Source organism: Podarcis muralis, chromosome 4 (assembly GCF_964188315.1).
Source record: "Podarcis muralis chromosome 4, rPodMur119.hap1.1, whole genome shotgun sequence".
NCBI classification, from domain to species: domain Eukaryota; kingdom Metazoa; phylum Chordata; class Lepidosauria; order Squamata; family Lacertidae; genus Podarcis; species Podarcis muralis.
The window spans coordinates 72835443-72957338 of NC_135658.1; the positions used below are offsets into that span (position 1 = coordinate 72835443).

The window sequence follows — 121896 nt, forward strand, 5'->3', positions numbered from 1 at the left end:
TGGGCTGTTCTTCAGCCGATCATTTCATTATTATTTTTTTGTCAGCTGACAACAGCAACAGCAGAGATAGTTGTACTGATCCGGATGCAGCATCCAAATCAAACAAATTTTTAGGGACTGCTGCCCAGAAAAGCACCATTAAGAAAGGGGTACCCAGACACAAAAGGTGAGTAAACAGATAAATAAAAAATCATTTTCATGGGGTCCTTGGGGGCCACAGTCTTTTTTTTTGGGGGGGGGGGAGTCCATGTATGACCTGTGGGTTAGCTACTCTTGCTTTTGACCAAGGAATGCATTAGGACAATGCCATGCTACTCACAGAGTACTGCTACACACTACAGGTAAAAGGTAAAGGACCCCTGAACGGTTAAGTCCAATCAAAGGGAACAATGGGGTTGTGGCGCTCATCTCACTTTCAGGCCAAGGGAGCTGGCGTTTGTCCACAGACAGCTTTCCGGGTCATGTGGCCAGCATGACCAAACTGCTTCTGGCGCACCGTTACCAAAGCTAGAGTGCATGGAAATGCCGTTTACCTTCCCACCACAGCGGTACCTATTTATCTACTTGCACTGGTGTGCTTTCGAACTGCTAGGTTGGCAGGAGCTGGGCCAGAGCAACAGTTCACCCCATCAGTTCACGAACCGCCGACCTTCTGATCAGCATGCCCAAGAGGCTCAGTGGTTTAGAGCACAGCCCCACCCGCATCCCTATAAACTACAGGAGCACATGCCAAAAGCCCATTCTGAACTATCAGCGAACCTCTTTCTTACACTCAAATATAGGGATTATTAAAACAAAAACAAAAAATAAACCCACAAAAGTAAATTCTTTATTGAACAACCGCACAGATAATTTTCCACACTGCCTAATGTTCCCTCTTGATTTGTGACCATACCATACATCAGAGGAAGTAAAGAAAGACAAAAATACAATGGGACAAAGGTACTTAGGCATGAGCCATTACCAAGCAAATGTATCTGGTGATCTTTATATACATAAGACTAGCTCAGGTTAATACACCCTCATCCAGTCTACCACCACACCCAACTTTGTGTACTCCACAAAACTGTCTCGTATATTTGGAAAACTGCAGTGTACATCATCCACCACAACCGCTGGAACAATACTTAGTTATGCTGAAATAATGCAGTATACTACCTCTTTGACTATGTGGTCAGAATACATATGTCTGTTGTGGACCTTAATACTTCTTTAAAAACTGCAGCCTCACCTGATCAAAAATCTACTCTGCGCAACAAAAGTAGTAAACGATTAATTATGGTTTACGTGACCTGAGTGCTGCCCAGTATATTCATATTGCTACCCCAAAATTAAATGTAGTTCAGTCCCAACAACTATTTATTAAAAATTACCTGAGAGAAGGTTGTGGAATCGTGTCTGGACTGGCTGGGACTTGCACACCCTTTTCCCATTCTTGTTTCCATGTGTCCGCAAAGAGGTAATATTCATCTGGGTTAATATGATGAGAATCTGGGAGTTTCATGGCACTAATGAGGTCCTTTCGAAACACCTGCAGGTGAAGGCAAAGACAGCATTAATACTTGGGAAGAAACAGTCCAATAACTTATTTTTCTTCTTCTTCTTTAACAATACAAATTAATAATGTACAGGAGCCTTATCCAAGAGGCCATGTTAAACAGTTGTCAGAACCATACTGATCAAACCAACCCCTTTGCTGCCAAGCATAAAGGAAGGAACACATAATTCCCCAACTATTTAGAATCATGGGCTGCTGCGGTTGTAATCAAAGCAAGTGGACCACCCTGTTCTGCTTTACCACACAAATCCTAGAAGGTAAAGCGTGAATGGGATCTTCTAGAATTATGTAGATATGGGATCTCCCCTAATCGTAGATACTGAAACACCTACAGAACTGTGGCAACTTCCAGCTTTGGGGAGGTCCAGAATCCAAGTAACTGCACGTGACCAGGAAAGAGACAAGCAGAAAGTAAAAGACTTGCTCACAACTTGGGAGGTTGGGTGGGAAAGTTCAATCTGTTAAAAGTTGTTTGAGTCTCTAGCATCTACCCTGGATTACAGGAACGATGTCTCTTTCAAATCCTGAAACCCTGCAAGTTGCAAGTGAAGATTTAATTTCATTTTAGCAGTATGGTAGAATAGAGTTTGTTTTGAAATCAAAGATTTCAATGGATAAAACTAACTCCGAGCATCAAAAAGAAGAGTAGACCCAAAAGAGCTTGCATTTAACAGCACAGCTTAAAGGCAAATGAGACACCTACCCATCGCTGTCATAATCTACTGTCATCTGCATTTCATCTGTTTTCAGAAGTAATTGCAATGACATTAGGCATTCAGCAAGTAATTTTCCATTTCTGAAGGGGGCTAACCCCTGAACTTTCATGCTGAACTTTTTTTTTTTAAAGGGTTACGTAAGCTTAAATTGTCTGCCAAGTTCTCCAAGGAAGTAGCTCAACGTTAAAAGTGATCATTTAGGCAAATAAAACACATTTGGAAGTAGTCAACTAAACAGTTGGTCTAGCCGCTAGTGCAACCACTTTTAGCTGCACAATGTAATTTCCTGGTCTTATCTTCTCCTGTTCCCACATCTACTCTGGAGAGCTGGGGAAACCTGGAGCATATTTATGGGGTGCACAGGGAGAGGCGAGGGTGGGGAAGTTACACTGTCCAACTAAAAATCACTGCACTACCATAACTGTTTAGCTGAATACCGCCCATTGTGCAACCAAGAGCAGGAGCCTGCCAGTGGTCCAATCTTGACATAACACAGCCAATCTACCCGCGTCCCTCACCTCCCATGCTCAATACATCGGCATAGGGCTAGCCTAGCTGGGCAATGGGGCAGGAAAGCAGTGTTTCTTAATCTACATGCAGTTTCCCCTGTCATGCATTAGATACCTGAAGGGGGCTTTTGTTTTGCACTCTAAATCAATATCATCTTTCCTCTTTTTGTGTGTTTGGAGGGGGGTGGTTTCACTAGGACCACAGAGCAGAATGAAAAGAGGTTACAGCCCCCCTATGCAGGGCAGTTCCACTCATGCCCTTGTTTGTTATTTCTAAAGTAAGAACAATACACATTTGAAATGTGCAAGCATTTATTGACTAGTTTGGCCCTCTGGGTAAGAAGAGACATGCAGTTCCAAGAAATAGGGCAATCCAAATTTGTCCCATAGATATGAATTAAAGGAAGAAGATATGTAGGTATTTGGCCTGCTCCGGCCCACCTTTAGGGTAAATCCAGAACAGGGAGAAAGGATATGTGCATTCTGTATTTTTATACATTACTCAGAGGTTGTGCATTTAAATTTTTTTCAGAATTATGTGTTTTGTCAACTTGTATTTTCATAACTCATATTTTCAGTTCATAGTAAGAGATGCCAAAATTGAAACTGTGCCTAAGGTAAATTGGGGAAGAAGTACCTGGGGACAGCCTCATAACATTAGGGACTCAAATACTCATAAGAAAAGCGGAAGCCTTAATGGCTTGTGCAGAAGTTTGCCATAGCCCTACAGTCATATTCCAGCAATAAGGAAGAAGGAAAGAAAACACAAGAAATTCTCTTCAACAGCACCTGCTACCTCGGGACCTCAATTTCTCTTCAACTGCCCCTAGATTCAGGAAATTATGACCCATTTTACTACAGACCCTAATCCTTAAACATAGATGGGCTTTAATCCCATTGAACTCAAATGGGACAAGTTCGTTCGTTCTTCCTTCCTTCACCTCTAAAAGGGAAACAACATGAATGAAGAAATCGTTGTGTAACAGAACTATCTTCCCGCTCCCCTCGTGCTACCCTCCAAATCTGTCCCCAAAACCTCAAGAGAAAATTTGAGGTTTGTGTGGGGAGAGGGGAGAAATTATTCTTGCAATAGTGGAAAAAAAATGTAGTTGAATGTGAGAATTACTCTTACCTCAGCAGGTTTCTTTTGTTCATTTGCTGGTGTTTTTGACTTACTTCTGTACTTGGAACAAAAGGAGAAAGAAGTAGAAGGACCTGTATAAACAGAGGAAAAGATGGAGACAATTTAAATGCTGCTGCAACACCAGGATATTCATAAAAATACAGAGAACTGCATTCTGAAATGGTATCTTAGGCAACATAAACTAGAAATTTTGCTTCTAATTATGGGTCTGTTTTTCTTAATCAGTTGCTTCAACTTTTCAAGGATAAGTATCCAAAGGGACAAAACAAGTTGCTCCTGACTACCAAACTGTATAGAAATTTATTCCATGTATGCAACCACAGTGGCAAGGATGTTACTTGCCCAAAAATGGAAAGAAGAAGAAGTCCCAGCGAAAGAAGAATGTATACAAAAACTTATGGAATATGCGGAAATGGCAAAACTTACCGGAAAAATAAGAAATCAAGATAACAAACTTTTTATAAAAGAATGGAAATGGTTTATTGAATATTTACAAATAAACTGTAATCAGAGAAGAATATTGGCAGGATGACTGTAATAACCTGTAGCTTTTTATATATATATATATATTTAAAGCAGATGAATAAATGAGTAAATTAAGTTAATTTGGATATGCAGAAAATATAAAAAACAAATTTAAGGAACCGCAGAAAGAGGGGGAAGGAAGTTGAGTTTTGAAATGCTAAAATGATTGTAAAATTTTTGAAATGTATAAAACTGAAAATCATAAATAATAAAAATAAAAATAAATGTTGCCTGTGTTATATGGATGCGGGTGGGCTACTGAGTACTATAAAGAAACACAAAGGCCTCTGAATGACTCATGACAGCCAACAAGTTGGCATGATCCACCCCAAGGAGGAGTTATGGAATGTTCTGAATTCTGAGATACCTTCTGAAAATGGTTTATAAACAAACCGTAGGATGGTATTGTCTACTGACAATTAGATGAGCAAATGAATATGGAGGAGAGAACAGTTTTATATCCTAGAAGCAAACAATGTTGAAATAAAAGCAAGGTAAAAAGGTTAAAGAGGAAACAGGGACAGGAGGACAGAATTGGACCATCTTGGCTGCGAGTCCTGCAAAGACCTCTGCTTCCTGCCTGGCTAGCCTCTTTCCACCTGGCCTGGGAGGGAAGAGACCTGACTGATTGACTCCAGCTACAAAAACTGAGGCTGCTGAAGAGGCCAGAGGCCATTCAGTTTGCTGTGTTTTCACATTAACAATACATAACAATTGTATACACAATGCCACCCTTTATATACTTTCTTCTCAAAGGAGAAGTTGTTTCTAAGAGTTGTTTTGAAACCAGAGATTTAAAAGGTACGTATCCCAATATTTCTGAAATACAATTGGTTGCTTAACTGAAACACTGCTATAATAGCATCTGAGCAGCAGAAGGAGTAGGATACCTGTAGTTGTTGTCAGAACAGATAATTGCTGCAGACACACAGAAGTTTTAATACTCAGGACACCATGTTTGAAAGCTACTTTGTGAACTAGACGTAAAGCTCACATGTGGAAAGGAGTTGTAAGTAGCACTGAAAAAAGGCCTGTTGGGAGTGGTAACTGAAGTGGTAACCTTTATAAGGCTCTACAGACACAAAATATTTCACTTAGCATTCATCCCAAAGCATGAAAAGTCTGCCACAATCCTCAAAGATTCTCACATAGAGGAGTGCAGCTAGCACATTATCAGTTTAGAAAACAGAGGCTTCACAATAAATACTAGCTCTCTCTTCAGGAAGAATTATGCACCTTTTACATTCTAAATAAAGATTGTTGCTAAACAACCACATTATTCTACCCAGCGTTGGGTTTCTTAAGTTTCCCCAAGCCCTCTCTGATAAAACTGAATACCACAATGAGCAAGAGAAAATGAAATCAGATGAGAAATAAAAAAAGAAAAGCCATAAAAAAGTGCAACCGTTTGCCCTCAAACCAGAGGAGGAAACCACAGGAAGCAGTGACAGATCAAAGGAAGACTAGATCACACTACTTACTTTCATTGTCTGAACTGTCACTGCTGCTTAGATGCCTGTGGCGTTTCATCCTGACGCATCCTAGAAGAGAGGAGAGAAAAGATATAGTTGGTTAAATCCATCACATGCCGCGAAAACACACACAAAACCATGCACGAATTAATGCTGCCTGGAGGAATTGTACCCCCCCCCCAAAAAAGATGATTTTCCAAAGGGAGCTTTCCAGCATATAGTGTCAGATCACAAGCTACTTATTGTAATAAACAAGCAGTACTGAGTGATCCACTGAACCTCAATGTGCTGATTAAAGATGTGTATCAAGAAAAGTCAATCTGCGACTAGATTAATAGAGAGAAGGATTCAGGGCATTTAAAGGGGGCGGGTATAACTGAGCATTCAATCTTCAGCAGGGAAGTCAAACACTAAAGAAAGTTTAGTGTTTATAACTTCTGTATACAAATTATCGTAACTACTGGAGTGCCCTTTAGATGTTATAGTAGCAGCATGCGGCCTGCTTCATTATGGGTTCACTACCCCACATGGCCGTAATGGCAAAAGCAATGCCACCACATGAACAGGGGCAATCACAAAGGTCATTACTATGCAACTTAAAAAACATTCTACTCTTTGTCCCTGTGCTTATATCTTCCATCCAGGCAGGCTTGCTTAGCTGCTCAATACATGTCATAGGATACCAGCAGGAAAGGTGTTCACAAATCTAAACCCAACACTTTCCCCCTCTGCCTATGCCATTGGTTTCAAGCAGTAAAAGGTATTCAATATAGAATTACAACAAGTGGCGGGTGAAGGCTTTCTTCTTCCAGCAGGCTTTGGGGGATTGTCTGCTTTCAATTACAGTGGTACCTTGGGTTACAAACACCTCAGGTTACAGACTCCGCTAACCTGGAAGTAGTACCTCGGGTTAAGAACTTTACCTCAGGATGAGAACAGAAATTGTGTGCAGGCAGCGGGAGGCCCCATTAGCTAAAGTGGTACCTCAGGTTAAGAACGGAACTCCGTTCGACCTCCGGAACGAATTAAGTTCGTAACCAGAGGTACCACTGTATAAGACAGGTGCCATCCTTTGCTTTTTTTTTGTACTTGTTGGTATGTTTTAAACAGATTTTATATACCGTTTTTTTTGTTCTATAAGACTCACTTTTTCCCTCCCAAAAAGTAAGGGGAAATGTGTGTGCGTCTTATGGAGCGAATACAGGCTGCGCAGCTATCACAGAAGCCAGAACAGCAAGAGGGATCACTGCGCAGCGATCCCTCTTGCTGTTCTGGCTTCTGAGATTCAGAATATTGTTTTCTGAGATTCAGAATATTGTTTTCCTCCTTGAAAAACTAGGTGCGTCTTATAGAGTGAAAAATACGGTAGTTTTAATGCTCCCAATGCATAATTGTATTTTAATGATTGGCTTTTCTGCTTTTAGTGGTTCTTGTTTTTGTTGTAAGCTGCTACGAGTCCCATCAGAGAAAAAGGCAGGGTATAAATACACAAATAATAAGAATAAACATCCACACTACTTTAGGACTATCATATTGATCTAGGATAGCCTCCGCTCTCTTCTTATACACAAAAAATGCCAGGTCTTCTTTTCAGATCTCCTTGCTCGCCATCTTCCATCAGATAGCAGCTGGCTGAACTATAATGCCTCCCTTCCACATCCATTCACACCACTTTTTCTTAATATGGTGGAGGTGGCAGAAATCCTATCATTTCCTCCAACTCTTAAATCTTACCCTTGATTATTTAAATTTGTGACCTATATTCAGCAAGGCAGACACTCATATGCTGGTAGTAAACTACCATACACTGTGAAAAGATTCTAAATATAGACTTGGCAACCAGCAGCCCAAAATAGCAGAGGCAGAATAAACACCACAAAGCAAGCAGCTTACATTTCTTTCTAAATATTGATTATACTTTTTGTGTTATTACATGAGGTTCTCAGAGGTCACCCTCCCCCCGTCCAAAGGACTGAATTGATCCACACCCGCTCCTGTAATTGGTCACTTTCAGACTATTTACAGAGTCCCTCAAAATTATGTTTCATAAAGCATTCCTAACCATACCTAAATGTCAGGGAGGAAAAAAAATAAAAACAGACTGCACCTCTTAATATGGCATACAACCAATTCACAGTATTGAAATAATAGTTTCAGCAGTGTAATAATTCACAATGTAATTCCTACTGTAATGAGATGAGTTATTTACAAAACCTTTTTCCACATGGCTGCTGCATGGTTTTTAATGTAGTGCATTAATCCTGACCATTAGAAATCCCATTCTGATTTTATTCAAAAGTTCATTTGCGTTTCCAATGTCAAACTATTATGAGGATTCGGGGGTGGGGGGCAGAGACAAACATATACGTTAAACAGATTCAGCTCCAATTCTGCAACATTAACTAACACGGCATTGAATAAATCCCCACAAAAACCATTCCCCCCCCCGCCACACACATGGGTAGCATCTAAGATGGCTCTGAATGATCTCTTTTTAATTTTTATACTACAGTGGTACCTCAGGTTACATACACTTCAGGTTACAGACCCCGCTAACCCAGAAATAGTGCTTCAGGTTATGAACTTTGCTTCAGGATGAGAACAGAAATCGTGTTCCAGCGGCGTGGCGGCAGCAGGAGGCCCCATTAGCTAAAGTGGTGCTTCAGGTTAAGAACAGACCTCCGGAACGAATTAAGTACTTAATCTGAGGTACCACTGTATCTGAAAAAAGTAAACCTCTTTATATATACAGTGGTATCTCAGGTTAAGAACTTAATTCGTGGTCTCGTTTTGGTGGAAAAGCAGGATATAAATTTAATAAATAACTAAATATTAACGAAAGGTAAAAAAAGGTAAAGGACCCCTGGACAGTTAAGTCCAATCAAAGGTGACTTGGGGTTGTGGCGCTCATCTTGCTTCAGGCCGAGGGAGCAGGGGTTTGTCCACAGACAGCTTTCTGGGTCATGTGGCCAGCATTACTAAACCGCTTCTGCCACAACGGGACACTGTGATGGAAACCAGAGCACACAGAAACGCTGTTTACCGTCCTGCAGCAGTGGTACCTATTTATCTACTTGCACTGGTGTGCTTTCAAACTGCTAGGTTGGCAGGAGCTGGGACAGAGAAACGGGAGCTCACCCCATTACGGGGATTCAAACCCAAGAGGCTCAGTGGTTTAGACCACAGCGCCACCCGCGTCCCTTAAAAATATTAACTAAGTGCATCATAAATCATGATCTGGGATTATGTCTCAATTTCTGTGTTGAAGGGATGTGTTATCTACAGTTAAAATAAGGCTGCTGCATTTGCTCACCCTCTCAGCATAGACTGCTAGAAACCTTCCTCTAGAGGCATAATTAAAGAATAATTAAGGTTCAGATCCACTTCAGCTTGATGACTGAAGCACTCCACAGAGCTGAACACTAATCAGGAATACACACCATTTGGTCTTTGGTATTAAATGAGAGCACTGGGAGGAACGTGGCAGCACCAGGCAAAAGAAAGACTGATTCTCTGGAAAAAGCATCCCTGCAGGAAAATTTCTTTATGAAGATTTACATGGATGTATCTGTTTCTACAAAGGCAGAAAGATACTAAAGGAAATGGGCAGATTCTGAAGACATCCAAGAACATACATTATGGGACACCCAAGTCTGAAAGATGAGCTGGAGGGATCATAAAGCTGCATCTGAACCACAAACAAAAGCCAGTTTAACTGCCATAACTTCCTCCAGGGAATCTTGAAACTATAGTTTTGTGAAGGTGATAAGAATTCCATTGGAGATCCCCAGCCTCCTTCTAGAACCTAGGATTCTAGTGTTCCAAGGGACAGCTATGGCAAACTAATTCCAACTGCAGAGCAGATATTACCATACCAATTTTCTCTGTCCGTGACTATGAGATTAAAGCAAAGCAAGCAATGCATTCACATAGCAAATCCTTAAAGTTAAATCACATATTACAGCAGATACTGCATACTTGTTGAGTTGTCTTATGGTGCAATGGTTCACCTATAACTGTTACAGTGAATGCCCAGCCCTGCTGTGAATACAGGACTTCTACTAAAAATGGTCACGGCTTATTTTTATTTATTAAAGACATTTATATACTTCCCCGCATATTGCATGGCTGTTTACAATAAAGACTTCCTGCCAGCGCTCTAGCTATTTAAATTCATGCCAGCTCTCTAGCAATTTTCCTTCTTTCTAGGAGTACAGGAATACCAAGGAGGCCTCAGACAAAGGAGAGTATGGGCCCCTCCAGAATGGAGATGATTATTTTTTTTTTTTGCAGCTGTATTTTGCAACATGACCTTGATGCAGTAATAATGCATTTTTATACTGAACCGTCCACACACAATTCTGCTTTATTAGTTGTTCTGTGATGCTCCCCCAGTTTTAGCACATTACTGTCGTCCGGAGGGGCACTCTTGTGCTACAGCACAACAAAAGCAGGGGGAAATAAAACCCAGAAGATTTATGGTATGAGAAGTTATGGGATTTCAGCCTCAAGCTGCAGGACTTGCACAGATTTGAAAGGAAGCAGCATGTCTGCCTTGAAACTTTTGCAGGCACAAACACTTATCAAAAGTGGGATCACATATAACTGCTCAGATACCATCATGAGCACATATCTTCATTCATGCACAATAAAAAGAACATCTGGGGAAGCCCTGTGACTTTTGGTCCCCAGACCCTTGAAGGCTTGTCACCTTACAGCACAGGCTTCCTCAACCTCGGCCCTCCAGATGTTTTGAGACTACAATTCCCATCATCCCTGACCACTGGTCCTGCTAGCTAGGGATTATGTGAATTGTAGGCCAAAAACATCTGGAGGGCCAAGTTTGAGGAAGCCTGTTATAGCACAAGACTGAAGCAAGCCTACTTAATCAGTTTTCTGTTTCTCCAATGATACCTAGCCAACAGCCTGATCTCATCCATGCTGCCATTTTGCTCTCTATTGTCTATTGTCCTTCCCTCTATCTGCCAATAATTTCCCCCCATGTCCCATCCTATGAGATTTTACTCATCAGAATACTCTGCTTTGGCGACATTGTCTTGGGCCATGCTAAGCCACTTGCTGCGACATTCCTTCTGCCCGCTAAGAATTGCAGTTCTACTCAAGAGTAGACTCATTCATAGTAATGCACCGAAGTTAGCCGTGTTAACTGACTTCAATGGATTTGCCATGAGTGGAACCAGCCTGTTAAAGAAACCCAACTAAGCTGTAGGTGTTGCCACTGCAGTTTTTTCTTTTCCCCAGCACACTCCAAATTTGAAAATGGTAGCTGGTATTTGAAACTGCAAATTTAAGGTCTGTTCTTAAATTACACAGAACTGAGATAAGAGGTTATATTGCCGATTTTCCCCATTTCCACTGCAATGTGTGGCATCTCACCTATGAGAATATCTACCGTATTTTTTGCTCTATAAGACTCACTTTTTCCCTCCTAAAAAGTAAGGGGAAATGTGTGTGCGTCTTATGGAGCGAATGCAGGCTGCGCAGCTATCCCGGAAGCCAGAACAGCAAGAGGGATTGCTGCTTTCACTGCGCAGCGATCCCGCTTGCTGTTGTGGCTTCTGAGATTCAGAATATTTTTCTTCTTGTTTTCCTCCTCCAAAAACTAGGTGTGTCTTGTGGTCTGGTGCGTCTTATAGAGCGAAAAATACAGTAAATCCCTACAAGGCATGGATCTCACCGTACACATGACCCACAGGTACTCATTCCACATTACAATAAGAGTGAGAAATTCACAATTGCCTTCTATAAAATTTAAAGTCTTTATATACTCTGTGTCTCTGTGTGTACACGTACACACACACACACACACACACACAGAGAGAGAGAGAGAGAGAGAGAGAGAGAGAGAGAGTATATAAACACTTTAAATATAAACACTCTACTTTGTATACAGGTATGTGCTTTTATCAGCTAAAATAGTAACTGAGACAGAACAGGAAAGAAAGGGTATTTCCTCCAAAAAGGGGGTTTTTCAAAAGCAAAACCTTGTAAAGTTTCCAATTTTCTGAGCATTCAGTTCAGCAAAATGAACTTCACAGCTGCTGGTTTTAGAAAAGCAAGTTGTATTTCTGATCACTACAATTCTTTTATTTGACAGATGTGTCTATAAAAGCATGCACAGAGTTAGCTGCTATTTTTAATTGTTCTGAGTAGTTCTGACTCTGGGGATTTTTATTTTTATTTTAATCCTCTAAACTTTGGGGGATTGCTTTCAACTATACACTTTCAGGGGCATGACCTAGAGTTCATCATGCCTTTCCAGTCCCTTTAGGGGATCCATTTCCATTTAGTCATCTTTTGATAACTGGGGCAGTACTCCCAAACGCATCATTAAATATTTAATAACCAAGACACGATTCTTCCCTGTTTTCACACTTATCCTTGTATTTATATATAGTATGTAGCCAATGTGCAGTGCTTTATAACTTAGGTTTAAGTGGTTATTCTAAAGAGTGTGCTAGACAAATTAAAAACATGGTTGCATTTATTTTAAAATGAAAAAAGCCAAAAACTGCCCCCAGAGCCTGGTGCTACTTGCATAAGATTGCAATGTTAAATGATGTAAAAGCACCTTAACTCACCTCTGCATAAGCAAGCATTTCTCCATATATTTATAAAGGAAGTTCTTCCTTCATTTAACTCTAGCACACTTCGGAGGCATCGTAGCTGGAAACTCAATTAATCCTCCTAGCACACTGATTATCAAGTTCCACTCCTTGGCATCTATAAGCTCAGTTAAGGCAGCAGCACAGTGGAAATGTAAAATCCAACAAACACTGAATTAATCAAAGCCCCCAAAGTGTGTAAGAGATTAAATAACCAAATTATCAAGTTTAACAACAGCTTTGCTATTTGTTTGTAACAAAAACAAATCTCAGTTGAGGGCATATTTAGTAGAAACATAGTTTTAAATATGGATTATATATCCATATTCTACATTAAACAATACTCAAGTGGTGTAAAAAGAAAAGAATGTGAAATATAGTACAACCACAAAATACATGTTACAAACATGAAGCCAACGAGAATTAAAAGCTGCAGAAGAAATAAGAATCTTGGGGCATGCTTCACTCTATTCACAACCCTTGTCATGATCTGATATAATAATGTGTTAATCCAAAAATTTATTATAAACAGATTTTTTTCTAATATAAAGGAGAACTGCTTAAATAATGCTCCATAATTAGTATATGTAGTTTATCTATTGAGATCAGCTCCTGAGGTAAACTAAATGTCATTGAATCCTTTAAGGCAGTCATTTTCTGCCTTCTGGGAACCTTTCCCATTGTGATTTGTCTGCTGGATAAGCAACTGCCATGAAAACCTTGTAGGTTGCAGAGGATTCTGGGGGATGTTCTGGGGTGTGCACGCATGGGTTCGTATCCCATTCTCGTCGCCATTGTTAAGTTGTGGGTGAACATATCAGACGACACAGCAATTCTTCAAACAGCTCTTGTTTATTCACAGGCCAGAACAGAACTGAACTGAAGGGTTCAGCCAGCCTGCTTATATAGAGCTCTACTACAACGCAACTGTAACACTTTCTGTAACTATCCAATCACTGAATGTCACTTTCAGTTCCTTATTTGCATATGTGGACCTGAGTGAAAACTATCTACAGTATCCCCCTGCTGGCCCAGGGTGAGAACTTCAGTACTGTACATAACACCTACCGTCCCAAGTTACCGGTAATTGACTGCACAGTGCAGAAACAGCCAATAAATCTTTTGGTGAGACATTGCTGAGGTAAATTGGTACGAGTGGTCAACCTAGCTCTATTAGAATTTAACTGCTAATTGCAGAATCCCTTGTTTCCTAGGAATCTTAGAACTAAAGCTTGAAGACTACTGCTTAAACATGTGGAGAATAAAGAGTATACAATACATACACCTCCTAGATCCAAAGTACTCCTATGGGTTTAGAAAATATCTACAGTGGTACCTCGGTTTTTGAACATAATCCGTTCCAGAAGACCGTTCGAGTTACGAAAAGTCCGAAAACCAAAAACTCAAAACAGAAGCGACATTTCCTGTTCACCTTCCGAGGTGTGTTCAAAAACCAAAGCATTTACTTCCGGGTTTATGGCATTCAAAAACCGAAATGTTCGTAAGCGGAGACATTTGAAAAATGAGCTACTGCTGTATATGCAGAGGTACAGGGACAAACCATAAGAAAAACTAAGTTGGCCAAATAAGCATGACTGATTTTGCTATGAGGCAACAAACAAGTGAGTCAATATTTTCATTCACAACAATATTTTTAGCCTCACGGAATAAGTGTGCAGAATTTTACTATAGTCAAATAATTCCCATTCAAAAGATCTGCACCACAACACTGGGCATAACTGAATGGAGTGTATACACAAACTATGATAAATATAAATGATTACAAATCTGATCCTCAAAAGTTGGGGGATCTTGGGCGCTTTTAGAACTGCAGTTACGAAACACAACGATAATATAATATCCACACAGTCTGACCAAATGAATCCACTTTGGATTATCTATTTCTACACTCAAAATCACTTAACATGTATGAGATGCTTCGTTTCAACCAAAAATGAAGAAAAATTGGGATACAAATATTGAAATGAAATTGAATGAGAATGCTGCAGTAGATTTACCATCTATGGATTTAGTACTGAATTTGGCAAAACTTACTAAGAGGGAGTCATTCATGGTTGTAAAATACTTTTCTTTCTTTCTGCTTGTTTCCTCAGTGCACATATTGATTGTGAGGACTGAAGTACAGTCTCAAATTAAATTAGCGACTGTGTGAAATGTGCATTTTTAAAATCAGCGTAATAGTGCTAAACTGGAAGTCTAATAGCTAAAATTGTTTTTCATTAATTTCAGTACCTTGTGGAAGATATTAACTATAATGTGAGGGCCATTTAGACACAAGGTAAATTGAACATCCAAAATTCGCAAGAAAATGTAGAACCAAGATTGGCACACTATAATACATTTACACAGCAAATTTAAAGAACTATTTTGCCATTTTTAGCACTACAGAAATAGCTGGGTTTTTTATTTAAATATTTTTAAAGACATGAAATGGAAGCAATTGGTAGGTTTTGTGTATTACATCCCCCACTCCCAAGTATTTAGGCCTGCAGTTTGATTGAAGGCACAAATCTCTGGAAAGAGCTGAAGGGCGAAAGAACAAGGACTCCAATGCTGAAGCTCTCCATTGTGGGCCAGAAACCACCATGCAAAGTAATTAACCAGTTAAGAACAATGGATGCTTATCAAGGTGGTAGGCAATCTGGTAGGAAATTCTAAAACATCATTTATCCAATATGAAATATTCATCTGATTTTGTGGGGAAATAGCACCCCCTCTCCTTACAATTCACTGGACTTCTAGAACTGCCACTCAGAATTTCAGATCATTCAGCAATTTGTAAAAAGAATTATTTCTTCAATTTGTGCACACGCCAACAAGAGTTACAGATGCCAATCTGTAACTTCCAAGTATTTAAGCCTACAAGACTCGCGAATGTTTTTTACACACCCACATCCTGCTTGCTATGTTTCAGAACTTCAACGACAGGCACAAGTAAACCAACCTGCAGTATCCATCAAGAGTATCCATTTTATTCTGTTTCCAGAATGCACTAATTTGCCGCTAAAGAATTCAAGTTAATAGCTCATCTCTCTCTATATTATTTACCGAAATTGTTTCTACTTCGTTGCTTAAATACTTGACAATGTTTACATTTCCCTTTACAATCATTCTGTCTTTTCATTGCCCACTTCCATTCAGTCACTTGCTAGAAAGGAACGCTTCTGTGTTAACTTCCTTCCGGACTATAGCAAGTAGCACTGTTCTTTACTTCCATACCACATTTGAGACACCCCCTCAGTGAATAGCTGCCCTGTGTCTGCCTGTGGGAAAAGCTGCAGGAATGACCAACAGCAGCAAAATGATCATCTCTAATTCTTGTCAGTTTCGCTTTCTACGAAAGTCATTTTCAATCTAATCCATTTGGTAGCCTTTCTGCCAACAAACAAAAAACACTGCAGTGGAAAACTCCAGCACAAATGATGGCAGGGTGTGTGGAAAAAACTGTACCAGTTTAGAACCATTTCAAATAATAATGCACATTAGTTAGACAGACAAAAGGCAGGGATTGGGAAAATGAATTTAGAAAATAGGAATAAAGGGATTCTGCAATACATATTGTCTTCAAAACCCCAAATATAATACACGTCTTGCCTTTCCAAAAAGGGGAAATCTGAAATACAGCATTTGTGAACAGACAAGGCTTTCCTTTTTTAGAAGTTTGTTTCCTAAATCTTCAAAGGTTAAGGACTACAAAAAGCAGTTTATGGATTCTGTGGAGGAGACACATTCCGGCTGTGTTTGGATACAGCAGTAAACCCCATTTTAACGCTATGTGAATGAGTCTCACACATGGCTGTGAAGAGATAAGAAGCATCTGCTTCCATTTTCAGTTAACAATATGTATGCATTTTCACCAGTATCTTAAAGAAATAAACTGCAATATATAAATTTAGTACCATCAGCTCTTGATATAAGCCTGATCGGTTGAGTAATTTTTCAACTATCACAGGATTTTGACTGATCTCAAACTTGGGACAACACATAACATTAATAACACTAAATCACTATGAAGCTTTTCCCAATTTGAATGAAAAATTGTATTTGTTGTTGTTGTTGTTGTTTAGTCGTTTAGTCGTGTCCGACTCTTCGTGACCCCATGGACCAGAGCACGCCAGGCACCTCTGTCCTCCACTACCTCCCGCAGTTTGGTCAAACTCATGCTGGTAACCTCGAAAACACTATCCAACCATCTCGTCCTCTGTCGCCCCCTTCTCCTTGTGCCCTCCATCTTTCCCAGCATCAGTGTCTTCTCCAGGGAGTCTTCTCTTCTCATGAGGTGGCCGAAGTACTGGAGCCTCAGCTTCACGATCTGTCCTTCCAGTGAGCACTCAGGTCTGATTTCCTTAAGAATGGATGCATTTGATCTTCTTGCCGTCCATGGGACTCTCAAGAGTCTTCTCCAGCACCATAATTCAAAAATTGTATAACAAGCAGGAAAAAATTAGGGCCAAGATTAGGAGAAATAACTAAGGATGGATGAACTTAGTGCACTAGAAATTGTAACTGTCTCGCTGTTTATAGAAACTATTGGTGTAATCTTGGCCAAATATACTTTCTCAAAGAGATCCTATAATATTTTTGCACAAGTGCATTGGAAAGTGCAATCGCAGAACATGTTGTGCACATTCTGCCATCATCATGCGTCCTGCAACATCATGCATCACTATGCTCCCTTCTTGGCTAGTTTTGTTTGTTCCTGGTTTTTTTTTTCCTTCTTCCTTTTTTTACAGTTGGGATGGCTCTTAAAAGAGTAGCTGCAGCTGTTGGCAGGAGGAAGTGGTAAAGCAGCAAGTGTTGTGGTGGAGGAATCCTTCTTACACAGCTATCTATAAGTAAGTCCCATTGCACTCAACCGAGTTTGCTTCTGAGCATGTAACCCTGCATATGATTACACTGAAACAAGAAGTATGCGAGACATGTGACTTTTTTTACCAGAAAAAAAAATCTCATGACCCTTTAAAAAAATATTATTCCAAATAGTTACTGAAAGATTAAAATAATTTGGCACACATATATTGCGTATTTAAAATGGGATTCTCTCACTTGCTTTAGCAAGTAAAAGGTTACTGCAATCAATCTGAGCATTAGCAGAGATAGCAACCATTTATGCCCAGCGATTCTGAATTCACATGCACACCAAATACAAATTAACTTGCAATCAGCCTTCGTGTGAATTGCAGGAATTATACAGTTTGCACATTTTCTGACCTACCTGATCTGACCTCCAAACCTACCAATTATGAGTTATAGTGGTATACTAGAAATAACTGATGCAAACTGTCAACTGCTGGGGAAACAAAAATAAAAGAATTCAATGGTTAATTACTGTGGTTGCTAATATCCCTAGACCTGAAAAAATTATTGAACTATTACTCATCAGTTACTTTGATTCTGGTATTATAGTATGTTCAGGCATCTTTCTTCCTGTAGAATAAAGATGTACAAGCACTATGCCTTCATGTCAGTTCTAGTTGTATAGACACATGAAACATTTATTCCCTTCCTTTTGCTAGATCAAAATATAACCTGAAAAGTACTCATGTCGGTTCTTTTTACATGCTCAATATGTCCCAGTGCCATCCCACGACATCTTAAACACTGAAATTAGATCACTGAAACATAAAGCTCACTTTTCCCCTAACAGAAGGGTCAAATATTTACAGGAAGGAAGAATGAACTGCAGTAAGGGGCAGTGGATTAATTAGCAATCATACATAAATACTGGGGGAACATTTGACTTCTTTCAATAAAAAAAATGAAGACATGGCAGGCACATTCGGTTTCTCAGCTCTCCTCCAAGATGCTGTTATCGTGTAATTGTTTCATTTTCAGATTTCATTAGAAAGTAGGGCAATGTTTTAGAATTGCTACATTTGAAGCTAACTAAGCCAGTCTGTTTACCACATGAAATTTAACAAAAGCAACACTGTTCACCTTTGTTCTAGAACATGGTTTCCTGAACTTGGGTCTCCAACTGTTTTTGGACTACAACTCCCATCACCCTTAGCTTGCATGACCAGTGGTCAGGGATGATGGTAAAGAGGCAAACACCTGCCTCCAAAGTTGCATTTTGTTTCCCAAAATCTTTCCAAAGTGCTTGAAAACTGCAAACACCAACCTGAAGCCAAACCTACTTCCCTGGGCAAGGCCTAACAATCTGCTGGTCAGCTGTCTAGTTGTTTTTCATCCACAGCTAACTAGCCAACCTTCAGCCTGGATTTAAAATAACACTTAAAATATTTGTTGCTGTAAAGCACTTATGTCCCTTGAAAAGACTATTGATTTTGAAAATATAGAAGACAGTAAATACATAGAATACAGTCATACCTCATGTTATGTTTGCTTCAGGTTGCGCGTTTTCAGGTTGCGTCCCGCGGTGACCCAGAAGTACTGGAAAGGGTTACTTCCGGGTTTCGCCACTTGCACATGTGCACAAAATGACATCACGCACACGCGCAGAAGTGGTGAATCGCGACCTGCACGTGCGCTGACGTGGGTTGCGTTCCTTTCAGGTTGCAAACTGGGCTCCAGAATGGATCCCGTTCGCAACCAGAGGTACCACTGTACAGAAAAATATAGAAGACCTTTCACTGAGTCAGACCATTGGTTAATCCAGCTCAGTACTGTCTCTAGACCAGTCTTTCTCAACCTTGGGTCCCCAGGTGTTCTCCAAGGAAGAAAATTTATCACGGGAATCTTTAAAGCTATTACTATTCTGCATTATCAAATTCCAGTTCAATTGTAGCCAGTGATGTGGGGCAGAAAAGGCCTCAAACCTTCAGCTGGCAGAAACAAGGTGTTCTCATTTTTAATTTAATTTTAATAGTTGTACCTTGGTTTTCGAACAGCTTAGTTCCCAAATGTTTTGGCTCCTGAACACCACAAACCTGGAAGTGACTGTTCCGGTTTGCAAACTGTTTTTGGAAGCCGAATGTCCGATGGAGCTTCCGATTGGCTGTAGGAGCTTCATGCAGCCAATCAGAAGCCGTGCTTGGGTTTTCGAACATTTTGGAAGTAGAAGGGACTGCCGGAACAGATTCCGTTCGACTTCAAAAGTACGACTGTACATTGATTTCCCAAAGTGTTTTTATGTCTCTGCATGCCACACTTGCATCCCTGAAGACACTTGTTCAGAATTAAGAGCCACTGATGTCAATGGGACAAAGTTATGAGCACAATATGGAAGGCGACAGCAAAAGTCAAATTTTAAGCTGCTCTAGTATCTCATCCCCACTCCCAGCTGGAATTTCTCCTGTTTAAATCATCCTCTTTCAACACCACCTGACGTACCTCAGAATGTGGTGGCATCACAAAAAGAGCCTTCTAATGACAACCTCAGTGATCAAGTAGACTGTTACAGAAAGACTGTCCAAAAATATGTCAGGTTCCATCCAAGCTGCGTAGAATTTTAATAAAAGCAAGCACCCGTATTCTGAACTGAGCTTGGAAAGAGACCTGAAGCCAGTGGAGTTATTTCAACACAAATGAGATGTAATCATAATACCTGGTCCCAGTTAGCAGCTTGGTGACAGGATTCTGAAGGACAGTTTCCAAACCATTTTGAAAGGCTTCTTCACATAGCAGACGTGGAAGTAGTCCAGACAGGAGGTTACCAGAACGTGAGTAGCATTATGATCAATGTTACCGTAGGTCAAGCAGCTAATTAATGCAAGCACTGCTCCACTAGGTGAGCTGTAGGTACTATCTAATTATTACCAGAAGGAATATAAAGACCAAGAATAATATAAAAACCAACTGAACCCAGAAAGTCACTTGCTAGCTTCTATATTCTCCATGAAAAGCTTTACTCAATCAACTATGCCTTTAGTTAATTATAGCGCATTCCTATACATATCTACTGAGAAGTTTCAGAGTTTGATGAGACTTATTCTCAGCAAAGTGTACACAGAATTACAACGACATTAGTGGGGCAACTTTAAATGGTGAAGGCACACTTGCAAATGTTGGTTCTGGTATGATACTGTAATAGGGGATGAAAATAAGTAGAATAAATATGATTTGATCAATGAATGATAGGTTTTGAATTTTAAAATTTCTATTAAACTAAAAAACAAAAACAAAACCTGACTGGATGACAACCCACCCCAAGTTGCTCTTTATCCCAAGTTAAGCTCACACAAATACTAGTCTCTTCAACACCTGCTGGAATAGTTTCCTGGATGAGTTAATATGAACTTCACTACAGGATTTGCATCTAGTATTAGAAGGCAATCAAACTGCAGTGAACAAATCCTGATCAGCCAAACATTTTCAACTGCATAAATCTGAAGCATACAACACTTCCATGGCTTAGCTAGAAAAACCTGAGACCTAATATTACACCCACCAGTTAAGGTGCAATCCTACGCAAGCATACATTATGTTCAGTGGGACTTCCTCCACAATAAACATACACAGGATTGCAATGCCATTTTTGGCACCACACCAGCGTACAAAGCCCATGCACGTGAAGCCTATGACATGTGTCCTCTAAAACATTTAGATCTACTCAGTGCTTTTTTTTTCAAGGGTACGCAGAACCGGCACCTCCTTTTGTTGTTAAAAAGTGTGGCACTTACTTTAACAACTTCATGGTAAGTACCGGCACCTTTTTTTTCTCTAGGGAAAAAAAGCAGTGGACTGAGCAGCACACCCCAGATCACTAGGTGTGAGGTCACTAACTGTTTGCCACAGGCTCGTCCGGTTTGGAGACAGCAATAGATCAGGCCATAAAGAGAAACTTTTCAGAACAAAGGATGTTCCACATTACATACAGAGGAGAAATACTGCCTGGAGAACGCCCACAACCACGGAATCCTTCTGATCACTTAACACGTGAAGACAAAAAACACCCCCAACTCAGTCAGGGTTTTCTTTTTTGCAGGGGGGAAAGAAAGGATAACTTATGGGCCCGGCCCATTCGCAAACCACATGGCTGGACACCACACATACACAAACCACGCGCGCACAACCACGTGTCGCGACGCGTAAACATCTACCTGAGGCGGCGCTAGGGCTGCTGCCGCCGCTCCTCTTCCTCGCTCACCTCTTGCACGCCCAGCCCCCTTCCCGCCCCGCCATCGTGACTCGAGCCCCGAGGCCTTGGCGCCAAACGCCGCCTGCACCCGGGGAGAAGGAGGGGGGGGGCGCGCGCAACGCGGCGGCAGCGGCGGGGATGGGCAATACTGGGGGAAGAAGCGCCACCCAACAACGCACGGCCTAGGGCCGGCCCGGGCCGCCACCTCTCTCCTTTCTCCCCCAGCCCACCTAGGCCGCGCCGGCGAGCGCCCCGAAGCCTCCCCGGGAGAGGAGACCACCTGTTTTTTAAAAAATAAAATAAACGCCGCTCTCGCCTCTCCGACCCCACAAGGCAACCTTGCGCCACGGGCGGCTCTGCGCCCCACGACTCACCTTGTGGCTCTGGAGCGGGCGGCGCCAGCAGCGTTTGCGCGCCCCGAGACTCCCCAGCCCAGGGGCCAAGGCTGCCGCTGCTACTTCACGCCGTCCATCTCCTCCTCCTCTTCTTCCCCTCCGCCCTCCCCGGTTCCTCTTCGGCCGCGGCGCCGTTCCCCTTCCCGCTCCCGCCTGCCTCGGCCTGGGCGCTCCGTGGCTACGGGCCGCCAGCCCCGCGCTCCGGCATGTCGCTTGGCCAAGCCTGTCGCCGCGAGCGCCCCCCGCCGTCCCCCCTGTCGCTCGTAGGGGCGAGCAGGCCCTGTGCCCTTGCAGTCTCCCTCTTGGCAGGCCAGGCGGCGGCACAAGAGCCCTATTGTATTATTGACACTGCCGCTTCTGCTTGCTGCTGGAGCTGCCGCCGCCGCCGCCTCGCAAGCTCCTCCTCTTCCCCTTCCCTTCCCATCCTTCTCCCACCCTGTGCCAGCTCTCCTTACCCGAGCTCGGCCGGTGGGGCTGCTGCTTGCTGCTCCGCCACCTGCAACCCCCACCGACTTACTAGATTTCTTCCTCTTGATGATCCTTCGTCGTCCTGAGCAGTCCGAGCCCTTGTCAATTCGCAAAAACCTTAAGAGGGAGTTGGTGCCAAGGACTGCAGCAGCAGCAGCGCGCGCTCTGCCATCGCGCGTCCCCCGTCCCTCCCATCTTAAAAGAGTATTTACTTTTTACGATGAAAGCAAGGATGCCCGCTGCTCTCGGCCATCCAGGGGGAATTTCCTATGGCGAGTCTAGTTTATATGTCCCTCCGCCAGAGAAGTTGGAAGATGACATGCCTGCTTCAAGCAGACGACGAGGAGGAAGGCAACCTCACCCTTTAAGGCAGGGAACACTCATGCGTGGCTACTTGGGGAAGAAACTGGGACTTTGAAGAATTCCCTCTTTTGGCCCGCAATAGCAGTGTTTTAAATAGTACAGTATCCTAAAATGCACATGGAAACAAGAACAGCTTCATAGTTCTTTTATTGTGTAGTTTGCAGAGATTGTGAAACTTCTGAGGAAGCTAGAATAGTATCGGGAGGTTTTTAATGTTTGACGTTTTGCTATGGTTTTATATGCACTATACACCGCTCAGAATGGCTGGGGAGAGCCAGCCGGATGTGTGAGGTATAAATTATTGTTATTAGTAATAATAATGCAAGTCAGAACAGTCTGAAGTAGCCCAGCAGGAACTAGAGCACCTTTCAGGACCACAGCTTCACAGCCTCCCATTCTCTGCTAGTAAGCATTAAGGAAATGGATGCTTTTGAGCTGCTGAATCATGTTCAGTCACTTGTGTAAATGGAGACTGCCCCATGCGTGAAAGAACAGGGTCAAAGGTAACATGAAGTGAGGAAGTGGCCTGAGAACTACTAAAACTTGCAGCTAATTTTTGATAAAACAGCACATATAACTGAAATGAGATGAAACTGACCTGGGATGGTCAAATTGAGAGGCATTACTCAAAACAAAATGATAGCCTGGTGCAGCATGCCAACTCTGAAATACCACAGTAGTACAAATAAAAAACAAGGGAGAAAAGATCAACTTTGCCTCTATCAAGTATAGAAGTGTGATCATAATAGCTGTAAGAAATAGGGTGCTGAGAAAAATGAAATTAGCAGATCAAGGTACATACACACTGCTGCAGGTACACAGGTATCCACACTGCCAGCTTTTAATAAAATTAAAAAATTGGTATAGTAGGTGAGAGCTAGGTTCCAATCCCCACATGAAAAAAATGTTTCACAGTGGCCAGCTGGATGCCTAGGGAAAGCCCACAACCGAGAACCTTTGAGCTACAGTGCCTTCCCTACGTGATTCCCAGAAACTGGTATTCAAAGGCATCCAAAAATGGAGTGATGACATGAATTGGTTTAAACTTCCTTCAAGCCATCCTTTGAAGATGCAGCTTGCAGTCTATAGGGATCAGCTCCAGTTGGCAGCTCCTAAGTGAAGCTGTTCCCAGTGGTGTTTACATTTGGCAACAAACTCTGAAGCTTTTAAAGGAATAATTGGCTCCCAGGTGTTCCTTTGAACTATGCCTTTACCCATCCAACACCTCAGATGTGAGGCAGTGAGCATAGCTGAGGCAAAACAGTCTCACAAGCCAAATTAAGAATCCCGGTAGGCCAAATCTGACCTATGGGCTGCAGATTCCCCATGTCTGCTTCACCTTTTTTTGAGGTAAAGCCTGCTACCTAACCTGGACAATTCACTTAAAAGAGAATGTAATGCAGCTGTGATCACTGATGAACCACAATTCTCCACTGATGAAATCATACTGCAAGCTGTTAGGCACTTATGCAGTAGATCCCTAACTTCCACCTTACAGCAAATGATCTTGGAAAGTTTGTTGGCCATCTTTACCTCTGACCAACTACAAAGCTAGCTAGCCAACCACAAAGCTTTGTAGTTGACACATATTGCTGTTGGGTTGAAGTTTTGAATAGTTTCAAGTTTTGAATAGTAAAAAGTGTAATTGAGGCCTGGCTTTGTGTAAAAGGGCTCTAATGCAGACATTTCCCCTGGATGAAGACCATGTTGATATAGTAAATATATTCTCACTTCAATGCATACAAATCTCACAAGTGGCTGCTTGGTGTGAATGTTTGCAGGCTACTTAACTACACATTTCTTTGAGCATAAACTTAACAGATTTGTGTACTGGGTTATATAGCCACACCATCTATGGGTGGGCAGCAATTTATTCACCAGCTATACTTAAGGGACCAAAACAGATGGATCACTTTTATTTATAGGGATTAATATGAAGCCTGTATGCTGAAAAGGAGCTCTGACCAGAACACACAGTAGTAAGTACAGTGGTACCTCGGGTTACATATGCTTCAGGTTACATACGCTTCAGATTACAGACTCCGCTAACCCAGAAATAGAGCTTCACGTTAAGAACTTTGCGTCAGGATGAGGACAGAAATCGTGCTCCGGCGGCGCGGCAGCAGCAGGAGGCCCCATTAGCTAAAGTGGTGCTTCAGGTTAAGAGCAGTTTCAGGTTAAGTACGGACCTCCGGAACGAATTAAGTACTTAACCCGAGGTACCACTGTAGTTATTATGCAGTGGTGTTCTAGAATATGGTTTTTACTCATCCAACCAGTTTTGCCACAATGAGAATTTATATTGTCTTGAACATTTTTATCATGCAGTTAAGTTCCACACAATAATTTTCAGTTTTTATCCGAGGGAAAGTATGAGTAAGATCAGATATTTCACTTTAATATACACCTTCCATATTAAAGTAATATGTATCAAGTTTGATAGCTCTTAGTGCTGGAAGCGTCTGAGATGATGTGTACTTGGAGTCCATTATCAACATGGCATCTCCAAGGAAATGTGCTGGAGAAACAACTGGGATGAAACATTGCTTAAACTCATTAAAGACCAAGTCTTTAATAGGTAAAGGTAAAGGTACCCCTGCCCATACGGGCCTGTCTTGACAGACTCTAGGGTTGTGCGCCCATCTCACTCTAGAGGCCGGGGGACAGCGCTGTCCGCAGACATTTCCAGGTCACGTGGCCAGCGTGACGAAGCTGCTCTTTAATCTTTAATAGAAGGATGCAAAAGGCAATCCTAAGTAGAAAATTTAGGATTAATAAGAGCTCCAGTAAGGAAGAAGGAATTTTAGATGTACAAACCTGTTGTGCTATTCTCTGTTCAATGGTGGCAGATACTAAAAGACCATGAATCCAACCTCACTATGAAGTTCCTGAGTAGACACTGACAAAATTCATAAAGGCAGTATGAAGCCTATTTAGTATGAAAACAAAATAAGTTTATGATGCTCTGATGGAACTAGCAGTCACCTCAAGCAAACACAGGTCTTTACCATGAAGCACAGTGCCTAGCAGGCCAACTGATGGACTTGATATCAAGGTATGATATGTTCCACGTATATACTGCAACTAAAACTACACGATGCCTTACAATGGACATCACAACTGCTCCTTCCCTCACGAAGAAATGTGTGGAGTTCATCTCATTATATAGGGAAAGCAGTGATGCAGGAGTCATTATCACAGCAAAAGAGGTCCTTGATGTCAATTCCACTTTTGAGGAGCCCCCACATAAGTACTGCAAGATGCGGCAGCTTGAGTATGAGGGTCAGATTCATGATTATGAGTGCAATGGTCTAGCAGAAATTTTCAAGCAGTTCTACACTCTGACTCCGCTCATGTTTCAGCTGAAGTGTGATTTGAGCAGCCTGAATCTCACACGGAGATTCTCGTACAGCCTTGAAAAGCTACCAGAAGAGAAGCTTACCACCCACTATATGGCTCTCACAAACGGCAACTGCTCTAAGTTAGTTCTTGGTATGAGCTTTCGTGTGCATGCACACTTCTTCAGATACGTTATCTGAAGAAGTGTGCATGCACACGAAAGCTCATACCAAGAACTAACTTAGTTGGTCTTTAAGGTGCTACTGGAAGGAATTTTTATTATTTTTTTTGACTATGGCAGACCAACACGGCTACCTATCTGTAACGGCAACTGCTCTGACATTGATGGTGCAGATATTTGTGTTGAGCTGGGCCATCAGATGCTACCTCCTGGAAAACTCACAAGATGCCCTGCAGTAAATCCATTATAGCGAAACAAATTTCGTATTCCCAAACGTCTGGATAGCAGTAGAATTTCTCCTGACACTTCGAGTTGTCAGCAGCAAGCGTAGCTTCTGAAAAGTGAGGCTTACTGAAACGTATTCATGGTCTACCATGGCAGATGAAAGTCTCACATCACTTGCTATCCTATCCACCAAGGAGGACACTGCTCAAAACATTGCTCTCTCAGCCACTGTGCCACAGTTTGCACAAGCCAAAGCTGTTTTATAGCAGTTCCGGTCTTTTGATAAGCATTCATTATTTCAGAATATCCATTACTTTTGTCTCTTATATATACACCTTATTTTTCCGTGTATAAAATGTCCCCTATTTTTGGGGACTCCAATTTAAGAAAATGGGGGGCAGTTTGCCCAAAGTTGTTAAGCTTTTTTGGGGGGGGATTGCCCATACTTGATGAACTTTTTTGTAAGGGGAATGCCAAAAATCACTCACTGGACTGAAATGCTGCCAATCGCACACATCACAAAAGCCAATAAGCATCTGCCCGATGGCCAGCAGCAACCACCAAGCACACACACAATTGCCGCAGTGGAAGCCAATCCACAGCAGACCTTGCCACAGCCACCAATCAACGACCCAGTGGACACAGCAGCAGCCAATCCAAAGAAGCCCTTGCCAAAGACACCAATCACCCACCCAATTGCCGCTGACAACCTCCTGCTCGCGGCTGCAACTAATCACCCATCACCCCTCTGCACTAACCGTGTATAAGACGAGCCCAAATTTTGAACATTTTTTCATACTAAAAAAACCTCGTCTTATACATGGAAAAGTACAGTATGTATAAAGACCTATCTAGCTGACTTCTTACAGCTTAATATTATACAGTGGTACCTCAGGTTACATACGCTTCAGGTTACATACGCTTCACGTTACAGACTCCACTAACCCAGAAATAGTACCTCGGGTTAAGAACTTTGTTTCAGGATGAGAACAGAAATCGTGCTCTGGAGGCGCGGCAGCAGCGGGAGGCCCATTAGCTAAAGTGGTGCTTCAGGTTAAGAACAGTTTCAGGTTAAGAATGGACCTCCAGAACGAATTAAGTATGTAACTAGAGGTACCACTGTACAGTGCTTGTAGTATTTGAGGTGCTAAGTGCTTGGCAACGTTGCCTCAAAAAAATAATAATAATGCTATGTTCCACTGACATCCTTTGTGCTAGGTAAAAAAGTGCAAACTGAAAAAAGAAACATACTTTAAAACTAACTGAAATTATATCATTTTTGTAGTTATCGAACCTTGAAACGGTTATATACGCTTGCTTTTTTTTAATTATCTCACTGCAGATAATACTTTTTTAAAAAATGCAGTCACTGAGCTCAGTTTGGTGTTCCCCTCTGATCAGCACCCAGGGGGACGACCCGGCTTGCCCGCTCGAAGGATGGCCCTGTTTGGACCTTCCTGTCAGGCCTTTAAAAGGAAATAGTGGGAGAGTAAGAAGCCCTGTTGTGAAAGTGTCCTGGCTCAGTCTTGTCTGGATCCAGCTCATTATCAGTTGCTACATGAAGTATATAACGTCAAATTTTAAAGGACAAAGCTCAGCTAAATAAAGTGACAAGAGGGCGGCAATGAGACCAATTAAATTAGTTACACAACCGTGAACAGATTCGTTTAGATCATGACACACACCCCTTACATCTTTAATTAAAAAGTTACAGGGCCTTTTCATTTAAATATTTATTATAAATCACATTTTACAAGTGCTAGACAAAAAAGGCATTATAAAAGCCATAACAAACATACAAAACCCTGATAAAGCACTTACTGTAGTATGATACCAATGAATTAACTGAACAGTTTACCTTATAAAGAATGAGCAATAATTCACAAAGATCCAGAAATTAACTACACAGAATCCTTCAATGTTGACAGTATAAAAAGAAATTAGGAAATGTTATTAAAAACCTTCAATGATTTGACAAATTATCTCTCCCTACACATTGCAGAGCATTTCCTCTGATTTTAAAAGTTATTTCCTGTTAAAGCTTCAGGTAAAAATTATGTTGTCTTTATCCAGCATATAGTACTATTCTAGCAGATAAAACCCTTATTTCCATATAGCACATATTTATACAGTTGAAGAAAAAGAAAGAAAATTATTTCTTTTTACAGCTTGTATAAAGCACCGGTTTCTACAGATTTCAGTATAATTACAGTCTTTTGAGTACACCTACTTTGTACTTAACATGCCACCTTCCAGATTAAGCATAGCCAAGAGACATGATTTGTACTCTAAGCCATCGTGTTGCACTCAGAATGCGTAAACCTGATTGCATTATCTTTCATCTTTATTTTGATATTCTAAACCAGCGCAAAGTCCTGCAGATGCATCCTCCTTCAACATTTGAGACAGAAGTTAACATTTATAACAGGTGCTTGGAGATGGCACCAAAAAAAACCAGAGTGAAGTCATCAACACTCAAGTTCAGGGCAGATTTGGATAACCAAAAAGCAGAATTTTCAAGCTCCCACTTTAGATTTTTATGCAAGGAGGCTCACCCTGCTTTTCATAAATTTAATACATTTGGAAAAATTACTCTTAATGCAAGAATTCAAGGCAGCGCTCAGTACCAAAAGGTACTAAGTCCCCTGTAGGAATACTATCTCTGTTTCTGCAAGCACTTCTGCAGTGATTGAGTATTTAAAGTGTAGCCACTAAATATACTTTAAGTCAGTGTAGAACCTGAGACTTTAGCACAAAAAATTAAGCTGTAATTTCTCATCTCTGCTACTTGCATGCAAGGGGAACAATCCAAAGTCAGCCATATTGATTTCAGTGTGAGTGAAGTACATTAGATCGTTCCCACTGAAAAATCAAGGTGTGTGTATAACTTTAGCAAAAATTTCTGTATTCTGTAAAAGCAGATCACCTCCAAAAGTTTAAATTATGGTACCTGTGGAGTAAACTTGGTTGCAAATAAGTTTTGATTTTGACGAAAAGCAAAGCTCTCTCCTAAACTCTACCAAACATACTGAACAGACTGCCAGTCTTATAACATTGAAACATTATATGCAAGAAAGAATTGGACATAAGCAAGTGAGCACTAAAGAGCTTATAAAGGTATCTGATATGTGGCGTCTTATTTGTTGGATGCATTTAATTTTTTAAAAAATTGTTTTGTAAAGGCAACTTCTTGTTTTTCTTCAAAGTGTCCGACTATCAACTGAGTGCTATACAAACCTAAAGTACATCTCAACCGTCAATAAGATGCTTATGTCTACTTCACATTCCCATCTGCATATCAGCAAAATTATAGAAGCTGTCTACTTCTCTGGAGGCCGATGCCTTGTCCTCCGATACAAAAACCTGTAGTTTAAAAGGAAAATGAAAATCACTAACATGCCCTCAACCAGATGATTTTATACAAGATTCTATTTTTTAAAAACTGGATCATATTGTTAAGCCACTCCTACTACTGAGTCAATTCAAGTTAAAAGCCAACTTAAATCCTGGATAAAACAGTAATACCAAAGTGAGAGAAACATGTTTTGTAGTTGGCTTGTTTCAAACATGCCATAGTTATCATTAACCACAGTTTGTCAATTTGGATACTGCAGGCTGTGGTTAAGCAAACACATTGGACCAGTCACTATGCTTCTATTAAGCCTTTCGCCGAGGGCTGAAACATATGCTGCCCCGAGCCCCTTGGATGAAGGAGGGGATAAAGTGTTAAAAAGTAGTCTTAATTTTGAAAGTTAGCATTGAATTAAAAAACAAACTGGTTTCAGAATCAAGCACTCTTGTGAATAACTATATTTCAATAACTAAAGTAACTGGCAAATGATACCAATAGTTCTAGAAAACTCTAGAACCTGTGCTGCTACTCACCTTCGCTCCACTGAAGACATTAACAACAATGTCTTGGCACGCTGCTACAGAACCGTCACCACAGAACTCTAGCGCAACAACGGGACCTAAGAAAAAGATAGTATTTTTGTCGTTAGGAATTTTCAGATCTTTGGCCCAAGGAAAATATCTGCACTCTTTTCACAATAAGAGCAGAAGCAGTCCTTGAGAGAAAAAGCTGTATCTCAGAAAACAAGTCTAGTGTTACACCAGAAGTCTGAAACCTACACAGAACCTCTCTCTACACTCCCAACTATTTTCTTCTGCTAACGCTACTGCCCCAACAATCCAGAATGAGGTTTCAGTGAAACTACAGAAAAATAGCCACCTAATCACAATTTTTACCAAAAAAATATTTATATATTCATTTTATATTATTTATATACTACCCTTCATTCAAGGATCATAGGGCACATTACAGTATAAAAACACATAACATACTAACAAACAAGACAATAACCCCCCCCCCAAAGTTTGAGAGAATACAACAGCATTCCCTCAAGTCTAAATATATGAACTAACATACCGGTACATTTTGACCAGCAATACATGTTTGAGAAACAATAATGCCTGTTTAAATATTAGGTTTACCTTTTGAAAAAGAAAATGTTTATGTAGAAGGGCTTAGCAAAGCAACTGGTAAATTTCTTAACTCCTTTATATAAGTCTTTCTTCAAAAGATATATTTAAACATGCAAATCAAAGTGCTTCAATGACTTCATGGGGAAAACAGTACATTACACTAAAGCAACTAAAGGTTTTGTCATCCTTATTTGCTAAACCAACAACAATTTCAGCAGCAAATATATTAGGAAAGCATGAAAGACCAGGCAAAATATTGACTTTCTGTTTTAAACAAAAAAAGTGAGCATTATCCTGCTGGTTAGAGGTGGACATAATATGGTCTATAAAACACAAAAAGAAATAAATTAAGTTTCAGAAGTATTACTCCATTTTTTACGGGAAGGATAATGTTCCTATAAAGATGAAAATGTTCCTATAGGCTGTGATTTTCAAAACTTCTTATTGCAGTTGGTTTTCCTGTAGATATGCGACAAAAGGAAAATCTTGCAAAATCTTTGCAGATGGAAGAAATTAAGAATGTCATGCATATGATGAAGACCAGGAAAGCACCAGGGCCAGATGGGCTTCCTACAGAGCAATATAAGGCATATTTATACTTTCTGACCCCTAGGTTTTGCTGTGTTTATCAAAAGCCTTTGAATTAGGCACCCTGTCAAGCTCAATGTATGATGCATATTGTTTCTGTAGATACCTATTTGGACTTCTGGAGGGCTTATATCAACTCGTATTTCCAACTTTAGATGTAAGAACTAATGACAACTGTATTCTCAATGTGAGATTATTGTTATTGTGCTTTTTTATGTCCTTTAAAAAATTTTTTTTATGACACTTAAAATGTGTATCAAAGAATACAACTTCAATCGTTTTATTAAGTAAATTTAAAGGAACGGAAGGGTTTGTTTTTTGGAGTAGTCATACCTTTTTCAACTAAAGGGATAAATTCAGTCGCTCTTTCCTGGAACACTCGCCGAGCATCATCTGCTTTCATGGAAACCTCTTTAGTCTGCACTAGCCAGAAGCCTTTGCCAGTCATCTATTTCAACAAGAATTAGAATTTCTTATAAATTAACTAAATATTACTTAACATACCATTTTGCTTCCATAAAGACTATAACCAATATATGCAAAAAATAAATAAATCCTGTTTATAATATTCAGTCATTTGCTTCGCCTTTGTTTCTTTATGCTTCCTCCCAGAGGTGGGAACTGGAATAAAATAGTGGGGAGGGGGGCAGGTAAGCTCTGCCCCACATCTGAATGCAATGCATGTCAACCATGGGAGGAGACGGTCCCCTCAAATATTTTATGGTGGGGCGAAGGGAACTTAGGCCCAAGGAGTTGGCTCCTATGCTTCTTCCCCATTTTATTGAACCTCAGGTTATCCACAGCTATTATGTTCCAAAGTGATAAGCCACTGTGGCAAGTGCACAAATGAAAAATGTGAGGGCACCCACAGATGACATGGGGTGGTATATAAATGGTATAGCTAAGGTTTCTGCATTGCAGGGGTTGGACTAGCTGACTCCTGGATCCCTTCCAAGTCTTAAGATTCTATGGTTTTATGATTCTATGAAATGGTGCTCTATGGAAAATTATTTGATGCGGCAGCACCTTCCAGCAAGGCAATCTTCTTCAAGTCCCACTCCCCATACAGTGCAACAGAGACCCTTCCTTCACTAGGGGGACAAAGGTAAAGCAAATGACTGAATACAGTGGTGCCTCGGGTTACAGACGCTTCAGGTTACAGACTCCACTAACCCAGAAATAGTACCTCAGGTTAAGAACTTTGCTTCAGGATGAGAACAGAAATCGTGCGGCCGCAGCGCGGCAGCCCCATTAGCTAAAGTGGTACCTCAGGTTAAGAAGAGTTTCAGGTCAAGAACGGACCTCCAGAATGAATTAAGTTCTTAACCTGAGGTACCACAATAAACAGGAATAATTTTCTTGATCATAGCCTTTTTATGCAAGCTAACTGGACACAATCCATGGTCTTATCCAAATCTGATGAATTTTCTCCAATGGCTAGGTTAAAAGAAATAAGTATGCTACAGGATGGAGTTACAGCACCCCACCCTCACAGTAAATTTCCTATCTGCACAGTGAATGTGGATATAGGAAAACGGATAAATCCGGAGCAATAGTTTGGCTATACCAAGTACAACTTCCTAGCAGCCATTTTGAAACTAAAGAGTAGTTTGGCACTTAAACGTACGTCTCTAGAAAGGTTTCATAGTTTTTAAGAAATACAAGTCAAGATGTGAGAGACAGCCGTGTGTTTCTTACCTCATCAATTAACTTTCTAGCATTGGCAGTTGTATAATCCCCAGCAAAGAATACGGCCAGGCAAGATTCTTCACTGTGCTTTGGACGTCTACCCTGCGTAACTGGAATTATGCTCCTGTTGGCATCCGTTGAAATCCTGACAGCTTTCAGTTCCTCAGCAGTTGGCAGTGGTACATGGTCCTGAACTAAAGCGTCCGCAGCTAGAAGACTCCAGTTGTTCTCTCCCGATACTGGTGTGAAATCATGGATATTGCTCCATGTATTGTTAAAGATGCTCAGCCCTGCGTCTTTCAGCTGCAAAGCCAGCTCTGGATAGTAGTACTGGAAACACCCAAACTTCATACCTGTAGATGATTCAATGATGGGTTGGGTGGCACAGCACAGAAAGACGTCCATCTTTCTGCAGTCCCGGGTACGAAATTGTTGGCAAGCCACAACACATTTACAATCTTTGCAATCGCGGAAAAACACACTCCCTTTCACAGGTCCTAAAAATATTCGGCAGTTTGTACAGTCATCAATAGTGATTGTAGCTGAGTGGTCAAAGATGTAGATATTGCAGTTTTCACAGTCCTGAATAACAAACTGTTGCCCTGCAACTTTCCCAGGTAAACGTCCTACTGTTTCGTCCTTGAGTCCAGAAAACATGTAGTCTTTGGGATCAATCTGAAAGAAAAGCACAGGCATGTAGCAAGACAATACGCTTAATAAGCTATCCCTAAGAGAAAGTTAGCACATTGTGGTGAATGACTTACTTCTTTTGTGACATTGCTGTATTTCAAAGTAATATTTTCTCTGTTATTTATATAAGCAACTGTCCTGTTACTCAAGGATAAGAGATGCAAGAAAAGAGATTCTTTTTGGACTGATTTTTGTTGCCAATGAATGTACAAGTGGCATACAATGGTCAACCAGTCAGATATGAACTTGTGCCATGAAATAAAACTGATCACACAGAAGTGATGCCTTTTCACTGATAGAATAACCTTTTGCAGAACAGAATTGCTAAGGTTTACAGTTAAATATGTACGCTGGGGAGGGGCTGTAATTCAGCAACAGAGCGTATGCTTTGCTTGCAAGAGATCACAGGTTCAATCCACCTTCCCTCCCCACCGGGGGGGGGGGGGGCTGGGGAAAATACTCCATCATGAAATCTTGAAGAGCCACTGTCTTTCAGTGTCAACAATATTGAGCTATATGAACCGAAGATCTGACTTGGCATAGGGCACCATCATATACTCCAGACTAACTTTAATAAGGAAAGGACAGAAGAATGATTACTGTTTTTAGGGAGTATATTATAGTTAGGTAACTTTAGGCTATAGATAGCAAGCCAAGTTACAACACATCCACAACGTCAACAGATAATTCAGGTAATTCAGAACATAATAATTTAATAAAATTAGCCAGCAAGTCGTATTACTGCCAGAAACAGAATACAAATAATGTGCTTTTAAAAACTGCTATTTACTTAGAATACTCATATTCTGGTCTATTATACCAAGAGTGATTAAAAATCACCTTTCAAAAGACTCTCAAAATAAAAACCACACTCAAATCTAGTACAGGAACAGAAGCATCCATGTAGAACCAAGACTATTCAGGCTGCATTTCATGCCATCATTTTTGTTCTTCCCTGGTGTCATAGCGAATTGAAGGCCAAATGCTAAGAGCTGCTTTGTTTCCTTTTTGTCTTCTTTCCCCATTTTATTTGGTAATGTTAAGAATGCAGTTGAAGCACTGTTGCAATCTAGTTTAACTTCCTCAAATATTCATTTTCCTCCCAATTCCTTCAAGGAGCAAAAAGTAAAACTGACTTTTAGATACTAAATCTAACATTTGTATATTACCATAATGCACGGTACACAAATTGGTAACTTGCAGAATGCAGTTCTTATCGACTTGAAAAAGTTCATTCACACGAAACACTAAACTGTGACTTGGTGATAGTGTTAGAAACTGAGATATGAAAGCTAGGAGCTAAATGGCACCTTAAACCTAGCTTCTGGGCACAACAATGGAATGTCTAGGCACGCTTTTTTATATAGTAAGACTACAAAGCTGAAAATGAATGAACTGCAGCTAAAATATTATGTTCATTTTTCACATGGTCTAGTCCTTCCCCTGCCCACCCCCCTAATATTCTTAAGAGGGTCTCTTCTCCAGTCTTCAGAGAGTAGCTGGAAGTGGGAAGACAGAAAAAGATCCTCCTTTCCTTCCACTCTGCAGTTTTAATCTGAAATCTTAGGTGCAGTACTGCACCCCAGAGCTCAGAAACTGCTCATGCTAATGAAATTCCCTTTCGCAAAATGTGCCTAGAACAAAGGGAGTTTCGAACACTGGTGATAGAAGAATGGTGCCACAGTAAGCCTTGCTCCTTCTGTATAGTCTTAAGAAGCAGTCTGGAATGTTTTGCTTTGTTTGCCATGACATCCAAATTGTGACAAACCATCATTAACATTAACTATGGTTTGTTGAAATGAGGCAACTTCAAAGTTGCATCTCTAAACCTTTTCTAAAAGGGATCCCTACATATGCTATTAAACCCAGGTAACATAACTATGTTAAAATAACTATTCAGTTTATTTACTAAATCCCTTATAAAAAAGGAAGTTGATCAGAAAGGGGGGGAAACTCCCAAGTCACATCACAGTAGTATTTTTGCTGTGAAATGTTCTATTTATACACTACATGCAGATACATGTACATAGTTTTCTTTCTAGCCCCAAGTGGAACTAAAATTGCCCAGAAAGCAAAGTTACACATATTGCTGGGAACTGTCACACGTTTTAGTTCTCTTGTTCTGCCCTGAAATATGCTTTTAAAAGTGTATTGTGAATGTTGAAATTATATAGTCCAGGATTGAGCAAGGCAGGACAAGAAAAGATACAAAGGCATGTCATGAACTCAGGAATGGCCAGTAATGCTGTTCTCTGTAACTGCACTGCACGAGTGTGTGTGGCCTGTTCAGTCCTGCTTCATTCCATGCTCATATACCAGATATTTTATTTAGCCTACTGGCAGAGCACAAGAGAATTAAAAGAACAGGCAACCAGAGAGCCAGTGTGGTGTAGTGGTTAAGAGCAGTAGTCTCGTAATCTGGGGGACCGGGTTCGCATCTCCGCTCCTCCACATGCAGCTGCTGGGTGACCTTGGGCCAGTCACACTTCTCTGAAGTCTCTCAGCCCCACTCACCTCACAGAGGGTTTGTTGTGGGGGAGGAAGGGAAAGGAGAATGTTAGCCGCTTTGAGACTCCTTAAAGGGAGTGAAAGGCGGGATATCAAATCCAAACCAATTAAAAACTATAGCTACAACACCACAAGTTCATACTATCTACTGTACTACAAATGGTTTTCTTGCCTCATGTATGAAATGTACCTGTAGGAAACTCTTGAAAAGTGGTTACAGGCACACTAAAACCTGACCTACTTTCATCTACATTCACACAAGCCCTTCAATAAAGTGAGTTTTAGGACCTAAAATTATCTGAAATTAAGGCTCAACCACATTCTTGATTTTCTAGCTATATTTGAAATACGAAAGTATAGCCAATTAGATTATGATTCTCTTGCTAATGCCAAACCATATATTCTAAAGAGCTGCAGTAGGCAGATCAGAATCTACTGGTAGATCTCGCAGGCATCTGCAGTAGATCAGCAAGAGCTACAGACTCCCAATTACTGAACAATGTCTACAATATAGTATTTTTATGTAAATTAGGCTGCTGAAATGAAGAAAGCTAACAAGGAGTGGACTTGATTTAAAATCTTAATTTGTTTCTAGATGTTGGTTGGTATCCATCAGTCTCAGAAGACAATGGAAGAGTATGTCTTCTGGGGTGAAGTCAAACTGTTGTAGAGTTATAGCACCTGCTGTGAGGCATATGAAGGCATCCGGTTGTGCTCTTTACCACGTAGCTTCTTCTCTCTGCGCTCTTCCCAACTCAGTTCCTAGGCTCAGCATGCACTCATAGGCCTGTAGTTCTTTAATTCTGATTACATGCCTTCTCCTTATGTCCCTAGTCCCCCCCCCCCAACCCCTGTTCTTAGGGTTCAAGTAAAAAACCAAGTAGATTTGACAAGGCTGGTCTGCTCACTCCTGCTATAAAAGAGCAGGAGAAGATGACACTAGGAAAATTTATACAGAACTAGCCCTGAATTAGAGTGTGTGTGTGTGTGTGTGTGTGTGTGTGTGTGTGTGTGTACCCATACTACAGAGAGAGAGAGAGAGAGAGAGAGAGAGAGATTTTAATTCTCAAAAAGCAGGTCCTCATATAGCCCAAACAGCACCACTTTGCATTTTCAGAGGAAACCATGATTTGCACAAGTACAAAACAAAAACAAAAACTTGGGGCAGACGGACCTAAGCAAGCTATGAAAACAACCCAACAAGGTCTAGACATAGATTCAGAACATTGCCTGGACACTGAGGTGGGAGAAAGAGAGTATCTAGAAATTTGAGGTGGAGTATTTCACACGGCAATATTTGTTGCAGGTCGCACCTGTGCAGTATTTATTACAAGTCCTTCTCATCAAGCAGCCTCGTCTGCCTTAATTCCAATCCTCCCCCATCACCATCCGTTTTAAAACATATTAAACTGGTGGCTTTATTTAATCCACTTAAGAGCCTTAGGTGACAAGGGCATTTGACCATGGTTAAATATAAATATAAACCTTAAATTTAAGTGTGTCAAGTCTGCTGCAGGTAAGTCTGCAATGCTTTAGAATAGTGGTAGCACAGGGAATTGGTACAGTTTACCTAGGCACTCTCTTTAAAATGAAGGACTATTCCCTGAAACACATGGGCATTCATATGCTATATGCAGTCTCAGAAAAGGAACAGACAGGCCTAATGACAAGAGGTGGGGAAAGTGCAGTCCTCAAGACGATGCTCGGCTGCACTGCCATAATCCCTGACCACTGCCCATGCTGACTAAGCCTGTTGTGAGTCTTGCAATATCTAGAGGAGCACAGATTCCCCACCTCTAAGCATGCAGGATGGCAGATATTGGAAAATCAAGCTCAACAGTAACTTCAAATGAAATGACATTTGAAATAACACACCAATTAATATTTAACCTGATCACTTCAACAGCATAGGTAAAGGTAAAAGTACCCCTGCCCGTACGGGCCAGTCTTGACAGACTCTAGGGTTGTGCGCTCATCTCACTCTAGAGGCCGGGAGCCAGCGCTGCCCGCAGAAACTTCCGGGTCACGTGGCCAGCGTGACGAAGCTGCTCTGGCGAACCGGCACCAGAGCAGCACACGGAAACGCCGTTTACCTTCCCGCTATAAAGCGGTACCTATTTATCTACTTGCACTTAAGGGTGCTTTCGAACTGCTAGGTGGGCAGGAGCTGGGACCGAAAGACGGGAGCTCACCCCGCCGCGGGGATTCAAGCCGCCAAACATGCGATCGGCAAGTCCTAGTCGCTGAGGTTTTACCCACAGCGCCACCCGCGTCCCAACCTTCAACAGCATACTGCATGTTTATTTCAAGGACACTGTCACTCTGAAGAATGGAATTGTGTTTCATTTCCATATCTAAGTTGGGAGCAATTCATACCCTAACATATAAGAGGATTCATCCTATGTAGGACAGTGGTTCTCCAAGGGGGCAGTGGGATGGCTGACGGGAGCAGGCACCAAGAATCTAGGGCAAGCACCCCCAAACTCAGCCCTCCAGATACTTTGGGACTACATTTCCCATCATCCCTGACCACAGGTCCCGTTAGCTAGGGATGATGGGAGTTGTAGTCCCAAAAAACATCTGGAGGGCCGAGTTTGGGGATGCCTGGTCTAGGGGCTACCAGGGGCATAAATGATTAGAGGTGTAAATGACTATCAGACTTTGAAAAGCTGGTATCACCGATTTAAATGCATAAATTATGCTGAATGAAACTAAATAGTTTCATTGGATTTTGTATACAGTAATTGTGCAAATGATTGTCACTGTTTCGCGTTTTACTGCCTAGAATTTTATTGTCTTGCTATCTTCCTTAGCACATCATGCAAAGCACTTTTCTCAATAAAGTTTTTTTTACAGGGGATGAGTTTATGGAACCAAGGGGACAGTGGACTAAAAAAAATGATGGTGTCATACAAAGAAACATTTTAGACTCCTTAGTATCAGATCTATCAAATTGCAAACTATACTGTTTAAGGGAAGTTCCTTTCATTACCACAAGAGGAAGTTGAGTCAAAAACTACAGAAAAGCTTCCTCCGTTGAAATCACCTCCACCACCCACCAAGCACATGACCATAACATGAGTCAAGTGTTACATTACCTCTAAATTTTGAAATACCCAATGCACAGAACCATCTAAACAAAAAATAATTAGGGATCCAGGAAAATAAAGTGTATGCGACCTCAAAGTGCGGCTTACAGAGTGTTGTGGAAAGAATGCAATTAGTTAGCAAACAAGCACAGAATCCTCTGCGGGAAACAGCTGCCTTGGCTACTACCTGCACCCTCATTGCCAATTCACAAGGGGTTGTGGTGGGTAGGAGGGATGAAATAAGAGGAAACCATTATGTTTTACAATCAGATACACAAGATTACAATGATTCCCTCTTTGCTCAAAATCCTAGAGCGATAACTGTATCAGCTGCCAAACACAAGCTGTGCTGAGGTACCTCAAAGGGAAATCGATTGGTGGCATGATTTGAAATACCCTTCGCAGGCTGCTGAGAGTGAAAGTACAAAACAGCTTATTCCACAACCCGTTGTTGTAGTCTTTAGGATCCCACAACACTTACTATGCATAGTAAGGGTAGATTTAAGGAGTTAGATAACCACCTTCCTTAGGGATAAGAAAGGGATGCGCTAAGTGATGTTGAGCTTGCTCCTTAAGCAGGTAAGAGGATAAGACGTGCTGGAAAGGGAAGTACACGCAGAGAGGAAGGAAGAGTAACGAAAGACAGAAGACGTGTAAAAAGAAAGGAACTCGGGACGTCAGCAGAGAGGCGCCGAAGAAAACAGATGATGAGCGACATGGAAGTCCACACGTAGCAGAATTGCTTGCACAACATTAAGGACATTAAGGTACCCGAGCAATTTTGGACCACAACCACCATCCCAGCCTACGGAAGGGCGTCTAAATACAGATTTTTCTGCAAAAACACCCCCCCCCTCACGCTCAGATCCAAGAAGTGTGGCTCCTTCCACCCACCCTCTCCCGAAGAGGCACTTGGAAGAGCCGATGGGAGGAAACACCCAGGCTTCCGCCGCCACCCCAAGCCGACCCGTGTCTGTTCCAAGGGCGTTCACACGTGCATCCTTGGCAGAAGCAGCGGGGAAGAAAGGAGCCCCAAGGGGAGAAAGGGACGTCCGAAAGGGAGGATCACGCGTGCAGTCAAGGGAGAAGCAAGAGGGGGAGGAAGAAAGGGAGGGAAGCAGAAGCGCGTGCAGCTGGCCCTGGCGGGGAGTGGGCGGCAGGGCGGAGGGTTACCTTGGCTCGCTGGTCCCAGCTGTACTGCGGCTGCTTCTCGGCCTCCGAGGGCACCGCGACGTCTCCGTCCCCGCTCTCGCCGCCGCCGGGCTTCGGCTCTTTGGCCTGCTTCCTCCGCTTGGAGAAGAAGCAGCCCATGGCGGTTCACCACCTCCTCCGGCCACACCGCGCAGCCCGCCTCCGGGATCGCGCAAGGCAGCGGCCACCACCCCAGCCGCGGCTCCCGCTAGCCGAATAAGCCTCGCCTGGCCCCGCCCTCCGCTTTAAGCGCCCGCTTCCGGCTTCAACCTCGCCCGTCTCCCAGGGCGACGGAGGAGGCTCCGCCCCCATTGGGCGAGCGGCAGCCTATCGGCGGCTCGGGTCGGGGCCGTCAATCGGACTCGTTGACGAATCGGGAGGCTCTCCTCTTCCTCCTCCCCTGCCTGAGCCTGGAGGCAGAGGGAGAAGTGGGTTTTTTTCTTTTCTCAAAAAATAATAATAATGGAGGGAATCACTCGCTCCTCCTGTTCGTCACACTTTGCTGTCTTTCAGGGCGTGAAAATAAATAAATAATCCCTGTATTGCAAGGGGGTTGGACTAGATGACCCTTGGGGTGCCTTCCAACTCTACTGTTCTATGATTCTAAACAGCCTTGGGGTCTGAAATAACCCCTGGGGACGGGTGGGGGGAGTGTACTCTGTACATGCTCAGATGCAGGTGTGTATGTTAATTGTAGCCAGGTATGCTGCAACTACAGGCTCATATTTGGCAAAAGGCACCAGGGCCAAGTGCTTGTTCATTTTCTCCCAAAATTTGGCCCTGCCCAATAACTAATGTGCTCTGGGAATTATTTTATGGCCTCCGTTAAGAAAATGTTATTGCATTTATCAGGGTTATGGGTGATGCTGTAAAGTTTATAGCATAAAGAGTCTGCCATTTGGTTGTGTACTAAACAGAGTTTGTGGCCAAGGGCACCACGCCCCATTGCTTCCCTCAATCTCATTAGGTTTTATTTCACATTAAATGGGAGACAGATAGGAGTGCAATCCTATACACCTCTATTCAAAAGTAAACCCCTTGGGACTTTCTCCCAAGTAAGTGAAGAAAGGACTGCAGCCTTCACATAATAGAACTTACAATGGAATCCTATGCTGCTTCCTCAGAAGTAGGCCTATGAACCTTAAAATACTAGGCTGTCTGTATATTAATAAGGAATAAAGAAGCAGTGGTTGCTTTAGCTGAAAGTTAGAAGCTTCAGCACAGACAAAAGAATCTACTTCTTCACAGAGTGTGTACTTAAAACAAAAGAATTTGTGACCACAGGATGTAGTGATGCCACCAACTTGGGATGGTTTTAAAAGGGGATTAAACAAATTCATGGAGGATAAAGCCATCACTGGCTACTAGTCCTGAGTGCTGTGTACTACCACCAGTACCAGAGGTAGTTTGCCTCTGAATACCAGTTGCTTGCAGGCAGTAATTGTATGATGTGTATAATAGTTGTTCTTCTGGAATCATCATTCAAGGCTATGGAAACATGTAATAGTAAGATCAATTTGTAAATGAAGAGCTTATGGGACTGATTCCCTGTGTTCCCATGTTGCAGTGCAGAATTCAGTCTATTGTGCTAGCCACTGGGAAAATGAATTGCTCACTATTTTGTATCCTTCTTCTTTTGCCTGATTTCGCACAGGCTTAGGCAAGCCTAAACAAATGGAGTTCAATGGATACACAACCCCATTTTTGTGTGCATAGTTAGTGAGAAGTAAGCTCTCCTGTATTCAGTTGACAGGCAAAGGGAATATGTTCCCCACATGAACTTGAACTCCTGTCATCTCTGACTATTGGCCATGGTGGCTGGAGCTTCAACATCATTTGATAGGGCCACAGGTTCCTCACCCCTGTTCTGAGTAAACATGTATAGTATTAACATGCTTAACAAATGAATAACCTTGCTTAATATTTACCCAACAGAATATATGGTAAACATTGCAATTCTCTTTGGGAAATGCTGCTAGTGGACTCCAAGGAATTAATTATCCCAGTTGTTGACAGTACAAAATATCAAGGGACTAAAAGGAGAGGATGTGTGAAAACAGTTACACCATAAATAATAATCTGGCTCAGATTTCCTATAATATTTAGCATTCAGTTAGAAAGCAAAGGTGGTCAAATTGACCTATTAGAAAAATGTCAAAACCCACATTACAGCAGTATCTTTATTAAGCCAATGTGGCAGCATGCAAGCTTTTGAATTCTCCACAATGCTTCATTAGGCTAGAAGGTAAACAAAACAAGAGGAAGGGAGGGGTGGAAAAATTTTGCTGATATTGGAGCCAAAGATGGAGTCTGCTTTAAGTCACAGTCTTAAGATGAAATATGGGAGGTGACAGACATTTATATGAGGTTCTGCAATGTACTTTGCTGGCTTGAGGTTGCACCAAAGAGTGCTGGAAAAAAGAAACATATATAGTAATGTTGCATGCCACCCCAGTCAGATGGGTTGGGTAGAAATAATGAAATAATAATAATAAATAATCTCAAAGTGGTGCGAAATTCCAGAGGTTCCAGGTGCTTGCTCAGAATTCGGTTTCTTTGGAATGAGGAATAGTGGAGACTGTGGTATCTATGATATATGGTTTTTAAATGAAGGGCCTCACAGCATTAACACCCCAAGATGTCTTGCTTCTCCCACAGTCACAGCCTTGGATTCAAGCAGAAGTCAAGCATGGTCGCACTTTCTGGCTTGTGCCTGCAATCTGCTTCTAGCCCAGCTCTCTCTCACGCTGGCCTCTGTCTTTCTCACTGCCATCCATTTGCCCTCTGGGTCAGAGCAACCTCCTTTGCTATACCTTACTTTGGTCACTATGACCCTTGCCTGGCTAATTCAACAATGAAAGCCTCTGTTAGATTTTAACCCTTGCTGAATCCAAGAATTAAGAGAGGACTCATGCATCAGATAGTAGAACTCCCCCATAAACGCAGGATAGGAATTTTTAGAGTTCACATACATTATATCAGTAATCCTTACCGCAACCCTATAAGGCAGGTCTCAGTTTAACTATCCTCATATTGCAGATAAAAGGCTCAAGCTGACTGACTTTGTTAAGGCATCAAGTGAGACAATAGTTGCGGTGGAATTTGATCTGGAATCTTACCTATGTGCAAACATTACTCCACACCAGCTCCTGAAGCACAATCATAGAATCATAGAATCATAGAATCATAGAGTTGGAAGAGACCACAAGGGCCATCGAGTCCAACCCCCTGCCAAGCAGGAAACACCATCAGCGCACTCCTGACATATGGTTGTCAAGCCTCTGCTTAAAGACCTCCAAAGAAGGAGACTCCACCACACTCCTTGGCAGCAAATTCCACTGTCGAACAGCTCTTACTGTCAGGAAGTTCTTCCTAATGTTTAGGTGGAATCTTCTTTCTTGTAGTTTGGATCCATTGCTCCGTGTCCGCTTCTCTGGAGCAGCAGAAAACAGCCTTTCTCCCTCCTCTATGTGACATCCTTTTATATATTTGAACATGGCTATCATATCACCCCTTAACCTCCTCTTCTCCAGGCTAAACATGCCCAGCTCCCTTAGCCGTTCCTCATAAGGCATCATTTCCAGGCCTTTGACCATTTTGGTTGCCCTCCTCTGGACACGTTCCAGTTTGTCAGTGTCCTTCTTGAACTGTGGTGCCCAGAACTGGACACAGTACTCCAGGTGAGGTCTGACCAGAGCAGAATACAGTGGCACTATTACTTCCCTTGATCTAGATGCTATACTCCTATTGATGCAGCCCAGAATTGCATTGGCTTTTTTAGCTGCCGCGTCACACTGTTGGCTCATGTCAAGTTTGTGGTCAACCAAGACTCCTAGATCCTTTTCACATGTACTGCTCTCAAGCCAGGTGTCACCCATCTTGTATTTGTGCCTCTCATTTTTTTTGCCCAAGTGCAATACTTTACATTTCTCCCTGTTAAAATTCATCTTGTTTGTTTTGGCCCAGTTCTCTAATCTGTCAAGGTCGTTTTGAAGTGTGATCATGTCCTCTGGGGTGTTAGCCACCCCTCCCAGTTTGGTGTCATCTGCAAATTTGATCAGGATGCCCTTGAGTCCATCATCCAAGTCGTTGATAAAGATGTTGAATAAGACCGGGCCCAAGACAGAACCCTGTGGCACCCCACTAGTCACTCTTCTCCAGGATGAATAGGAACCATTGATGAGCACCCTTATCTTATCTTATCTTATCTAGACTTACCTGGAAAGTACTCAATGGGTGCATTCGAGTTAAGGATGCCTAGTGTTTCTGTACCAGCATACACATTGCTATTTTTCTAGAAAAAGAGGTGCCAGAACTCACCATGAACGCCTCCATTGTTCTCTTATAATGGCAATGGCACCCTCCTGAGAGGTGCCAGAACTGTGTTCCAGCGAGTTCTGGCTGAAAAAAAACCCTGGACAGCAACTTATTTTTAATTTATTGGTTGCGTTTATATTCCACCTTATCTCCAAGGAGCTGAAGGTGGCGTACATGGTTTTAATCCTCACCCAGCGGGCTTCATGGCTGCGTGAAGATCTGGACCCTGGTCTCCCAGGTACTAGTCCAAGACTGTCACCACAACACCACAAAGGCTCTCTTGTTTTTTTGCTGGAGGGGCACTGAGAATGGAACAGGCGTTGCGGCAGCCCCAAACCCCAAGCTTCCCACTAAGCTCCCTTTTCACTTCTAGGTTTGCAATTTCTGAGAGAGCAGCATCGACAAGAACTGGATGCCCACCCTCTAGCAACTCAAGGGACTTTGAGCTTTCTCTACTCAGCTTGTGGTGCACCCTGGCTGCGGAAGGAGGCGGTAGCATGGCCTGCACCACTTCAGGAAGTGGCGGGGGGGGGGCGCCTTACATCGAATATGCTTCTTTAACTCTCGCCCAATTAAGCACAACAACAACAGTCAGCAGCAGACCTTTCCAAGGCAGCAGACGCGGGGAGCATTCGGACACGACATTCCCCCGGAAACTATATATATATATTGTCTGCAATGGTACGGCCGTTCTCCCGCCTGGTTCCGCTGCCGGCGCAAATCCCGCCTCAGTGCGGGAGCGCAAGGAGGTGGCGCCGCCGCCGCAGCCGCGCAGCTGGGAGCGTGGCAGGCCTTAAAAGAGGCGGGGCGGCGACGGCAGAGGCGAGAGACGGAGCAGTAGCAGCAACGCAGCGAGGACTACAGCAGCCGGCAAACTTTGCCTGCCGGGGCCTGCCTACCGGAGAGGACCCGCGCAGAGGCGGAGTCTGTCGGCGGCGGCGGCGCGCGCGCCACTGGGGATGAAGCTGCTGCTCCTGGCTTGGCGGCCACAGGCTGAGCGAGCGTAAGAGGCTGGCCAGGCATTGCAGAGGCTGCGGGCGGCTCGGTGCGCAGCTGCTGCGGGCCGGAGGAAGAGAGAAACACCGGCGGAGGCGGAGGCGGCCCCAGCACCACCAGCAGCATGACGCGCCCTCCTCCGCTCCTGCTCCTTTCGCTGCTGCTGCTGCTTCGAATCCCCGGGCCGTGCTCCGGGGAGCGGAGCAGCAGCGCCCTGGAGGAGATCGCCACGGAGAAAGAAGCCGAGGAGAGCCACCGGCAGGACAGCGTGAGCCTCCTGACGTTCATCCTGCTGCTCACGCTCACCATCCTCACCATCTGGCTCTTCAAGCACCGCCGCGTCCGCTTCCTTCACGAGACCGGCCTGGCCATGATCTACGGTGAGGCTGGGGGTGCGCGCGCGCTTGGTTCTTTCTGGTCCTGGAGGAAGGAGGAAGGAGGAGAAAGACAGGGATGGGGAAAGAGATGGGTGTGCGCGCGAGAGAGAGATAGAGATCGCCTTTGATGCAAGCGCCTGCCGCGAACAAAGGCTTGTTAGCACACTTGCCTCAAATCCTGTAAGCAGAAGAGGGAGTGTGTGCGTTTGTTTGTGTGTGTGTGTCTTGCAAGGTCCTTCCGTTCCTCGCCTTGCTTTTTCTCTCATTCATATACGATGACACAAAACTCTTCTGTATGTTGCGCGCGCGTTTGTGTGTGCCTCCCCCGCCCCCCTCCATCGAAACCTTATTTATTTGTGGAAGCGCCATGAATGTCAAGGCGATTTGCTAATTCCACCTGCCCTTGGCTGTGGAGGCGGGAGGAGGAGAGTTGCATTAGATTCCAAAGGGGCGGGAACAGCGACTGTGCCTGTGGCAAAAGGATGCTCTATGGAGGTCAGGGTGGGGGGTACATGGTGGGGTATTAGATGGGCGAGGAGGCATTTGATCTGGTTGCTTGGAAACCCCCCGCCCCATCGCTTCTTTGCCTGGTGGATGTGACTCCATTCCTCCTCTGTTTTTTTCTTCAGTGTCTTCAGATATACATTATGGTTGTTTTGTGGTGTCTTGCTGGTGTCGTTTTCTCAAGGCCCAGGGTCTGGATAAATGCAATGCACATGTGTGAGCCTCTTCTCAAGTCAAACCTGCACCTCCTTGAAGAAGAATGAGCATCCCTCGAAATGTGTGCAATTAGCCAGGCCTCTGCTATTTCCTAATTCAGCGTTTCCAAGCTAATGGGGGAACAGAAGGTCAAATTGCTTTGGGCATCATCTGTTTTCTCTCTATATACACACCACCATCACCATATATACCACTATCGTAAGAGGCAAATTATGTAATGTGCATTTCAGAGAGGGCTTTTGCATATGCAAAATCTCTGAAATGCACATTACATAATTTGCCTCTTACGATGGTGGTTTGCAGGCTTGTTTAGGGTCATAGGGAGTGGGACAGAGGCCAAATGTCAGTTGCTTTTTACATAATGGAAAAAAATTAGAGATGTAAACTATGTTTTCGTGTCGCTTCTCTTAATGGAGATACATTATTATGACATGCTGAAATGTCCCCTGAGGAAACCTTCAGGCCTTATTTGAATGCTGCTCGCTAATTGAACTGGTAATGTGCATGGTGGTGCAGAAGTTAAATTTCTGTACGGTAAACATTTCAATTGTAGTCTTGACAGCAAGATTCTGTCATGTGCCACTTTTGGATTACCCTTTTGGATTCCCTTATTTTCTTACTGGGAATAAACTGGGCATAATTTTGTTGTTGTTGTTGTTATCTTGGACTCTGTACAGGAAGACTAGACACATCTTTAAACATTCATGCTCCTTAGCTGGAAGCTTGGCTACCTGCTAGCTTTGTGTTTTTTGTTTTTTTAATCTTTGGCCCTTGATGCTTCCTGGCTCCCTCCTGATTGTGCTGAAACTCTGCACCAGGAAAGGTTACCCAATGCACCTTAAATCCTTGTGTGTGGTCATGTGATGAAATTAAGTAAATACTGGTTTGGAGCTGTTCCATTTGCTGCTCATTTTATATCAGATTTCTAAAATGGTTCAAAGTTGCAATGCACAGATGCCATGATCCCTGACTTTAGATCTGATTTTTATATCTCTTGCACTATTATTGTTCCCTATCATTGTATTTACTTGGGTTTCATTCTGCTGCTGTGCTTTAGTCTGTTAGACGTTACGTTTGTGTTTAATTTGGACATTGTTATGATCTTAACTTTTCTGTAAGCTGCACAGAGCACTTGTTCTTTGTTTTTTTTGCTAAGTACTGTAATTAAATGAGAAAAGCTTGGCCTTTGAAAGGTTTTGGTGGTGGAAGATCAAAGTAAAAGTACCATACATTTGTTCCTACTATCTGATGTGGCACAGAACTGGGGAATTGTGATCAGCTCAGTAGCCACCAGATTTGATTAATGACTGGTGCAGAGCACTGCATGTGTACCTACACTGACATATATATAACCTTGTGCTATTTTCCTTTTGCATCTTCAACATCTTAGCAATTTTTAAGTGTTCAGATTTTGATCATAGGCAGAAGTGTGTTGATTCTCAAACTCTGGGTTTGATTACTGTATATGGTTCTTCTTTGCTGGTAAAAAATGAAATCTAAAAGGGCATAATGTCTGCTCAACATTCCATGGTGCAGATGTTTATTCTGGTAAGGAAGTGCCCATGAATGTTTGCACTGGGCAAAAAACAACCGTTTCCTCCACAATAACTGTTCAACAAATCCTTAAAAGTTTAAAACAGTTGAAAAGCAATGGGATTTTTCTCTGCTGAGGTTTCTCAACCTCTGACAATCTTCTTAGTCATTTGTTCCCTGCTGCAGTGCTGTGCTGTTGTTGTTGTTGTAAGTCTTTTTTTTTTTTTTAACACCCTGAACACTTTGGCAGTAAAGATATGCAAATGTTTCCTGTGCTGCAATCTTGTGCATGTCTACGCAGAAGTAAACCTCACTGAGTTTAATAGGAATTGCTCTAAGGAAAGCATGTATAGGATTTCATTCTTAGCGTAACAGCTTGCAGTTGCAGCATTTTCCAGACCATACAAAATCAGTTTCCATAAGTTATGGGTATACATAAGAAACATCCACATACTTGACCTGGATGTGGATGATATGATACACTCTCACCATGGGACATTTGTCTCAATAATAGTTTTTTTGTATTTATATAGAATGGTTTTTTCCTCAATTCTTGAAGCTAAATGCATGGAATACAAAACAGACCATTATAGGAAGTATAACATATGTTGGTAGGTTCTATGTACTTAAAATCTCAAGAATTTTTTTTTGCGTGTGTCCATCAATAAATATAGCATAGCGTTTCTGCCTGCTAAACTGTATATTTTATTGAGATAAATGGCAGGCTTTTTTTAAAAAAAAGAACATTTAAAGACGCAAAGGTCTGTTTTGTTTCACAGAGTGCACGTAGTACTGTAAAGTTACATAAGCAAAAACACAGAACCTTTCCCTGAGTTGCTTCCAAACTGACTTGACAGTGAAGAAGACAGCAGAAGGATAGAGGAAAGTGATCTGGTGCAATTATACACGCTTAAGCTCTGTTCAGTTAAAAAATAGGAATTAAGGGATTAATCTAAAGGCTCGCTTAATTTATGAATTCTTTCCTATGAAGCATCTCGGAAGCAACATTGCAGTACATTAAAAACTCATATGAAACCATAGCACACGTAAAATAAAAGAAAAAAAAGCTATTGCATATAGAAGCAATTTCATGTCCAGTGTAGATACTGACCGAGATAGAAATCTCCACTTAGAAGGTCTCTTGAAAGAGAGATGTCTTCAACAGATGCCAAAAAGACAACAGAGATGTGCCTGTCCGGTATGTAACGCATGTGTAGGTGCCTACACACTAAAAGCTTGATTTTTGACATCACATGGAATGGACTTCCTGATAAGATGGTATCTGCAAGATGAGACTCATGTGGCAAAGTTGGGCTTTGAGGAGGGCTTTGAAAGAAAAGAAAATAAGATGGCGCTATCTATAAGTAGGGGACAAAATTGAAGTGTAAGACACAGCGAAAAAGCAAGGGAGAATGAATGCTGATGAGGAAGACTTACCAATTTGGGTATTAAAAAACTTGCACATCTAGGCTGAAGTCCGGTATTAGCTTACTTGAGAGCAAGCCCATTGAATTGAGTTGGACTTATTTCTGAGTATAGGATTTCGCCGTTAACTAGAATTGTATAGTATTTATCCAATCTTTCATATTGCTCCAGTCTTGTATAAAACAAGATAGTAAATATTTGACTATTTATTTTTGGTAAAACCTTGGCAGTAATGTTGTTTGTAGCGTTTAAGCAATGGCTAAACCATTGTTATGATTTAGACAGGAAGACTTTAGCACTAAGTCAGTCTTCTTTACAGCCATATAACATTTATTGCTGGTGTTTAGTTGTAAGCAGTCTCAGCCGCTCTTTATTTGCATTTCAGGGACTTAACTCTACTTCCAAAAAGCACAGAAAAGCAATACTGAAGACAACCCATTGGCCTTGTTATTTCAGCACTGCGCTAGAAAATCTAGCCTTCGGTGTGGAACATGGAATATGTCAAGCCAGTTTGGGAATACTGTTAGTTCTTTCTGCGTCATGTGTAAATTGCCCAATCACTGTGTGAGAGGAGAAAAGGGGATTTCCGGACTTACTTGAAAGAAATTTTAAAGTAAATTAATTAAACACTCAGGTTTTTTTTCTATTTCTTTTGGTAATCAAATTTAGTAACTGCTGTTAAAGCTGTTTCATGCTCATTTCCCATTGCAGGTGTAACTTATGCATGAAAGAGTATTCATCTTTGTAGGTAAAGGAAACACGCGTTTGGGAAGGGGGGTGTTTATGAAATGGGACAAGAGGAACTTGTCTCATGTGGTCATTTTGCTTAGACTCCCATGTGATCCCAGAGTTTATTATTTAAAACGCAACGAACCTGAATGGTGGGAGAATAAGGATGGATGAAAAGAAGTACTTTTTCACACAGCTGGTAGGTAAACTATGGAATCTGTTAGCTCAAGACACGGTGATGATTACCACCAACCTGGCCAATTTTGAAAGGGGCTTAGACTCAAGGAGGTGAAAGCTATCAATGGCTACCAATCGTGATGGCTGTGTACTACCTCCAGGGTCAGAGGCTGCACCCCTCTGAATATCAGTTATTATATTTATTATATTTTATGTATTTGTTGTTGTTTTCCACAGAAGTGTTTCAAAGTGGCTTTACAATGTTCTGTAAAAACAACATTAACATAACGTAGGGGTCAGCAGCCTAAGGCCCATGGGCCACAAGCAGCCCTTGGGGGTCGTTTAACCGGCCCCTGGACCCCTGCCAGCCGCTCGGTTAGCTCCCGTGCGCCACGCTAAACTGGCGCAGAGCAGAGCTACTCTGTCCAGCTTCCCATTGGCTGCAGGAAGCTCCTGCAGCCAATGAGAAGTTGCACACGCCTCCTCCGCACTGGAAGGAGCACTAGAAATAGTGTTTGCACATGTCTGTGCGCGCACTCTGGCCCACTGTGGCTTCTGCGGGACCGTGAACCGGCCTAAGCGACAAAAACCTTGCCGACCCCTGACATAAAGTGTAAGAACAAATAAAAATAAACACAGTAAGGCTTCTGTCCCTAACCCGACTTACCTGGGAGGAAGCCTTAAGCACTGCTCACATGCTTTCAAGCCTATCTGTACAGCTTATAAAGGCTAGAATTCGATCTACATTTCTTCATTCTTTTTTAAAATGAACCCTGAGATTCTTGAGATGCTGGAATACACGTGGAGCTGGCCTATAAGACATCTTGTTTCTAATCTTTTTTTAAATATGTATTCTGAGTTGATCATGGTGCTGAATTCTGTGCCCCATGCAAAATGACCAGTGTGACCCTGCCAGCCCACTTGCTGGGTTCCTTTGAGCCTTTTTATGATTCTGCATCAATAAAACCCCACCCTTGGTTCCTGAGGAACAGTAGTGGAAGGGAACTGTTGCAGTTGAGGTCCCTGCTTGTTGACTTCCCATAGGCCTCTGGTTGGTCACTGTGGTAAACAGATTGCACATTGGGGCAAAATAAATCTTAATTTCACATATACACTCATGAGGGTCTGAACTGTTGGAGCACAACCTTGGGGTTGTCATGGACAGCTTGAGGAAGATGTTGGTCCAGTGGCCCCGTTGAACACAGTATGTCTTTTTTTTGAGTAAACCTGTTTTGCAGTGCAATCCTACAAAAGAATTTGAAGTTTTCATTTTTAACAACATTGCCTTGGCAACCTTAAATAGTCCTCAGTTCTTAAACTATTTTGCTTGGCAGTTTGATTTTTGTTAACGCAGTTGCAGTGTTAAAATCCTTTCCTACGCTTTTGTAATTGAGATAGCTACAAAATTAGCATTGCCTAGAACAAGGAACTAAAGTTCTGTGCCAGTTCCGAGAACTCTATTAGATATGTGGCACCAATTTCCAAGAACTTTAGTGCCTCATGAGGAAATGATCGCAATGAAAAAAGCAGTTTTGGTTTCTTGTGAAGGCATGCCTTAATGTTGCACTCCTTCACCCTCTATCAGAAACAGCATTTATTATTATTTTAATGTTACCTGTATGAATTAGGGTAGTTTAAAGCAAAAATGATCTGCTAGGGGGTAGGTCTGGTCTCCAGCATCACCACAAAATTTTGTCAAGGTGTGGCAGAAATTCCTTATAGTTGCTCTTACGGAAGACAGGATAATTATTACTAGTTTGAAAAAAATAAATGAAAATATAGTTAGATAAATATCTTTTATTTTTTTTAAAAAAGGCATTTTGTTCTAGAATACATTTCTCTTGAATTCTCTACTGTGGTTCCAACTTTATTATGAAGTCAAACCGCTTTTAAGCTGATCAATTGACGTTACAAAATATGGTTCCTGAGGGTAGAACCCTCAGGAGGGTAGAATGGATATTAGAAGTTGGCTTCTTGTGGTTTAAGATAAATGGAAGACAAAAACGATTGGTCTGAATATCTTCCAGTTCTTGTTTGTCTCTTGTCACTAGATATTTGATGCTGGTGCATGGGCATTTAAAACTTTTATGGGTAACTGGATCCTGAGAAGCTGATGAAATGCCTACGTTTGAGGGACAAGGGAAGACTATTCTAATAGCTGGGTCAGTTTTGTCCAAACCTTTTTGCCTAGGAAACTTCCTAGCTTATTTATTTTGGATTTCATAAAATTTATACAACGCTTGATTGTAAAAGCGAAACGGAACACCCCTCTCAAAAACCTCAAGGTGTTTTTTAGCTGACTCCTGACAGCAAAAACTGTCTTGATTCCTTATGCTGCATTTTGATCCCCAATATCGCTAACATCCACTAGTCATCCTGACTGTAAAGTTTAAAAAGCAGAAGCATGAATAAACCAGATAACTAAGTGAGACTGCTGCAGTGTGTGTCTGTGGGGAAGCTACTAATTGTGGTTTGTTGGTGTCGTTGTCGGCTGGAGGAAACATTGAGTGATGTTCCGTACTTTTCGCTTTGGTGGTTGAATGAATCTCTGCTTGGATAATTATTTGCTCCTTTTTTAAATTTTTTTTTTAAAAAAGCTATTTACAGCCTCTCAGTAAGCAACAACTTATTTTTGTCAGATAGAAAATCAACCATCGGGTTCTCTTGACCCCAGTCAGACACCAAATGATCAGCTCTGGTTTCAATGCTTGAAGTTACTTGTAGTAGAAGTCTTAAAGTTCATATATATATGGCACACTTTTGCAGAAACATTGATACACCCTTTCTGTGGCCATGCCCCTTGAGGAAGTGGTGAATATGTGTACAATAAGATCACAAACCAGTACCAAAAAAAAGTTATAGGCTGTTGCTTGTAGGGCCTGTGTTATTGTCAGGGACTGGACTGAGGAGGAATGGTGGGAATCGCGTGCCCCGCTTTATCTGAACTTTCACAAGGGCAGAAGGACAGTATTGAATTAGAACAGTGGTTTGCAGAGGGACCTAGTCCAGAGGGGAAAAGCTGGGAAATACTGGGTGAGGAGCAGCTAGAAGAAGAAACACCAGGAGAGAGACAGCTGGCAGATTCACTGTCCTTGGAAAGCATTCCTGACCCCACCCCACCCCACCCCATCGCCTAAGACTAGAAGGGCTCTGAGAGTGATAAAACAGAAAGCGAAGCGGCAACAAGCTCAAATTATCCGACGTAGGAGTGGCGTAGATCAGGGGTCAGCAAACTTTTTCAGCAGGGGGCCAGTCCACTGTCCCTCAGACCTTGTGGAGGGCCGGACTATATTTTGAAGAAAAAAATGAACAAATTCCTAGCCCCACAAATAACCCAGAGATGCATTTTAAATAAAAGAACACATTCTACTCATGTAAAAATACGCTGATTCCCAGACTGTCCGCAGGCCGGATTTAGAAGGCAATTGGGCCTGATCCTGCCCCCAGGCCTTAGTTTGCCTACCTATGACGTAGATTAATGAGGATAGAGGGGGTAGACCTTTACTGGGAGCAACGGCATTTCTAGAGAGAGAGGCATTCCTTTGTCTCTCGCTGTGATTATTAAAGAAACTATCTGTAAGAACGCTCCTTTTGTTTGATCTGCTAATTTACTGCCACCGCGGGAGGGATCCAGTTCCCCGAAGCCTGACAGTTATTCTGTTTTTTGAGCCCCTTTCAAGTGGGTTGTCTGCCACAACATGTAAAGCTATACCTGTGTATGAATGGAGTGTGCCTGGTGTTTGTGTGGGAGCTTTAGATTATTCTCTTTTTGTGCAGATTTTGTTTAGCGTGTGGACCCTGCACAATGCTATACAGCGTGCGGGATTGGCCTTGGAAGACCCTGCTTATGAGTCTGGCATTGGTGGGCACAGAGAATAAGCCTTTTCCATAGTGGTTTCATGCTTGTGGAATTCTCTCCTAGTGAGGAGGAGATGATGATGATATTTACATGCCACCCTGGGCAGCTCTCAACAAAGTATTAAAAGCGCAGTAAAACATCAGCCTTTAAAAACTTCCCTGAACAGGGCTGCCAATGATAATAATAATTTTGTGTAGCCCCTACTTGAACATATTCTGTAAGTTTCTGGGGGGGGGGGATTCAAACTGCCTTTGGCTGATTAATATTCCACAGCCTTTTAAATGTGTTTGTGGGAGGGGGTTTATTGTTTTGTTGGTTTTCTTTCACTATTTATTTGTGCTTTTAGTACCTTGTACTTTTTTCCTGTGAACCGCCCTAAGATCTTGTGATGAACGGTGGCGTATAAACTACAGAACACCACATTATTATTATTATTTATTAGGTTTAACTACTGCTATTTTTAATGTAGTGCAGTTTTAGGTTTATATATCTTGCCGGTATCGCTCCACTGAATTGTGTCTTGAATTTTGTCTTGAAAGGTAGCATATAGGTTTTCTAAAAAATAAATAGTGGTTCCCTGCAAAGCTGTGCTGCTTGGCGTGATTTCCAAGGATGATTTAGCACATGTGTATGCCTGTTGAGTCAATATAGCTGCCTGCCTGCCTGCTTCCCATGGTTTGTTCTGACAGGCCTATCGGCACAACACTTACTTGAACTGATTCGCTTCCATTTCTCTTTTCGCTGCAGGTCCTCAGTATGCACTTTGCTGGCGATATCACACCCACAATAGACCAATGCACAGAAGCTTGCACGCTTCATTTAAGGGTTAGGTAAGTGTGAATCTTTTCGCCAATATTGTATTTTTTTCGCCTGCCTCAATATTCTTATTTTATACTTGGGTCTTATAAAATAAGAATATTTTAAAGGAAAACATGCCATATTGAACAGCAACAAAGACGTCGTCTTGTGTCCGTGAACAGGCTTTTCTGTCAATTATCCGGAGGGATATGATGTCGCCAGCAGAGTGCATCTGGGCTTGGACTGGCCAATCACTTGACAGCTGAAGGTTAGGCCGGGCTGTCACTTTTCCTGGATCTTTTTTTTGGGGAAAGATTTTTTGGGGGGTTGGGAAAGGTAAGTAGCTATTCTGAAATGTTGCTGGAACATCAAGCTTCTATCAGTATATGTCTCTGCTGGAAATTACTTTGCTACGCATATGTTTGTAATGTGTACATAGTCTGAATGTAATACAGTATCCTGATCCAAGGACATGGAATAGAATTAGAAACTCAGTCAAAAGGCAGGATTCCCAGTCCTCTAACTTGCATAATAGGAACAGGTAGGCACCTGCGAGAGAGAGAGAGAGAGAGAGAGAGAGAGAGAGAGAGAGAGAGAGAGAGAGGAAAGGTGGAAGAAAGAGTGGTTAACCATTCTTCTACCACCTGCCTTTCCTCTGCAACATTACCTTTCTTTCCAGGATATGTTTCCTTATTTGTCTACAAAATCCAGTCCTGCAATCAGATTTGGGGGGAAGTGGTTCGATGGGAGGAGTTGGCAAGGGAAAATAAGTGGATGGCAGGAAGCTTAAGAGCTCTCTGCCTCTACAATGCTGCAGATTCTCCCACCCACACCCTGCTACTGCTGCTTTGCATGTTTGATGCAGGTGCCCGATGGGGAATTCTTCACCAGTTGCCAAATCATCTAGCCCATGTCTCCATTTAGCTGGAGTATGGACTTGTGCAACTTCTTTTTCTTGAGAAATGTGTCATCAGCATTCAAAGCCTGGGGGAGTTTCAGCAGCAGCTTGGGACATGGAGTATGGTGTTGGCATACGCAAAGTCAGAGATCCGACCTAGAGACTGGCATAACTGGAAATCGGCAAGAGGACATTTAAGCTTGGCCAAGGATGGGAAACCTGTGGCTTTTCTAGATGTTGCTAGACTCCCAGAGTACTGAAATATATGCCGTAGCCAGTGTTCGAATTTCGCCAGGTGTATTTTGCACCTGGCTGTCGGCCACTTGTGACCAAGTGAAGATGGCCAGGTGCCAAGATGACACGTAATGTCTCCACTGTCTAGTGGTGCATGCCTGGAGATCCTTGGATCTTGACTGTTTTCACACACTAGCAACACGTCCTGTAGACTTCTACCCGTTGTATTTTATCTGCACAATCAGAATGAATTTCAGGAACCAAAAAGACAAATTGAAAAATACGACTTTCGAGCCGTCTGCCCAAAAATGGCAACTAGGCGACTGTAACCCTGGTTTAAGGAGCCATTTGATGCCTAGCTTAAATATCTCTGTTTCTAACACTGACTGCAGCATGTCACCAAGAATCCCTGTCTTTCTTTTGGAATCGGTTTGTGACAGATCGACCAAAACTTTTGCAGCTATTGGATTCCAACAATCATCTGTCAGAAAACTTTGACGAATGGTTGGGTGTGTGTGTGTAAAGACTGGAAGAAGAGACCACTTAATGCAGAATCTTATTACCAGTGAAATTATGGCGTTTACATTCCCACCCCAGCCCAGCCAGAGCACTGGCTATTTTAAGAGTGCTAGTACAGGAAACATCTCTAGAGTGCTGCTCTGAATGGCTGCTTTTCATTGGTTCCATTTGGCCATCTAGGGGAAGAAAGCTTCCATTGATGTGAAGAGCATCTGTGAAGGATGAAGTGCAAGTAGGAATGATGGACTCTGGCGCTAATGAAAGGACAAATTGTCTTGTTGGGCATTTTCATTGGCAATATCTTGGAGTGTGCGTACAGGCATAAAGTGTTGATGATGATCTTGGAAACCATTTGATACAATAAGGAATAATTTTGGTGCATTCTGGAGTTGTTGTTTTTTAATTTTGCAAGGAGGGGAAAGCCAATTCAGTGCTAGGGTGTGCATGGTATTATATCCCCACCCCCACCCCCATTTCCACTGATTTTTGCCATTTAGATGACACATGTAAAGCTACAAATAGATTTTGGCTGGTTTCCTAGGAACTGTGTGAAATGCAACATAAATAAGGTCTGCACAAAGCAGAACATGTTATGAAACAGTTATGAATCCTAATACGTGATACAGATTGAAGCTACGATGTGTATTGGAGAAAACAAATAAACTTTTTTATTTGTTTGTATTTTCATAAGCAGTTAGGAAAGAAATACTAGTTATTATTCCCCCTCTTTCAGTCTGTGTTCGCCAGATGGAAGCATATAGTAACAGTTGTGTGTACAGAGTTGCTATTTCTGTCTCTTAGCATTACTAGAACAACAGCATTTCCCCCATTTTGGAGACTGGCACAGGAAAAGGCTTGAAAATACTGAAAACAACTCCATGTACAGGGACAGTAAGACGGTAACCGACCTTTATGAAGCCATCTTTTTTTAAAAAAAATACAGTGGTACCTCTGGTTATGAACTTAATTCATTCTGGAGGTCCGTTCTGAACCTGAAGTACCACTTTAGCTAATGGGGCCTCCCGCTGCCGCTGTGCCACTGGCGCGCAATTTCTGTTCTCGTTCTGAGGTAAAGTTTTTAAGCCGAGGTTCTACTTCCGGGTTAGCGGAGTCTGTAACCCAAAGTGTTTGTAACCTGAGGTGTTTGTAACCCGAGGTACCACTGTACTGTGTATGGATGGTATCTCTCAAAAAAAGCATCAAGAGGTTCGGGTATCTTGGGTTCATCTGAAGACTTCTTCGTTTTTGCCATCCTGGTGACTAACAGTTTGCAAGCAATGTGCAAAAGAGTGGCTAGAACGACTTCCCTTTGTCTTTCCTCTCTGCCAAGATCAGAATCTTAATCCATTGTATGGCCTTAATTGGCAAGGGCAAAAGTGCTCTTTCATTCAGTGAGAACTTGCAGAATTCACTGCCACCAGTTATGGTGGGGTAACCACCATACTTAAATGACCTTAAAGGGGAATTAGATTCTGGTCCTGGGTGGGGTTGTACTAAGCATGCCGTTTTGAGGGAGTGTTCCTGGACTTGGTGCCATCTGTGGAGCTGCAGATAATGTCAGTGGCCGAAAGTGCAACTGTGGTGTTATCTTGCTTCAGTGGTGCATGCTTTGGTAACATCCTGACTAGATTACTGAAGTGCACCCTGTACGGGCCTGCCCTTGAAGACTGTTTGGACACTTTAATTGGAGCGCAATGTGGCAGCTAGAACATTTGTTAGGAGCTAGGCATTACAACAATATTATAGTTTTTCTACATGAGTTATATAGGCCCTGGACCATTTTAAGGTGCTGTTAGTCCTAAAGCACTGCCTCAACTGTAACATTGGCATCTCAGGCCCTGTTCTCAGTTCCACCGATGAGTTCTGTCAGATTGGCAGCTACAAGGGACAGAGCTGTCTCTGGGATGGCCTGTCACTCATGCAATACGCTCCCCGGGGATCTATGTATGGCTTGGTGTTGTGCTTTCATTATTATTTCAGCCTGTGTATGGATAATTTTTCGGAGCAGAGTCTTAGCAAATGTGCATCTGTTGCTATTTGTTTTATTTATTTGAAGCATGTCTGAGCCGCTTAATATTTTAAAATCTCTGATGCAGTATTCAATCATACAACAGTAAAACAGTGAAGCAGCACTGTAAAAAACAGATGCCACGTTAGAAACCAGTAAAGCATTGCTATTATTATAGGACCCTGGCCCAGTCCAGCAATGTAACTAGACTAATTTAATATAACACATTGTTTTTGTTTGAGTTAAGATTGCTTACTATTTTCAACTACATCCACAGAGCACCTACTGTTAAAATAGCATTATTTTAACTATGATTATAACGCTGGAAGTGCCTTGTAAGTGACTGACACACTCTCTTGGGAGAACAAGCTCCATTTATGCAATGGTGGTGACAGATTTAGGTTATGTTATGTCTGCATACATATAGATGCAATTTGGTAGAGCCTATTAAATACAGGTCAATGGTCCCTTGCATATTTCCTATTGGGTAAGCTGGTTTAGGACATCTGGACAAAAGTTTCCATACTGTTATATCTTTTGTGTGATTGAGAGATATACTGGCAGGCAGAAATCAAGGAAAATATAAATGTTCTGCTCAACAATGATGCCTGATGCTCTTTTTGATATTTTGTCAAGGGAACGGAAATGAGCTGCTTCTGCTGCAGCAGACCAAATCTGACATGAATTCATACCTCATGTTGACATATTATTATGATCCGTTGGCTTCCAGACTCAAAATGTGGCACTGGTACTGGTGGTATTATAGTAAACAATGTCTTGCTTCATAAAATATGGATCAGAGAGACATCTAGGAAGATGGAGTGTTTTGTTTTAATTTTGTGCAGCATCCCCCACACGTGCCATCTCAATTATCCAAATTCTAGAAACAATTTTCTGAGGCACTATGGGAAAGCTGGTTCTTTTTTTAAAGGATCCCTCCCCCTCATTGCTTGTACACATGAGGAAAGGGACTTTCCAAAGTAGAGCTGCTAATATTAGACTACTTAAGCAAGTTCTCCTATTCGAAAAGCTCCTGTTTCAAGAGTCGGTTATTTGAAATAAATGAAGCTTAAGTTAGAAGTTTTTAAATGGTTGGATGAGGACCAGAGGAAGCCCTACACAATCATGAAGCTTAAAGTACATTTTCAGCTGGGTAGCATGTGGTTTTATGGTGGATTATTATTATTATTATTTGGAAAATCTGAATTAAATGGCCGGGGATGGGGGGGTTAGGCTGCCACTTGGATGAGGACAATGTCTTGTGGACCACATGAGAATCCACTTTAAGCTGCTGGATGTATGCAGCTTGAAGTAGTTGGCAGCAATTCAGGGGATTGTGGTGCTGATCTGTTTGTGCCATAGCAATGGCATGATTGCCTGAGTCATACACCAAAATAGACCCTGGATTCACACATCAGTATAGCCCTATTGGCATTGAATGTTGAACATGTGATGGAGAGAGCAGGGTCCTTCCTTCTTGCTGTCCTCATCCATTCTGTTCAAATTACTCACCCTTTGCTCACTTTACTAGGGAGGGTGGTGGTCTGTGGGGGAGCCTGCTGTTTCAGTCAAAAGATTCTAGAGCCTTTTCATGTTCCAAAGTTTAAAGCTTGGAGATAAAGCAGAATCCTTATCTCTAGCAAACAGCTTTCCTTGAGTCACTGCAACTCTGCAAAATCTGAAGGCCAGGAAAGTGGAATGTCTTCTTTTCTCCCACCATTGCCGCCACTAAGTCTTGTGACGTTCCAATTGTATTTTAACTTCCTGTTAAAAGACATTGCTTCTATTTTCCTCAAGCTTGTTTTTTGCTTCACATTCATCTTTTTCTCTTTTTTCCCTGCAATGATAGGTTGAAAAATGACTACATGTTGCAAAGGAGAAATGACACAAGGCCATTGTTTGGACCAGGAAAATATGGGTTCAAATCTCTGCTCAGCTTTGAAACTTTCTGGTTGAGCTTTGGTCAGTCACCACCTCACGTACATAACAAGGTTCTTGTAATTAGACATGTGGACAGGGAGCTATGTAAATTTCCCCGAGCTCCATGAAAGACCTCTGATCAATTCAAAGATTTGTGGAATGGCACAGGCACCAACACCAGTAAACATACCCATTTGTGTGTCATGTGAATTGAGCTTCTGCCCACTCACAGGCATGTGAATACTGCCAATGGTGTAGTGCTAATGATTCCGTGCTTCAGCAGTAGCCAAATGTGTTGCCCTTTGGATGTTGTTGAACTCTCAGTACTCTAGTCAGCACAGCCAATGGTCCGAGATGATAGAAGTTGTAGTCTACTGCCATCAGGAGAGAACTGAAGTCCCACCTAAGTATTTTATTGAAGTTGAGAATAGGTAACAGCTTTGCGGATGCTTACCAGTGAACATCAGCTTATTGTGCTGAACACCTCAAGAAGACTTTGAGATAGTCAGTGGGAATCTACAGGTGGTTATGGGGAACCTGCTGTTTTTATATAATAACAGGACTTTTGCCTATTGCTAAAGTCCTTTTCTCTTCCATACTAGTGGAAGAGAAGTGTGATACCATAAGACACTGTTTGCCCCACAAACCTACACTGATGATTACAATAGCTTCTTTTACCCAAGGAATTTTTAGTCCTGTGTGATGGCTTGAGAGCTTGACAGTTCTTGGTTATGCATGCATTTCACATAGCCCAGTGGTGGAGCATCTGCTTTGCCTGCAGAAGGTCCCAGGTTGGTTCAATCCCTGGCATCTCCAGGTAGGACTAGGAGAGACCCTTATCCAAAACCCTGCAGAGCCATTGCTGGTCAGTAGAGACAATACTGAGCTGAATGGGACCAGTTGGGCTGACACAGTATAAGGCAGCTTCTTAGGTAGGTAACTTTGGAGAAAGCCATGATTTGTTGTGTAGATGCTCTTGTTAGCACCCGTGTACTTAAACGATTTTGCAAATAGGGGATATAAGACAGTTTGATTAATCACTTGCATGTTTCACCATCCAGTTGTCCTTGTCTCTTTCTCCTTTCTTCTCCTCTCCCCATTTGAAAATGTGTGTGGGTACAGCGAAGGCCTGCTAAACAGGTGAGTCATGACCTTGAACAAACCGGCTGTGTTGTATAAAGGAGGAAGAAACAAAATTTCCTCTCACTGAATTATCTTTGCAGCTGGCTGACATGGCCAAGGATTCTGGCACGGCCAGCCACAAATATTTTTAAAATAGGCACCAGCCTCTGTATCGTGGGATGGGTTTAGAAGCAAAACACATTGTTGCACTTCCACGTGACATCTGTTTTTTGTCTCAACACCTGTGCTTCAAGCATACTTAATCTTGGCCACAGTAAGGACTAGAACAGTATTTCTCACACTGCTGAGATGCTCGATTTCAACATACTGGCAATGTTTCTGGAGCCACAAGCGATCCCCAGACTTGAAATCGTGCATCCGTGGCTCAGTCTCCCCTTTGAAAGTATAACTTGTGTTCCAGCTTAGTGTCTGTATAAGCTATTACCTAATTATTAGGCTGTGTGCTTGATTATTTTTAGAGGCAGAGCTTTCCTGGATTTATGCTTGCTGTTAATTTGTGTTAGCAGTTTAGCTAGAAAGTGGAGCAAGATTGCACAACACTTGCCTTCAGCAATCCTTAATTTAGCCGCAATGTGCATTGGATTTTTATATTATTTTATTTTTGCGTGTGGCATTTTGGTTTTTGCTATGTATTCAGAATTAATTTTTAAGTTGCAGGGAAGATGCATGCCCTTTGCAGTAGACCTTTGAATCGTGTGTGTGTGTGTGTGTGTGTGTGTGTGTGTGTCTTGTTAGGCTTCTTGTTGTTTAGTCGTTTAGTCATGTCCGACTCTTCGTGACCTCATGGACCAGAGCACGCCAGGCATTCCTGTCTTCCACTGCCTCCCGCAGTTTGGTCAAACTCATGTTGGTAGCTTTTTCGCTTGGTTATTTGTAATGTGTCATGTAACACGTTCTAGATGCTAAATTTTCTGGGGAGAGAGGGACTCGCCATCTCAAGAGTCAACATTAACATGCAAATACAGTGAGGTTGTTTACTGTCTGATTGGAGCAGGTACGTCATGCTCAGAATAACAAAATTCATTGTAGGCACTTTAAAATAGTCAAAGTTTAAGAAATGGGCAAGGATGTACTTGTGATGTTTCTATTTGTGTGTAACTGTATTGTGTAGCAAGTACAAACACACCAGGCTACGCATTCACTTGTATTTTAGTTTCCTCTCCCTCGAGTTGGCAAGACTTGTCTGACAGCAGCAAAAAACCCGAGCTTTTGGTGTCTTCAGCCAGTCCTGAGGAATATTCTGCCAGTAGAAGTACAGCAGGCGCCTTCTGCTTTAACCTTGAAACATTCACTGAAAACTTTTCCTTTGTTGTTGGAGATACCTTATCAAAGGACAAATCCATTAGCCCAAGTAGGCAGAACACACCCAACTCTCGGTTAGTACTGAATCCTGCTCTGTTTGCAGTAGTTCTTTACAACTGAACTAAGTTTGAGGCTGGACTTGGTGGCATGTTGGGTCAGTGGCTATTGGAATAGGTGGAAGAGTAAGAGAAGCTTAGGAAAATCAAACAACCCTACTTCTCAAAATGTGTTTTTAATAGCTCGTTGTGGTGTATAGACTGTGGCCAGTGAGTCACACTTCCATAAGTCAGATTATCCTGTGTTTTTGGGTGTTTATTCAGTAACACAAAATAAGAGCTGGTGATCATGTTTCAGAGTTGCTGTGACTTAATACTTCTTCTTGATGATCTGATTGTTTTTATGTGCTATGTTCCTCCTTTGCTATTTCTGTCTTCCTCTCTTCCTCTCTTTGCACCTGTGATACCTTCAGCAGATGGCTCATTTTTCTTAAGGTATCTTTTAGTGAAATAAATGAGAGGCCCATACTTATATTTAGGCTTGTTTTTGTTGCATTGTGTACCCGTTTTTGTGGGGTGGACAATCTTACTTGATGGCTAGGATGCAGCATACAGTACCTGAAATTAAGCAGGTATGGTCCTGGTGTGACCCTGGATGAGAGACCTCACCTCAGGAGACAATACTGTGTGTGTGTGTGTGTGTGTGTGTGTGTGTGTAACAGCTTTGTGAATGTGTGCCAGTGTACCTTTCCAAACAGCTATTTAAATCAGTCAGTAGAAGATGAGACTCTTAATCTCAGGTTTGTGAGTTTGAGCCCCACGTTGGGCAATAGATTCCTGCATTGCAGGAGGTTGGACTAGACTGCCCTCATGGTCCCTTCCAACTCTACAGTTCTTCTAAATGTTAGGTGGGCAGAGGTGGGTTTGGGCTATACTGATAGATTGCTAGCTGACTTGCTGTGGGTTGACAGGAGTTTCTCACTCCTGTTTGTTTGACCACAAGAAGGTTCTGCTCTCCCTCCCTGCTAAATGAAAGCATTATAATCTCTGATCTGCAATAGATTTGTACTCCTAGAATCAGGTAATGCTGGTGTTCATTAGGTAACTGGTTTTGACTTCTAAGCTGCCACTTTGCATCCGACTCCCATTTGATGGATTTCAGTGGTTCTAGTAAAAATCAAAGAAGGTCCTATAAGCCTGAGGTGTTCTCAGTGCTTTTGTTGTCATAGTGCTCACCAATGTGAAGTACCATCACCTTTTTCTTCTTCTTTTAACTGCCATTGGCAGCCATTTTGTGCTGCAACCCGCAGCAGATATGAGTTATAGCACCTCATTTTTTAAACCCCCCCCCCCCAAAGCATCAGTACAGAGAATACTTCGCTAGTTGGGCCACAGGTCTGAGGCAATAGAAAAATCCCTTTAGAAGAACAATGTGCTCGTACTCAATTGCCTGCTTCTTTTTCTTTGTGCACGTTTAATATTAAAGCTAAGTGTTCTTACAGTGTGCCAAGCACACATTGTACCTTTGCATTAGCTACGTAATCAGTCATGTGTCCATCTTTAAAAAACACGGTCAGCTCTAAAATCAACAACAACCTGTTGACATCTGTATATGCCTGATAGGATATAAAATTCAAGACATAACATCTTCTCTTTCAGGGCTCATTGTTGGAGTGATCTTGAGATATGGCATACCTCCCACCAGTGGTCGTGATAAACCGTTAAGCTGTTCGCAGGAGGACCGGGCTTACACAACTTTGTTGGTCAATATCAGCGGGAAATTCTTTGAATACACCTTAAAAGGAGAAATAAGTCCTGGGAAAATACACAATGTGGAACAGAATGACATGTTGCGAAAAGTGAGAGCTACCTTTTTGTTAACTGTGGCTGTTTATGAATGTATTTATTTTTGTGCTGGCCTGTTTTCGCAAGTCTCTTTCAGATCTCAGTACGTGTGATAATATGTGATACTTTCATTGTAAGGTTCTGTATTTTGCAATGTTGTTCAGATGTGGTAAGGAGATCTGTTCATCTGGATTCCCTTACCCTTAGCATTTAAGAACTTATGCTTACTGGTTCCTCCAAGACAGTTTGGTCGTTCAAACCATTGACACTGGACTATCCAGAATAATCATTCCCCATTCTTCCTCACCCTGGTCCTGTAAAGTATGTTGCTGGTCTCAGTGCAGCGTGGAGCAGAATATCATGTTGCCCAAGGTTACTTACTCAGTTCAATTCCTTAGAACCTAGATTTTCTTTTTTTGTTCAGCCTGCTGATTTTAAAGCAGCCCTTCACATCCTTAGGTCCCTCAAAACTTGCCACATCCCCAACTAGCATGTCTTATTATGACCAGGGATGGTTGGAGTTGTAGTCTGACAACATCCGAAGACCTAAGGTTGGGAAAGACTGCTGTGAAGGGCAACCAAGCTAGTATCTTTGCCTCTTCTGGAACAACTATATGACCTCTTTATTATGTGCCAAATATAATCCTGGTTAGAAAACAAACAAACAAATAAATGTCACGAGAGTGATGGTTTTCTGAATGAACCCTAGACCATGGAACACTTAAAAAGAAAAAGAAAAACCTCTCTGCAGGAAACTGAGCATGTTTATAGCTTATTGGAATGAACCTGCGTTCCCTGATCTCTAGGAAATGATTGGTTTAATATAATGGCATAGGAAATCTGTAGGCAGATGTTTTGAGGATAGTCACCTGGAAACATTGTCTTACAGCCGTTTTTTCTGTGTTTTCTTTAAAGGTAACATTTGATCCAGAAGTGTTTTTCAACATCCTCCTGCCTCCCATTATTTTCCATGCTGGCTATAGTTTGAAAAAGGTAAGCCTGAAACATTTTCTGAACAATATTGCTCTGCCGGTGTGGACTTTGGTCCCGAGAGTAGAATACTCAGCTGTTAAAATCTGCCGTATTTTGAGGCAGAGTTAAGTAACTCCTACTGGCTTGAATCTAGTAGACCATTCAAGCAAGACCATTCCTGCAGCAGCAGACCATCTATTCTTCCTCCACAAATGCTGAACTGTAGATTTTCATTCTGTGCTGTAGGTTGTTCCTATAGGTCCCCCCAAGAGATTTTTGAAGTTTGTTGGGTTGCATGGAGGAAGGCTGCTTGCAGGGAGTCTTTGTTCTATGCCAGGGATGTCCAACAGGTAGATCGTGATCTGCTGGTAGATCACAGTGTGTCCATGGTAGATCTTGCCCCCCCCCCGAAAGCTCAAGAACTTTGGCTCCCTAAAAAAAAGCTCAATTTTGGTAGATCACCGCCAGTTTTTTTATAGTGGGAGTAGATCTCAGTCTCTTGAAAGTTGGACATGCCTGTTCTATGCCGCGTAGTTTGCATAATACTCTCTGTTCAGCCTTTGGCATAAAGATCTGTCTCTAATTGATAGGCCTATAGGGTTGTGCACCAAAAAAATGCACCAGACAGACCTATCTGAGGATGATATTCCATAGATGAGGGGCCACTATTAAAGACACTTTCTCTTGCTGCCACACACCATAGCTTTGCTAGTAGGGGCACTATGAGAAGGGCCCCTGTTAATGACATCAGGGCATGGGTTGGTATCCCAAACCGTGTCAGTAAATTATACACACAACCCAGAAGGGTACAACCTGATTTTCTAACAATCCACATACTCCTATGATCTTTGTTTCCCCCTTAAGAGATAACATGAGCAGATGGGACTCATTAACCTGGGAAGGTAGCCCATCCAAGAGAAGGAAAACTCTGGTCCTAAACCTCAGCTGCCTTGTGGGATACCTTTGGGAGAACTAGATGCTAAGGAGTAAACCCTACACAAATCCAGAGTGGAGTTCCTAAGATGGATGGATGGCGCCTTGTATGCCTCCTCCCAGCAACTCCCACGGCTAAGCTGGTGCCAAATGTATCGCTCTGATTTCCTTTGGACCACATCAGACCACACCAAGAGGGGGGTCTTGTTGTCTGGGCAGCCCAGGACCTCCATACACACTTCTCAGGCTTGCTCCCCAGGGAGTTCACTTCTGTGCTGCTAATGCAGTGGTTTGATTTCACCCGCAGAGGCACACTCCATTGTCTCTTTGTGCCAACAATCTGTGTTCAGGTAAGCAAGCTTCTCAAGCATTTACGGTACTGTAAGACTAAACAACAACAACAACAGATGCACTAAGTTGCTGATTGTTTTGAGAGCTCACTTTAGTTAATGGTTGCTGAAGCCTTAATGGCTGCATTTAGTTCATGTTGGAAAATTGGCTGTGGGCGACACATTACAAGCCAAGCAGGGTGTGAGAGGAGTTGAAGGAATAGGTTTCTTGTTCTGTTGCACCAAGGCATTCTTATGGATTTGCTCTGGTGAATTTGAGCCAGGTAGACCTTCATTCAAATCCCCTTTCGCTCAGTTGAGTAGTTTCATGGAGAATTAGGAATGTAGCTCACTGAATTACAGCAATTATATCTTATGCTGAATGGGGCTAACTGCCTCCCATGTCCAAGGTATATGTCTATGTTGCTTTTTGCTTCACCGAAGCCCAGCACTGGGTCTCCTTAACGTCCTTTGTGATGGAACCATTGCTAAACAAAGTTATTTCCTCTAGTCAGTTTCATAGCATGGATCTCACTTTCACACACTTGCTCTCAACCAAATCTTTTTCTTAGGAATTCTCAGTCTGTAGTTAGCAGGAACCATGCTCCCTGGAGTACATGCTACATCTTCTTCTGCTCAGAAGGCTTAGGCAGTGGTTCTCAACATGTGGGTCCCCAGATGTTGTTGGACTACAACTCCCATCATCCCTGAGCTCTGGCCCTTGCTAGCTAGGGGTGATGGGAGTTGTAGTTCAACAACATCTGGGGACCCACAGGTTGAGAAAGGCTGGCTTAGAGGGACTTAGATGGTGTCCTCAAAAACTGCTGCCTTATTTTATGGATTGTTTATTATCCACTGAAACATGCACCTGAAAAAAGCAACCTTTTTGTTCCTTTTATTTATTTGACTGTGATTATTTGCATTGCTTACGCTTATTGACTTCTTGGTTAAATAAACCTGTGAGCTGGAGGGAGCCGTGATTAATCTTGCCCTTATTAATAACCTCTGCCCTCTTAGCCAAGTCCCTGAGAGGTAATATTCTATCCCTCTGGGCTCATTGGGTGGTTAGAGATGGGAATCTGGCAGAGTTTCACTGGGTACCCCAATTAAATCTCTTTCCCATGCACCCACATACTTAAAAACCAAATGTGCTCTTTAGCCTAGGGGATGGTGACAGCTACTCTATTGTGTTTGTCCAACTTGCTGAAGTGGTAGGCCTGATCCGCAGTAGATGGCTCCATGTGGGCTTTAACCATCAACCCACTGGGTGTTGCTTAGGTTATTAGCTGAGGGTGTGTTGCAGCAACCTCTAATCACATAGGGGCTACCCTTTCCAAGTTGAGCTGCGGGTGCTCCTCTTTCCCTGCAAGCGCTGAAAAACCTGTAAAGTGTTTCTTGGAACGCTAGGAGAGAAGCATTAAGCTTCCTCTAAGAGTGGTCTCTTGCTGAGGAAGCTTTTCAAAGCACTGCTTGGGCTAGATGGATCCTGTCTGGAGAGTTGTCTGATGGAGCAACGAAGAAGTTCTCCACCAAACTTCTTCCTGCTCTTGCTCAAACTCAAGGCATTTAAACAACGCCTTTGTAAATCCACACTGTACAGAATGGCACAGCTTCCATACTTGCCTTGTCTCTTCCACACCTCTGTCTGGGGTTCTGTGCATGATTCCCTAAGGCACTGGGCTTTTGAGCCTTGATTTGATGGCCAGCCTGAGCCATTTATACCAGGCAGTCCCAAAGTATTGGGAATCAAAATATGACTCGGACAAGACTAATAACAATCTCCCCGATATTTATTTATTAAACAATTATGCCACTTGCTATAACAAAAGTCTCTAAGCTGCTCACAATAAAAACACAACGTTCAGTGAATTTTCCTAAAAATGAGATAAAAACAAAATGCAGCTGTATCTCATAAATAAAATTAAACAGTACAGGAAAGAAAATTGTTAAGAGGCGTTTAAGGATCGTTACTGACTTTGCCTCATGAATTGCTCTAAGGAGAGTGTTACATAGAGTGGGTGCTATTATCAAGAAAGCCCACTTATTCATTGTCACCAAGTAACAAACTGCTTGTTGTGGAACAATGAGCAGGGTCTCCTCAGAAGATCTTAAAAGATCAGCTTAGTTTTTTGAAATGTTCCCTATATTTCAGAACGATCGCACAGGAGAGTTGGAATTTTTCTGTTCTCAGAATAGAATGTGACTTAACTAGAGCACTGAGAGTGTTGCATTCTTTGGAGTTAGAGAAGCATTGCTTCTATATGGCTGCGCCTAACCCATTTTTTTCCCTCTACAGAGGCACTTCTTCAGAAACTTGGGGTCTATTCTGGTTTATGCTTTCTTAGGAACTGCAGTCTCTTGTTTCATCATTGGGTAAGTTGAGTTTTGAGATACCATTTAGTCTCGTGGGATATAATTTTGGCGTCTCTTTATCACCCATTGTTGTGCCTTAGCTCGTCCAGCAAGATCAGTGAGAATATCTTGGATGCAAAGAGATGCTGTAATCTCTTACCTCTCAAATAATCATGCATACACTGGGTTGCGTGTTTGTCATCAGTAATAAAGTCAGTTCAAAGAGAAACTCACGCTATTCTCTTGACAGCAATGTATTTTTAAACTTATTTTAATATTTTATTCTAAAATTTGTCATGATGAAGGGCAGGTAATTTTTAAAAACGTTAAATTAAAATATTGTACATTTTTAAAATAAATATAATCCAGAACAATCTGGTTTAAATGCTTCACTGAATTCTTCTTTCTTTTTCCTCCTAGGAATCTTATGTATGGTGTTGTAAAACTAATGAAGCTTGTGGGGCAGCTCTCTGATAAGTTTTACTACACAGATTGTCTCCTTTTTGGAGCCATTATATCTGCTACTGATCCAGGTATAGACTTCAGCTTTAAAAAATCATTGGTTTTTTTATGACACCTTTTTTTCCTTTTTACTGTTGTTGTTTATAGGATGAGAAGAAATAGCATTAGGCAATTGTGTCTGATCTTTCCCGTGTCACAGAAATGTCTTTTTCCCTTCTTTAAGGCGTAAGAATTGGAAGATTAAAGTATAAACTCATTACAAAAATCTATAGGAGAAGTGTGGTTGATGGCATTATTTTTTTAAAAAATGCAGTATAAATTTCCTCTCTGGGAGCCTTAAAGTGGGGTGAGATGGCTAAGAAAAATGCATGAAAGGAGAAAAATGCACAAGGAGTTTTGCAGTGTGGCTGTCTGCCAAAAACAGTCCTGCAGAGGTAGTGATACAAGTATTTCCTTATCTCTCCCCAACCATAGTTTGTATAGACCTGGGTGGAGGGGGACCTCTTCTGTATCCCTAACAATGTGGGAATCTGCTTGTAGGGATTCTTTCCACGCTGTCAGACAACCATGCAGCTGTCAGACAACCCAGTGGCATTCATGGCCCTTTGTGGAAACTGAGGCAATTTATAAATAACCTTGTCATGGCCTCCTCTGACACTTGTTCTGGGGCTTCTTACAGGCTGCGGGAGAGGATTGGAGTGGGGAAAAGGAAGCAGCAACATTATCTTTCCCCCTCATATTTGTGCCAATATTCTAGGGTGCATTGTGCATCTAATTATGCCTGCTGCAATGCCTGCATTCCATTCTAAGCCAAAATTGCAGACTTTGGGGAGGGGGCAATGCTATCTTGTCTTGTCCCCTCCCCCATTACCATCACCCCCTTCCATGCTGTTGGGTTTAACACAGAACTTTGTGAGGAATTCTGGAGAACTCAGACGTTTGTTCATGGCTTTTTGGTTGGTCCTAATAAGGCCTTGGGACGCGGGTGGCGCTGTGGGTTAAACCACAGAGCCTAGGACTTGCCGATCAGAAGGTCGGCGGTTCGAATCCCCGCGACGGGGTGAGCTCCCGTTGCTCGGTCCCTGCTCCTGCCAACCTAGCAGTTTGAAAGCACGTCAAAGTGCAAGTAGATAAATAGGTACCGCTCCAGCGGGAAGGTATACAGCGTTTCTGTGTGCTGCTCTGGTTCGCCAGAAGCGGCTTAGTCATGCTGGCCACATGACCCAGAAGCTGTATGCCGGCTCCATTGGCCAATAAAGCGAGATGAGTGCTGCAACCCCAGAGTTGGCCACGACTGGACCTAATGATCAAGGGTCCCTTTACCTTTAATAAGGCCTTAGTGTAGTTTTTGGGATGTCCCGTCCCCCCTCTGCAATGAACCAACATGGCTATGCATATTTTAAATCTAGGGCAGAGGAAAGGTGCACTATTGCAGAGGCAATACCCCCTTGTGGCAACAGTAAGTGTTTACCATGTACTCAGTGAGATAATGCCAGATGTCTCCACATGAGGTCGTTTGCTGACTAAATGTTCCCCATGTGGGAACTGACAAGGTACTGAGTTGCCTTGTGATAACTTGAGCACATGCAAAGTGAATGTAGGAACTGGGCCTTGGATAGATGTTTAGGAGACCCGGTACTTTTGTGTGTGTGACTGTACTCATGAGTAGAGATGTTAAATTCTTGAGAATAATCTTTTGGAGAATATTCTTGAATATTATTGATTGTTGAGGTGTGTACACGACACAGAATTTACAGTTTGTGGAGAATATTCTCCAGAGAATTTTCTAGCAGATAATATTCTTGAGAATATTCTCCGGAGAACATTTTCACCTCATGTCACTACTCAAGAGTATTGAGTACTATCACCTCCTTTTCTGCTGCCCATAGCAGCCATTTTGTCCTGACATTCGCAGCATCTACAGCAAGATAAAAATACCGGGACCTCTTTTTTTAAAAAAAGAAGTAGTACTGATTAGACCTTTCACCAACTGCCAACCTATATTAAATACCTTTGGTTTCATGGTTGTGTTATAGCTTGATAACATTCACTGCATATGAAGTCGGCAGAGAGCTGTTTCTTTCCTGCTCAAAATCACATATACAATAAGACCAATTTTTAGTGCCTTCTTCTCTTTTCCCAATTGTAGTCACTGTACTGGCAATTTTTAACGAACTTCATGCTGATGTTGACCTCTATGCACTGCTGTTTGGAGAGAGCGTTCTGAACGATGCCGTTGCTATTGTACTATCTTCGTAAGTAAAAAAATAATTAAGAGTTTGTGATGTGTTTTGTGAAAGACCATTAATACAAAACGAACCAATTTCTGATAGTCTTGTAAATCAGATTTGGAAAGACTGCTGTATTTGCATTTGCCTTGAGATCATTTGCGTGTGGTTGGGATGATAGATGGGAAAGATGCAGCTCCTAAGATAACTAAAGGAGGAAGAATTATGTGGGATAAATATTTTGCTCATTGCTGCTTCTTGTCCCCTCTGTTGCAGTTCTATTGTAGCGTATCAGCCCACGGGAGGAAACATCCATGCTTTTGATGCAGCTGCCTTTTTTAAATCTGTTGGTGTTTTCCTTGGAATATTTAGCGGCTCGTTCATGATGGGAGTAGTGACAGGAGTTGTGACAGCTCTGATATCCTTTTTCTGTTGAATGCTCCCAGATTTTTTGTGTGGTTTTTTGCAGATGCCCACTCACTTTTGACTTCATTCTCTGGTGAAAGCAGCATTTCCTCTTATCTGCTACAATCTTCAGGTCTTCTGACTGTAGAATCATAGAGGGCGTCATGCCATTAAAAAAACCCCACTTTACTAGAAAACTGCACTGAAATATAGACAACTTTGTTTTACAGGTAGATCAGTTTGGAGGTACAGTAGTCAGTTGCAGGTGAAGTCCCCCATCCTAAGAATGCTGGAATAGGGATGGAAAAAAAAAAGGCAAGCAGGCAAACTGCGAAGCAAGACAGCCGTGAGATTGGAAGCCAGGAAGGTTGACAAGCAGAGACTCCCTAGAGCAGTGATGGCCAAACTTGGCCCTCCAGCTGTTTTGGGACTACAACTCCCATCATCCCTAGCTAACAGGGATGATGGGAATTGTAGTCCCAAAACAGCTGGAGGGCCAAGTTTGTCCATCACTGCCCTAGAGGGAGACAAGGAAGCCAAATTGATGTGATCAGAATTTGGCTGCTGCCTAGATCAGGTGTGGGGAATCGTTGGCCTTCCATATGTTACTGAACTACAACTTGCAGGAGCCCCCCAGCAAGCACAGCCAAGGGCCAGGGATGATATGAGTTGTAGTATCATGTAGCAACATTTGGAGAGAGCCAAAGGTTCCTTATGCCCGGCTTAGGTGAATACCCAGCTCTAAGCATTTATAACTTGGCCAGGTCAGGGAGAACCTGTGGTCTGCATTTGGAGCTACAGTACCATCACATGAGTACTAACTCATCACATTCAACCCTTTGGGAAGAGTTCTAATAGCTGCAGAAAATATCTAACGCTGTGAATTTTGCGATTCCTTAACACAATAATCACGTAACAAAGTTCACAAAACTGCATTGCTTCCCCTTACTGGAGACTGCACTCTTTTTTCTGATGTCTTGGAGTACATTCTTGCTGGCTGAAGCTTGTGGCTTTACAGGTAAGATGTTTTGATATATTAACAGGCTCTGGAATGAATAGATTTTGTGCTTATACTGTAATTGGTATTATTATTATTGGCAACATATTGGGTACTCATGTTGTCACCTTTCAAATTTCACTTGTGCTGATGTTACGAAGTTGCATAGTATGCATAATATAAATGCATAATATGAATTTGATTTCTGGCGTAATCTATTTGGCAAAATGTAACATGGAAACGAGTGATGAACATATGATAGTTAGTACTTTATCTTTTGGCCCTGGAAACTCGATTGCCTTCACATTGTAGATGACCTGACATATATCTCCTTGTAGAAGTCATGTGTTTTTACTGGACATGGAACTCCTTTTAATGACTGGAGCTGTTACTTGTCCTCTTTGTAGATCTTCTTTTTTCACAAATGGCTTTTCTAATGTATTTTGCAATGTGAAGACTTCATTGCTGCAATGTCAACAGATGACTGGGTGGTTGGAGTGCTCTTTATTTATTTTTATTTAATAGAGGATTTTTATAGGCCCACAATAGGTTTGGATCCAGTGGATTTTTGACTTTGTGGTATGGCATGGGGATCTGCTCTTCAGTTTAAAAAAGAATTGCGATGTACTATGGAGTCAGGGGCCTGCTTTTCACAAAACACTAGGTGGCAAAGAGCAATACCACAGCTTTTTGGATTCCCAGCTGTAGATTTTATTCTCATTGCCTTTATAGCAGAGAGATTCACAACACATAAACCTTAAGAGGAGCCAAGGGAATGGATGCCTTGTGTTCATTGTTGTTGAAAGGAGCAGAAAGCCTAGCAGAAAACAGACTTGTGTTTTCATAGAATTGTAGATTTGGAAGGGACCCTGAGGATCATCTAGTCCAACCCCTGCAATACAGGAATATGCAGCAGTCCCATACAGGGATCGAATCTGCAACCTTGGCATTCTCCGCACCATGCTCTAACCAACCGAGCCTTCCAGGTTTTACTCACATTTCTCCAATATAAATAGCTGATTTGCTGGCCATCCAGTTCTTGGACAGTGCTGATAAAGTTCACACAAAGCCCTTGCATGCCAAGCCCATTTTGGGTTGATCTCTCCTTATAAACATACCCAAGAGAGATTCTTTTAATCTTGCAAACCCTTAAGAAATATGAGGCACAACCCTGGGATTTGTTCCTGGCAGCAGGACTGAATCATGGAGTATATATATCTGCCTGCCTGCCTTTGGAAGAGTGCAGAATGATTTCCCTCACCTAAAAGTTAACAGAACCTGGTCCCTGCACCCATGGGATTATGGGACTACCTTTCCAGTACAGACGGCAAAGCGCTGATGCAGAATTAAGCCCCATTACTTCTCATTGGAACACAGGGCAGGCTCACTGGAAAAGATAACCCACAAAGATAGCAAGTATTTATCGGAATGTAATGCTTCAGGATTTAAAGAAGATTGATATGAATACTAAGCCAGAAAAGAGATGATGTCTGCATTTAACCTAATGCTTCTTTGTGTTCTGTTTCTCTTGGCAGGCGTGGTATCTGTCCTGTTCTGTGGAATCACACAAGCTCACTATACGTACAATAATCTGTCTGTTGAGTCAAGAAGCCGAACCAAGCAGGTGAAAGAATGTCTTCTTAGTTTTGCTTTCTTAATATATATATATATATATATATATGCTTTCGTAGATTTTCACGGGTACAGGAATGCAGGTTTTGGTGTCCTCGGGTATCTTCCCGTGTAAAAGTTGGGGTGTCTAGGCGACGTTTCGACGAGGTCTCACTCGTCATCTTCAGGCTGGTGCTTTCGGCTTCTTGTTACTGGAACAGAGCAGGATCTCAGTGTTTGAGTTCCTATAAATACTGTTGAGGAGGTGTGGCCTCCAATGTTCTGGGCAGGGAGGAAGTTCCCAGGCTAGTGTGCCTTTTCTTCTTTTGTTCCTTAATTGCTTGAGGGATATCTTGAGTGATTTCTTGAGTGATATCCTGAGTACCACTTAGGTGGGTCATTAGGTGTGGATTAGTTGCTAAAGCCTTTGTGTCTTGACCTCTTGAACTTTGTGAAGAGTTTTTCTGAGAAGATGGGTGTACTACATTTAGTTGTGCTCTGGCTTGGCTTCGTGTATAGGGGCGAGCTGTGGTTTTGTGGCCTGTGCCAGCCAGATCTGTGTAGGGATGCTGCACCCCCCTGCAATCCCTACACAGATCTGGCTGGCACAGGCCACAAAACCACAGCTCGCCCCTATACACGAAGCCAAGCCAGAGCACAACTAAATGTAGTACACCCATCTTCTCAGAAAAACTCTTCACAAAGTTCAAGAGGTCAAGACACAAAGGCTTTAGCAACTAATCCACACCTAATGACCCACCTAAGTGGTACTCAGGATATCACTCAAGAAATCACTCAAGATATCCCTCAAGCAATTAAGGAACAAAAGAAGAAAAGGCACACTAGCCTGGGAACTTCCTCCCTGCCCAGAACATTGGAGGCCACACCTCCTCAACAGTATTTATAGGAACTCAAACACTGAGATCCTGCTCTGTTCCAGTAACAAGAAGCCGAAAGCACCAGCCTGAAGATGACGAGTGAGACCTCGTCGAAACGTCGCCTAGACACCCCAACTTTTACACGGGAAGATACCCGAGGACACCAAAACCTGCATATATATATATATATATATATATATATATATATATATATATATATATATATATATAAAATAAGGCATGCTCCTCTTCATTCCTTTTGAATGAAGGCTGCTGATACCTGGTAGAAATGGTTAATCTCACAGTTGATGAATGATTGATTAGGTGAAATGCACAATTGGGAGGGTCTTATGTACTCCTGCACCTGCAAGTCTGATTAGTACAATCTAGAGAAGGTATTTTGGACAGTAATATGAAAAGTGTGTGTTGAGAAATTAACAGTAGTTGCTTTCATTGCTTTTTTTTTACCACACTAATAAGAGTGCATTAAAAGCTTGGTGGCGGCTGCTTCTTCTTTAAAATCTTTTAGTACCTTGGATTTGCTCCCAAACCAGAAAACTGCACAAGCAAATTTACAGTTGCCTGTCTTTGTGCTTTTGCACACTTCTTGGGCAGAGAATTTAAAAACAAAAACAAAACAAGGTGTGCCCACAGCTATCTGCATGCATGCCCCTTTGGTATTTAATTGGGAACTGTAGTTTACTGCCAAGCTGCAATTCCCAGCACCCTCAGCAAACTACCATTCCCATGATTTTATGGCAGAGGGGGTGAAATGTGCTTTACTATGTATGTTGTGCATGCTGCTTTAGATGGTTTGTTCAGAATAGGCTGCTCTGAAAAGCATGTGTTCCTATATTGCGTTGAATTCAGTTGGCAGACTTCATGTTTTTTCTCCCTTCTCTAACTTTCTTTCCAGCTCTTCGAAGTGCTGCACTTCCTGGCTGAGAACTTCATATTTTCTTATATGGGCTTAGCACTCTTCACTTTCCAGAAGCATATATTCAGCCCCATTTTCATCATTGGAGCTTTCGTATCCTTTGTTGGGTTCTTCTGCATTATAACATGTTTCTCAGCAGTGTTGCACTTCTGAAAAGCCAGTCTTGAAAGGGGAGGGGGCGGATCTTTGGAGCAGCTGAGCTAAAGGAACTAAAACTGGATGAGAAAGGGGGAAGCCCTGTTTCCTCCAACAGGTACCTGTGCACCTATAGGGAGAAAACAGGCCTTTAACACCTTGTGTGTCTAGTAGTACTTTCCTGCAAATGCCATGGTAAGAATACCGCTCTCTCAGCTAGGCTGACTTCTTGGGCTTAGAGCCAGGGATCCTGAGGTGCAGATAACTAGTAAGAATTAGACATTTGCAGGGGGAAATGGGAAGGTGAGGGAAGAGGTAAGACCCTCCCATTAGCCAGTTCTCACTGCACTTGCCTTATGAGGAACAAACACATACACAGAAACCATTGCAGTCGTCCTTGCAACCCGAAGCTCTGCTCTCTGAGGTAACTGCAACCTAATTCCTCTTGACAGTACTTTCCACCCAACCTTCCACTGATTTGGTGGCACACCTGAGACTTCTCTGTTGGCCCCTGGGTTATAACGTTACAAGAATGTTATGTGGAAACCTTACGTTAGGCTTTTTTTCAAAAAACTGTCTCAGTACGATGATAGCTTAAAATCATTTAAGTTGTACAATGAATGTTAATAACAGTGGAATATCCTAACATACTGAATTTTCCCTGAGCAAACGGCCAAGGCTCTTGTTTGTTTTTGCTGGCATTCTTAAGAAATGGAAAGCAGCTTTATCCATGTGGTGGGTGTGAAACGGGCAAGCGGTCTCAAGTTCAGTCCCTGGCCTCTCCAGGTATGAACTGAGAGAGAACCATGTCTAAAACCCTGGTGATCTAAAACCAGCCACTGTAGGCCGTGCTGAGACTATATGGAGCAATGGGCCTGACTCAATATAACGCAGCTTCCAAAGTTAAGGAGTGAAGAGGATCTTGGTAAGGTTCACACATATATGCACATATATGCACATATATGCATATATGCACACATATATGCACATATATGCACATATATGCATATATATGCACATATATGCATATATGCACGAGTAAGAATCATAGAATTGCAGAGTTGGAAGAAGGGACCCCGCAAAGCAGCTGTCTCATACGGGAATCAAACCTGCAACTTTGGCGTTATCAGCGCCACGCTCTTAACTGAGCTATCCGGGCTGCGCAAGAATTTTCCTTGTTTTTGAAGAGACCACTCCAGGTCTTCCTCTTCCGTTTTATCTCCTCTAAGCACTGTTTGTTTGGCATTATGGAACAGCTCAAAAGCTGCCTGTGTGAAGGGTTAAGAGGAGGAAAGTGCCCACATGAGAAATTTTGCCCTGTAGGAGTGAGCGTTTCTACCCCTCATATGAATGCTTATGTGACACAGACTCTGTTCAGTATGAATGCAATGCTAATACAGTGGCACCTCGGGTTACAAAAAACACCTCAGGTTACAAACTCCGCTAACCCAGAAGTAGTACCTCGAGTTAAGAACTTTACCTCAGGATGATAACAGAAATCGTGTGGCGGCGCGGCAGGCCCCATTAGCTAAAGTGGTACCTCAGATTAAGAACGACGTGACACAGACTTTCACTTGAGTGTGTTTGACTCAGCAGTGAGGGAAAGCCATGTGGGAGTTAAGTGCACTCTTAACTCTCTCTCTCTTTCTTTAGGGTGCCTCAAACAGAATAGCAGCAAACAGGCTTCTCTGTACTGGAGGGTTGTTAAGCAAGGGCTGCCTCCCCCCCCCCCCCTTCTTAAAAAACACACGCAAAGACACCTGTAAGGGAGCAATAGTTACAGTATAGAGATACTGGCTTTACCTGTTCGGAGCCACATAACAACAGGTTTCGAAAGAACAGGAAAAAAGGTATTTCCTGGGTTGGAACAGAACACTTAAGTTTAAAGAAACTACCTGATCATAGTGTGGCGTAGATAACAATATTGGATCCTTAACCAAAAGGTGCTGTTAGATAGCTGTTTTCCTGGGACGAGCTGCACACATCTACCCTCTTTCATTCTTCTTGAATCTGGGCAGAAGGCACAAGATCAGCTGGAATTTCCAGCACATGCTGATGTTTTCAGGTAAGGAGATAAGATGAAGCTTGTAATCTTATCTACAACACACAGTTCCCATCTGTTGATGCAGGTTATCATGGACATATAGCTAGGGTTTTTGTGGGAGGGGGGCAGGATTTTTTGGGGGGGAGAACCTCAGTTTGCTATATATTTTTATTGATTTTTATTGATTTGGGCTTGTCTTATTTGGGCTTGTCTCCTCCTACCTAGCATGCCCCTCTCAAGGCCTCCTCTTCTCTTCTCTTCTCTCTCTCTCTCCCTCCCTCCCTCCCCTTCTCTCTCTCTCTCTCACACACACATACCCACACCCACACCCACACACCAAACTTCACAAAGGGTGACTATTTTTTCAAGAAATAGCTTCATTGTTTCATGTTAAGTCCATCAGATTTATTTATACCCCCCACTTCTTGAGAAGTGTTGTAGGGGCAGAAAGGTTTGAAGAGGTGGGGGGGGGGGGGAGCCAGAGCAGGCCTTGAATACAGTTGTAATGCTGCTTGCCACCTTGGATGGATATCTAAAATAATAAAAAGAAATAAATGCCTTATAGTGGCTCAGGATAGGGAGGGCGGGTTTTGCGTTTCCCTACCCTGTGGCTCTTGTGATGTTGTATCAACTGCTCTTTGTCGAGGTTTCCAAACTCTGCAAAAACCTGGAAGCAGGCTAAGTTGCACATGTCTTGTTGCTCCGCTGATTAACAACCTCTCTCAAGAGACTTGAGCAGAAACCTGCTTCCTTTGCATAACGTAATTAGTTACTCAGAGAGCATATTTTAGGGCATCTTAATGGGGAACTGATAGCTTATTTTTGGAATGGAATGCCAACAGCCCTTAACACTTAGCTGAAGCGACATATCCTCTTGGGGAAGGGCCCATAGTTCAGCGGTAGAATATTTGTGTTGCTTGCAGAATGTCCTAGCGTCTGCAGCTAAGACTCTCTGCTTGATGATGTCCTGGAGAGAGAGAGATGGCTGGTCCATGTGATTCATACTGGGCTAGATGCGCTGCTTGTGTTCACTGCTCCCCCCAAGTCTATATGACTTGGGACGAAAACACCTTAGCATTCCAACTCTAGGTTTGAGGGGGAAGTATCATACAAAACAGCCCTTGTATTGTCAGGTTTTACATTCCTCTCACTTGTTTATCTACAGGACTTCGAGGAGCCATGGCATTTGCTCTAGCCATACGAGACACCGCAACTTATTCTCATCAGATGATGTTCTCCACCACACTCCTCATTGTCTTCTTCACTGTTTGGATCATTGGCGGAGGCACAACGCCCATGCTCTCATGGCTAAATATAAGGTGCCTATGTTGAATCTAAACTCTACCTTTTTCAGCGCCACGTTTACATTTTTTAAATAACAAGGAAATGACGCGAACTGCTTGATTAAGTACAAAACCAGTGCCGTATGCATTCGATGTTTGACTTTGCATCATAGGAGAATAACTGCTTATAACAGAATTGCATAACAGCAAAATCTTGCTGTTCATTCAGGGGTTGAACATTTTGCTTGCTTCTTAACACCTAGTCATGTTTGAGGTCTGTGTGGGGTTTTTGCAGGGTTAGGTTACTAAGATCGTGGTAGCTCACAATAAGTGGCCACAGCTAAATAGCAGAACCCTATCCTCTGTTATAACTTGTGGGATGCTGGTGCCTATCAAGTAACATGAGAAGCTCATATATCCTACAAGGGGTGTGGGGCATTTAAGAACCTTCCTCTGCAATCAGTAGAGCAACACATTTATTTCCTGTTTACGTGGCACAGTTCAGATACGTTTCTGTAAGGCGATACATACAAGCAGAACATTTGTACAAGGGGCGGAGACTGTTTTACTCTTCCATTGCAAGTTAATTATTTATAGGCTTTGTACTTTCCCGACATCCTCCCCCACAACAAACACTCTGTGAGGAGAGTGGGGCTGAGAGACTTCAGAGAAGTGTGACTAGCCCAAGGTCACCCAGCAGCTGCATGTGGAGGAGCGGAGACTCGAACCCGGTTCCCCAGATTACGAGTCTACCGCTCTTAACCACTACACCACACTGGCTCTCCTGCAAGCCTACTGCTATCTAAATAGAACTGTTCGGTTTTCTGTATTCTTGCCAGTGTATCATAAACAAAGATGTTGCAAAAGTGCCACTTCCTCTGTTGCACATCTGTCCTCCACTCACCGCCTGCCTAACCCAGCAATGTTTTTGAATGTTTCCTAGCTCTCTCTTACAAGTTCACCATTAGTTATGCACCAGGTTGTGCCCAAGCATCCATCTGGAGGGGAAGGGGAAAAAAGGGGGGGACACTTAGTGGAAAAAACGGCTTAGCTTTGCAGTTACAGATATGGATGTGTCTGTCCATGCTGCAAGAAACTGGAATGTGAGCTCTTCCTTGAGTGTGCTAGGTAGGCTTTCTTGACATTGACTGGTTTACTAGGTCTGACACTTATTTGTTGCTGTATTTGCTCCTAGCATGCTGAATAGGAAATATTTAAGTCAGGATTGATCGCTGTGCTGAATTGAAGGAGTGAGAGGCTGGGCCACTGATTTCAAACTTAATATTGGTAGCCTTCCTGGAAAAAAGTGTCACATTTGTGCCGCAGGCAAGGGAGAATGTACTTCAGTACTAGACGAGCATTCTGGAACTCTAGATACAGTTCAGTGTAACATATCTTCCTTTTGATTAGGTCTGCTAACCTTAGTGTGCTAAATTTGACCTTAAAGATAAAGCTAAAGGGACCCCTGACCATTAGGTCCAGTCGTGACCGACTCTGGGGTTGCGGCACTCATCTCGCTTTATTGGCCGAGGGAGCTGGCGTACAGCTTCTGTGTCATGTGGCCAGCATGACTAAGCCGCTTCTGGCGAACCAGGGCAGCGCACGGAAACGCCGTTTACCTTCCCGCCGGAGCGGTACCTATTTATCTACTTGCACTTTGACGTGCTTTCGAACTGCTAGGTGAGCAGGAGCTGGGACCGAGCAACAGGAGCTCACCCTGTCACAGGGATTCGAACCGCTGACCTTCTGATCGGCAAGTCCTAGGCTCTGTGGTTTAACCCACAGCGCCACCCGCGTCCCTAAATTTGACCTTAGAGCTGCAGAAAAAATAATTGCAAGCCCCCATCTGCATTATCATACCACTTTTAAACAGCCATGCTTTCCTGCAATGTGCAGATGAGGCTTCATGAGATGAAACCTTCAGTCCAGGAGATGGCAGTCATGTGCAACATTAGAATACCATGCGAAAGCAAGTTGGTTGTTCATCGAGATCCTGCTGCAGAAAATGTCTCTCTGTACACTGCAAGAGAGTGGAATAGTGGTTGATAACTGAGGATTAGATGCTCGGGACTCTGCACAGTAGGAATTGGAAGGTTGGTCTTGACTTCGCATGCCTGGCAGTTTGCTGCAGAGGTACGCAATCTGTAGCCCTTTAGATGCTGTTGGACTAAACTCTCATCATCCCTGACCATTGGGTGTGCTGGCTGAGACTGATGGGAGTTCGACAGCAACATCATCTGGAGAGACACAGGTTCCCCAATGCTGTAATGTTTGCTGGAAGAATTATGTTTGGCTGAAGGTGCAGTGTCTGTTTCAAACTATCGCTAGCAAGCACAAATGTGGAAACTACAGATAGCACTTCCATGAGACATAGTGCCAATGCACTGCTACCGTCCTACCCACACTTAGCAGTTGGAAAGGACCAGGAAAGTAATCTAGTCCAAACCCCCCTGCAATGCAGGAAGCTTTTGCCCAACATGGGGCTCAAACCCTGAGATTAAGAATCTCATGCTCTACCAACTGAACTATCCCAGCTTCTAAATAAATGCATGAGATCAAGCGGCTATTGTGACATGGCTGTCTGTAACAAGGTTATAACTGTCTGTTGTGACCCACTAGTCTGTATGCAGTGAGTGCAGTTACATTTTAAGTAATGCATGAATAGGAGAGTTTAAAATCCGGTTGTCTTCAAAACCTCTTGCAGTTCACCCATCTTCAGAGAGAAGGGGCTTGAGCCAGGAAACCAAAAAACCGCTGGCAGCGTTTTCTTCTGCAGAAAACAGCTGACTAAGCTAGTTTTCCTGGTAGTTCTCAGAAGAAATTCAACTAAACTGCAGCTAAATTCTGGTGTTCATTATGACCTAACGAAAATGAACTTTCATTTTTAAAATGATTGCTTTTGGAAACAAGCAGTTGCCTTAAGCATCTATTATATGTTTGGTCTTTTTAGAGGGATGGGGAACATATTGGGGTATGGAAAGGAAATGGATACATTTGAAGTGTCTGTAATTTCCTCCATTTTCAATGTTTACACTGTGAATTCCATTGCTTATGTAGTCAAAACAGCAACACACACACACACACACACACACACACACACACACGGAGGGTGTATCAGTAGTGTTGAGGAAACTCCAAGGTTTGCAGAAGTACAGTTTTTTAAAAGAGAAAAAAAAAATCCCATAGAGGCTGGGGAACTCCAAAAACAGCCCAATGGGTAGTGCATGAGACCCTTAATCTCAGGATCGAGGGTTTGAGTCTCACATTGGGCAAAAGACTCCTGCATTGCAGGGGTTGGACTACAGTTCTATGATTCTCTACGAATATGCTCATTGGCCATGGGCACTGTTTCTCTGAAGGCGGAAAATGAGAAGGCGGAAAATGAGGCGGAATGGCTGGCGCAGCAGTAAGTTAAACTGCAAACCACGCCCCCTCCAAGCCGCCCGGTTGGGCACTTACCTGTGGGTGTGGTGCGCCAGCCAGGTGAGTGGGGCAGGGGGCGTAACACCCCCTGCGTGACGCAGAAATCGCGTCCCGCCCACAACACCTCCCCTCTTGGAGGAGGAGAGGCTTTCTCTACCAATATGCTCATTGGCCATGGGCACTGTTTCTCTGGAGACTGGAGTTCTGAGCCCTTGGAGGGGGAAGCTGGCAAGTTGTTCTAAACCAAGTTTTGCCTGTTTATTCGGGTTCGTTTTGCTGTTTTGGGGCAATTGCACATGCCAAGCTTCTGCTTGTGCAACTAACTGAACCCAAGTCCCATGAACACAAGGGTTTCAGTCTCTCTTCTGCATTTTTGCGTGAGCCAAATACTTCACCTTCACATATAAGAGGTCAGGGGATCTGCAACACGATATACAATTAGGACACTTTGGGGTCAAGGAATGGGACAGAAGGGCAGTTGCACCCTTTCTCTGTCTTTGCTGATGACACTGCTATACTTTCGAGTCCTTATTAGTTATCAGTTACTAAGAAACTCCTATTGTGTTTAAGTATACACCAGCATTTGAACCTATATGACCTGGCTGCCACGGTCTGTCTGTGCCATAACAGTTCACATCTAAATCTAGTCCATCCATCTAGCATGGGGATCTTGGCATGTAAGAAGATACATTATCAGAATCTAGTTCTCCTTATCAGAGCATTCTTAGAATCTTCAGCCATCTAGCTGAACTTTCTTCCCCAGGAAGCGTCAGTTTCTGAATGTGTCAGTTTAACCAGCAGGAAGGTTAGGGCATATGTCTGTATAGATATATATTGGGTTTTCTTTGCGGTTTGTTTTGCCCCACCTTGTTTTGCCACTAAGCTATGGTCACGTGGCAGTACTGAGCAGTAACGGGGAAGTTAAACTGGAATATCAGAGTTGGGGTTCCCAAGCACGGGAAGGGAGCCGAAACCTGAGAAAGAGGACCTTGAGGGGAGTGGGAGAGACAAATGGGGACGGGGCAGAAGCAAAGGGCATTTGAGAGAAGGCGCAGGAGTCCAGAAAGGAGAGTGCAACCAGGAAAATAAGGAGGGGGTGGAAGGAAAAGACTGTGTTTCACATAAATTGGCAGAGAAGCACTGAGGGAAGAGTCAGGAGGGAAGGAGTTACAAGCAGACGGCTTGAGTGAAGAGGAACCTAAGAAGACTGTAGAACAGGCATAGGCAAACTCCGGCCCTCCAGATGTTTGGGACTACAATTCCCATCGTAGAATCATAGAATCATAGAGTTGGAATAGACCACAAGGGCCATCGAGTCCAACCCCCTGCCAAGCAGGAAACACCATCAGAGCACTCCTGACATATGGTTGTCAAGCCTCTGCTTAAAGACCTCCAAAGGAGACTCCACCACACTCCTTGGCAGCAAATTCCACTGTCGAACAGCTCTTACTGTCAGGAAGTTCTTCCTAATGTTTAGGTGGAATCTTCTTTCTTGTAGTTTGGATCCATTGCTCCGTGTCCGCTTCTCTGGAGCAGCAGAAAACAACGTTTCTCCCTCCTCTATGTGACATCCTTTTATATATTTGAACATGGCTATCATATCACCCCTTAACCTCCTCTTCTCCAGGCTAAACATGCCCAGCTCCCTTAGCCGTTCCTCATAAGGCATCGTTTCCAGGCCTTTGACCATTTTGGTTGCCCTCCTCTGGACACATTCCAGTTTGTCAGTGTCCTTCTTGAACTGTGGTGCCCAGAACTGGACACAGTACTCCAGGTGAGGTCTGACCAGAGCAGAATACAGAATACATCATCCCTAGCTAACAGGACCAGTGGTCAGGGATGATGGGAATTGTAGTCCTATACATCTGGAGGGCCGGAGTTTGCCTATGCCTGCTGTAGAATATAGGAATTGCAGCCATAGGCGTCTGGTTTGCTGCATTGTCCTTACGTTCTGGCTTTCCTTTTAAGTGTATAACACTTGTATTTTTTATGTTTGTGTTTGCAAATGTGCTGAGGCCCTAGGGAGGGGCTTGTTTGGGTGGCAACAAGAGAGAGAGAGAGAGAGCTCATATTTGTTGTTGCACCCTGGAGTGTTGCCTGCTAAGTATGCCTAAAACATTTATTATTTCCGGAAGAATGATGGAATTGGTATTACACTAGCATTTCTCTTCTGATTTTATTGAGGTGTTTTTTGTTGTTGTTTTTTAACATTTTAGTATTATGGCTGGGTGTGTGGGGTGTGTGTGTGTTTGTGTGTGTGTGTGCATAAAGCTGCCCTAAGAAACTTTTTGGGAGGGGTGGAAGGCAGGGTAAAAATCTATAATTAAATAAATTCCATTCTTGTGCTGTACTAGAGTTGGCGAACGTGTTCCATCGGTGGAAGAGATGAATGAAAGCCGCTGGCTGTACTTCAGGTGACAAATAATAGTTCCATTGGTAATGAGCTTTACCTGACGCTTGGCTTTCTTCATCTTTCTAACCTAAGGTGTATGCACTCTCTGTCTGCTGTTGCATGTCTTGCCTCTTAATGCTGCAGGATTCCTGGATTTTCTGCAAACCTTGCTTCATGTGGGTTGAAAGAATGCAGTAGCTGTTATCTACAGTCTCTTAACCTATAAGTTAAAAGGAGTGCAAAGATTTAGAATGTAAACATGCATACAGGGAAGTCTTGCAATTCAGATAGAAATTGTGGTGCGTACTTTGGCTAAATTAGAACTTTTCTGAATTAATACCTCAGCTTTTGCTGTGCTGTTCTTGTGAAGCACCAAGAATTTCATCCTTCATTATAGCGTATTAAAGCAAGCCAGTCTGATCTGGAAAATTGACATTTGTTTCTTAAGCACAGTGTACACAAAAGATGCCCATAATGGTTGACTACCTAGTAATTAGGGACGTAGGTGGCGCTGTGGGTTAAACCACAGAGCCTAGGACTTGCCGATCAGAAGGTTGGCGGTTTGAATCCCCGTGACGGGGTTAGCTCCTGTTGCTCGGTCCCTGCTCCTGCCAACCTAGCAGTTCAAAAGCTTGTCAAAGTGCAAGTAGATAAATAGGTACCGCTCCGGCGGGAAGGTAAATGGTGTTTCCGTGTGCTGCTCTGGTTCGACAGAAGCGGCTTAGTCATGCTGGCCACATGACCCGGCCACATGTACGCCAGCTCCCTCGGCCAATAAAGCAAGATGAGCGCCGCAACCCCAGAGTTGGTCATGACTGGACCTAATGGTCAGGGGTCCCTTTACCTTTACCTACCTAGTAACTGTTCTAATAACATTCTTCCGGAACATCAATTCTAAGCAAATGCAAATATTTGCATTAAGATTTTTTTTTGTATGAATGTTATACTGGGGTGCAACCAGCTTGTTTTGTTTTTGTTTTACTTAAAATTGAACACAATAGGCTATTATTATTATTATTATTATTATTACTTCGATATAAAAACACAACAATACTTAACATGGTACCAAACAAAAACAATACCCCCCTACAGTTTAAAAGGCCATAGGTTGTTTAATTAGCCAAGGCCAGGGAGAAGAGGGATGTTTTTGCATGGTGCCTAAAGATATGTAACAAAGGTGCCAGATGAACCTCCCTGGGGAGAGCATTCCACAAATGGGGAGCCACCACAGACAAGGCCTGTTCTCATGTTGCCACCCTCTGGGCCTCTCTTGGAGGAGGCACATGAAGAAGGGCCTCAAATGATGACTGCAGGGTCTGGGTCAGTTCATATGAGGAGAGGCAGTCCTTGAGGTATTGCAGCCCTGAGTCATTATGCACCGGAGTGGTTGCATAATATTGTACTGTAAAGGTTGTTGGAAGATTTCGTTAGGGTGGTATTTAGCTGGTATGTGATGCAATACCCACTTCCATTTTCAAAGGACAAACATGGGGAGGGAATTGTTATTTAAATTTGCATTTAATTAAAGACTTCCAGGCACTTAAAAGTAAAAGGTGTTCGTTTGCAGCGTTCCCCTTCCATGAATGGAGAATCTCCTTCCTTTTGTGGAAGGTGAAGGTTCCTGCTGTAAGAACAAGATGAAGTGATTTTTACTAATCCCTGCTTTTCCTCTGCTGCCCTCCTCTGCTGTTCTGGAGATTTCCTCAACCTTCCAAAGCAGATTTTTGTGAGTGGAAGGTCATCCGAAAAGGGGTTAGATAGATTTTGCTTGGGGAGCAGTTCTAGAGTTTGGAAGCTGCCACCAAGAAGCACCTTTATTTGGCGTCCACCAAGTATGCATCAAGCTTTGGTGGGACAGGAAGAGGAGTTTCTCTTGAACACCTGAAAACCTGGACAGGCTGATGTGGGGAGATGACCATATTTATAACCAAGTAGAGTAGTCCCAAGTCTTGAAGGGCTTTGCAGTTCCTTATCAGTACTTTGAGTTGTCCCCAGAAACAGACTGGTAGCCAGCGAAGCTGTTGTAACAAGGTAGTCGTGTGCTTTCAAGAAATAGCAGTTGCGTAATGGAAAGGGATGTGGAAGTTAAGTTGAGAAGATACTTTTTCGGGCAATGAAGGAATTGTGGGAAGTAGGGGGGGCGGGAATTGGAGATGTGACCATGTGAAAAAGTGAGGGCTTCTTTCCCCTTTTCTTTTTGGAAATACAAACTGTTGTTTGAAGGGATTTTACTCTCTTGGGTACGCTAAGAAAAGCATCAACACGAGGAGCTTGCCATAGTGATTTTAGCAAGTGCGGACCCTTGCCTCTTTCCCCCAAATGCAGTATGGGAGCATCCAGTCCTCTATGGACCAGTACTGACAGTACTTAAGAAAACGAAAGTGAAGACTACCATCTTCAGTTGGGACTTGCAGGGGGTGAAGCTGTTCTTGCTTGACTCACTGGCAATTGCTCAGCGAAGCTCAAGAACTGCTGTGCCAAAGGGTTAACCTATTTGTATTCTATATATAAAAAACTACTCTCTTTTGGTCCTGCCACTTGAGAACCTTCAGCTGGAGAAATCAAGAACTGTAACTGTCCTATTCTGTCCTTCTGGGACATATGGTTTATTGAACATTATCCAGCAGGGGAACTGACACCATTTTTGCCCTATACTTGGATTTGCTGTGTTCTGCTTGGTCACTGATGGCTTTGTCTTTCCGTGCTTTAAAAATGTGTGCTGTTTTGAAAAACAACTTCCTCGTGGTCTGCTCTCTTGTAACCTTCCGCGAACTGATCTCTTCTTGGGTTTCTAAGCAACGGGATCTTAACTCTCTGCTTCTGCCCTGCGGCTCCTTTCACCCAAAGTATCTGAACCTTCAAAACTGTCGCAAACCAGCTGTTTTGGGGCTACAATTCCCATCACCCCTGACCACTTGCCCTGCTAGCTAGGGATGATGGGAGTTGTAGTCCAAAAACAGCTGGAGACCCAAGTTTGGGAAACCCTGATTTTATACCAATGTCCCATTGTCTCACTGGCCAAAAAATAAAAAAAACACAGGGGCAGATGAAGCTTAAGTACATCTTGCTGAAACTAAGCAGATCTGGGTCTGGTCAGTACCTGGATGGGTGACTACCTGGGAGATAGGTAGGTAGGTAGGTAGATAGATATAGATAGATAGATAGATATACAGTGGTGCCTCGCAAGACAAAAAACTCGCTAGACGAAAGGGGTTTTTGTTTTTTGAGCTGCTTCACAAGACGATTTTCCCTATGGGCTTGCTTCGCAAGATGGAAACGTCTTGCAAGTTTGTTTCCTTTTTCTTAACACCGTTAATACAGTTGCGACTTGACTTCGAGGAGCAACTCATAGCATGCGGTGTGGTAGCCTTTTTTGAGGTTTTTGAAGACTTTGGTGATTTTTGAAGCTTTTCCAAAACTTTCCCGACACCGTGCTTCGCAAGACGAAAAAAATCGCAAGACGACAAAACTCGCGGAACGAATTAATTTCGTCTTGCGAGGCACCACTGTATAAGAAAATAAATATGTTGTGAACCCATCATAACATAACAGAGGAATTGTAATCTACCTATTACATCATATAAGGAAAACAAGCTGATGTGATGCTCCAAGCTAGCGGACATGACAATCAGCATTCTCTCTCTCCAAAATAAAATGCTACTGCAGCTTTATAAAGTGATTCCTTGCCCAGAGTTTTGAAGTCTGGCAGCAGTGTTCAACTTGCAGTAGTTGGTGTGATGGGGCTTATCCTGACAGTGGCTGCAAAGAATCCTGTAGATTACCATAATCTTTCTGAAACTTCTTGCACCGCAAACAAAGTGTTCAGCCACCCTTTTACAATGGCGCCAAGCCCAGTTTAAAGGGCATTACAAGTTCACCTAAGCACACAGTATTCTGCATCCTCCCCTTGATGTTGTTTCGTTTTGTTCTTTGGCAGAGTTGGAGTTGATCCAGATCAAGACCCGCCACCCACCAACGACAGCTTTCAAGTCCTTCAAGGAGTGAGTAGCTACCTTTCTCCATAGGTTAATGAGATGCTGGAATCGTACTTCGACAAATCACAAGTGCTAATTGCATGCAAGAGGCCAAAGTCCATAAGGTCTCTTATTACTTTCTTTTATCACATGAAAATCAGAGCAAAAGTTGCAATTACTGGAAACCTGAGCTCATTCAAACCAGTTTCTTCTTGGTTACTAAAGGGGCATAGCAAATGCCTATATAGAAGAGACTCAAAAGTAGCAAAAAGGATGCGGAGTCTTTGGGGGTTTTCTACTGCTAGGATTTGGGACAACCCTGGGGGATATTTAAGTAAACAAAACAATGCTCAGGTCAATTAGGGGCAATCCCAGACCAAATGGGGAAGTATGGCATTCAGATTTAGGCAAATTGGGCTAAAGGGTTCCTCTCTGTAACAATTCTGGTGCTTTTGTCCATTCCATCATTCTATTCATCATCACAATAAACAGAGTTCTGTTGCATTCAAAATATGCTCAGTAATCTTTTTGCTAATTTCCTCCCTTGATAGTTAAAATGCAGTGCAATATCCTCCTGGAGCACCATGATTCCGGGCCCAAGGTAGATAACAAAATCGCACCTCTAGGTACATATGTTACAATGCAGGTTGGCATATAACATGTGATCGGGGACATGTGTAGGCTTGGTAACATAGCATGAAGGAGAGCATAAGGGACAGAGCTAATGCTCAGTAGAGAAACATCCTATATCTGTTCCTCCTTTGCGTAGGTCCATATGGCCATGGTCACCATCTCTTCCATTTTCCATGCCCAACGAAAGTGAAGACTACCATCTTCACTTGGGGGCGAAGCTGTTCTTGCTTGACTCACTGGAAATTGCTCAGCAAAGCTCAAGGGCTGCTGTGCCAAAGGGTTTACCTCTTTGTATTTCTATATAGAACACTGGTCTTCTTCTTCTTCTTCTTGACAGGAGGGTCCAGATGCTGAAAGAAGGAACCGGACAAAACAGGAAAGTGTTTGGATCTTCAGGCTGTGGTACAGCTTTGACCACAAGTATCCTTTTCGAGCTGTTAGAAAGCGCTTCGAACAAGAGGTAGCCACTGGCTCTTTATAGCTGGTCTCTAGGATGAGAGTGGACAGCTAGGATAAGAGTGCTCCAGCAAGAGCAATGGGAAATAGCTCAGTTGGTTAGAGTGTGGTGCTGAGTTGGGACTAGATGACCCACAGAGTCCCTTCCAACGCAATGATTCCATGAAATGAAGGCACCACTTAACTCACAAATGGCCCAACCAGCAATAGGAAACTCCAAGAAATGGAGGGAGGGGGGAAGTTGCCAGAGGCCAGCATCAAGTAAAAGATTACTTCCCAGAAGGCCAGTCAGCCAGGAAGAATTTGGGTAACCAGAAGAGCCAGGTGGCTTTCCCGATCCCAACCTTTTTACCTCTCTCCCTAAGCTTCCCCAATCACATGATCATCTTCACATGCGGAACGAAATCTGGAAATAGCCTTCCTCTGATGGCTTCATGAAGCCAGTGTCGCAACGCAGAGCATGACACATCGTCTCGTTCTTCAGGGCACATGAAGAGTGAGGTTAATGCTAGCCAATGCCAGGAACAGACTAGCGTTGCACAACACGGCGCCCTGATCTGCGTGTTGCAACAGTGGCGAAGAAAAGCTGTGGCCCAGGTGCCATGCCCAGCTTTTTCTGCATGAACACGCCGGCTGCCTCTAAGCCCCCTGATCAGGCAGCTTTGAAATAATGGCATGCGACACGGGGACAAATAGAAGAAGATACCTTCATCTATCTGGCTCCCCTTTATCACATACACAACCCAACAAGACAACGACAAGAATCCACCAACAGCATACGAATCAATATGGCTAACCTGATTCAAAAACACCCACCCACCCACCCACCCACTCACACACAAAAACAAAGTTCACCACATCCAATCACAAACAAGCAACCAAACCCTAGGCCAACCCAATTTCTCTCACCACCAAAGGAACACAACTGAATAGCAAAGAGAACCCGCACAAACGACGCTGACAGAAAACCCCACACATACATTAAGCAAATCAGAAACATCGCCTCCCGACCCCACCCCAACTTGCCTCCCCCCCCCTCCACCTCTCCCTCCCTTTTCTTACTAATGTAACCCTAATGTCTCAACAAATGAAACTGACCTATGGAAAATGTAACTTGAAAAAAGAGACATTGCACATAGCTTTGTATACCAAGAAAAGTTTAATTAAAAAAACCCTTGTTTACAAAAGCAATAAAAAAAATGAATATGGCCGTGATGAATCGGAGTAGAAGTAATTTTTAAAAAATCGTTTTTACTAAGGCGTGTTTCTTTTCCTTAACAATGCATTAAAAGTTACCTCAAGCCCATTCTCACACACAGTGGCCCTCCGCTCGTTACGACTCTTCCAAGTTGGTGTGGCTTGATAGCGCGTTGCTTATCGACTCCCCAGGTTTATGAGGTCAGTGTGTTTTCCCCATTGAGTTCACAAACGTGTTTTCTTTAGCTACAGTAAAAAAAACTTGGGTGCACACTGCAGTGCTCTTCCATTTCTGAAATGTGGTAGAAGCAACACGTATTCTGATAAATTCCAATAAATGCTATCTGAGATGTTGCTGTTGGTATATTTGTGCCTGTAGGAACACCTGAGTGCAGTAGGTTTTTGGAGGAACATGGATTTACATTCTTTTGGGTAGATATGGAAATAATTCAGAATGCTGACGTCATAAGACTGGCTGGACGAAGAGGAGTGGTGGGAGACACCCACAAGGGATGAAGGCTCAGAGCTAGGGGACTGGTGGTGGGACAAGTGGTCAGAGGGAGAAGGAGCAGACAGGAAGGTGGGGAGGTATCGGGAACAGGAGAGGCGACAGTGTTTAGTGAGCAGGAAGAGGCTGGAGAGGAGGGGGGTCAAGAGGCTGTGGAAGAAAACGGGGAGTCTCCCCCTCCTGTTGCAGCCAGCTCCCCACTCCCTGCTCTCCCAGAACACTGAGAGGAATGATGAGGGCAGAGGAATGAGAGGAAGAAGGCAAAGCCTTAGCCTCCTGGGGAAGGAGTGTTAGAAAGCCTTCGGTCCTTGCAACCTCTTCATTGGGGCAAGATCTGCTGGAAAGTGTTTCTGAGACGTGAGCTGTGGCTTGTTCCCTTGAATAAAGAGTCAACTGCACCGGCCTCAGTTGCTTTATTGTTTTATTGCTGACCTGCACCTGACACCTTATTAAGAATGGACCATTTTCAGCAGATGCTCTGTGCAATTTGCACAGTGACACGAGAAAAACTTTGGAATAAGCGACTCTGTTCACTCTTTAGGAGTTCCACAACATCCCTGTGTTGGTGGTCTTGCTGTTTTTAAGGTCCTCAATTGGATTTGAGAGGCAATCGGTGTAAATATTTGCGATTGGGATTCAGTCTTGTAGCATACCCATGGCTATGTGTTTAGCTTTTAAAAAGCGACTTAATTGGTGAGCTGTTCACTTAATTGGTGAGAGGTTCAAAGTTGGCTGAGAACTCAAGAGTTGGGGAAGGAGACTCTACTTGCTCTGTGAAGGGCAAGCGAGGCAGATTCTTCCCCTCCCACCCGTCCTCTGGTATGTTTCGGGTGGGTGGGAGGCAGCCTCTCTCACTTGCTGGGATTTGAAGGCACTTGAAAGCGCTGAGAATCTTTCTTGCTGCCTTGGAAAGCATTCAAAGCATGGCAAACTCCCCTTTGTAGCTGTGCTTTTGAAAGCTTTCCCAAGCAGCAAGGTGGATTCTGATCACCTGCAGATCTGAATGCAAAGCGAGAGGCTTGGGGGAGTGGAGAAGATAGCAGCAAGTAATGGCTGGCTACCAAGGCCAGCCAAAATCTGTGTGGTCTCGTGCTGAGGTTTGTTTGTGTACATGCACAAAACTAACAGGAAGCTGGGGGAAACTCTGCAAGAGCTTTAAATTGCACAGGTAGGATTTAGCTTGGACTGCGTTCCACAGACTGGGAACTGAGTTGCATGAGTCGATTTCATTAGTCCCGAAAATGGCACAGGTTTTCAATCCTTCGTTAGCTGTGGGATTCCTATAATATTGACTTGCACTGCTTTTCTTCTTTAATGAGGAAGATTAAGTACTTTAAAAATTACATTGAAGTGTCAGTTCTGCTAAAACATTTCTTTCACTGAGGGCTTACCATGAGGAGTTAACATATGAATATATAAAGGAAAATGTCCATGTGGCTACTGTAGCATATACCCAGTTTCTGGAATGCCTCCATCCGGGGGGGGGGGGGGATATATTTAAATATATATTTAACAGGATGAGTAAAAGTTGAACCCAAACACATTCTTGCAGATAGCATATCTTAAACTCACTTGAGAAGTAAGGAATCGAGAGGCCGTTTTAGGGTTATTTTTGGATGATTTTCAAGTCCCCAGGGATCCGTGTTTTGGCCTCTTTCAAAAGAATGTTTCAGATTACTTGAGCTCCATCTGAAGTATTCGCTTGTCCCTTCCGCCTCAAGACAGCATAATCCTGAGCAGCGCTGTCAGTTATGGTGTATTGGTGATAGCTGAGGGTGTGTTTTTTTGTAAGTGGTGTTTGTGTCCCACTTGGCTGCAGTTTTATAGCTTCTTCTAGGATAAATCAAACTTAGCAAAGGGAATGTTTGGTAGAGAACATGGGTTGAGGTAAAGTCCTGTTTATTGCAAAGTACTCCTGGTGGGGAGAACCACGTGTTCATAGAGGATCATCTATTCTAGTCCAGGAAAATGCGACTGCCCCATCAGCAAAAGGACTAGGACTTCTCTTTGTGCAGTGGCACTTCCTCCCCCCTCCTCCCCCCAAAAAAATTGGCTCTGGGGGGCAGTCAGGAGAACCCCTGGTGACAGCATTCAGGGGGAGGAATGTTTTATCTGGCAAGCCAAAATGTGTGAAAGTCTCCCCAAATCTCTCTTCGGAAAAGGAAAGAATTGTTCAGGAAACGACTTATCTCCTAACTTGCCTCCTTTTTTTTACCTGGAACTGCATTGGCGCCACTAGTCTGCACGCTACCTTTGCAAATGGTTCCCCCTTCCCTTTGCTCCATACACCATTAGATCCCTTTCATCTCACTGTCAGAAACTCTGGCGTGGGCACTAGAAACAATTTCATTTAAACTTGATAACATGGGAAAGCCCTGAGGTGTGGAAAGAGGCTGGAGCTGCCGACATGTTTGTCACTGTTGACAAAGAGCTCTGGCTTCAGCTGATTTTAAACTGGGCTTTGCTAGCTATTAAGAGCATGGTGCTGATAACGCCAAGGCTGCAGGTTTGATCCCTGTGTGGGATAGCTGTGTATTCCTGCATTATAGGGGGTTGAACTAGATGATCCTTAGGGTCCCTGCCAGCTCTACAATTCAGCAAAGCTGGATGTACTCTGCATTATCAGATTGTTGATAAGTTGTCAGACTCTGCATACCAGTAGCAGGCATGAGAGTAAAGGATAAATGGGCAGTCTATAGCTTTCTGGCTGACACATGTGACCCCTCTCCCCTCAATATCTTTGCATTAAAACCGCTTCTTTCTAGAGCTATTGAATGTGAAGATACTTCCAAAAGAATGCAGCTGATTGCTTATAACTGGTGTGTTAGTTGTGCTCAAGATTTCAGTCACAATCTTGTTTGTCTTAAATCCGCAGCATTTTTGGTTTTGCTTTTTAGTAACTTGCACCGACTTACACTGGGAAATCTGTGTGGTTTTTCTCCTGCAGAACCAAGAGCAGCTGAGAGATGAAGACTCTGACTTTATCCTGAACGATAGCGACCTGACGCTGACGTACGGGGACACGACAATAACTGCTAACGGGTCCTCGGGCTCACATGCTGCTGTTACCAGCCTTGATGGCAGGAAGACAAAAAGCAGCTCAGAGGAGGCCCTGGAACGTGATCTGGGAACAGAAGCACCTGAGGTGATGAGCAGAGGCACCCGGCTAGTGTTTCCACTGGATGCATGATGACTGGCTTGGTAAAAATGCAGCAATAGACCCCCCAACACCCAAAGATCAAAGATGCCTGCAGGCCTCGGAGCTGGCAGAGAGGCTTATCAAACTGAATTCATGCCTGTTGTCCAAGTGGTTTTATTAAGGTCTGAAGATGCCCTTGCCCCCCCCCCCCCAATCTCTTCTCTTTAATTTCTTTCAAGATGCCGGCAAATGTCTAGAAGATACCTGACAAGTGAAAAAGTGGTCAGGTTATTGTTAAAAAGAATACTTGAAATGAAAAGTAGCACGTTTTAAGAGCCTTGTTCTACTGAGCCACACCTCGTGAGAAGAGGCAATTCATGGTAATGGTGGTTTAAACTAATTGAGAACCACTAAAAGCTTTTCAGCCTGGAAAGCGCAGGAGATGTTGAGGTCAGTCATCACTGAGAGAGGGTGCAATGTTTGACTTATACTTGAAGAAATGTAGGTGCAAAGGTGTATGTTTTATGTTGTGACCACACCCACAAATGTTGTTTTATTTCCTGAGACTTGTTGAAAAACAAAGCTCCATGACATTTCAAGGGATATTTAAAAAGAAAGAAAGAAATTATAATCGTCCTTGCAAGTAAAGTTTGCTATTAAATTATTATGTGTCTAAAAGGGGAAAGAAGCAGTCTGTGCATTTGTCTTAATCTCTTATTGAGAATTTCTGTTAAAAGTCCTCTGGCTGTATTACAAGCAAAAAGTCCGATCTGTTCACCACCTAATTTTTAAAATTTAACTCTTAGTTCTATAAACTCCTGGGCTTTACTTGGAGGAAAGCATCAGTAAACCAGTGGTGACATTCCTCTAACTATGAAGACAGTGTTGAATGAATGCAATGCAGCTTATACATTAAGAAGTATTGATGGAATCTGTTTTGGGTTCCTGTCCTCCAGGGCCCATCAACCCCAAACATGAAGGCCAGTGGTCAGGGGCGATAGGTGTTGCAAGCTCATAGATGCTCCATCCTTGCTGTATGGTGTCTGGATTTAAGATACGATTCTCTTAACCAAGGAGGATGAATGAGCCTGCCATAAGTGAAAGCTCTTCGTGTGATGCTTGCATCAGAACAAAAAGTGTTTCTCTTTCTCTGTTAGGAAGTCCATTCGTTCATGTGCGTGTGTGTGTATGTGTGTGTTAGTGGCATATTGCACTATGAACCTGATCTATTAAAAACAGTGCAGTGCCTTTTCTGTAAAAAAAGAAAAGAAATCATGTTGTAATCTGAAAAGGGAAGACTTTGCTTAAGGCACAGAGATGCTCGTTTGCAAATAGAACACAGGCAGTCCTAATTGTGAATGAGTGGCACCCATGACACAATTAGGTGGTTCCTTGCTGCTTCCCTCAAAAGAAGCTTAAAACAGGTTTTAAAAAAATAATAATGCAATGTTTCGATTCTTAATGGGTAGGCTGTTGTTGTTTTTTAACTGACTACCCTGGTAATTGAAACATAAGAAAAATGCTTAGGAAAATTTAAGAAAATGTTCGTTCTTTTCTTCTTACCATGAGGACAATTTTTTACTTGCTGTTTTCTTTTAGTCTGCTTGTGAAGCAGAAATGAAATTTGAACCCAGTCTATGTAATAAAAAGTCTGTAACTCTTCTGCTTCTCTGTTGTGATTATGCACACTCATTTCCAGATAAGGTTGATCGTCCTGGTGTTTTTAAAGAAAGCTATTCCGTTTCTATCAATGGCACTACCTGTTCATACAAGAAATCTGGACTACAGTACATTCAGGCTTTCATTTACACCCTGTGAACTAGTATAGCCTGGTGGGGTGCATGTTTACTCAAGACAAGTTTTGCTGACTTCAATGGGGCTCAGATCCAAGTCAGTGCATAAAAAACACCTTTAAAGCCAGATCTCATTTATCCCTTCTGTGATGGTATGTGTCTCTCATCCTTAGAAGGATGTGGTCCTTCCCAAACACCCTTTAAAAAATGATCCAATAGTAACACAGTGCTTTTCTCAAAGCAGGTCCAGGTTACATACGCTTCAGGTTACAGACTCCGCTAACCCAGAAATAGTACCTCGGGTTAAGAACTTTGCTTCAGGGTGAGAACAGAAATCGGGCGGCGGCAGCAGGAGGCCCCATTAGCTAAAGTGGTGCTTCAGGTTAAGAACAGTTTCAGGTTAAGAACGAACCTCCGGAACGAATTAAGTATGTAACCAAAGGTACCACTGTGCCTATTTATCTACTTGCACTTCATGCTTTCAAACTGCTAAATGGGCAGGAGCTGGGACCAAGCAATGGGAGCTTACCCCGTCGCGGGGATATGAACCGCCAACCTTCTGATCGGCAAGCCCTAGGCTCTGTAGTTTAACCCACAGCGCCACCAGTGTCCCTATGTGCTGTAGCGAGCCTTAAAACCCACTATCTCATGTACTTTAGGTTTGCCATGTGCTTACAAGAAAGTTAGCAGCCACAATTTAAGAAGGATGTTAACAAGCTGGAACGTGTGCAGAGGAGGGCGACCAAAATGATCAAGGGTCTGGAAACCAGGCCTTATGAGGAAAGATTGAAGGAGCTGCGTTATGTTTAGCCTGGAAAAGAGGAGACTGAGATGAGATTATGATAGCCATCTTCAAATATCTCAAGGGCTGTCATATGGAAGGAGGGAACCAGCTTGTTTTCTCCTGCTCTGGAGGGTAACTGGCTTCAAGTTACAAAAAAGGAGATTCCGACTAAACATGAGTAAAAACTTTCTGACAGTAAGAACTGATCGACAGTGGAACTGTCTCCCGTGTGGGGAGGTGGACTCTCCTTCCTTGGAGGGTTTTAAGCAGAGGTTGGATGGCCATCTGTCGTGGATACTTTAGCTGAGATTCCTGCATTGCAGGGGTTTGGACTAAATGACCTTCGGGGGGTCCCTTCCAACTCTGATTCTATGAGTTTTAAAGTAGTTTTGCTCCCCTCTCTCCCCCTTATACACTCTTGTGTTCTTTATGCTAAGATGCATGTTCACCGAAAGCCAGGAATTGAACCAATTATCTCTTGTAAACATTTTTATGACTATAGCAGCAAAACGCCTCCACAGACAGAAAGCAGTCATGTCTTACAAAGCTAGCGGCAAGAAGTGTCATAATTGATGGCGAGAGCCCTGTGCAAGCCCTTTATTCGTGCTTATTCTATTTCAGTGTACATTTTGTGCACATAACATTGCTTTCAAAACAAGACGAGGGTCTTAATACAAGTTGAGTTTCCCTGCATGTGATAGTGCAAGTCTGAAACGCTCAGTTCCTCTTTTAAGGTAATCCAGAGATCAAGTGGTTCAAGAATTCACAAAAATGGACCCTTTAAACTACACTGTGCTATTTACCTACAGAAATATGGGCAGAGCAATCCAAAGGGGTTGAGGTTGGGAGAATGAAAAGGCAGAGGAACCATCAAATTCAGAGTCCTATCATTCTTGTTCTGGCAGGGCAGAAGGTGGTAGTCTGTGTTTTTCATTCCTTTTTGGGTTTTTCTTTGGCTTATTTTTTTATGATTGTCTTTCTAATTGATTGCAGTGGGGAGAAAACAAGTAAGCCAGTTCCAAAGCTAGTTTACTTACTGCATTGCATGTAAATACAGTCGTATCTTGGATCCCGAACGCACTGGAACTCGGACGTTTTGGCTCCCGAATGCCACAAACCCGGAAGTGATTATTCCGGTTTGCAACCGTTGTTGTGGAACCCGAACGTCCGATGGGGCTTCTGGGCTTCTGATTGGCTGCAGGAGCTTCCAAGGTATGGCTGTATTCAAAAAGCTGCTCTGTTAATGTGAAGTTTGACTTTAGCAAAGTGTCTTTTTAATCATCAAACGGGGGGACAACAACAACACTTGGCCTGCTTTTTTCAGATTTGAATGGTTTCCCGCAAACTCTATTTCTCCCCATCCAGCCAAGCCTTGCCAATAATGTGCTCTGTGTAGAAAGTCCCATATACAAACCCTTTTTTCGTATATTTGAACTTGAAAGAAGAGTTCCCATGCAATTTGTTCACTGGTGAGATAGTGCAGTGAGAGGTTCGTTTGCATTTTTAGAAGCTGTAAGCGCCTTGGAAAAGTTATTGTGTTGCTACTGACTGATTCAGCAGCACTGCTTATGAGGGCCAAACAGTACGCTCTAATCAAAGTGCAGCTACTGCCCCAAATAAACTTGTGTCAAGTTCCCCTTCCGATTCCCTGTACCGTGTATTAATGGAAACGCATATGATGTTGCCCCACTCACTAGTAGCTAATGATACAGCATGGGAGGGTGAAGAAATGCATGCAATGTTATATAAAAACGTAAAGGGACCCCTGACCATTAGGTCCAGTCGTGGCCGACTCTGGGGTTGCGGCGCTCATCTCGCTTTATTGGCCGAGGGAGCCGGCGTACAGCTTCTGGGTCATGTGGCCAGCATGACTAAGCCACTTCTGGTGAACCAGAGCAGTGCACGGAAACACCGTTTACCTTCCCGCCAGAGCGGTACCTATTTATCTACTTGCACTTTGATGTGCTTTCGAACTGCTAGGTTGGCAGGAGCAGGGACCGAGCAACGGGAGCTCACCCCGTCACAGGGATTTGAACCGCCGACCTTCTGATTGGCAAGTCCTAGGCTCTGTGGTTTAACCCACAGCGCCACCTGCGTCCCTACTTTGAAGTAAGCTCTATTAAACAAAGTGGTACTTTCCATAAAGAACGGCTGCAGCTGTAAATATGCAGGACTCACAGCTAAAGCTATCCTTCCAGTCCAAATCCTAATTCATTTTGTCCTGTGCCTCCACATTGAGCAAGATTCCTGCATTGCAGGGGGTTGGAGTAGAGGACCCTTGTGGTCTCTTCCAGCTCTACAATTCTATTCTTCTGCTCTGTTAAAATGTTGCTAGTTACCACTATTTTTAAACAGTGTTGTGAATAAAGTGAAAAGGCTAGTCATGAGGTTGTGGGACTCAGGTGCCATATATCTACTGTGGCCCGGTCCCAACTTTAAATCTGTTTTGCGCAAGTTGGCTCAAAACACTTCTACAATGAAGCTGGGGGAAGTCAGAAAAGATGCCCACTAATATGCCTCCATATTAAAAAATACTTTTTGCACCTTACAACCCCAAACCAAGGTCCTTGGCGAGAACAGAACAGGCAGAGAGGCAAAGTTAGTATACTGCAAACTAATCTTCTGAAGAAATCTGTACTTAATATTCTGAGCAGCATACCTGTGTTTGCACAAATCAAGCACTAAATATATGCTTCAAACAAAAAGGTCTCTCAATATTGGATTAGAATGTTGGCCCTCTAACTTGAAAGTCTATTTATAAAGTTCACTTGTGGGTCAGTTCAAACACAACCTACATCTCTCCTCTCCAATTACTTGTAGTAATGGCATTCTTTCATAGGCATGCAGACTAGTAACAATCACCACAATGTTTCAGTTCCTACCACCCAAAGTTCCTCTAATGTTTCTTAAAGTTAAAAATAAGCATGTCGGGAAATATTGTGTGTTTTGGCAGGCCAATCACAGCCTAATATTTTGTTCTCAAAATAAATTAAGTTCCTGTATCTTATATAAAGCCTGCATGAAACAATGCATGTGTGTGTAGTTTCTTCAGATCACGGGCAATCTTCACTTCCTGGGTGACCAGCCCCATTTTTTATGTTAAACCTTTTTAACAAAATAAAAAGAGCACGAGAGTCAGAAAAAAGGAGTGGTAGATACATTGGCCTCCACATCTGAATAGGTCGAAAGCTACTACCTTATTTCAACAGTCTACCATATACCTTCTCTAGGCAGCACTCTTGAGTGTCAACCTCAGTCTAGAACAGGGTTTCCCAAACTTGGGTCTCCAACTGTTTTTGGACTACAATTCCCATCATCCATGACCACTGGTCCTGCGAGCTAGGGATGATGGGAGCTGTAGTCCAACAACAACTGAAGACCCAAGTTGGTCTATAGACTTGATTGGATTTAGGCTTACTCATCATGCTTGATTGAAGTAGATCTAATGAAAGGTCTAAGTTAGTCACTCATGACAAACTTGTTACCCTGATTTCAGAGGTTTGCTCTAATCATGAATAAACCTGGATCCAACCCACTGAGCTAAGGTTTTCCCTCTATGATCAGGACACTTAGGATTCTAAAAACAGGACCAGAGACCCTAAGCAAAACACCACTCGTTTGTATTTTAAATTCACGTGGTAAACAGTAGTCCAAGTACTGACAGTTAAAAAAAAAAAGTAGTCTCTTGGATGAAACAGTAGCACTTACGATCGGCAACACACGGGCAGACGAAAGAAAGAGGTTGAGGCACTCCACGAATGGAGGGCTACAGTTATTCATATTGCACCATGTAACCTTCCGTAGGGAGGTCCTCATCACAATAACGTCCATTTCGTTAAAGCTAGCCAGTATTCATTCTGCCAGGCAGAACCTACAGTAGAAGCTGCATTTCACTGAAGTTTCCAGTGTCCATGGCATACACAGCTGCTCTTCCATGTCCTCTGTCACGGGGCAACCCCTGGCCAGTTAGCCTGTGGAGTTGAGGAAAAAAAACACAACCCCAATACTTGGGTTAGAAGATAACTTCAGCAGCAAAGTGCATAAATTTTAAATAAACCGGTGCAAGCACATACCTACTCAGTTCCTTACATTCTCCCGAGCCTAACCTGTATTATTTCTCAACAGGCAAATGGGTTTTCCATCATTAACTAATACATAAAGGTAAAGGTACCCCTGCCCGTACAGGCCAGTCTTGACAGACTCTGGGGTTGTGCGCCCATCTCACTCAAGAGGCCGGGGGCCAGCGCTGTCCGCAGACACTTCCGGGTCACGTGGCCAGCGTGACAAAGCTGCATCTGGCGAGCCAGCTCAGCACACGGAAACGCCGTTTACCTTCCCGCCAGTAAGCGGTCCCTATTTATCTACTTGCACCTGGGGGTGCTTTCGAACTGCTAGGTTGGCAGGAGCAGGGACCGAGCAACGGGAGCGCACCCCGCCGCGGGGATTCAAACCGCCGACCTTTCGATCGGCAAGCCCTAGGCGCTGAGGCTTTTACCCACAGCGCCACCCGCGTCCCGTTAACTAATACATACCAGAGCTAAATAACATCAGCAAAACTATTTTTGTTGTTTTTTTATTGGCTTAAGGCAACAATATAGCAGCAGACAACAATATAGGCAGAGTTACTACAATTTAGTAAGTTCTACTTAAGAGCTGAACCAGTGAAATTAATGGACCTAAGTTGGTCATGGTAACTAATTTCAATGTGTGTACGCTGTACACTAGCAAAGACTTAATCTACTTGTCAGTCCTTGTATAGCTGCAGTCAGCTAAGAACCACTTATGAGGTGCTGTTGCTTGTCATGTATTGTCTTTAGAAGAGGGGCAGAAAACCTTGCCTCCACCCCACACAATTCCCTCGTGTGATGGTGTGCATACCAGTGGCGGATGGGGCCAAACACCCACACACCTTGGTGTCGCCCTTGCTCTGCACTTAAGAGAAGACAGAAGCTGGCCATCCGGGGGGGGGGGATCTCTCCCTGTATCTCCCAACTCCATTTGTGACCTCACTGTGGGGTGGGAGGCATCGGGAGGTTATTTCTCGGTGCACAGAGAAGAAATGCAGTGGTAGTAGTTTGAAGGCATGGTGGAAGAGATTGTTAGGAAACAGGAAGCAGGGTGGCTTAGGAAGAGTGATGGGGTGAGATTAAGAGGCCTGGTGGGTGGACTCAAAGCTCCCTACTGCTGCTTTAGTACAAGACTGGGTTTAGGTGAAATCACTCCCCAAAGCAGACAGCTATGATCAGATCCTCAATACAGTGGTACCTCGGGTTAAGAACTTAATTTGTTCTCGAGGTCCGTTCTTAACCTGAAACTGTTCTTAACCTGAGGTACCACTTTAGCTAATGGGGCCTCCCGCTGCTGCCGCACGATTTCTGTTCTCATCCTGAAGCAAAGTTCTTAACCCGAGGTACTATTTCTGGGTTAGCGGAGTCTGTAACCTGAAGAGTCTGTAACCCGAGGTACCACTGTATAACTTATCAAACAGTAATGCTCAACAAGAGAAACTATTATTTCCAATAATGATTTTTCCCCCACCCTAGGTTTTGCCAGCTATTATCTTTTCTATTCTCATAAACTGTTTAGAATAAAGTTGTTTGCCTTCTCATTGCAATATTAAAGGGCCCTGGGAAGGCTTAGATTAAAATTAACGGTAGGTCTGGGTGCCAAGCAGTTTGCCTGTGTGAAATCATACATATTTTCATGACCTCATGCTCACCTATTTCCCACCACAACCACCCAGTTAAACAGAGCCTGAACAAACTTATCTTTTTTATCTGAGAAACCAGCATCAAGGCTAGTTCAAATAATGTAACACTTTTCTTAGACTTATGTTTCATGAAAGATGATACTGTGAAAATAAGAACTGAGGAAGACTGATTTAAGCTGAGCAAACCCCAAAGACTTAAATATTTATTTTTATCAAAGATGTTTGATCCATATGGAAGAAGGGAACGTCTTAGCTTGGTAAGGTTATTTCAAATGGAAACCATATTGGACAAAACACAGCTGATTTCTTGTTTATGGTTAGTGAGGCACAATGGACTTCTTTAAATGCGTTGTTACAGGTAAATCCTCCTCGTTTTCTTTTCCCCCAGGTCATATACTATATTAAAGAGAGAAAGCTTTTAAAAATTCATGTTATGGCAGTCCATTTGGCTACTTTTCCACATTAATTTTGCACACTGTGCAGCTAGCTCTGGCAGCTTCCAGTAAGGAGTGAGTTTATCTAAGTTCTCCAAAAGCAGCATAATCAGCAAAAATGCAGCGAGGAAAAGGAGAAGGGAAAGAACCGTTTCCATAACTTTTCTTGTTGAGCTGCTGGGCCAGCCCTACCCTTGGGCAGTGTGAGAAACAGAGGAAGCTGAGCCACCTAGCTCAGCATTGCCTGCACTGACTGTCAGCAGCTCTCCAGAGCTTCAGGCTGGGAATGTCTCCCAGCCCTACCTGAAAATACCAGGCATTGAACCTGGGCCTTCTGCATGCCAGGCAGGTGTTCTGGCACTGAGGTATGACCCTTTTGCTCTATCTCAGGCAGTCGATGCTAGAGGGCAATGGCCAGCAGCCTCCCTGGCCATTCCTTTCCTTAGGAGGTCAGAGCCACACAGCCTGACTAGTTTTAAAGATACAACATAAGCAGCAGCAGCAGCCAGGACCTTTGGGACTGCCCATCAATGGTTAGCATCTTGACATCAGATTGAGAAGGGACATGTGTCATCTCGTCACAGTCTTCCCCACTGCAGTGAAATGCGCTGAATTCCTGTTTGCATTATGGAAATGATTTCCAAATTTGCATTTCTGCCTATATATATATCAGCATATGCAAATTCGTGCAAAGCTATATCATCTTTTGTCCTCTATGTTTGGTGATGTGTAACCCGTGATCTTAAAGGGAGGATGTAAATAAATTTAAAAGCCAAGCACTGTGGGACAAATGCAGCCTCTGTGCTCTTGCTGAAGAGGGATGATAAAGCCTATATTGCATACACACCCCGTGGAAATTAATCAGCTTAGATATCTGCTTGGTATGAAATTCTTATTGGCGGAAGAGAGCCCTCTGCTCATACATGTAAATTCTGTATTTTTATTCAGTGCACAGAAGCCAAAGGATTGGACAATTTATTTTCAGCTAGGAAACAGATGAAATGTATGCTCAGCCTCACTCAGTCTTGCTGGGGGACTGGGTGAATATAGGTCACCGTCAGAGCTTAACACTTCAGTGGTTTCCTGGCGCTAAATACCTTGCTAGACACTCTCAGCAGTATGAGGTTAATCAGGCTGACCTGTTGTGAAACCAGGGGCACAAGACACAGCTTGAAATTTCTTTCAGACACACCAAACCAGCCAAGGAACTATCCAAAGCACATATACAATTATATGATAGGAGGAAAGGTTTGAGCACTCTGGCAATATAAGTAAGGATTTTAAGTTTTGATTTTTTTTTTCTTCTTGGTGGTTTCAAGGTGGATATAGTTTTACAGTTTTTTTGCTCCTGTGGCACTGATTTCCACCTCCTTAAAAACACCCCCCACCCCTTTCACTATCACCTGTTCTCAGTCTTTATCCAGAAGCTGATTGTATGAAAAACCAGAATTTAAACCACCATGCATTTAAGTAAATCTGATTTATTCATTTTATTTTGCTCATCATACGTTGGGTGATATGAGAGCCTAACCGCAGAATCATAAAAGCCTACATTTAAGTCAGGTGGGGCTTACTTTCAGGTAAGGGTTGCAGTTTTAAGTTTTACAATCCTAATTCCGCCTACCCGCCAGCAAGCCCTATTGAATTCAATAGGAATTCCTGAGTAGGCATAGTTAGGATTGTGCTGTAAGGCATTTTGCACTCTGTGCTTAAGCTAATTCCACAATAATCAAGTGGCTGAAAATTTGTGTTGCAGGGCTGGAGGGCATTAATCCACTCCAATGTTTTGCAATAAGGAAAGCACTTTCTTCCCATTAGCTTTCCTTTCCACAAAGCCAATGCAGAGCCCCTAATGAACACATCTGCCTAGCAAATTCTAAAGTGGGACAATTAAAAATTGAAAGCAGAGATAGAGAGCCTGCTATGCTTCCTGACTGTTGCACTGTGAACAAGCGGACTCTTAGTTATTTAGACCCCACCTTTCCCCCCTCAGAGTTCAAGATGGGTATTCCCACCCCCTCCTTTCCGCACAATCCTGAGTGGCAATGACTGGCTGAGCGGAGATTTGAACCCTGATCTCCCAGGTCCTAGTCTGACCAACCAACCCAACTCTGCTCTCTTAAGTCTTTCTCCGCTGAGCTGCTAAGTAAAAGGGAAGATCTAGGAATGCTCTTTGCCTCTTTACTTACGCTGTTTAACATTAGTAAATTTGTGTGCAAGGTGGTTAAGATTTTGCTCTTATTAGCCACCAGGAGTTTAATTATTTTTCCCTCTGTGTGTATGTTTGTGTTGGATAAGGGATTTCATCCTCCTCCTCCATCCAGCTCAGTTACACCTAGTTAAACCCTTTAAAGGCAAAGGATTTGCATGAGTGTCAAGGGGCACCGGCTGACCCACATTAATGCCTGAAGAGGAAATAGCCTAGTTGGACTAATCTGTCATCATTCTTAAGTTCGGCAGCACTGACAGCTACTGCAGCAGAGCAGCGGGGAGAGGAGTTTATCTATAAAAGACTAACAGGGACCATCCTGCAAACCTTAAACCACTTCCAAGTCTCATTTATTTCATCAGCAGAGGTTTAAGCATGAGCCTACATAATATTTTCTTTTTTTAAGGTTATTGATAACTATCATCAAGTGAAGTAGCCCATGGGCAGCAGCCAAATGGCTTAAGGTGATATATGGGAAATATCATTACATTGCCAAGTCAAAAGCATGAGCAGTATTGAAAATGTTAAGAACACTCATTACTTTAAGGAGTGGAGAATGAAAACATGGCACTACATTACGGTGACTAAAGGACAATGGAAAGAATATTAATGGACATTAAGGAATCAACTAATGGGAAAGACCTATTACCATTATTAACCCTCCTCTTTATGAGTATATGACTCTTTCAGAATAATGACTAGCAGTAGGTCACTTTCTCTGCATAATTGCATGCTTGGGCACATCAAAAAGTGCATCCAATCAGTTCAATACTGTGACGTTGTTAGGGGGAGCATGCAGATCCAGACATACATCTATATGAAGAACATGCACAGAACTTTGCTTTCATATACAGACTGGGGCAAGCATTATCCTTTTAGTAATGCAGTGCCAAATTACAGCATCCTGTTTTGTTTACTGTTATGAAACGCACCAGCCACTTCTCAGAATTTAATAAGTAATAAGACCGGCAAGACTGAACAGCTACATTAAGCTCAACCCTGGAAACCAGAAGGTACATTCAAACAGTTAGGATGTTTTGAGGACAGCCCTATGGATCTAAGGTGGTTATGTGAGTGAGCCCTGTCCAGGATGCAGTAACATCATCTGAAGTTGAACAGGAACGGATCTGTTTCTAGATTTTACCTCTCTGATTCAATCACTCTCATCCTGACATTACCATTTGCACAAGAGTAATATCGGTAGGACTACACCCACATATGAGAGGTGGATGTGCTAATATGCTTTTGAGATTCTTTTCATGCAGCTGCCTCACCTGTGTTTAAGATCTTTCATCATTATTGTTATCACAGCAATTACCTGAAGCAAAAATGTAGGAAGCAGCACATTCTGCTGACAGCTGCTGCTGCTGCTCCATCTCTCTGTACGGGTCTGCCTTAAGAGGAGTAATATTTTATTTCTCTTGCTTTCAGAAAGCTTTTCCTGGTGATTATTTCAAGACATTTGAGGCAATGGAAACATGTTGAGCCAAATTTCTGCCTAAGCAGCTAAATATGCCCGATTCTTGGCACTAATCTATAGTTTCAAGACTCAGGGGTGTTGATGCTTGTGTCCTGAATCCCAATTTATATGGCGCAATCTCCTTTGTCTCTCAACCCTTAAATACAAGCTTTGTGGGTCACGCCCCTGGGATTTTATGGTTTTTTCCTGCAGCTGTTCTTAAAACTCCGCACTTCCCACTCTTGCAAAGGGACTGCTTTTGCTTAAGCTTTGAGGTCATTAGAAGTTCTAGCTGCAAATGTATTCTTAGCCCCTCACATCACAGTAGGCCACCTCTCAATAGTCTCTTGGCACCACACCACCACCATTCTGGGCACTTCCCAAAAAACAAAACAAAAGGAGTTTGCTCTCCAAACAATGCATACTGCAAATAAACAAAAAAATCTTGATGGCAAAATGCCTTTATGTGGAAAAACTGGGACCATTCATTTGTTGTTAGCAAATGAAGAAACTGAGTTTCTTGGGGATTTTTTAATGCCAATGTAGAGACCGCATGTGAAACATGCTATGTTTATGGGTGTTTTGTTTCTTAATTAAAAAAAGAAACCTAGCAAATTCCAAGGCAGGAACATTGTTGGCTTGGACATAGCTGTATTGTGACAACCCTGCAAAGCTTTCTCTTTTCTCAGAGCCCCAAAATTATCACTTGAATGATTTACAGTGCATTTATTGTTTCAAACATGTAAATAGGGCCCTTTCAGCTACTTGCCATAATCCCTCTTCAGTAATTGCTTCTCTCCCCCTCCCCCCAAAAAAACCCTCCTTAATGTGCTTTGCATAATTGCCACTTTATACACCAGCTTCTCATTATTATTTTGTAGAAATCTTCCTTCTGGGAAAAAAAAGTGGCTATCACTAATACCCAATCATTCTAGATATATTATATGCTTGTGTTGCAGGAAACACATTGAAAGACTGAGATCCAAAATATAATTATACTACACAAGAAAGGAAAGGGAAGTTTCCCACTATGAATGGCAACTCCCATCTTTCAAGCATAGCCTTTTGCATTACATTAAATGGCTATCGGTGATATACCGTAAACAACTTGTCTGGCCACCACTGCAATGAAATAAATAAATGTCTTCTTGTTGCCATACCACGGCAAACACAGATGCCTTCTTTGGAGGAACTTAAGTTACATACCAGTGTTTTCAGAAAGCATGACTCTGTAGCAGGATCAGATTAAAGTAAAGAAAGGAAGGAAGCCAGAATGCTACTGAGCATCTATATGCAAGTGTTCAAGCAGATGTTGCCTGAAGGGCAAAATACTCTTCCTCCTCCTCCTCCTCCTTGTCCTCTCACTCTGGTAGTAGCTAGAAGAGCTTTATATGAGGGAGAACAGAAGCAGCTTCAAATATGTTATAACCATTTATAAGACGCAAAGATACTGCCCTGTTTTTCTCAAATCATACCAAAGTGAAAAATAACAGGGATGTTTCTATCCTTCTTAATGCTTCTAGGTAAAGGTAAAGGTACCCCTGCCCGTACGGGCCAGTCTTGACAGACTCTAGGGTTGTGTGCCCATCTCACTCTATAGGCCGGGGGCCAGCGCTGTCCGGAGACACTTCCGGGTCACGTGGCCAGCGTGACATCGCTGCTCTGGCGAGCCAGAGCCACACACGGAAACGCCGTTTACCTTCCCGCTAGTAAGCGGTCCCTATTATCTACTTGCACCCGGGAGTGCTTTCGAACTGCTAGGTTGGCAGGCGCTGGGACCGAACAACGGGAGCGCACCCCGCCACGGGGATTCAAACCGCCGACCTTTCGATCGGCAAGCCCTAGGCGCTGAGGCTTTTACCCACAGCGCCACCCGCGTCCCCTCTTAATGCTTCTACGATCTGTCAAAGTGAGGACCAGGGGGAACCTCCGGCTGTTGTTAAGACTCCTGTACCTGGCATGCCAGGTGCTTTTGGACTTTAATTTATTCATTAAAAGCCCCATCAGATCCAGCCAGCAAGGGCCATGTTCAGGTTTTATTGTGGGAGCTGTCGTCCCAACAACATCTGGGGCAACACAGGTTCCTCATTTGTGACGAGGATGGCTATCTATCTATCTATCTATCTATCTATCTATCTATCTATCTATCTATGGCTGTCAATGAATTACCGTATAGGATTTTTAGTTCATCATATGAGATGCTCTTCAGCTGTATTTATGATTTTAGCCTAAATTGACTAATGCTGCAATCCTATACACACACCTTACTGGGAATCCGTGATACTCAATTTGATGAGGTCTTTCTTCCGAGTAGATGTTGATTGAGGATTGCGCTGTGAAATTTGCAGCCCTTAACTGCAATCCTGCCTCAGTACACCAGCTCGGAGACAAACTCCACAGAGATCGAGAGATGGGTGAACTGACCCTATGCAAGTCCCACTGAGTTTAACGTGGCTCACTTCTATGTGCGCATGTAACTGCAGATTTCTAAATAAGCATGCGCAGAATTGGATCGTCAAAAGTCATAACTAGATCTACTGATGTTCTCTGTAGTGTAGCATGCAATACGATAATAATCAAAAACTACAGTCAGGTTCCAAAGCTTCCTTCTACGATGGTGGCAATAGTGATTTCTCAGCTATTTTTCTTCCCAGCAATTTTAATGCATTGGCTGATTCTTGATCCGGGGTAATCCCTTATTTGAGGTTCCTGGTCTCATTTCTGTAACAAAGTAGCAGCTATATAAAATGGGTTTGTAACATTAAATACCCTCTGCAGGTTTATTAAAATATCCCCCCAAAAACCCCTAGGGTTTCACCCAGAAAAACTGCATCAGTTCAAATTTTAGCCTGCAATAGTTACACAAATGGAAAAGCTTTCTCACCAAGCTTGCCAAGGTTAATTTGAAACTGTTAGGAAGCATTTGGATTTGTTTGTATGCCAGAGAGCGTTTAAAATCTGAGAGGATGTTGTTGTAGCAATAGGATGCAAATCTCTGCATCAGTCAGGAAGCCGGGGAAGTTAGCTCTTCCCCCTTGAGAGTCCATGGATCCCCTGAAAACAAGCCTATTCTGAAGGAAATGAATCATGGCCACCAGCTTCACTGATACTCTGTTTCTCAGTAGACTTTACAATTCATTCAATATAACATTACTTAATTTTTTTTATTTAACGGGGCTTATATACCACCCAGTCACCAACATCTCTATTTAAGTATACTTAATAGAGTCTTACCTAGTATTAATTTGTCAGAGAGAGCATATATTTTAATGTATATTTCATTAAAATATATGCTCTCTCTGACAAATTAATACTAGGTAAGACTCTATTAAACAAACAAAACTCCTACAATCTTTACTTTTCCAAAGAAACTAAGTTTTTTTTAAACAATAACCAAAAACATAAATCCCACAGATGTTTTATTAACTGCCAAGTTCCTTCCAAACCTCACTGTAACCAAATGTTGACTGAGGGTCTGAAACCAACATCTACACAAGCAAAAGTTTCCTTGTCCCTTATCTGACTGTTTCATAACCTACACAGTTTTATACTGTCTTATGCTATACCACCTACACCAATGGGTAGAAAAAGTGTCACAGGTGAAAACACCAGTTTCACATTACAAATGTCACCAGCAGCATAAATTTGTTTCCAAAAGGAACAATCAGTTCAGTGTGAGCTTTACTGCTCATTTCAATAGGATCAGCGTATCTGCCTTTTATAGACTTTTTCTTTACACTGTTTCTCTCCTGCTCAGTTGCACCAACCAATCCAGCGGTATGGCTTTCAACTTTTCGGAAACAGATACGCGTTAGTTTGCTTTTTGCTGTATTGTTCTCAAAATTTCAAAGTGTGATCTGCATTCCCCCCTCCCCAAGAGAATTCAGCCTGCAATATGATGCATGAACACTTATGAGTCACATTGAAACCCGTGGGACTTACTTCCCTGCGCAGCATGAACTAGTTTCAGACACTGCACTAATCAGTTATGGAGCTATGGACACAAGCCCTATTCTCTTAAAACAACCTTTGATCTTTCTTCTCAACTAGCCTTAACTATTAGACTGAGGAGCATATTGTGCTCCTCCCAATCTTCTCATTTACTGTGCTCAGTCTGCAATCCTAATGATGAGTATTTACTTCTAAGTGAACGTGCATAAGGATTGGGCTTGGGGCGGCATGTCTGAGAGTTAAGGATGTAATCCCAACAACATTTACCTGGGAAAACTCAACTTGCTTCTGAGTAGGCATGGCTAGGGTTGCCCGGTTAGTTCTGACACGTATATACAATAATAAACAGTCTCCCCCTTTGTGCAGGTGCAAAGTGCTTCCCCCTCACTAATGAATGCTGATTTGCATATAATTCTGCCTGGATTACTGTAAAATGAATTATATGTGGGTCGGCTTTTAAAGACAGACTTGAAGCTTCGTTTACTACAGAATATAATTCTGGCAAGCGTATGTGACTCTTGTGTCACCACCATCAAAAGAGCTGCATTAGTTTGCTTCCAAGCTCATTTCAAAGCCTGACTTTTAAAACCTTAAAAAGCTGAACCATCCTACCCATACCTTTAACTCATCTCTCTCTCTCTCCCCTGCTCCCTCTCCCTCTCTGTTCCATCTTTGCTGATGGCAAAGCAGCTGCAAACCAAAAAGAGAAGTGATGTTTTGCACACATCTGTGGAACTGCCTCAACGGGGAGTCTTGCCTGGTACCAGCACTGCTTTCTTTCAAGCATCAGGTTAAAAAAACCCCACCCTTTTCATTCTCAGGCTCTTAAACTCTATACATTTTTAGATTTTGCTGATGGTCATGTTTCATCTCCCAACTGTTTTGTTGTGTGTTTTGTTGCTGTGACATTTTAATGGTGCTCTCAGATCAGTTTTATTGAACGGTGGTACGGAAATACTTTAAACAAGAAATAAAGACAGTATGTTACGGAGCAGCAAATCCAATGTATGGTGTACATACATCCCTTTTCAGACATCATCACATTGGCTGCTCCTGGTGCGACCACCTGTGATGAACGGCTGCTGAAAAGCACTGTCCAATTAGCTCTCAGGTCGCGTGACTTGCCTTATAGCCAGTATCATTTCCTTGCAGCCTAAGTGGAACTGCGTTCAGTGGACTTAACTTCTGGTGCGAACGGAAAAAGAACAAGGCAGCTCACAAAAAGAAGAGATCAAGGGTGGCGGTGTGCATTTCATCCATTTTAAGAGTCTACCAATGCCAATCCTTTTAGTGAACCTTACTGCAGGTAAAGAGGCCTGGATGCACACTACTGTTACAGAGTTTTAACAGGAAATGAGATATTCTTGCACCTAGACAAACATTTGGAGTGGCACAGTTCCTCCCTTTTTCTGCAGAGTGGGATTAACCCTCTTCCTTAAGTGGATGGGACCAAATCCAGACATCAGCAATGAAAATCTGGATCACACAGGTCCCCCCTAGATCACACACCCCTCTCCCCATGCCAGGAGCACCAGTGACCGTGGGTGACATGCAGCATGCATGGTCCTGGCACTGAAATTTGTGGGTGCCTGGCCCCTTCATGGGGTATTTTGTGGGTGCTTGGGCACCCAGGTCCCCAGGGAGTTGGTACCTATGCCCCATGTCCCAACAGGGGCAGCTATCCTTTCCCCCTGGCAATTCTCCTGTGGCCTTAATGCCTGCCTGCTAGAGAACCACAAACTCAAGTAGCAAACCGCCTCACTCTCTTCGCCCCTTGGGGAGAAAGATGCCCAAGGGAGGGTCCAAGGGACAGGAGTTGGGTCGGAGGCTACCTGGATGAGGAGGGCTGGGGCGCCCCCTGGAGGCCTCCTGCCGGTCGCCGTCGTCCTGGCCGCTGAGCGGGTAGGCGAGCAGGCGCATGGGCTCCCAGCAGGCCGCCTCCACCTCGCGCACCTGCTCGCGGCTGAGGCGCTCCCGCCAGGCGTGGATGGCTTCGCGCGCGTCGCGGGCGGAGATGAGGAAGGGGCGCTCGGAGGAGTAGGCGGCGCCGCGCGTCATGTTGAGCACGAAGTCCTCGAGCGCGGGCGGCGACGGCAGGTCGGCGAAGCGCAGCAGCCGGCGCAGCTGGGCGCGCGGCTCCAGCACCAGGTCCTCGTAGCGCAGCTGCGTGTAGCGCGCGCGCAGCCAGGCCGGCGCGCGGCGGGAGAAGAGCAGGTCGCGCAGCCAGGCCTGGCAGATCACCTCGAGGGCGCCGCCCAGGAAGAACTCGGCGCGGTGCTGCTGGCGAGGGTGGACCCCGGCCAGAGCCGCCGCGGCGCCGCCGCCGGCGAAGGGGGGCAGCAGAGGGTGGCGGCGGGGGAGTCCCCGGGGCTCGGCGGCGCGGTGGCGGCTCCGCAGCACCTGGATGCTCTCCCGCAGCAGCGCCTGCTTGGCCTTGAGGCGCGAGTTGTGGACGGCGCGCGGGTCGCGGAAGAGCTGCACCACGCGCAGGTCCAGCTCCGGGTCGCGCAGCAGCGGCAGCAGCGCGCCCAGCTCCAGCAGCCTCACGTCCTTGATCACCATCACCGGGTACTTTCGGCACTCGGCCTCCAAGTCCCGCAGCGCCCGCGGAGGGCAGCTGCGCTCGCAAGCGGCGCCGTCCACCAGGCCCACGTCGGAGCGGGCCCGGGGCGCCGCGGGGCACAGCGGCGCGGAGCAGATCACCTTGTTGGTCCTCCAGCCGAAGATGCTGGCCGTGCTGAGGTTGACGCCGCCGCCGCCGCCGCCGCCGGGCAAGAAGGGCGCCAGCGGGTCTCGGGGCCCCGGCGGCGCGGCGTACAGGCGCAGGACCGAGAAGTCGCATCGGAAGAGCGAGCGCACCATGTCTCGCAGCGCGCCCTGCAGGCTCAGCGCGTCGCCCGGGTACAGCGCCTGCCACATGTGCCACATGGGCTCGTACAGGTAGAAGACGTCCGGGTGCTGGTTGAACAGCTCGCCCAGGAACGACGAGCCCGTGCGCCAGGTGGCGTGCAAGTAGATGTGGCGCTTCCCGCCCGCCCGGCTCCCCGGGCCGGCTTCGTCGGAGTCCCCAGACTCGTTCTTCTTCGCTTCGTGCCTGGGCGCGGGCGGAGCGGCGGCTTCTCCCGGTGGTGGTGCCGGCGGCTGCCCTTCCCACGCCCAGTCCCCGAGCGCCTCCTCGAGGTCGGGGCAGCGGTGGGGCGGCGGCGGCTGCTCCTTTCCCGCGCGCCCTCTCCTGGCGCCGTAGTCCAGCATGTAAGACACCAGCAGCAGGAGCAGCAGCGTGTAGAGCGCCAAGCCCAGCGCGAAGCCGCGGTGCTCCCAGCGCCACCTCCAGCGCCGCCGGCTCTTCATGGCGCTCTCCGGCCACGCCTGAGGGGAACAACCCAGGGCGCTGCCGCCGCCGCCGCCGCTTGCTGCTGAGGCGGGACTCGAGCGAGGAGGCTGCTGCCTGTTTGAAAAACAGCCACAAACTTGGAGAGGCGGAGGAAAGCGAAGGAGGCGGCGGCCCAGAAACACGCCCACACGCCGGCGAGTGTGAGGAGAAAGCGGCAGCCAGCCTTGCTTTCAAGTCGATCCCGCCGCCGCTCTGAGCCCAGACTGATGGGGTCGGTCTGGAAGCGGGTCGGTGCCCAAACACTCTTCCTCCTGAGCGCATGTGCGCTTTCGCTCCCCAGAACCTGCAGGCTGCTAAGCCTGCGCGCTTCAGAACTTGATCCTAGACAAAGGCGCGCAGGGTCGGGGTGAGTGTTGACACTTCCCGAGGACTCGATGACTCAATGGCGGAGCCCTTAACTAGTCCTTATGATTTAACATTGAGGCTCCCGTCTACATTTTTTTTTGCAAACTAACTGTCAGCCGTCGCGGTACCTCTGCAGTGGAAAGCAGCAGGAGCGAGTTTGACATTTTGTACGCACGTTTTCCCTTTATGGCTCCATATGCCCATTCAAAACAAAACAGAAAAAGGAGGGAAGTGCCTAGAGCAGCGCCTGAAGAGAATGGTCGCCACAGTCTCCTCCCATGTTGTGCTCATTCATTCATTCAACTTCCCTTCCGCCCCATAAGGAATGCTCAGTGCAGATTCCGTTGTTTAAAAACAATATAAAATCATAACAGGTAAGAGCCAGTGGTTGTGACTTTGGGCTCCTCACACTCTCTGAAGGTGACCTCCTACTTTGTATGGACAGCGTTGCGGTCGTAAGCTTTGCAATGTAGGAATTTGCCATGACACAGTGCCAGGGAATGCCCCCAAATGCAGGTTACTCTTGTGATCTACACTCACATATATACCGTACATCCCAAAGAGCAAAAACGCCAATGAGATGTTTCCTTTGCAGTGTTCTGCTGACCAGGAGTACCTCTGTCTTGTCTGGATTAAGTTTCAGTTTGTTTGGTCACATTTATCCTATTACTTGCTCTAATCTGTTCAAAACCTCCAGTGTCCCTAGTTTGAGATGGAAGTGTGTGTGTGTGTGTGTGTGTGAAAGAGAGAGAGACAGAGAGAGATTGGGAGATGCACCATGATGTCTGCCTAGTGATGACAAAAAGCTCAAAATATTTCGGCAGCCTCTACAACAGTTTCCCGTGGCTGTTGAGAAGCATAGTTGACAATAGGAAAATGCTGAGAGACGTGAAAGGCATCAAGCAGGAGTTCTCCAGCACCTCCTACAGAAATCTGACCTGTAGGAAGGACTGGAACCACCATAAAACAGTACCTCCAATGCCACCAGTCTAAACCAGGAGTGGACAGGAGGTAGCTAGCAGGGTGATTTGAAGTAGATCAGCAAGAATTTATGGCCCGAAATTGATTATTAATAGCAGCAACGAAATGACTCTTCCCTGACCTAAAATAAGCTGCTGAAACGAGGACAGCTCAGGGTAAGCAAGAGCGGCCTTTTTATACAGAATAATTTTGAGCTCCGTTCAGTCATGAGACTCAGAACAAGTTTATCTAGGCTCAGAATTATTAATTCCTTAGTTAGTGTGTGTCTTTTGCCCCAAGCCCTCTTAGCTGGTGGGTCTCGGAGTTATGACAGAACTAACACTAGATCTTAGCAGCCCAAAGCCTAGACCTGTGTTTCCCAAACTTGGGTCTCCAGCTGTTTTGGGACTACAACTCCCATCGTCCCCAGCTAGCAGGACCAGTGGTCAGGGACAGGGCCATCTTAAGCATATCCAGTGCCGTGGTGCAAAGCTCCCTCCGGTGCCCCCCCCCATTTCCCAGAGTTTTTTAGGGAGGATGGCGCTGCCAGCGGGGCTGGAGGGCAGCTCCTCTGGCGGGGAAGAGGCTGGATGTGGCGCCTCCCAGCTCAGCTGGCCGCTTCGTGCCGTGGTGCGGCGCTGCTTCGGTGTGGCACGGCAGAGGTGGGCGAGGGCGACGAGCTGATGCCAGGAGGTGCTGCATCCAGCCTCTGCCTCTTTCCTGGTGCCCTCCAGAACTTGGTGCCCCGCACCACTAGCCTCTATGGGTAAGATGCCCCTGGTCAGGGATCATGGGAACTGTAGTCCATGGGAACTGTAGTTTCCCAACTTGGGAAACATTGCTCTAGACAATCCAGAAGAATACCATGGTCAGTGAGTGGTATTAAGTCTGCTGAGAAGTCCAGGAGAACTAAAAAAGAATGTACACTCATATTGCCCAATTCCCAGCATAATTTATCTACCAGGACTTCTTAGGGCTCTGGCCATGTGCGAGTGCTAATTAGTTGGAATAATGGGCACACACATCCCTTAAATGCCTTGGGGAAGAGAATGCAGGTTCTCCCATATGTCAGCATAAGTCAGATCTTGTTACGTAATAACTAATAAGCACAACAGTCGCGTATTTATCCGGAAACGATTGCTTTCTAAAGCTTCAGCATGGACTGAGCTAGAAATACGAACGTTTTTATTTTGGTATGGGTGAAAAACAGTTTTATATGTTTATTGTATTGCTTTGAGGCTGTGTGGGATGAAATCCTGGCCCTATTGAAATCCGTGGGAGTTTTTGGCAAACACCCCTCAGTGCGAGCAGCATGTAACAGTTTTACACGTAGAAGTCTGTCTCTCTTTAAACTAGGAGCAGATTTTATTCCCTTGGATTTGCCCCATTTGGATCTGCCTCATCCCAAGGGGTCAACCAAAAAGCTCACACATACCTAATAGCATCTTAAATTCCAGTTTTAAAGAAACCCAACAACTCTGGAGGTCCTTTGAACTGTTTTTCAGCCAATAAGACTATCAGAGGTATAAATGAAAAGAGTATGCACAGTTAACATCATACGTTAATTCTGGGCTTTTTGTACAGCGAGTTTCTCCCATGCATTGTGAATTTTCTCGAATAATAAGTATTTTGTGTGTGGAATATCATACTTGTGTCATAGCCAACAGGGTGTGAACGCTTATATCAGGCATAGGCAAAGTCAGCCCTCCAGATGTTTTGGGACTACAACTCCCATCATCTCTAGCTAACAGGACCAGTGGTCAGGGATGATGGAAATTGTAGTCTCAACCCACCTGGAGGGCTGACTTTGCCTATGCCTGGCTTATATGAGCATCTCGTATTTTGATTTTTGAGATCTAGAACCCATATTGTAGGAGTGGGGGGGGGTGTTTTTCAGCCTGAGGGTGGTATTCCTGCATCAGTAACCTTCCATTCCTGCATCAGTAACATGTCCATCAGCGATGGGCAGGGCCAGAGACGGAAAGTGGGAGTGACCAGAGGTAAATGTGAGTGGTTTCTTTGTCTCGTGTAGCGGCATCTTTGTCCCATGCCGCGACTTGCGTAGCATCTAGTATAGCGGGGGGTTGCCAGCCTTTTGGGGTTTGTGGGGCATGTTTCTAAACCAGAGAAACTGCCATAGGAGCCACACATACCACAACCAAACATACAGTGCAACTGATTCTGTTGGCTATAATAGAATGCTTCTTTCAATTCCTCATTTCAGCAGAGGGAAGGGGAGGAGAGACCCCTGCAGGCACAAGGGAAGGTCTCTGTGGGCGTGAGATCCCCTTAGTACAGTCTAATCCAATTAAGCCTGCCATCTCCTCCTCCGCTCTTATATCAAGACTCTGACTAAATGCAGACTTTGTGGCCTTGCTATCAAGACAGTTTCCTCTCCTTTCACCATTTTGTTCGCCATCCAGTCTGATGAAGGGTTTGGTGAATTCAAAAGCCTGGTCGCTTCTTTTGTGACGTTTTGGCTGGTCCTAATAAAAAAAATAAATGCCCAGCTATGGGTTTTGAAATTGTAATGCATGAAAACCAAAACTGCGGAGCGGAGCTTTGAAATGAAATTGTGCTTATGATCTTTTTTGGCGGTGACCTAGAAATAATTTCTCCTGACTTGCGGAGATGAAATGTTATGGACATCTTGTCCTTGTGAGTGGCAGGGCTGCAACTGCTAAAATTCCCAGGCCTCTGAGAAATAAATGAATATATAACCACTGCCAAAGTCTAGACAAAATTGTTTTAGTTACCAGTAAACATCCATTTATCTCCACAGTTGGTTCAGGAGAAATTAATTTTAATTTAATTAACTCTATGCATAAAATATTATGCATTTCAAAAATAATTCTGTTGACAGTGGACTGTATCCAACAAAGTCATAATCAGAGTAGATGCACTGAAATTAATTAACCCAACTTAGGCCTGGAAGTCTTGTCCATTAGGTATACTGGGTTTTCTCTGAGTAGGATTAGCATTTAATACAACCCATCACTATATATGATGAATAATGCAATGTTTCAGTAAATAATTCTGCATCTGTCTCAAAGGTAACAAAGTTTTACCTGGAAGTGAATTATATATATTAATTTTTTGCTGAATTACCCCAAATCTAATGTTTTCAGCAGTCTCATCCTTTTACTTGCTGTGCCTCTTAAGCTCAAAACCAAGAGTAGACATTTTCACCTTGACCCAAAGCAATGTAAGTCACATTGAGGGTCCAACAAACTATACAACTCAAAGGGGCTTGGGCTGTCTTGAACAACACCTGCTCAGGCTATATAGCAAACTTCTTCTGAAAGCTTGAGGAATTTCAGAAGCAGCTTGTAATGTAGCCTATGGGTGTGCCATTCAAAAAGGGAAAACCTGGAAAGCACCAATTACAAGCATGTTAAATTTGCTTCGGTTACTAATACTAAGAGGGCAGCTTCAAATGTCACAAGTGAAGTATCAATTCTTACTTCCATGGGTTGTTGTTTTTTTGCAGACCTTCTGCCACAATGACAAGGTCATTATCTTCTTAAGTCTGCTTTGAGTTCCTTTGCTCATTTCTTGACTGCATTCACAATCCCTTTCCATCTTGAGTGCTACCAATGAGGACACAGAGAGTTTTTTGTGCTTTCTTCCTCCACATAAACAGCAAAGGCACTTTCTACACAGAAACTTTGCCATTCTCTCTCTGCACACTGCTAAGCTGCTTAAATCCCACAAAAGTGAGCTGTGGTACAGCAGCTGGCATCAAGAACTAGGGTTGGAGACAGCCAAGTTCCAATATCCACCAAGCAAGGGTACTCATTGGCTGAGCTTTTTATCAGTCCCTCCCTCTCAGCTTAACCACCTCATTTATTTATTTAATATCAAGGTTTACATCCTGCCCTTCAGTCTAATTATTAGGCCATCTTAAAATGAAATATTACCATGAAATATTAAAACTGAAATTGAAAAACA

General features: G+C 43.3%; 4 protein-coding genes across 6 annotated transcripts in view; 1 reads left to right on the top strand and 3 right to left on the bottom strand.

The window, feature by feature from the left end:
• The window catches only part of JADE3 (jade family PHD finger 3), a 34092-nt gene extending 11687 nt beyond the window's left edge, over positions 1 to 22405 (bottom strand). Inside the window, exons 1-4 of the mRNA XM_077927799.1 lie at positions 21986 to 22405; positions 5934 to 5993; positions 3916 to 3998; positions 1374 to 1531 (exon numbers count right to left, since the gene is read on the bottom strand). Of these exons, the coding sequence (XP_077783925.1) occupies positions 1374 to 1531; positions 3916 to 3998; positions 5934 to 5982 (290 nt within the window). The 5' untranslated portion in view covers positions 5983 to 5993; positions 21986 to 22405. The remainder of the gene's footprint in view (positions 1 to 1373; positions 1532 to 3915; positions 3999 to 5933; positions 5994 to 21985) is intronic.
• A 5895-nt stretch (positions 22406 to 28300) lies between these two features.
• Positions 28301 to 41073, bottom strand: RP2 (RP2 activator of ARL3 GTPase). The gene is made up of 5 exons (XM_028727808.2): positions 40805 to 41073; positions 33354 to 34019; positions 31989 to 32103; positions 30468 to 30553; positions 28301 to 29945 (listed from the first exon to the last, which is right to left on the bottom strand). Exons 1-5 carry the CDS (start codon positions 40940 to 40942, stop codon positions 29862 to 29864), a joined length of 1089 nt encoding a protein of 362 aa, XP_028583641.1. The 5' UTR covers positions 40943 to 41073; the 3' UTR covers positions 28301 to 29861.
• Positions 41074 to 45832: 4759 nt separating this feature from the next.
• SLC9A7 (solute carrier family 9 member A7) lies at positions 45833 to 98568 on the top strand. Of its 2 annotated transcripts, XM_028727809.2 has the most exons (17): positions 45833 to 46515; positions 65433 to 65632; positions 66534 to 66611; positions 70149 to 70225; positions 70625 to 70737; positions 72816 to 72921; positions 73171 to 73312; positions 74212 to 74317; positions 75832 to 75920; positions 77702 to 77815; positions 79811 to 79922; positions 81067 to 81220; positions 86962 to 87021; positions 90937 to 91000; positions 91944 to 92026; positions 93355 to 93460; positions 96715 to 98568. In XM_028727809.2, exons 1-17 carry the CDS (start codon positions 46260 to 46262, stop codon positions 96955 to 96957), a joined length of 2103 nt encoding a protein of 700 aa, XP_028583642.2. In that variant the 5' UTR covers positions 45833 to 46259; the 3' UTR covers positions 96958 to 98568. The 2 variants fall into 2 exon arrangements, with proteins under 2 accessions (XP_028583642.2, XP_028583643.2); XM_028727810.2 differs by lacking the exon at positions 86962 to 87021 and having other exon boundaries at positions 45840 to 46515.
• On the bottom strand, positions 86423 to 117208 carry CHST7 (carbohydrate sulfotransferase 7). Of its 2 annotated transcripts, XR_013392647.1 has the most exons (3): positions 115079 to 117208; positions 103192 to 103454; positions 86423 to 87219 (listed from the first exon to the last, which is right to left on the bottom strand). XR_013392647.1 is itself a non-coding variant. In XM_028727812.2 (2 exons), the coding sequence occupies exons 1-2, from the start codon at positions 116595 to 116597 to the stop codon at positions 103450 to 103452; spliced, it is 1524 nt and encodes a 507-aa protein (XP_028583645.2). In that variant the 5' UTR covers positions 116598 to 116735; the 3' UTR covers positions 100066 to 103449. The 2 variants fall into 2 exon arrangements, 1 of the variants encoding a protein (XP_028583645.2); XM_028727812.2 differs by lacking the exon at positions 86423 to 87219 and having other exon boundaries at positions 100066 to 103454; positions 115079 to 116735.
• Positions 117209 to 121896: the final 4688 nt, after the last annotated feature.

What these genes read in the sequence shown, in the direction of transcription:
- RP2 (XM_028727808.2), bottom strand. Translation starts at nt 40,942, where the DNA reads ATGGGCTGCTTCTTCTCCAAGCGGAGGAAGCAGGCCAAAGAGCCGAAG. An exon ending in GCTGGGACCAGCGAGCCAAG is followed by an intron (nt 34,020 to 40,804) that starts GTAACCCTCCGC and finishes CTTTTCTTTCAG; the next exon opens with ATTGATCCCAAAGACTACAT. An exon ending in ATGTCTTCAGTGGAGCGAAG is followed by an intron (nt 29,946 to 30,467) that starts GTGAGTAGCAGC and finishes TTTAAACTACAG; the next exon opens with GTTTTTGTATCGGAGGACAA.
- SLC9A7 (XM_028727809.2), top strand. Translation starts at nt 46,260, where the DNA reads ATGACGCGCCCTCCTCCGCTCCTGCTCCTTTCGCTGCTGCTGCTGCTT. An exon ending in AGAATGACATGTTGCGAAAA is followed by an intron (nt 65,633 to 66,533) that starts GTGAGAGCTACC and finishes TTTTCTTTAAAG; the next exon opens with GTAACATTTGATCCAGAAGT. An exon ending in CAAGAAGCCGAACCAAGCAG is followed by an intron (nt 75,921 to 77,701) that starts GTGAAAGAATGT and finishes CTTTCTTTCCAG; the next exon opens with CTCTTCGAAGTGCTGCACTT.
- CHST7 (XM_028727812.2), bottom strand. Translation starts at nt 116,597, where the DNA reads ATGAAGAGCCGGCGGCGCTGGAGGTGGCGCTGGGAGCACCGCGGCTTC.